Source organism: Simochromis diagramma, unplaced genomic scaffold, assembly GCF_900408965.1.
Source record: "Simochromis diagramma unplaced genomic scaffold, fSimDia1.1 OVJJ01000511.1, whole genome shotgun sequence".
Classification (NCBI taxonomy): Eukaryota; Metazoa; Chordata; class Actinopteri; order Cichliformes; family Cichlidae; genus Simochromis; species Simochromis diagramma.
Genome location: NW_024387327.1, coordinates 261,192 through 405,370, shown reverse-complemented (window position 1 = coordinate 405,370; position 144,179 = coordinate 261,192). Strand labels below are relative to the sequence as shown.

The 144,179-nt window shown below is 43.6% G+C and overlaps 3 protein-coding genes and 2 long non-coding RNA genes across 8 annotated transcripts in view; 3 read left to right on the top strand and 2 right to left on the bottom strand.

Annotated features, from left to right (window-relative positions):
• The window catches only part of LOC120717972, a 12,625-nt gene extending 8,262 nt beyond the window's left edge, over positions 1–4,363 (bottom strand). Inside the window, exons 1-2 of the long non-coding RNA XR_005692317.1 lie at positions 4,353–4,363; positions 446–449 (exon numbers count right to left, since the gene is read on the bottom strand). This is a non-coding gene — a long non-coding RNA (uncharacterized LOC120717972). The remainder of the gene's footprint in view (positions 1–445; positions 450–4,352) is intronic.
• Positions 3,330–3,798, top strand: LOC120717973. Its single transcript, XR_005692318.1, has 2 exons — positions 3,330–3,560; positions 3,649–3,798. It is a non-coding gene; the product is annotated as an uncharacterized LOC120717973 (long non-coding RNA).
• Positions 4,364–29,171: 24,808 nt separating the features above from the next.
• On the top strand, positions 29,172–38,074 carry LOC120717965 (acetylcholinesterase collagenic tail peptide-like). Its single transcript, XM_040006271.1, has 5 exons — positions 29,172–29,254; positions 37,305–37,417; positions 37,630–37,671; positions 37,767–37,793; positions 37,889–38,074. Exons 1-5 carry the CDS (start codon positions 29,179–29,181, stop codon positions 38,069–38,071), a joined length of 441 nt encoding a protein of 146 aa, XP_039862205.1. The 5' UTR covers positions 29,172–29,178; the 3' UTR covers positions 38,072–38,074.
• Positions 38,075–40,839: 2,765 nt separating this feature from the next.
• Positions 40,840–43,034, top strand: LOC120717979 (acetylcholinesterase collagenic tail peptide-like). The gene is made up of 3 exons (XM_040006282.1): positions 40,840–40,906; positions 42,002–42,111; positions 42,674–43,034. Exons 2-3 carry the CDS (start codon positions 42,019–42,021, stop codon positions 42,857–42,859), a joined length of 279 nt encoding a protein of 92 aa, XP_039862216.1. The 5' UTR covers positions 40,840–40,906; positions 42,002–42,018; the 3' UTR covers positions 42,860–43,034.
• Positions 43,035–50,117: 7,083 nt separating this feature from the next.
• raph1a (Ras association (RalGDS/AF-6) and pleckstrin homology domains 1a) lies at positions 50,118–126,457 on the bottom strand. Of its 4 annotated transcripts, XM_040006272.1 has the most exons (21): positions 126,445–126,457; positions 123,249–123,399; positions 90,783–90,843; positions 79,559–79,693; positions 79,360–79,468; positions 79,136–79,275; positions 78,805–79,047; positions 77,665–77,820; positions 76,651–76,821; positions 70,936–71,010; positions 64,890–64,967; positions 63,130–63,204; positions 62,953–63,037; positions 60,097–60,218; positions 59,513–59,578; positions 59,221–59,364; positions 59,034–59,144; positions 58,825–58,923; positions 58,046–58,166; positions 56,766–56,896; positions 50,118–53,895 (listed from the first exon to the last, which is right to left on the bottom strand). In XM_040006272.1, exons 4-21 carry the CDS (start codon positions 79,691–79,693, stop codon positions 51,529–51,531), a joined length of 4,428 nt encoding a protein of 1,475 aa, XP_039862206.1. In that variant the 5' UTR covers positions 90,783–90,843; positions 123,249–123,399; positions 126,445–126,457; the 3' UTR covers positions 50,118–51,528. The 4 variants fall into 4 exon arrangements, with proteins under 4 accessions (XP_039862206.1, XP_039862209.1, XP_039862208.1 ...); XM_040006275.1 differs by lacking the exons at positions 70,936–71,010; positions 126,445–126,457 and having other exon boundaries at positions 123,249–123,459; XM_040006274.1 differs by lacking the exons at positions 90,783–90,843; positions 126,445–126,457 and having other exon boundaries at positions 123,249–123,459.
• Positions 126,458–144,179: the final 17,722 nt, after the last annotated feature.

Sequence of the window (144,179 nt, the reverse complement as noted above, 5' to 3'; positions counted from 1 at the left end):
ACCCCACCCCAGTGATATCGAGTCATCTTGTGCCACAAACAACATTCCTGTCACAAGGTAGAAGCTGCAATCACTTTTTGGCAGTGATTTTTACTTCTTATTCATTCAATTGACATTAAAATTACTTTTTTAAAGAGTAATCTGGCCAAGAGGACAGCAGAAATTACAATAAATATAATAATAGTTTTCTAAACATATTTTAAGTGTCCCAAAAGGACTGGGTTTGTTTTCATATAGTTACAATAACACAGAGTTATAAATATACTTGGAAACAATGGGTCGTTATTAAATTTGATATATAGCCTTTTGTAAACACCCCGAGGCTGCTTTTATTGTTGCTGGCGACTTCAACCACACCAACTTAAAGACAGTCCTTCCCAGATTCCACCAACATGTCTCCTGCCACACCAGAGGAGACAAGACTGTAGACCATGTGTATTCCAACCTGGCTGGAGCCTACAAAGCCACACCCCTCCCCCACATTGGACAATCGGACCATCTCTCCCTGTTCCTCACACCTCGGTATTCACCACTCATCCAACGTGTGAAACCTGCTGTGAGGACAATTAAAGTGTGGCCAGAGGGGACAGACGCAGTGCTCCAGGACAGATTTAAAAACACAGACTGGAATATGTTCACCCACACAGACCTGGACCAGTACGCCTCATCTGTACTGGATTACATCTCCAAAACCACAGACAGTGTCACCACCCAGAAACGGATCACCATGTACCCCAACCAGAAGCCTTGGATGAACCGGGATGTTCGTCTCCTCCTGAAGGCCCGCAACACCGCCTTTAGGTCAGGAGATGCACACGCCTACAGTACAGCCAGGGCTAATCTAAAGAAGGGCATCAAAAAAGCCAAACACCATTACAAAAAGAAGGTAGAAGAACACTTCTCCAACTCCAACCCCCGACGCATGTGGCAAGGACTCCAGACCATTACAGACTACAGGACCACCAAACCCTCCCCCGCATCCTCTGATGTCTCCTTCCTCAACGAGCTCAACAACTTTTATGCTCGTTTTGAGCGAGGGAACCCCACAACCACAACCAAAGCAGACATGACGCCAGACCACCAACCTCTGACTCTCTCCCCCACCGATGTAGGAGCGGTGCTGAGCAGGATCAATGTCCACAAGGCTGCAGGCCCTGATGGCATCCCCGGGCGTGTTCTCAGAGCGTGTTCTGGGGAGCTTGCAGGAGTGCTCACAGACATATTCAATCTGTCCTTGGCCCACGCTGTGGTACCGGCCTGCTTCAAATCCACCTCCATCGTCCCGATACCCAAAAACTCCAACCCATCTTGCCTCAATGATTACCGCCCAGTAGCACTCACCCCCATCATCACTAAGTGCTTAGAGCGACTGGTCCTAGCACACTTCAAATCCTGTCTCCCCCCCACCCCGGACCCCCACCAATTCGCATACCGCCAGAACAGGAGCACAGAGGATGCAGTCTCCATCGCAATGCACTCTGTCCTCTCACACCTGGACAACAACAACACCTACGCCAGAATGCTGTTTATAGACTTCAGTTCAGCATTCAATACAATCCACCCCTCACAACTCATCAGGAAACTGACAGACCTGGGCATCAGTTCCCTCATCTGCAAATGGTTACTGGACTTCCTGACCAACCGCCCCCAACATGTCCGGCTGGATAACCACTGTTCATCTACAATCACAATGAACACCGGTGTACCACAAGGCTGTGTGATGAGCCCTTTCCTCTACTCCCTCTTCACCCATGACTGCAGACCTGCTGATGGTTCCAACACCATCATTAAGTTTGCAGATGACACCACGGTGATTGGCCTCATCAGTGACAACGATGAGGCCGCCTACAGGGAGGAGGTGGATCGTCTGGCTGAGTGGTGCGACACAAACAACCTGCTGCTTAACACCGAGAAGACCAAGGAGCTCATCGTGGACTACAGGAGGAATGCTGACCCACATCCACCCATCCACATTAAGGGGACGGCTGTGGAGCGTGTGAGCAGCTTCAAGTTCCTGGGAGTCCACATCTCCGAGGATCTCACCTGGACGACCAACTGCTCCAAGCTGGTCAAGAAGGCTCACCAGTGCCTCTTCTTCTTGAGGACTCTGAGGAAGAACCACCTGTCCTCAGACATCCTGGTGAACTTCTATCGCTGCACCATCGGGGGCATCCTGACCAACTGTATAACAGTCTGGTACGGGAACTGCTCTGCCTCGGACCGGAAGGCGTTGCAGAGGGTCGTGAAAACTGCCCAGCGCATCGCCGGAGCACCACTTCCTGCCATAAAAGACATCTACAGGAAGCGGTGTCTGAAAAGGGCTGGGAAAATCATCAAAGACCCCAGTCACCCATCACATGGACTCTTCACCCTCCTGCCCTCTGGGAGGCGCCACAGGAGCCTCCGGACTAAGACCACCAGGTACCGGAACAGCTTCTTCCCCACAGCTGTCAGACTCCTGAACTCTGCCTCCTGACATCTGACCCACGTTAAACTCATGGACTGAACATACACACACCCACAATGGACAACTGTACCCTCAAACACACAATAATAACATGGACTGAACCACCACTCACAACCACTAGCACTTTATATAGCCTCTGTAGAAACTATCTACACCCTCACTTATCTTAACTGCACTACTGTATAGCTCTGTGTAAATAATCATTCTGTACATTCAATAATCTTTAATCCTACAACTGTTTACAACTTGCATAGTTCCCATTTCTGTATAGCTGTATATCTCAGATTCTGTAAAGTTATTTATTTCATATTCTGTAGTTTTTCATATTTATATCCTGTTCATAGCCTGTACATAGCTTGTACTCACTACAGCCTGTACATACTTATAGTTATAGAATATTCACAACATACTTCATACCGTGTACATTATAACATTCCATAATAGACCCATTTCTGTATTATACTCACATATCTATATTATTGCTAATATATATTGTAATATATCTATATCACTAAAGCACTTCTGGATGGATGCAAACTGCATTTCGTTGCCCTGTACCTGTGCATGTGCAATGACAATAAAGTTGAATTCTATTCTATTCTATTCTATTTACCAATATAAGTAAAGACATTGGAAATCAGTTTTTGTCAGACGATCAGTTTTTGACACAACACCGGAGGTAAAACAGGTATGTGTTAGGAGGTGGTGGGTAGGTGTATTGTTGTTGTTTGGTTTTTGTTTTCCTTTTTCGCATAGGTAGGCGAGGCGGGGCTTGATGGCATTCCGGTACACCTGCGGCGCATCGGACGTCATCAGTGAGCGCTTTTATGGAGCTGAGTCACGGACGTCTGGTGTGGCAGTATTGTCGCTGTCACAAGTGGTAACGTGTTAGTGCAAGCTGAATCTGCTGATTCCACGCTATTGAGCTGCATGTTTTTAGGATCCATCTTCTGCCTGCTTCTCCTTTGTTTTAGCCTGTTCCGCTGCCTGCTCGCCTGCCTAGTTTCTTTGTGTTGGCTACTGTGGATCCCTGACGGAGAGCTACGTCACACCAGTCTGTGATCACTGCTACAGCTGTAGTTTTGTGTTTCAAGTAAGCTCTCCAACTCTCCCCATCCACTTTAGTTTAACTCTCGGCTGTCGACGTTACCCCGTAAACTCTGTTTGTCCCTCATTTTCAGGTAGCTCCGGTGCGTCATCTGCCCACCCACATACCTCGGCTTCGTCTCATCTCTTCGGCTTTGCTCTCCTTGCACATTTTTACCTGTCACTGTATATAGCCCCCTCCCTTGTAAATATTCCCCATCATTGTATATAAACTTGCATCACAACTATCTTGTGCCCGTGTGTGTTTCTGCCACTAAATCCATCCGTGTAGTTTTCCTAACAGTATGATCCTTCATATCTGGAGTGGGAAGGTGCAGACATAAATTCAGACATCTCTGGATGTTTAAGAGTTTAGAATTTCTCTGGTTCATTGGCTTTAGTCAGATAATTCAGTAATCACTCAAGATTAGTTCCCTGGTACTCCTGAATTCGAAGAAATATTCAGGGGATTCGGTGCTGTGCTTTCCCACAGGTGAACTCAGGTGACATGAAAGAAGTAATGGATGTCCTCCTCCTCTGGCACAATGGTAACTCAGAAAAGCTCCTTCGAGTAAGGAGATCAGGCTCAGAAGTGGTTCTTTCTAAGAAAGTATATCTGTATTTATAAATGACATACTAAGGATGAGTAATGCTTAAAGAATGAGGAAAGTAAGCAGTGACCAATGACACGTTTAACAATCTGTCATTGTTATCCACTATTCTATGTTTGTTTATGAGTACAAGATGCTTTTTTCTATCAGGTAACCTAAAAAATGACTGACTGCACCTTTAAAAATACTAACTTAAATAAACCAAGATAACCCAGCAGTCCATAGGAAATAATTTATTTTAACTGCAAATGTAAAAGTAAACATAAATGAACCACAGAGGAAGTGACATGACTTTGAGGACAGATGTGATCAGGTGGAAAGTGCAGAAAGCTGACTGATGTCCATCTGTGGCTGCATTCAATGTTGGCCTGTCCTGTATCAGGTATTCAGGATTTTCTTTGATGGCCATTTAGCTCTTATGGCATGAACTTGCTCAGTGCATTATTATTGGCTTTTCTACAGTCTGATATTTGTTTAATAATTGATCGATACAATGTATTAAATAAGTTGATAAATAAGATGTTAAAAACGTCATCATCATATCAAACATGATCTATTTGGAGCGAGTTTGTTTGGCACATGCTGACTGCATTCTAATTATAACCAGAAGAGGAGGCGAGAGCAGAGAACAAGAGTGCAGCAGTTTGGTGAAAGGAACAGGAAAGGTGAAGAAGAGGTGAGCATCCAAAAGACGAGCAAGAGGACAGTTTTAAAGGAGACATCACGGCACAATAAAAGCTGTAAGAGCAGAGATTCATTCATATCTTTACTATTTTTTCTTTAGCTTTTACTCCCGCTGCTTACAGTAAATCAAATATAAAGTACAAACAAGAAAAACTCAAATTGCATTGTTGTTCAGTATAATTCTGTGACTTCAACCTTTAGCTAACGTATGATGTTTGACATTTTATATAAATGTGACTATAACATATAGTCAATAATATTAAAAAGGTGCTGTTACTGAGTGAAACAAAGATTTCAGGTCTGGATTTAGCCCCAGTGTTTTAAGATCCCAGCAGCCTCGTATTTATGGCCACATTTTTCAAAGAGACGAGCTTTCTGGGTGCTGACTCAGAGGGACCACTTTAGTTCATTGAAGCTTTAATGCCAGTTTAGTTTAAGACATTAAACTGGACACGTTTCGAATCAAATTGATAATAACAGAGCGATGCTGGACATAAGCAGCTGTGTTAGTGTGACGCCCTGCATATTTAAAGGATTAGGATAAACTTCCGTTCTTACTGAATCTGTAACATTGCCTTGATCTGCCTACATCATTTTTTAAATAGTTTGCGTTGTTAAATGAGTTTTGTGTCACTGTGCACCAGTGTTGGTCAAGTTACTTGAAAAAAGTAATCAGTAACTAATTACTGATTACTTCCCCAAAAAAGTAATCCAGTCACTTTACTGATTACTTATTTTTAAAAGTAATTAATTACTTAGTTACTTAGTTACTTTTTAAAAACACGATTTACAACCTGAATAGGTGATAAAGCGATAGATCTTTCAGCCCAATTCTACTTTTTCTGCATAATCCATCATACAAAATGTAATCAAATGGAAAAGTATCTTTTCAAAACTTGTTTTATTAGTTTTAATCTTTTAACTTTATGCATCAAGCAAAAATTTAATTATATGCAACATTCTCTGACTGGAAGAAATTTGTTTAATATTTAAACCTATTGTCTGCACATTTCAGCACATAAAATATTTTTTTTTTGTGTGTTTACACTCACTCTTTCAAATAGATGCAAGTAAAACACAGCAGAAAATAAATAAAATCAAAGACTCAGCGGTCCTGTTGCTCTATTTTCACCTGTAAAGCAGGAGTGAGGCAGGTGGAGGTTTACCCTGGTGCAGGTGTGCCTCAGCGGTCAGTGGAAGAATCCGCGAGTTTCTCTGTGAGTTTCCCATTACGTCGTAGCCCACTCGGTGCTTGTTCGGAAGTTTAGGGGTTTTTTCGCTGTAAAAAGAAGTTTTCTTCCCACGCACAACGGACACTAATGTTTTTGTCACTTTTTATGGAATCAAACTCAAAGTAAGGTCAGTACTTCCACGATTTAAACGCTGCACACTCATACTCTCCCGCACTCGATATATGATCCACTGTTGATCTGCACACAGCTGTTGTCACGAACGGCGCACTCGCTTACGTCACTGTCATGAGACATTCTCGCAAAAAAAAATCACAGTTTTAGTAACGCAGTAACGCAGCATTCCTACGGGAAAGTAATGGTAATCTAATTACCATTTTTGCAATAGTAATTCCTTACTTTACTTGTTACTTGAAAAAAGTAATCAGATTACAGTAACTCGTTACAAGTAACGCGTTACTGCCCATCTCTGCTGTGCACAGAGAAAAACTCACCTGATGTAGTGGTGAGGCCATGTTCACCACTAGATGGTGACAACCTGGCACAGGTATTTTCTATACACACTAAATTTCACACTGAAAAGCCTTGGTGGGAATTTTTGTTTGCATAGAAAGTAAAGGAAAAATGTCTTTGAGGTCTTTCCAGTGTTTTCGAAATTGTGTTTTTCAGATACACATCAAAACTTCACACAGAGAAACACACACACAAAACAACAAAATAAGTCAAATTACACATCTCATTCATTTTTTTGAGAATCTCCCCACTTTTAGTTTTCATGGAAACAAACTTGTGTAATTGATGACATCATTTAAAATAACTTTGTCAGGTCAGTAAATAGCTGCCACATAAGTATAAATCTAAATCATACATGTGGGTAGGGGTGCATAGTCAGTAAAAGTCACCAAGGCTCTGCAGAGCTCCAAACCTGCTCTGCCACAAACAGAAGCATCAAAAATGTGCGCTGGGAGCTTCATTGCATGGATTTCTACAGCCAAGAAAATCTATATGTATGTGGCCAAGAACCTTAATCCATGTAGGGCATCTTAGCACAGTTTACTTGTGTCAGCTAGTGGGAGGGCAGAGAAGGCACCCTCTTCATTGTTTTATTGTAGAGGGACAGGAACTGCCTATGAGCTTCTAATCAGGCAGAAGTGTTGACAGAAAATCTATCAAAGGAAATACATTGATGAAAATCAAAGAAGAGAAATATTTATGTGATGTTCCATTTTCCTGAGAGCTGATTGGCTGTGATGACTCCTTCAAGTACCACATGCTACTTTGTCCTGCTAGTTAAGCCTGCTGTCTGTTCTCAGGCCTCCTCCTGTTTCACTGCCATATATCCATCACCAGAGGGCTCCACTGACCTGCCTGCTGACATCAGAGCAAACCCTGCGTCATGTGACCTGGCAAAGCTGGACTCAGACCTGGCCCAGGCAAGTTCAAAGGCAGCTGTGGTAGAGAGAGCAGGGAGTATAGGCTGCATCCCAATTCAGGGTCTGCAGCCTTAAAGTATGCAGCCTTAACGGTCCACAAGGGCCGCGTACTCAAAGACCGCTAAGGCCGGAAGTGCGAGGCTTCTGAAATGGGACGGTCTAGCCTCCGTCGCGCTGCCCAGGTTGCCTAGCAACCATGATACTAACAGCTGGAAACGTTTCATACAGCTTTGTTTGACAGAAATGAAGGAGAAAATCTTTTGTTCATTTGTTTGTTTGTTTCTACATGAGCTTTGATTAGTTGAGTATCTGAGGCTGAGACCACAGGACTGTGAAATCATGATTATTGGGCGTCATTTCTGTACTGAACAGTCATTTAAGATTAGCTAGTAAATAACAATTAGCTCATGTTGCTCATGAGACTAAAGTCATCTTACTTTGGTAATGTAAATACAATATGGCCAATATAAAAAGTTATCATTTCAGTCATTATTAGTTATTACAGCAGTGAATGACTCTGTTTCAAATACTGACTGCAGTAAAGATTCAAGCTGCATTTATTTACATTTCCTGTCACCTTAAATCTTCTCTGTGTATATAAATGGAAAATGGTCTGTATTTGTAAAGCGCTTTACTTGGTCCTAAGGACCCCAAAGCGCTTTACACTATACACAATCATCCACACATTCACACACTGGTGATGGCAGCTACAGTGTAGCCACAGCCATATAACTGTGTTATATATAAGACACAAATATTGTTCTTTTAATATGTTTGCATTACTAAATTTGTCTCAGTGCTTACTTTAAAAATAAAATCATCACATTCTCTGTAAGATTAAGCTCAGCTATTGAACGGTGTATATTTTAAAGTAAAGGCTTTAAAACCAAGTTAGTACAAACATCACTAATGTCACATAACTTTGCCGACATGTGGCCAACAGGAATGTTTTCATGTTCTTCGTTATTAAACATTTGCACATAAATAAGTGACATAATATTCAGTACTTACTTAAAGTTTACTCTTCGGGCGTCCCTCTTCCGCCGTTTTTTGTGCTATGCATTCTGGGCTGTGTTGGGCCATGAAGTCTACACTGCCACATCGATAAAATTCAGGGAAATGAAGGACGCATTTTAGGGCCGCATTTCGAGCAGCCTTGGAAACAGGAAGTGTGTAGATTCAGTGGACTTGGCATCCTCCATCTGCCTCCATGCTCTCTTTACTGGCCTTCTAAAACTTCTCCTGTAGCAGCTTTTGTTTAGATGTTTAGGATTCAACTTTACTGTCATTACCAGTGTTGGGCAAGTTACTTTGAAAAAGTAATTAATTATAGTTACTAGTTACTTCTTCAAAAAAGTAACTGAGTTAGTAACTGAGTTACAATATTCTAAAAGTAATTAATTACTTGAAAAGTAACTATTGCATTACTTTTAAAAAAACATTTAACCCTCTGGGGTCCAGGGTATAATTGTCCATTTTAACTACTTTTGATCTTCCCTCCACATTTTACCTTTAAAAACTATTTACTTTGTTTGGTCTCATCCTTTTCAGCACAACCTCACGTGTCTGAATTTACAGTCATGTTTTCATTTTGACAAACTGTATTAACACAATTGATCTACAATCAGACAAAAAACATAAAACCAGAGTAGAAAAAGTGATATTTTTACTGTAACAACCACAAGCATGTTTAATGAATCATATTTCATAACTTTAAATGCAAATATATATTATATAAATTGTCAAAGTTATTTGCATTCATTTACCTTCTACCTTGATTTTTCGATAACCATTTCAAACTATTTACAGAACAATCAGCTGTTCTTCAATAAAATGCCACAAATTATTTGTGCCACTGTGAGAACATCACAGCCTGACACCTGCAGGTCTGACAGCAGCAGGTGCATCACTCCTGTTTTACCTGGAGACAGCAGTCGCCTCATTGTTCTGACACACAACACAAAACTACACACTTACTACACAAGACAACACATTAACTACACACTCCAAACACGCTAAACGTCACAAATCTCACATCTCAAAACTCTCTCTCTCTCTCTCTCTCTCTCTCTCTCTCTGTCTCGCCATTACTCCTAAAACTTCCCTTGGTTTTTTTTTGTTTTGTTTTTTTTCCTCATAAGCAGAGAGTGCTCGCTGCGCTGTCCTTAGACAGTAAACGTGACGAAACTATTGAGGAAAAAACGCCGCATATATATATAGTTTATCATGACTCTGGTTTTACGTGGCCTATCAACACAGTTTATAAACTGGTATATGTCACCTTGTTGCTTTGTCTTTAAGTGGTCATGTGATTGGCTTACCACGACTACTTTATTCTTCCTCAGTCAAACAGCAGCACTCATGCAATTGTTTTGCCCCCTTAGCTCCAGGTGTTGTGCTAGACAGAGATCGTGATTACCGTCCGCGGGAGCGCAGCTGCTTAAAGCTGTAGCGTCCAGATTACTTACAGCTGCTTCCTGCAGCTGATATAAGCTGCGGTAAACTGAACACAGCTTCAACCGTCTGTTTGTTGAAAAAGTAACAGACCGCATTTTCTTGTTAGTAACTGTAATGGCGTTGTAACGATGGGAATAGTAATTAGTTAGATTACTCGTTACTGAAAAAAGTAACGCCATTTGTAACGCCTTTACAGGGAGTGCAGAATTATTAGGCAAGTTGTATTTTTGAGGAATAATTTTATTATTGAACAACAACCATGTTCTCAATGAACCCAAAAAACTCATTAATATCAAAGCTGAATGTTTTTGGAAGTAGTTTTTAGTTTGTTTTTAGTTTTAGCTATTTTAGGGGGGTATCTGTGTGTGCAGGTGACTATTACTCAATTCAATTCAATTCAATTCAATTTTATTTATATAGCGCCAAATCACAACAAAAGTCGCCTCAAGGCGCTTCATAGATACAGAGAAAAACCCAACAATCATATGACCCCCTATGAGCAAGCACTTTGGCGACAGTGGGAAGGAAAAACTCCCTTTTAACAGGAAGAAACCTCCGGCAGAACCAGGCTCAGGGAGGGGCGGCCATCTGCTGCGACCGGTTGGGGTGAGAGAAGGAAGACAGGATAAAGACATGCTGTGGAAGAGAGACAGAGGTTAATAACAGATATGATTCAATGCAGAGAGGTCTATTAATACATAGTGAGTGAGAAAGGTGACTGGAAAGGAAAAACTCAATGCATCATGGGAATCCCCCAGCAGCCTACGTCTATTGCAGCATAACTAAGGGAGGATTCAGGGTCACCTGGTCCAGCCCTAACTATATGCTTTAGCAAAAAGGAAAGTTTGAAGCCTAATCTTAAAAGTAGAGATAGTGTCTGTCTCCCGAATCCAAACTGGAAGCTGGTTCCACAGAAGAGGGGCCTGAAAACTGAAGGCTCTCCCTCCCATTCTACTTTTAAATACTCTAGGAACAACAAGTAGGCCTGCAGAGCGAGAGCGAAGCGCTCTAATAGGGTGATATGGTACTACAAGGTCATTAAGATAAGATGGGGCCTGATTATTTAAGACCTTGTATGTGAGGAGCAGGATTTTGAATTCAATTCTGGATTTAACAGGAAGCCAATGAAGGGAAGCCAAAACAGGAGAAATATGCTCTCTCTTTCTAGTCCCTGTCAGGACTCTTGCTGCAGCATTTTGGATTAGTTGAAGGCTTTTCAGCGAGTTTTTTGGACATCCTGATAATAATGAATTACAGTAGTCCAGCCTGGAAGTAATAAATGCATGAACTAGTTTTTCAGCGTCACTCTGAGACAGGATATTTCTAATTTTAGAGATGTTGCGCAAATGGAAGAAAGCAGTCTTACATATTTGTTTAATATGTGCGTTGAAGGACATGTCCTGGTCAAAAATGACTCCAAGGTTCCTCACCGCGTTACTGGAGGCCAAGGTAATGCCATCCAGAGTAAGAATCTGGTTAGATACCATAATTCTAAGATTTTCAGGGCCGAGTACAATAACCTCAGTTTTATCTGAATTAAGAAGCAGAAAGTTAGCGGCCATCCAGGTCTTTATGTCTTTAAGACATTCCTGCAGTTTAACTAATTGGTGTGTGTCATCTGGCTTCATGGACAGATAGAGCTGGGTGTCATCTGCATAGCAGTGAAAATGTATGCTATGTCTTCTAATGATACTGCCTAAGGGAAGCATGTATAATGTAAACAGAATTGGTCCTAGCACTGAACCCTGTGGAACTCCATAATTAACCTCAGTGTGTGAAGAGGACTCTCCATTTACATGCACAAACTGGAGTCTATTAGATAGATATGATACAAACCACTGCAGTGCAGTACCTGTAATACCTACAGCATGTTCTAATCGCTCTAATAGGATATTATGGTCAACAGTATCGCACTGAGGTCTAGCAGGACAAGCACAGAGATGAGTCCACTGTCAGAGGCCATAAGAAGATCATTTGTAACCTTCACTAAAGCTGTTTCTGTGCTGTGCTGAGCTCTGAAACCTGACTGAAACTCTTCAAATAAACCATTCCTCTGCAGATGATCTGTTAGCTGTTTGACAACTACTCTTTCAAGGATGTTTGATATGAAAAGAAGGTTGGAGATTGGCCTATAATTAGCTAAGACTGCTGGGTCTAGAGATGGCTTTTTGAGTAAAGGTTTAACTACAGCCAGCTTGAAGGCCTGTGGTACATAGCCGATCATTAGAGATAGGTTGATCATATTTAAGATCGAAGAATTAATTAATGGCAGGACTTCTTTGAGCAGTTTTGTAGGAATGGGGTCTAAAAGACAGGTTGATGGTTTGGAGGAAGTAATTATTGAAGTTAACTCAGAAAGATCAATTGGAGAAAAAGAGTCTAACTTAACATCAATAGTACTAAGAGTAGCATAGCATTACTGTGCATAATTATTAGGCAACTTAACAAAAAACAAATATATACCCATTTCAATTATTTATTTTTACCAGTGAAACCAATATAACATTTCCACATTCACAAATATACATTTCTGACATTCAAAAACAAAACAAAAACAAATCAGCGACCAATATAGCCACCTTTCTTTGCAAGGACACTCAAAAGCCTGCCATCCATGGATTCTGTCAGTGTTTTGATCTGTTCACCATCAACATTGCGTGCAGCAGCAACCACAGCCTCCCAGACACTGTTCAGAGAGGTGTACTGTTTTCCCTCCTTGTAAATCTCACATTTGATGATGGACCACAGGTTCTCAATGGGGTTCAGATCGATCAGGTGAACAAGGTGGCCATGTCATTAGTTTTTCTTCTTTTATACCCTTTCTTGCCAGCCATGCTGTGGAGTACTTGGACGCGTGTGATGGAGCATTGTCCTGCATGAAAATCATGTTTTTCTTGAAGGATGCAGACTTCTTCCTGTACCACTGCTTGAAGAAGGTGTCTTCCAGAAACTGGCAGTAGGACTGGGAGTTGAGCTTGACTCCATCCTCAACCCGAAAAGGCCCCACAAGCTCATCTTTGATGATACCAGCCCAAACCAGTACTCCACCTCCACCTTGCTGGCGTCTGAGTCAGACTGGAGCTCTCTGCCCTTTACCAATCCAGCCACGGGCCCATCCATCTGGCCCATCAAGACTCACTCTCATTTCATCAGTCCATAAAACCTTAGAAATATCAGTCTTGAGATATTTCTTGGCCCAGTCTTGACGTTTCAGCTTGTGTGTCTTGTTCAGTGGTGGTCGTCTTTCAGCCTTTCTTACCTTGGCCATGTCTCTGAGTATTGCACACCTTGTGCTTTTGGGCACTGCAGTGATGTTGCAGCTCTGAAATATGGCCAAACTGGTGGCAAGTGGCATCTTGGCAGCTGCACGCTTGACTTTTCTCAGTTCATGGGCAGTTATTTTGCGCCTTGGTTTTTCCACACGCTTCTTGCGACTCTGTTGACTATTTTGAATGAAACGCTTGATTGTTCGATGATCACGCTTCAGCAGCTTTGATATTTTGAGACTGCTGCATCCCTCTGCAAGATATCTCACTATTTTTGACTTTTCTGAGCCTGTCAAGTCCTTCTTTTGACCCATTTTGCCAAAGGAAAGGACGTTGCCTAATAATTATGCACACCTGATATAGGGTGTTGATGTCATTAGACCACACCCCTTCTCATCACAGAGATGCACATCACCTAATATGCTTAATTGGTAGTAGGCTTTCGAGCCTATACAGCTTGGAGTAAGACTTGGAGTAAGACAACATGCATGAAGAGGATGATGTGGACAAAATACTAATTTGCCTAATAATTCTGCACTCCCTGTACTTGTAACGCCGTTACTTGTAACACCGTTATTCCCATCACTGGTCATTACACATGTCTACATACAGGGTAACAAAATACAGTTTGCATCTAATCAGTAAGTGCAATAAAAGCAGATGATATAAAAGGAAGTTCAGTAGAGAGCAAATATACAGATGTACTGATATATACAGACAAGGGTAGTATAAATGGTGAAATAGTTATGAACAGAGATCAAACATACAGCTGAACTACAGACAAATGTATAGCATACAGATGTTCTATATTGCTGTACAGACGGGCAGATATACAGGTGTACTATGGACAAATATACAGATTTGCTACATATATACAGATGTAGCAGTGTGAGATAAACAGATCTACAGAGTGCTATGAATGTATCTACAGCAGTGGAAGTGTAGCTCTCTGAACAGACTATAATAGTGAACAGTGTAGGCACTATAACAGAGACTCTGTCAGTGTCCTAAAACTATAGCAGTAACCCATGTGAACATATGGTGAATGTTGAGAAAGAAATGATCATGGTCACTGGGAGGAGGAGTGTAGAAGGGATCAGTGAGTGTGGATGGAAAGTTTCAGCGGGGACTGAGTTCAGTAGGGTGACAGCTGTGGGGAAGAAGCTCTTCCTAAACCTGCTGGTTTTAGTCTGAAGGCTCCTGTAGCGCCTTCTGGAGGGGAGGAGCTGGAGGCAGGATGAGAGGAGTCCCTGAGAATGATGCATGCTCGGCTAACCCTAACCCTCTTGTGGACATCCTCAGTGACAGCAAGTGGAGTCCCTGTGATGCGTTGGTTTTCACCACCAGCTACAGTGCCTTGCGCTCAGCAACAGAGCAGTTTGCATACCAGACTGTGACACAGTTGGTCATGATGCTCTCTATCACACAGCGGTAGAAGTTAACCAGTATATGAGTAGACAGGTGGTTCTTCTTCAGTGTCCCCAAGAACTTGAAGCTGGAGCATTAGAAGGAAAAGCATGTCTTTGTGCCCCCCTCTCCCTGTTAATGCCCTACGTGGCCCCCTGGCAACACTTTGCTAGACCCGCCCCTGCACAGTTACCAGCTGTCAGCTACTTAGAAAAGGATCCTGGTGTTATTTGTCTCTCAGAAACAGTTCATAACTTCCCTTCAACTCATTCATGTCACCTAAAAGGTAAACCTGTTTCTCCATCACCTGTTCATCTCTGATGGTTCAGTAAGGACATCTCCTGGTTTCATCTTCATGTTTCCCTCTCACCACATATCCAAACTGATATCATGACCAGCAGCTTTACAGCTGTGGCTCCAGCAAACATCAGCTGATACTTGAAATTAATATTAAATAAATTCTAACAACAGCTGATCAAGCTTAAACGTGCTGCTGTTGTTTAGCCTGACATCCGCTGGTTTCCTCTTTCTGGCGCAAAGTGGGCGATAAACAAACAAGAGAGACGTGACTTGCATGTCTTGTGTCTTTTTCCATTCTAGCTGTAGTCTGGGACAAACTGTGTTCCTTTTCAGCTCAATACGAAACGCGTAATATTTTCTCTGAATGCGGGACGATTCAGTTTTTTACGGGATGGTTGGAAACTCTAATAACTAACCTTTTGAATAAAGTTCAATATCAGGAACATCATAGCACCCACCCAACTGTATAGAAACTCGGTCATGCTAGCTAGTACGCAGTACGAGTTATTGTAACTGACTGTAAAAAGTCAGCACAACGAAACAGTTTGTGTGTTTGCTGATGTTTGTTGAGCTGATAGAAACGTTGCATTTGAAATTACCTGCCACAACATGTTACTCCCTTTACGTTTGATCGTCTTCTGTAGGGCTCGTTAGATGCTGGAGTATAGCAACCGCAACTTACGGACAGCTGCAGTTGTTGCAGAGCTGTGCCAAAAAAACAAAACCACACAGTGGCCCACTTGGACCTGTTACTATGGCACATGTCATCTCTTTGTATGTGACGTCCCCTGGTGATTATTTTAAAGAGGACTGAAGGCTCAGAGTGACAAAAACAATAAGTCCCTGTAAATTTGTTAAAGCAAAAGTAACGAGAAAATGTAAGGAGTCCAAAGTACAGATATTTGTTTAAAATGTATTGAGGAAAAGTAAAAAGTATTCCAGTAAAGTACAGGTACCTTAAAGTTCTACTTTAGTATAGTGGAGTACAAAGTATTTGTACTTTGTTGCTTCCCCCTTGTGATGAACTGAGGCGAGTGAGCTGTGTAGCTCTTTGGATGTTCTGGGCTGTTTGGTGACCTCTTGAATTAGTCGTGGCTGGACGGCCACTCCTGGAAGGTTCACCGCTGTTCCGGTTTGGTGGAGTGCCATAGCTTTAGACATGGCGTTATAACCCACACTGACAGATCTCAATTCATTTGTTTCTGATTTCTTAGGATGCTGGCATGATGTCTGGCTTTTGACCAGTGAAACTTCCCTTTCTGTCAGTGTAAAGAAGTGACATGTTTAACTGTTTTTCTACTTGATAAAGAAAAAGCTGCTGTGACAAAGACAGAAATCTGTTGGCACGGCTTTTTGTACTTAAATCGTAAGAAATAAATGTGTAAAATCACAGAAAAAAGCCCTGACAGCTCATTGCCCACACTGCAGTTTTTTCCTTTTGTTTGGAAAAAAGAAAAGTCTATAACTACTGTGTTACTAAGCCTCATGTCTGCTGCATTTCCGCTCGTCAGACTCACCTAATGAGATGGCTGGAACTGTTTCTGTTTTTGCAGCCCAATTATTTCCATTGGAAGGTGTCTGGCACATCAGATGGTTGTACATTAAATGGCGTAGCAAACATGTCCACTTCCTTTTGGATATTCTTCACATCTTGAAACCTCTCCTGCCTGAATGAGTTTTGCACACTCACTGGCATATTCAGTTGTAACGTCAGGCTTTTGCTCTTGCAGGGTGGGAAAGTGTACAGTGTTTCCCTTTTCCAGTTGTCCTTGCCACAGCCTTAACTTCACTTCAAATGATTCCACATTTGAAAGCAGAGAGTTGATGAGCTGGTTGGGACCTTGCAGCTTGATGTTTAATTCAATTTCAATTCAATTTTATTTATATAGCGCCAAATCACAACAAAAGTCGCCTCAAGGCACTTCATAAAGCTCTGACACACACACACACACACACGTAGGAAAATATTTAGTATACACATCCAGAAATGCATACACTATTATATATTGTACATATATTTATTAGTTTCAGGTCGGCCATTCTTGTATTTTGGTCGTTTGTGTTGTTGTGTTTGCACATCTCTGTTGCTTGTGGGGCTCGCACACAAGAATTTCACTCGCATGTGCTGTGCCAGTGTGCCTGCACATGTGATGTGACAATAAAAGTGATTTGATTTGATTTGATTTGATTTGACATGTGCTTGGTGATGTTCACCATGAAGCCAGGTCACTGAGGAAATTGCCATCACTGAGCTCAATGACAGGTTTCCCCTTTATCTCCATGAAGCGTCTGACTTCTTCCCACAGTGTATAAAATCGTGCAAGCATATTAGCACAACTCAGCCATCGCACTTCACAGTGATAAACCAGATGGCTGTACTCTGACTCAAGCTTGCTGAGTAGCTCCTTGAACTGACGGTTGTTCAACCCTCTGCTTTTGTTTGTGGTGGACACGACGGTTTCATCACAGCGTTAAGCTTCAGGGAATGTGCACACAGACTCTTTGATGTGTGACGCAGTGGCATACAGTGTCAGCTGTTCCCTTAAAGTTATCTCTTTCTTGTCTTAGTGGCGCTGTCACTTAGTGTTTGCTCTCTCTGCAGTAGAGGATCACTTCCTGTGCCTGTTCCAGCACACAGTGGTGTTTTTGTGTAGCTCATCTGCATAGCAATTTAATTAAAATTTTTTAGATAACTTCTTATGTCATAGTTTAATCTTCACGTGCTTCATCTGAAGCACACTCTCTGTGTTCTCACTCCCTAATTTGTAGCCAAAGTATTCACTCACTGTGTATTTACAGTTTCGCTATCTTAGCTTAGCTCGTAGCCAACTTGCTAGCAGCATTCCCTCTTTAAACTTAAAACTGCTGGCTAAGGGTAAATATAAATCCAGTAAAATCCTAATTCACGTCACCAGTAATGACACCCGGTTACGTCAGCTGGAGCTAGGGCTGGGCGATATGGCCCAAAATTCATATCTTGATATTCTTTAGCTGGATGGCAATATACGATATACATCTCGATATTTTTTTTAAAGCCATAAAGTAAGAACAAAAAGAGAGTTCTTAGTCAAACCTGTGTCCCAGCTCGCACACAGGCACTTTTATTAACGTACAGCGCAGATATACATGAACAAAATTACTCAAAAATAAATTATCAGTATGTATTAAATAATAATGCTCCATAAATAAAATAAAACAATGTTGTTTTTGTGCATAACAAAACGCTCACAATTGTGCAGTCAAAATGTAAACTAACAGACGCTGAGCATAATAACAAAGACAGGCAGACTTCACAGCTGCTCTGTTCCCAACTTCTACTGCGTGACTGACAGCCTGGAGTTTGAAATCCGCTTTGTAACCGTGTCTCTGAACAGGAGCCATCTGTGGTCTTTATACACACACACAATACGGTAATATTACATTGAAGCACAGTACACATCACTCCGCGAGGCTCCTGACTACGCTAGCCATAATGCTCCGATAATCCATCAAGCAGTGCGGCTCTGTAGCTTACCAAAGTCGTACTTAAACATTTTTTGACAGATTGCTGAGCGCCAGGTACCACATAAAATCGGTTCACGGTCAGTAAGCACAACCAGAATTCATACATAAGGCGCTCTGTTGATTTTTTAAAAATGAAATGATTTTAGTGTAAGCTAACAGTACGAAAAATACGGTATATAAGTTTTGTAAGTCGGTTTGTTTCAGGGCAAGAGGCTGGGAGACTTCGCGGTCTGGGATACAGCACAAAGTTTCACACACTCTTCATTTTGCACTTTATGGCGCTGTTGTAAATACTGAAAAATACTAGTAGTGCTCCAACCTTTAGTCGGGATGCTTTCCCGGCATTCTCTACACAATACATTATTCTGCTGCTCATCTGACACTCAAAATAATAGTAATAATATTTAGTGCTATCAACGCTAATCTTGTTAAAATGATGTTAATGCCATAACTGCATTAACGTGGCAAAGCTCCGTTAACAGGTTAGCGCGGATCACCCTGTGTGTGGGGCTGCGCTGCGTCAACGCGTTAGCATGGTTAGCTCATTAAAGCATTGATGCCATCCAGCTGTCCACCAAAACTGCTCAAAGAAATCCTGCCATTAATTAATGCTCCAATCTTAAATGTGATCAACCTATCTCTAATAATCAGCTATGTACCACAGGCCTTCAAGCTGGCTGTAGTTACACCTTTACTCACTGAGGAGATGATGGAGCGGGTCAATGCTGGGCTCAGATCTACCCCCCGGCCCAATCCCTTTTTGTCCCCCATAAACCCCCCACCAGAGCGGCCAAAGGTTCGCCATCGAACCCCACCCTCAACAGAGCAATTGAAGTCACACTGCCCAACCTCACCCCCTTAGTTCCTCCTTACCACCTTCATGCCCTGTCTCCGCAGTCTGATGTGTGATGTGTGAAGGGTCCGGGCTGCAAGGATTATGGCAGTGGTGACTTTTCCTAGGAGAAGCTGGGACCCTGTTTACTAGAAGGTTTTAAAATTTCTGTACTTTCAGGTGACAGAAGGAGACATGTGGCCTGGTCAAAACACAGAGAGCTGCACTCTAAAAGATCTTTAAATATAGTAAACATACCTTGTGTGCCACAGACTGCTCCCAAACATGAGGGGGCAAGTAATACCTCTAAAACACTTAAGTTGGCTTTATTAAACGTTAGATCTTTAGCTGGGAAAACATTTTTAATTAATGATTTAATCACTGAGCACAGCCTTGATTTTATGTTTTTAACTGAAACTTGGTTGGACCAAAGTAACAGTGGAGCTGTTCTCATCGAGATGACCCCTCCTAACTACAGTTTTATCAGTGAGGCCAGGGTGAGCAGGAGAGGAGGAGGGGTTGCTGTCTTATTTAATGAATCATTTCAATGTAAGCCGCTATCTCCTGGAAGTTTTCAGGCTTTTGAATATGTGGCTTTACAGCCGAAGGCCCCATCCAAAGTTGTGTTTCTTAATGTTTACAGGCCTCCCAAATACTGCACAGACTTTTTTTTAATGACCTCAGTGAACTGCTGTCTGTGATCTGTGTTGATTTCGACTGTGTAATTATTGTTGGGGATTTTAACATCCATGTGGACAACCCTCAGGACAAAGGGACTAAAGACCTGAGTAACACTCTGGGCAACTTTGGGCTGACTCAGCATGTAACAGAGGCCACACATAATAGAGGACACACTCTTGACCTACTGATCTCCAAGGGCCTGAGCATTTCAAACATTACTGTGTCTGATGTGGGCCTGTCTGATCATTACTGTGTTTTCTTTGAAAGTAAAATCTCAGCCCACACAAATATATCAACAGCAGTGATCACAAAACGGTGTATAACCGAACACAGTAGTGCAATTTTTAACCAGGTCTTCCCATTAACACCTGATCTGTCCAGAGGTTCAGTCAATGAGCTCGTCAATAGCTTCGATGCAAAAATGTTAAATGTAATGGATACAATTGCTCCCATTAAGGTGAAGGTTATCTCTGGAAGGAAAAAGTCTCCATGGAGAAACTCCACACTAGTGAAAAATGAAAAAAGAGAGTGTAGGAAAGCTGAGCGCAGATGGAGAAAAACAAACCTCCAGGTTCATTATGACATCTATAAAGAGAAACTTCACAATTATAATTTACAACTGAGGAGTGCAAGAAGGTCCTACTTCTCCGACATCATCACTAAAAACAGCCATAATGCTCCGGTCTTATTTTCTACAGTTGACAGGCTAACAAACCCTCCTGTGTCAGTGGCAGCTGAACTTCGACCATGGCCTGCAATGACTTCGCCAAATTCTTCACAGACAAAATCCAAAAGATTAGACAAGCAATTGGTACTTCAACAGCAGATCCAGGATATGTACTGTGTCCACCGAAAAAATGTTTAAACACCATGAAACAGTTAGACCTTATTAACAGCAAAGACCTGGAGGACATCTTAGGTCAACTGAACTCCTCCTCCTGCTGTTTAGATGTCCTGCCAACAAGTTTTTTCAAAAAGGTCTCAAAGACTTTAGAGTCAGACCTGTTACAGATCGTCAACTTTTCTTTAATGTCAGGTGTGTTTCCAGAATCATTAAAAACTGCTGTAATAAAACCTATACTGAAAAAGGACAATCTTGACAAGACACAAATGAACAACTACAGGCCGATCTCAAATCTTCCATTTTTAAGTACGATCATTGAAAAAGCAGTTTCTCAACAGCTCAATTATTTCTTAAAACAGAATAACTGCTATGATGCCTTCCAGTCAGGTTTTAGACAGAACCACAGCACTGAAACCGCTCTGACCAAAGTGTTTAATGACATATGTCTGAACACAGACAGTGGAAAAATGTCAGTCTTTGTTTTACTGGATCCCAGTGCAGCATTTTATACAGTTGACCACAATATATTACTCAAACGACTGGAGAACTGGGCAGGTCTCTCAGGAACTGTACTAAACTGGTTCAAAACATACTTAGAAAACAGGAATTACTTTGTAATACTACTGTAACAGCATCTTTACAGGTCTACCTAAAAAATCAGTCAGACCACTACAGCTCATTCAGAACTCTGCTGCTCGAGTCCTCACTAAGACCAAAAAAGTGGACCACATCAGTCCAGCTCTGAGGTCTTTACACTGGCTGCCTGTCCGTCAGAGGATAGACTTTAAAGTTCTGATGCTGGTCTATAAAGCTCTGAATGGTTTAGGACCAAAATACATCAGTGACCTCCTGACCCAGTATGAACCTTCCAGATCCCTCAGGTCATCTGGATCCGGTCTTTTATCAGTTCCCAGAGTCAGAACCAGACACAGAGAAGCTGCATTCAGCTTTTATGCTCCATATATCTGGAACAAACTCCCAGAAAGCCTCAGATCAGCTGAAACACTCAGTTTATTTAAATCCAGGTTGAAGACTCACCTGTTCTCAGCTGCATTTGAATAAAGCACCAAATCCACACTTTTAAGCTTAAATTTCAAAACTTACATTTAACTACTGATTTTATCTACTGTTCTGATTTTATCTGTTTTGATTTTATATACTGTTTTGTGTGTTTGTTTGTTAATTAATTAGTTTGTTTGTTTGCTTGTTTTAATCAATTTTAAATCGTGCTTTTTATTTGTTTTTGTTTCTAATGTCTCTGTAAAGCACTTTGAATCACCTTGTTGTTGAATTGTGCTATACAAATAAACTTGCCTTGCCTTACTCAAAAAGCATCTCTAGACCCAGCAGTCTTAGCTAATTATAGGCCAATCTCCAACCTTCCTTTCATATCAAACATCCTTGAAAGAGTAGTTGTCAAACAGCTAACAGATCGTCTGCAGAGGAATGGTTTATTTGAAGAGTTTCAGTCAGGTTTCAGAGCTCATCACAGCACAGAAACAGCTTTAGTGAAGGTTACAAATGATCTTCTTATTGCCTCTGACAGTGGACTCATCTCTGTGCTTGTCCTGCTAGACCTCAGTGCAGCGTTCGATACTGTCGACCATAATATCCTATTAGAGCGATTAGAACATGCTGTAGGTATTACAGGTACTGCACTGCAGTGGTTTGTATCATATCTATCTAATAGACTCCAGTTTGTACATGTAAATGGAGAGTCCTCTTCACACACTGAGGTTAATTATGGAGTTCCACAGGGTTCAGTGCTAGGACCAATTCTGTTTACATTATACATGCTTCCCTTAGGCAGTATCATTAGAAGACATAGCATACATTTACACTGCTATGCAGATGACACCCAGTTCTATCTGTCCATGAAGCCAGATAACACACACCAATGAGTTAAACTGCAGGAATGTCTTAAAGACATAAAGACCTGGATGCCTGGAAGGCCCCATCTTAACTTAATGACCTTGTAGTACCATATCACCCCATTAGAGCACTTTGCTCTCGCACTGCAGGCTTACTTGTTGTTCCTTCATTTTATGTTGTTTTTTTTTTTTATTTCTCCAGGCTAAATGATGATCCTCTAAATTTGTGACACGCCATTTCCTCTCCAGCTTACGAGTCATCTGCTTTATTCTACGTGTTTGAGAATTATACCACAGAGTCAGGTACTTCTGATTAGAGACCTTAGTTTTCACAGGAGCTACAGTATCCAGAGTCGTACGTAGTGAGGAGGTAAAATTATTAACAAGATGATCGACCTCTGTTGGGGTAGCGTTCAGATAGCTGCTCTGCTCTATGTTGGTACAGGGCATTGAAGATGATAACAGTGGGTCGATTATATTCTTAAACTTAGTTACAGCACTTTCAGAAAGACATATACTGTGATAAAGTCTACTCTCCACTGCTGTGTAATCAATTATTGTAAATGTAAATGTTATCAGGAAATGATCAGACAGGAGAGGGTTTTCAGGAAACACTGTTAAATGTTCAGTTTCTATGCCATATGTTAACACAAGATCTAGAGTGTGATTAAAGTGGTGGGTGGGTTCTTTTACATTTTGACAGAAGCCAGTTGAGTCTAGTAACAGATTAAATGCCATGTTCAGGCTGTCATTTTTAGCATCTACATGGATGTTAAAATCACCCACAATAATTATTTTATCTGAGCTGAGAACTAAATCAGATAAAAAGTCTGAGAAATCAGACAGAAACTCTGTGTAAGGCCCAGGTGGACGATAGATGATAACAAGTAAGACTGGTTTCTGAGTTTTACAGCTGGGGTGGACGAGGCTAAGCATCAGGCTTTCAAATGAATTAAAAGTCTGTCTGGGTCTTTGGTTGATTAATAGGCTGGTGTGAAAAATTGCTGCCACACCGCCCCCTCGGCCTGTGCTTCGAGGTTTCTGGTAGTTAGAATGACTCGGGGGTGTTGATTCATTTAAACTAACATAATCATCCTGCTGCAACCAGGTTTCTGTAAGGCAGAGTAAATCAATTTGTTGATCAATTATTAAGTCATGTACTAACAGAGACTTGGAGGAGAGAGACCTAATATTTAAATGGACTGGTTCTTATATAGCGCTTATCTACTCTAGCTGAGCACTCAAAGCGCTTTATACAACTAATTCATTCACCCAATCACACCCATTCACACAAGCACGTTTTCTAAGTTGTTAAGTGCTTACTATCTGTCATTCATTCACATTCATACTCAGATGGATGCATCGGAAAGCAACATGGGGTTAGTATCTTTTTGGCATGCAGACTAGAGGAGCCTGGGATCGAACCTCGAACCTTCCAGTAACTGACCTGCTCTACCACCTGAGCTACAGCCACCCCAGAATTTTAATAATTTCACTGTTTTACTCTTTGGTTCAGATGTGGATACTGTATTGTTCTTTCTTTGTGATTGTTTATGTTTAAGTTGTTTGTTGCTGGTTTTTAGTTTGTTTTTTGTCTGTTTGGGAGCTGACACAGTCTCTATTGAGATGGGTTTTTGGGGGGGTAGCAGGAGGAGAGAAGCTGCAGAGAGGCGTGTAAGACTGCAACTCTGCTTCCTGGTCCCAACTCTGGATAGTCATATTTTGGGGGGTTTAATAAATTTGTCCATATTTCTAGAAATGAGAGCTGCTCCATCCAAAGTGGGATGGATGCCGTCTCTCCTAACAAGACTAGTGATGGTAAATTTGATTCTTTTTACTGAATCGAGTTTTAATGAGTCACTCACCAAAGTGAATCAGGTTTTTTGAGTCATTTGATTCACTGAGTCAGTTGACCAGAGAGTGCAAAAAAATTACATTTTCACTCAAACTTAATTTGTTTCTCTTTTCATGTAAATCCCACTGCTAAGATGAATGATTCTAAAAATATATATATATATTTTATGGAGCATAAAAGAGCAAAAACATTTCTAAAATTAAGCAGTTTCCTATCAAAATTGCTTAATAAACATTTATTTTGTTTATTTTTATTTTATTAGTATTTTCCTTAAATGTGTTAAATATATATTTTCTCATCTAAATGTCCACTGAGCTGTGAGCCAGGGGGCGGTAATGTGCCTTAACATTGGTTGCCAACCAAGAAGAAGAAGAAGCTGTGAGCCAGGAGGGAGGGGTGAGTGAGTGAGTGATTCGTTCGCTCGCTCTATGATTCAGCACAGGAGGGAGGGGGTTAGTGAGTCCTGAGTGATTCGCTTAAGCTTATGATTCAGCACAGGAGGGAGGGGGTTAGTGAGTCCTGAGTGATTCGTTTGCTCTATGATTCAGCACAGGAGGGAGGGGGTTAGTGAGTCCTGAGTGATTCGTTCGTTCTATGATTCAGCACAGGAGGGAGGGGGTTAGTGAGTCCTGAGTGATTCGTTTGCTCTATGATTCAGCACAGGAGGGAGGGGGTTAGTGAGTCCTGAGTGATTCGCTTAAGCTTATGATTCAGCACAGGAGGGAGGGGGTTAGTGAGTCCTGAGTGATTCGTTTGCTCTATGATTCAGCACAGGAGGGAGGGGGTTAGTGAGTCCTGAGTGATTCGTTCGCTCTATGATTCAGCACAGGAGGGAGGGGGTTGGTGAGTCCTGAGTGATTCGCTTACGCTTACGATTCAGCACAGGAGGGAGGGGGTTAGTGAGTGAGGGAGTGAGTGAGTGAGTGAGTGATTCGTTCGCTCTATGATTCAGCACAGGAGGGAGGGGGTGAGCGAGTCCTGAGTGATTTGCTTACGCTTACGATTCAACACAGGAAGGGAGGGGGTGAGTAGCTCAAATGTGTTGTTAGCATGTTAGCAGAGCGATGCTACTGTGAACCGAGGAGCTATTTTCTTGATGTGAGCTTCTACTCAGGGTTTTTTCTTCCAGTTCAGAGCAGAAATGCTTTTGTTAAGAAACTGGCTGTTGTTTTTTCCCCCCGCAATTTTAATTATAAGCTAGATATATTTCTACTAAGCGAATTCGTTTGCTAACAGAAACAGGGATGAGTCAGTGAGTCAGTTGAGCTTGTGAATCATGATTCACGAGTCAGTAAAGTGATTCTCGAGTATTGAACGATTCGTTCACGAATCGAACATCACTAAACAAGACCAGGTTTCCAATGTCGCCTGCTCTGGCCCCTGGAAGACAATTGACTATGGTTGCCGGTGTCTCTAGCTTCACATGTCTGAGAACAGAATCACCAATTACCAGAGTTTGACCCCCGGCGGGTGTGTCGCCGAGTGGGGAAAACGGTTAGACACATGAACAGGTTGGTGTTGTACCTGGGGCTTCTGTTTAAGACTATGCTTCCTCCTCACCGTCACCCAGCCGCCCTCTTTCCCCAGCTGCTTGGGGTCTGCCGGGGAACAGGGAGCGAGGCCTACGCTATCTTGGCTGCACCGCTACAGGGGCCTGGCTAGCTACGGGTGAATGAAGGGTGCGAAGCCGAGTCTCCAATTCAGTAATTCCTCCAGAGCTGCAAATATGCTACATTTGTTACAGATATCATTACTGCTAAAGGAGGCCGAGGAGTAACTAAACATCTGACACAATGAGCAAGAAACTGCAGGACGGACAGTTGAAGAGGCCATGGTGCTAGTGAGTCGGCTATGAGTTAAGCTAAGCTAGCGAAACAGTAAAGACTCAGTGAGTGAATACTTTGGCTATAAATTAGGGAGTGAGTACACAGAAAGTGTGCTTCGGATGAAGCACGTGAAGATTATACTATGGAAAAAATGTATCTTACGGTTTTTAATTAAATTGCCAAGCAGATAAGCTACTCAGAAACACCACTGTGTTTGAGCAGGAACAGGAAGTGGTACTCTACCGCAGAGCGAGTTAACACCAAGTGACAGTGCCACCCAAAGGAGCCAAGCAAGCCACCCTGTCCCTCTACTCACTTTTGAATACAGTGATTAATAATCACACCATAGTCACACCAATAACTGCGGATTAAATACCAAAGCCCAATATTTATGTACTGAAACCAACTACTCCCACTTGGCAGCGTAAGTAAACATGTGTGTTTAATTTTTCCACTGATTAATTTTTTAGTACTGACTGTGGTTTTTTTTGTTGTTTTTTTTACTGAGTTTGTTGCAGATATTCATCTTAAAAACACTGTCTGAATAATTGTTAATGAGGTATGTTCACAAAGAAACAGCTCATATATCAGCAGAACTGTAGAACTGAAAAATGTAAAAGTAGAACTTCAGATCCCGAGTGTGTGAGGACAGAGATGGATCAGCTTTATTTCAGATGCCTTGATGCATGCTCAATCATCCAGGAAAGTAAATCTCCAAAAGTTGATTCTGTTCATCTGGATGCAGCGTTTTCAACGGGAGAAACGTTTTGTCACTCGTCCAAGTGACGTCTTCAGTCTCAGCTGACTACAGGTTTCCCCAAACTTATAAACAGTACATTTGCACAATGACTGAAACCAGCCCACTGAATGAACAATGGGCTGGGAGGTCAGTTTCTTCATCATAATTATTCAAATTCTCATGACCATTGATCAACAACCACTGATCAACGGCCATGAGTACCCATTGTTCCCTCAGTGGTGCTACCACTGAGGGAACAATCAGCCCACTCCCGCACCCGGAAATGTACGAAGGTCTAAATATTTATCCAAAGGGCTCACTGAAGATCAGCTGATTTCTACGGGGCAAAAAGTACTTAAACTATTTCAGTTACCCACTATGACCATTGCTGCAGTGCAGGATGAACAGCACTGATGGGGCTCTGATATATTCATGTAATATATTATGACAGAAAGTGCTACAGACTGCTTTCAAAGTTTCATCCTCCACAGCATGTGTCCTGATCAGCAGGCTCCTCTTTGGCTCAGTGTTAAAGTAATTATCTGATTATTCCTGTGAAGCAGTGCCAGAAGCTGCATTGCATTTCCACAGTTGATTGAGATTAAGCCAGACTGAACGTGCAAGCATAGCAGATTGGGCTGCAGTTCTGCTGGACCATGACCAGGAAGAGATGCAGCTCCAGCAGACATCTCCAGTACAGGACTAGAGCTTTCCCAGGCACTGAGCAGGAAACAGCACTGAGGTAAGACATGCTACACTGACTATAATGCATGAACATACCTGAACTCTTATACTTAATTACATATTAGGGGAAAAGTTCTTCTCCATTATTTAATGGGTTTTATGAACAGGACAAGAACATTAATAAATTCCATTTATTAAATTAGAGTTTACAGTGGAGGGACTACGGTCCTGCATTGGAGGTCTTTCAGATTATTTAACTTCAAGTTTGTAATCTGTGTTTGGCATTGCAGCCGAGTCCAGGCTAAGAAAACTTAAGTTCCACTGTGAGCTGGAAGAGTCACAACTGCGAAGGGTGAATTATTTTAAGCGTGACGCGAACAAGTTCTAAATCTGCCTCTCGTGCACACTGTTAAATCTCCCAATTCTTTTGATCGTTGGGCTGAAGGAAGGACAATACTCGGTGTATAAATGCTCAATCAACAATCTTTTATTCCATACAATTCAACACTTTTGAGCATAAACCATCCGGATGGGAGATGAGCGCGGGAGGGTGTCCGCCTGATCTCGAAGCGTCTGAGTGTTCCTCACATTCTTATAGCTTCAGCCCCTCCTCCACCTAGTCACAAAGCCTAAACATCCACATTCTTTCTCTCTCAGTGAGCCCAAGTTATGACCTCGGCTTCCTGTGCAGTATGTTCTGTTCTTTTCTAGTCAGACAAATAAGGTGATGACTCTCTGAAAACAGTATTTCTTATAACTCAGCAGTATAATGCATCATAAACAATATCATTCATTCACAATAAATCAGCAGTCTAATGTAATGCAAATCAGTTTAATAAGTGTAATAGTTTCACCTTCTTCTAAGTCAGGAGAATAATGCAAACTAAAACTACATAATGATTTCACAATCTTTAATTAGGGGTCTAACGTGGCATAAGATAATATAATAATCTCACAACACATACACATGCACACACATGCAGACCACACACATGTGCACCTGTCTAAAGACAGATCTGACTTAAACTACAGTCATTTGATTAAATGTTTTGATCTGAAGTATAATAAATGAGGCCTCTGCTCTTTAAACTGTTGTCTCATATTAGCTCAACTTAAACAAATTATATTCATGCTATCTGTCCTAAAATATCTGATCTCAGGGCCCACACACATCCGTTGCCTGACGTTGGTGTGGATCTCCAAGCAGCTTTGCAACCCATTGAAACCAGTCTTGCTGTGTCTGAATTATTAATTACATATCTGTCATCACTGATGGTTTCATGGATCTTTCTGCTAGTCTCCTCATCAGATTTTCCACCTGATAGAAAAAGATGGTGGGTGTTGGTTCGGAAGGAGAGACATGAAGCCATATTTAAATGACCACAGAGGGAAACAGTACTTTCCTTAGTGGTCATGATTTGTGGTTGCAGGAAGTGTTGAGATGCTGACTCAGCTGATCCTAGGATGGACTGCGTTGCTAAGCAGCCTCCCGTCAGCTGCTTCCTCTATTACAACAAGTGAGTCAAACACTGGATAACAGTTAAGTCCATAAACACTAACACTTTCTTGCCTCCTAAGGTAAAGCACCCACCTCAGTGAGTTTCAGATTAAACCATTAAGATGTGATTGATACTTCAAATGGCAAGGGCCCTTCGTGGTCACACGACAAGTAGCGGATATTGGCTATTAGGTGGTGTGGTCGAACAAGGGAGGGGCCACACAGATATGACCAAGGAGGTCAACGTGATATATCTGTGCATGGAGAGAGGCTGAAAACACTTCTGTATTGAGCCTGGTGAAGGAGAGAGCTGAGTTGGGGCCGGAGAAATTAATCAAAAATATTGAAGTAACTGTCTGTTAATGAGCATTTCCCCTACCTGGCAGCTCCATCTTGAACGTCCTTTATTGAATATATCCCCTGTGAAACTTTGTACATGTCCAAACCATCTCAGCCTTGCCCCTTTGTTTCCAAACTGCTCAGGCAGAACTGTTGTGATGAACTCATTGTGGTGTGAATAAGGCATGGCGGGACCACAAATTGTAATTTTGAGCCATTTATTTACACCGGCTGCAGCACCCAAGCTGCCAGCCGCACATCGCACCACAAGACCACTCATAACCCTGCTTTTCCGTGATTTAATGCTGCGGCCGTGACCTGCAGATGCCATGCAGGTGCGTCCGCACGGCACCGCAGACCACGCCCCGCCACACTCATATTTAACCCTGTCCATCCTGCTCACTCTGAAAATCCTAACATCTTATGCTCTGCCTTCTGTACCATCTCCAAACGATACATCATAGCAGGTCTCACTAACATCTTGGACACCTCCCCTTTCACTCTTGCTGCTATTGTTCTGTCACAAATCGCCCTGACACTCATCTCCACCCACTCCACCCTACCTGCTCTCTCTTCTTGACCACTCTTGTGCACTATTGCCTTAGATGGCTGACTTCAGGTATGTAAACTCATCTATCCTTATTACCTCTCTTCCTTCCATGTTCACCTTTCCACCTGTCTCCCTCTCGTTCACACTAGAGATGGCACGATACCGCTTTTTTATGTCCGATACCGATATCATAAATTTAGATATCTGCCGATACCAATATGAAGCCGATATAGTGTGTTTTTTAATTGTTTATCCGCTGGTTTCCTCTTTCTGGTGTAAAGTGAGCCAAAAACAAACAAGAGAGACGGAGTCGCGACAGAAGAGCCGATCAGATGATCATTGATCAGTTTTATGAATGAAGTAGCAGCAGGAGAGGGAGAGAGGGAGAGAGAGAGGCAGTCGCTCCATATATCGGTTGTTAAGCTTAACGCTGGAATGCTTTACAAACATTCAGAGATGAACTTACACACTTGCTTTACTTCTCTCTGGGATCACTTTCTCCGAGATGAAATGCAGGCTCCAAATGCTCAACCCGACCGCCGACAGGTCTCGCACGCCACAGCCGCTCTATCACGTGATGCATACTGCTCAGATGTGGGTTACGCCATGTGGCAAGTTTTGTGAGGTGCTTTCGTGATATTTAATGGATCGGATTACATTTTTTATTTCTCTCTGATATCCAATCCAGTAATTTAGGTCAGTATCGGACTGATACGGAATACCGGATCGGTCCATCCCTAATTCACACATATGTATTCTGCCTCGCTTCTACTGACTTTCATTCCTCTCCACTGCATACCTCCACATCTCCAGGGTCTCTTCCACCTTCTGCCAACTCTCACTACAGATCACAATCAGAATCAGAATCAGAATACTTTATTGATCCCTGGGGGAAATTATTTTTTGTTACAGTGCTCCATTATAAACCAACATTAAGACAAGACAGACAATACGCTAACTAAGAATAGTACAATATATAGATATATATACATACATACATAAGTCACTCATAAATAAATAGCTGGAAAAGAAACATGTGTAGTTGTAGCAGTAACCAGTGTGTTAAGTGGATGCGTTGTACTGGGAGATGGCCACAGGCAGGAAAGATTTCCTGTGTCGTTCAGTGGTGCTTTTCGGTAATCTCAGTCTCTCACTGAACGAGCTCCTGTGACTGACCAGCATGTCATGGAGTGGGTGGGAGGTGTTATCCAACATTGTCTTTATCTTGGACAGCATCCGCCTCTCCGACACCACCTTGAGGGAGTCCAGCTCCATCCCCACAACATTGCTGGCCTTACGGATTAGTTTATTGAGTCTGTTGGCATCTGCGACCCTCAGCCTGCTCCCCCAGCATGCAACAGCATAGAGGATCGCACTGGCCACAACAGACTCATAGAAAATCCTCAGCATTTTCTGGCAGATGTTGAAGGACCTCAGTCGCCTCAAAAAATAGAGACGGCTCTGGCCCTTCCTGTAAAGTGCTGTGGTGTTTTTAGCCCAGTCCAGTTTATTGTCAATGTGTACTCCAAGGTATTTATAGTCCTCCACAATGTCAACACTGACCCCCTGGATTGAAACAGGGGTCAAGTGTTTCCTGGTCTTCCTGAAGTCTACGATCAGTTCCTTGGTCTTTGCCACGTTGAGCTGCAGATGATTCTGCTCACACCACGTGACAAAGGAGTCGACCACAGCCTGCCTCATCATCCCTGCTGATGCATCCAACCACCGCAGAGTCATCAGAAAATTTCTGAAGATGGCAGGTCTCTGTGCAGTGGCTGAAGTCTGTGGTGTAGAGGGTGAAGAGGAGGGGGGAGAGGACGGTCCCCTGTGGTGCCCCTGTGTTGCTGATCACCTTATCAGACACACACTGTGGGAGACGTACAGTGGGGCAAAAAAAGTATTTAGTCAGCCACCGATTGTGCAAGTCCCCCCACTTAAAATGATGACAGAGGTCAGTAATTTGCACCACAGGTACACTTCAACTGTGAGAGACAGAATGTGAAAAAAAAATCCATGAATCCACATGGTAGGATTTGTAAAGAATTTATTCGTAAATTAGGGTAGAAAATAAGTATTTGGTCACCTCAAACAAGGAAAATCTCTGGCTCTCACAGACCTGTAACGTCTTCTGTAAGAAGCTTTTCTGTCCCCCACTCGTTACCTGTATGAATGGCACCTGTTTGAACTCATCACCTGTATAAAAGACACCTGTCCACAGCCTCAAACAGTCAGACTCCAAACTCCGCCATAGCCAAGACCAAAGAGCTTTCGAAGGACACCAGGAAAAGTATTTTAGACCTGCACCAGACTGGGAAGAGTGAATCTACAATAGGCAAGCAGCTTGGTGTGAAAAAATCAACTGTGGGAGCAATCATCAGAAAATGGAAGACATACAAGACCACTGATAATCTCCCTCGATCTGGGGCTCCACGCAAGATCTCATCCCGTGGGGTCAAAATGATCATGAGAACGGTGAGCAAAGATCCCAGAACCACACGGGGGGACCTGGTGAATGACCTGCAGAGAGCTGGGACCAAAGTAACAAAGGTCACCATCAGTAACACACTACAACGGCAGGGAATCAAATCCCGCAGTGCCAGACGTGTTCCGCTGCTGAAGCCAGTGCATGTCCAGGCCCGTCTGAAGTTTGCCAGAGAGCACATGGATGATACAGCAGAGGATTGGGAGAATGTCATGTGGTCAGATGAAACCAAAGTAGAACTTTTTGGTATAAACTCAACTCGTCGTGTTTGGAGGAAGAAGAATACTGAGTTGCATCCCAAGAACACCATACCTACTGTGAAGCATGGGGGTGGAAACATCATGCTATGGGGCTGTTTTTCTGCCAAGGGGACAGGACGACTGATCCGTGTTAAGGACAGAATGAATGGGGCCATGTATCGTGAGATTTTGAGCCAAAACCTCCTTCCATCAGTGAGAACTTTGAAGATGAAACGAGGCTGGGTCTTCCAACATGACAATGATCCAAAACACACCGCCCGGGCAACAAAGGAGTGGCTCCGTAAGAAGCATTTGAAAGTCCTGGAGTGGCCTAGCCAGTCTCCAGACCTCAACCCCATAGAAAATCTGTGGCGGGAGTTGAAAGTCCGTGTTGCTCGGCGACAGCCCCAAAACATCACTGCTCTCGAGAAGATCTGCATGGAGGAATGGGCCAAAATACCAGCTACTGTGTGTGCAAACCTGGTAAAGACCTATAGTAAACGTTTGACCTCTGTTATTGCCAACAAAGGTTATGTTACAAAGTATTGAGTTGTATTTTTGTTATTGACCAAATACTTATTTTCCACCCTAATTTACGAATAAATTCTTTACAAATCCTACCATGTGAATTCATGGATTTTTTTTTCACATTCTGTCTCTCACAGTTGAAGTGTACCTCTGGTGCAAATTACTGACCTCTGTCATCATTTTAGGTGGGGGAACTTGCACAATCGGTGGCTGACTAAATACTTTTTTGCCCCACTGTACATATTATGGTCTTCCTGTCAGGTAATCAACAATCCAGGACACCAGAGAAGCATCCACCTGCATCGCTGCTAACTTATCACCCATGATGGTCGGCCTGATGGTGTTGAAAGCACTAGAAAAGTCAAAAAACATGACCCTCACAGCGCTCGCCGGCTGGTCCAGATGGGTGTAGACACGATTGAGCAGGTAGATGATGGCGTCCTCAGTTCCGAGACGAGGCTGATAAGCGAACTGAAGGGGATCCAGATGTGGTCTTACTATGGGTCGCAGCTGGTCCAGGATGAGCCTTTCCAGGGTCTTCATGATGTGGGAGGTCAGTGCCATGGGCCTGTAATCCTGGGGGCCACTGGGACGTGGCGTCTTTGGTACAGGGACGAGGCATGATGTCTTCCACATCACTGGGACCCTCTGCAGACTCAGACTCAGCATAAACAGTTTATGAAAGACTCCACACAGCTGGGGGGCACAGGTCTTGAGGACGAGGGGACTCACTCCGTCTGGTCCAGCAGACTTGCCTGAGTGAAGTCTCCTCATTTGCATCTCAACTGATTCAATTGAGTGAAGGTGCTGGGTGGGGGTGGGGGGGGGGGGGGTGTCAGGACTCTCCCAGGAGGTAACAGCGCCATGTGAAGAGAGAGGCTGGTACAGTGGTGTGGCTCTGGATTTCAGGCTGACTACAGGTGAGGTTGTGGGGGTGTGAGCAGACACTGTGGTGTCGAATCTATTGAAAAACAGATTCAACTTGTTAGCTCTATTCTCACCTCCCTCAGCTCCCCTACTGTTGGTTGGCCTGAATCCAGTGATGGTCTTCATGCCCCTCCACACCTCTTTCATGCTGTTCTGCTGGAGTTTCCACTCCAGCTTCCTCCTGTACTTGTCCTTAGCCTCTCTGATCTTGTCCTTTAGTAACACCTGGACCTTCCTCACCTCCTCTTTATTGCCCCCTCTGAAAGCCCTCTTCTTGTTGTTGAGGAGGGCTTTGATGTCCTTAGTCACCCACGGCTTGTTATTTGGGTAACAATGAACAGTCTGAGCTGGAACAATGGAGTCGGTGCAGAAAGTTATGTAGTCTGTGATACACTCAGTAAGCCCATTGATGTCCTCGGCGTGAGGCTCACAGAGTGTCTCCCAGTTGGTCACCTCAAAACAGCCCTGTAGTTCCGCTATTGCCTCCTCTGACCACCTCCTAACAGTCCTGGTGGTCACAGGTTCCCTCCTCACAATTGGCACATAGCGCGGGGGTGAGGTGAATCAGGTTATGATCTGACCTACCAAGTGGGGGGAGGGAGGAGGAGCTGTATGCATCCTTGACGTTAGCATACAGTAAGTCTAAAATTTTCTCTCCCCTGGTCGGACAGTCCACATATTGTTTGAATGTTGTTAGTGTATTGTCCAGTGATACATGGTTGAAGTCACCCGAGATCACAATAAAGGCACTCGGGTGCTGAGTCTGTAACCGAGCTATGGCAGAGTGGAAAGTGTCACATGCAGCTGTGGGGTTAGCAGAGGGAGGAACATAAACAGCCACCAAGATGATGTGAGAGAATTCCCTGGGTAAATAATACGGCCCGAGTCCAACAGCACACAGTTCAATGTCCGGGCAACAAATCTTTTCTTTGATTGTTATGTTGGCAGGGTTACATCACTGGTTGTTAACTAAAACAGCAAGCCCACCTCCTTTCTGCTTACCGCTAGCGATGCTGTCCCTGTCCGCCCGAACAGTGTGGAAGCCTTCCACGGAAGCATTCTCATCGGGAATGTCCTGGTGCATCCATGATTCGGTGAAACACATCAGGCTACACTCTTGGTATTCCCTCTGACTCCGTACCAGTGCTGAGAGCTCGTCGATTTTATTTGCCAACGATCGCACATTTCCCATCACGATAGACGGCAGACACGGTTTATAGCTCCTCCTCGCTTCGAGCCTCCGCTGTCTCACCGTCTCCTTCTTTCTTCTCTTCTGTCCTTGACCTCTGCATCCCCGATGTGTTTTCCTCCAAATATCAGCTGGTACTTCTGCGGGCCTGGCCAGCGAGCCGGCCGGCATCAGGGCGATCAGCTGATCTCTGGAGTAAACAGTCTGTGCGTGTAGGAGATGTGCCGCGGTCCCGTTCCTTGATAAAAGTAACAGTTCCACGGCCACCAGAAGAACAAAAACTCTCTCAATCCACATGATTGAGTAAGAGATAATAAACGGATGAAAATACAAGTCAAAAAAAAAAAGAATACGTAAGAAAAAAGAGCTAAACTAAGAGAAAAGCAGGAGCGACTGTAACAGGCTGTACGCTATTGGCGCATGCGCACTATAACAATGTCATCACATCCACAGAGACTCCTGCATGACCTCATCTGTCAACCTGTCCCCAAACAAGAAGGGGCTAAGAGCTGATCCCTGATATAATCCCACCCCTACCATGAATTTATCTGTAACTCCTACCGTATACCTCACCACTATCTCGCTGTCCTTGTACATGTCCTGTCCTGTGTCCTGTGTGTGTCTCACATACTCTGAGTTCCTCATGCAGCACCTCAGTTCCTCTCTTGGCTCTTGGCTCTCTCTCTCTATTATCTGTGTTCTTGAGAGCCACAAAGAGTCAGTGAGACTCTTTCTGACCTTCTCCATTCTTCTCCATCAACACTCTCAAAGCAAACATCACATAGAGCTCTTTGTTGATAGGGAGCCACACTGCTGCTCACTGATTGTCACCTCTCTTCTCAGCCTAGCTTCCACAACACTTTACTTTATCTTCATAGTATGGGTCATTAACTTTATCCCTGTGTAGTTACTAGAGCTCTGCATATCACCCTTGCTCTTGAACATCAGTTCCAGTGCCTTGATGCATGCTCAGTCATCCAGGTAAGTAAACCCCAAAAGTTGATTGTGTTCATCTGGATGCAGCGTTTCCAGTGGGACAAATGTTTCGTCACTCATCCAAGTGACTCCTTCAGTCTCAGCTGACTGACATTACATTTTAATAATCAACGAATTGGCCTCCCAGCCCATTGTTCATTCAGTACTGCTGGTTTCAGTCATTATGCAAATGTACTGTTTATAAGATTGGGGAAACCTGCAGTCAGCTGAGACTGAAGACGTCTCTTGGATGAGTGCCGTGTTTCTCTCACTGAAAACGTCCAGATGAAAAGAATCAACGTTTTGGGATCAGTACCAGTACATTTCTTTTCCATTCCTCGGGCATGACGACTGTGGTGAACAGTCTGGTTAAACAGCCTAAAAGGTCTGCTGCCCTCTCTCCTAGAAATCTGCCAGCCACCTTTCCACTCTTCATTCTCTTCACAGCGGCTCACACTTGTGCAGAGGAAGTGTGGGCCGCTATGAAGAGAATAAAGAGTGGAAAGGTGGTTGGTGACTGCACATGCAGCAGCATGACTGCTGTGCAGACAAGTCAGACAGTGAAATATACAAATCAAGAATCAATGCCCCTCAATATTTAATGTCTGAGCCACAGAGCCTTGATCATAGGATCACTCTGGATAACATGATGTCATGGATGGTACGTAAAATCAAAACACAAGATGTGATTTGTTTTAGAAAGTGTTTTTCACTTCACATACTGCCTAAAACCGTCACTATGTCATGATTATAGATCTGATTGATCTCAGTGCCCTCCTTTCCCAGAATGCACAGGGAACACAGTAATTAACATGATTTTTGTACTCTCTGCCTGTGCAGGATTCCCATCCAGCAGAGGCAGCAGGTGGTCAGTTTCAAAATGTGAAGTCTTCATCACTCCTCCTCTTCCACCACCTATGTTTCCTCCAATCAAATGGAAAGCAGAGCTAATGGTGATGATCTCCCTCCTCTCTGTTACCCACAAATTAGCTTTGTTTTAAAATTATTCCTTCAAGACTTTTTTCAGGAATAAATGTTTCAAACCCTTTAGCCTTTAGCCCAACCTGTAGCACCCACATTGATTCATTCAAAGAAAGAAAAGGTGTGAGAATTGAAGCATGATATAAAACAACTAATTTTTTGTAATTTCTCTGTAACTCTCCAGGTTGACATAACAGAACACATCACAGGACCTAAAGGAGAAAAAGTATGCAGGGACCATCTTTTTACATATTTAATTCCCCCCCCCCCCCCCCCCCCCCCGTATGTACTGTTACGGTAATGGTACTGTTACTGTTGCAGGGCTGTAGGGGAGCCAGAGGATCGAAGGTACAGTGTAAGACAGTTATCCCATTTTTTCAGGCTCATAAATACTGCATGTAAGAAGTCATGAAAGCAAAAGCTAACTGGTGAGTGTATTTCAGGGTCAGCTTGGTGTGTTAGGTCCAGAGGGAGAAGGTGGAATGCAAGGAGCCATGGGACAGCCAGGTCAAAAGGTTATACAAAGTCCATCCATACAGACATACACCACAACACTGACTGCATGGTCACTACATGGTCAAGGAAAGACTTGCTCTGATCAAATAAAAACAGAAATTACTATTTAATTTAAGAGCTAAAAAGAACTAAAATGAAGAGAAAAGAAGAATTTCTGGTTTCTTCCTGTTAAAAGGGAGTTTTTCCTTCCCACTGTTGCCAAAGCGCTTGCTCACAGGGGGTCATATGATTGTCGGGTTTTCTCTGTATGTATTATTGTAGGGTCAATATAAAACGTCTTGAGGTAACTGTAGTTGTGATTTGGCGCTGTAACGAAAACTGAACTAAAATGTCAGGAGTGTAAAAGTAATGGATAAAGAGACCTAACATGTAAAATAGAGAATTGCAGAGAATTGAAACAGTGGTGAAAAAATGAAAAAGAAACTCTTTGTGTAACACAAAGTTCATGTTTTCAGTAATGCGACTGTGTGACTAAGAACTCTGAGGTGTGCATTTATGCAATAATAAAGTCATATCCTGTATTTGTAAAGCTATGACTAATAAACGGGTAAACAGCCTGTATTTGTATAGTGCTTTACTAGTCCCTAAGGACCCCAAAGCGCTTTACACATCCAGTCATCCACCCATTCACACACACATTCACACACTGGTGATGGCAAGCTACATTGTAGCCACAGCCACCCTGGGGCGCACTGATAGAGGCGAGGCTGCTACTTACATATTTACATAAAGGACAATGGTTACTATAAACAGAGTGCTGTACAGTTATTAAATTAAATAAAAATAACTACAGATAAGAGGCAAACCAGGTTGTAGTGTGAATCGGTTGATTAAATTATTGCAGTTACAGCGCAGATGGACTGACAATGACAATTGCCCCAATACAATTCCCACTGCACCCTGCACGTGACACTGAGGCACTTCAGGGATTTTTTCTTTGGCCCAAGGTCCCTGATGAAAATAAAAAGCTTCATTTACAGACATACAGGGTGGGTGCATTTGTTCTTGGTTTGCTGTTGGCTGCCAGGGTTGATTTTGTTATTAATCATGGTTGTAATGCTTGTGCTACCTGTTATTTCTTGTGCACACCAAGGTCTTTCAATAAGTATAAAAGACTCATCTTATACAGTTTAGGTCATTGTGACACAAGACCCACACACACACGGGTTATGCTTAGTGTCTTTTTATTTTGGAAATAATCTGCGGTTTTTGGCACCCACCTTGGACGCAGCCACTCCGTCTCTCTGCCAGCATCATCTGCTCCATCTCACTGTGGGCACACAAAAAGACATCTCCCTCATTAACACTGTCCCGTACACCTGTTGCCTCTCCTCCTCCGTGCCGCCCAGAGTTCACTGTGTCACCCCTTCTCTGCAGCAGGCCAGCAAACCACGCCCCCGCCACAGTCATCCTTTAAAAAAGGGCAAAGTTTCATGTTTTTACAGGAAACACCGAGCATAGAAAACATATCACTAACTAGATTTCTCAGGTGTATCAGTCGCCTTTCCATCCAAAGCCAGATAGGTTTTAAGAATATTAGATGTGATAGACATCATCAATGTTTCATTTATTAAAACAATGTATAACTCTAAATGTTTACACTGAAAATATGAGCTGATATGAGTCAATGTTTCCACAGGGAGAGAAGGGAGACAGAGGCTGGAGGGGCCTGTATGGAGATATAGGAACTCCTGGGATGATGAAGGTACATTAAAGGCCAGTAGCCATAGTATATACTACCTGATTTAGGACACATCCCATAAACTACATTAAAGACTGTGCTGAATAGATGAGTTCGTCCTGCCCACATGCAGACATATATGTTATTCACACTCATCCCGACTCCTGTCTGGAAACCAAACAGCAGTTTCCCATTTGTATTTTGTTTTAATACTACTGATACTAAGCTCCTTTGTGTGTTTATGTAGGGCAATAAGGGGCAAAGCGGATTCAGTGTAAGTGTTTTTTCTTTTTTTACTGTTATACATTTATACATATGTTCCGATGACACTTGCTATTTTTATTGTTCAGGGTGATAAAGGTGTCAAAGGAAAAACAGGCCTGGAGGGAGTGAAGGTGAAGAAATCAAAAGAAGAAAAAACATTGCTCCTGTTAGACATTATGTGACTGCGTTGGCTGATGAATCTGTGCGTCTCTGCAGGGGGAGCGTGGCATCCCTGGAAACCCAGGACAGAAGGTGAAGAACTGGCTGAGACACATTCAGTGAACATCTCTGGCTGTGCAGTATGTTAAGGCCATTCTGTTGTGCTGGTGCAGGGAGACCCAGGCCAATGGGGCGCTGCAGGGAAAAGGGGGCAGGAGGGATCCAGAGGAAAGCCTGGGGACAGGGGGAGCACGGTAGGCACGAAGAATGAAACACAGAGTGTGTGCATGGTGGGAAACCCTGCAAGGGGTTGGCAGTGCTAGAGTCGGAAGTATGACACACAAGTGTATGTGTGCGCGCGTGTGTGTGCGTGTGATATTGTTCCCATTGCATTCATGCCTTTTTGTTTAAAGAGCTGCCTGTTGAAACAAAAGCTAGCTGTGAGGTAGGCGTCTACTAAACGTCTACTAACCGTGAAGTTTTGTACCGACTTCAGCCTTTGACACACACACCTACTGTTTATATGAATTCTAGATCTGAAAAACTGCTTAGTAGATTCATATATTTAAAAAGGCACCTATTTTCTAAATATCATTTTGTTGATGTGGAACTTCTTACCTCACACTGTCCACAGACATTTGCTGCTTGGTTACCTTTAATAGGATATAGCTGAATGTAAGAAGTTTGTACCTCAGTTTGTCTGCTGCATGCAAACCAAATGAATGGAGTGATCACTGTGTGCAGGGGCCGAAGGGATCTCGTGGGCCCAAAGGGTTTCAAGGTCATCTTGGTCATGCAGGGCGTCATGGTCAGACTGGAGAACCTGGACTTCCTGGACAAGGTTTGTGACAACATGTGTATCAGTTTTGATCTACTTTATAGTGCATGTAAATATATAGTCATGATATTGGTACAGAAGATGAAGATTTATAAAGTTGTATTTAAATTTCATTTCACCAGAGAAGTCTGATTGAGGTTAGGAACTTCTTTTTAGACAGTGACAGCATCAGGGAGGCATGAAACTGCTAAAGAAACTATGTTCTGTAATGTAATTATTTATATTACAGAGAATACTCCCATCTACATCTCTACACGGTATAAAAATGTATATAATTACTTTTTGTTTCTTTGATCACGCCTTATTGTGTGACATTGTTTTTTCCAGATGTTTGCACAACCACTAAAGCCACAAGAACCATTTAATGCTGCAGGTTTATATAACCTGTAATAATCCTTTCATGCAGCGTAATAATCGGTATAAAACCACACTTTAGTTCACACTTCATTTCATCACTGTTTACATGTTTAAACAAAAACTTCCTGGAGCGTCTGCAGTTTATCCAAAACACTGCAGCAAGGCGAACCATCGAAGTATTCACACACGTGACACCGCTGCTGATACAGCTGCACTGGCTCCCCATAGAGTCCATTTCAAGATTCTGGTTCTGACCTTTAGAGCTCTTCATGGACAAGCACCAGCTTACATCATTAAACATCTGCAGCCCTGTGTCCCCAGCAGCTCCCTGAGGTCATGTGATCAGGGCCTACTTGTTATTCAGCGTACAAGGCTGAGAACTGAGGGAGACAGAGCTTTGGCCCCTGTGGCTCCCAGACTGTGGAACTCTCTCCCACTGAGCGTAAGATGTGTGGACTTGGTAGTTTCTTTTTAGAACTGCATTTTGTCTGTTTCTGTTTTATACTTTGTCATCCTTGTGTCAAGCACTTTTTGATCTTTTATCTAGAAAGGTGCTATATAAATAAAGTTTTACTTACTTACACATTATGTAATAGGGCAATGTCGTTCAGGCCAACGACGCAAGCATGGAGCAGTCATAAATACCCAGAAAGGATAAAGCTGTGACCTGATGGCCTTGTTGAAACAACTTAAAATATAAACTTGTTGGCAGAAAGCTGATTATGCCTTGTGTTTTCCTAGTGTATATCCTACCAGGCATGGAGGGAGAAACAGGAAACCCAGGTCCTCCAGCCACATGCAACTGTTCACAGGTTCAGAGCCCACAACGATTGGTGGACAGCGTGCACACGGTCAGTGTCACACTCTGGTTAAACTGTTTACTCTGCTGGGGAGTAATCTTTACGCCATCTCACTCCAGTGCATTTTTTAAAGCAAGAATTTTGTTTTATTGGATCTGAAAGAGTGTGGAGCAGCACACCCACAGTAACACAGACAAATGGACCAGAATTCACACATGCTAGCTTACCATGGACCTTCTATAAAATGTGATTCTAGCTATGATGACCCAGCAGCTCTGGATTCCTCATTTTGAAACCACTGCCACCAGTAAGCTTTAAACAAGTCACAGAATAGTTCTGCATGCCATGAGGTTCATGTGCTTGTTCAGTTACATGTTCAGTTAGGCTGTAATCGAATTTCTAATTTGTAAACAAAGCAATTCTTGCATGACTGCTCGTGTTGTGACAGCTGTCAATCAAAGCGGCAGTAATCCTTGGTCCAAACACAGGAGGTATAAATGTTTTCACCCCACGTGCAGTTGTCATGACGAGGAAAACAGCTGGAGACCTGGACTTTGTACCGTTGTGGAAACAAATCCTTTTGACCTCAGCAGGCTCATGTGTCACTCTGCAGGTGTTTGTTGCGGATGGAGAGAAAGCGATGAGAAGGCTGCGCGTGGAGAATGTGATGGTGCTTCGCACGGACAAAAAGGCTCTGTACATCTACACTGAGTCTCAGTGGATCAACGTATTGGTAACACACAGCAACAATCGAATGGAAACACAAGATCCAACACACAATACACTGTCTGATGTTTAATGAAGAGTCTCTGTGTTGCTCTCTGTCCACACAAACACACGATTTGAGTGTTTCTTCTTCCACATACTGAAGCTTTAAATTATTATTGGTTATGATAATGATTATTCTTTTTTTTTTTATTTTGGCAACAAGCACAAATCGGTGTAGCCCATATATCAACAGCTACGCAGCTCGAAGTGGGGGGCAGGCTTTATTAACAGTCACAGTGTCTTCTTTTCTGTGTGTTTTCATCTTTGCATGGAGCAGCAGGATCCCTGACACTGACGGCATACTGAAGCTGAACCAGACCTCCAACCTCAGCTGTCCATTAGCAGCGTCTGACCAGCTCCTCTAACATTTACAAGCATTCCCTTGGATTTGTGTGACCACTCTAATATGACCTATAAATATCCTTTTGTGAAAACTCGAGCTGAAAGGTTTTTTCCACCAAGTTGGTGTTGTGGCCTGATGAGTGAGGGAAGGATCATCAGCGTTGTCTAATTGTCCATCACAGACTGTTGGTCACTGAACATCCTCGGGATCACCCCTGCAGCAGTTCTAACTTTAGTAATCACCATCATTTACAAAGTTTACATGTTATATTTGATAAGATCCGACAACTGAAAGCATAACGTCATCAGGACTGTACTGTGTGACTCTCCTGAGGTCACAGAGTAAGGAGGCTCATTTCCTCACAGACACAAACAGAAGTCACTTAAAATAATGTTCCTGTATCATTTACCTTTCCAGACCTGGAAGCTATGCCTGTCTTTTGTCTCAACTGATGATTTATGCATGCATCATTAAAAAGCACTTAAACAAGTCTTCATCATAACACACCAAAAGGAAAGTGTTTCTTTCTTGTGATGCTGCAGTGATCCACCTCCTACAAAGAGGTCAATAAAAACAAATACTTTGTCTTACCTTGTTGTGAACATGCTTGTTTGTTTGCTGCGATTAACAACCTGCTCTGCCACCTGAGCTGCAGCCACACCTACATACATAGCCTTCCAATTTTCAAAACAGTTGTCAAACTTATGATTGTCATATTGAGGTGAGATTTGTAAAACTAACCTGGTTACACTCTCTTAACAAGGAAATGTCCATATAACTGCAAAACATGGAAATAGTTTCTTTTGCTTGCCTGTCTTCAGCTCTCTTTGCTGGCTTCTAATGGACCACATCCCCACAGTGTTTCTGTCAGTAACATGACTGAGCATACACAGTTTCTCAGAGAGAAAGATTGGCAGAGGTTCACCAAGCTGCAAAAAACTGTCTACATCATCAAACACCAGGCGACGGCTGTTCTCAGATGTTAAAGACGGGTGGGTCCTACACTATGCTGAACACGGCTCTCCTCAATGTTTTGTGTTGGTGCCATCAAATTCAAAAGGAACTTATGGGCTCAAATTGTGGTCATAAATATTTTGTACTTGTAAATCAGTTTTGTATGTGTAAAAAGATTTGTGTGTGGACTTAGCCAAAAAATATGTGTGAAACTGCACTCTAGTTTCAAGTTACAAGTATGAATTTTGACCCTATTTTTCTTCCTTTCAGCTGATTGGTCAATGTCATGTCAATCACAAATTTAACAATCCAATCAGAGAACAGATGGGTTTTCTGTCAGAGGGGTGCTATTTTGAACTGCAGGTCTTATGGGCGATTGTGGCCCAAGAGTTGGGAGTTCGCCTTGTAATTGGAAGGTTGCCGGTTCGAGCCCCGGCTTGGACAGTCTCGGTCGTTGTGTCCTTGGGCAAGACACTTCACCCGTTGCCTACTGGTGGTGGTCAGAGGGCCCGGTGGCGACAGTGTCCGGCAGCCTCGCCTCTGTCAGTGCGCCCCAGGGTGGCTGTGGCTACAATGTAGCTGCCATCACCAATGTGTGTGTGAATGGGTGGATGACTGGATATGTAAAGCGCTTTGGGGTCCTTAGGGACTAGTAAAGCGCTATATAAATACAGGCCATTTATCATGTCTGACAGAGGAAAACTCTACAGAACTAAACCAGATGTAGTACAGATGAACTTTATATAGACAAAGCAAAATGTGCCTTCATTAGTTCAAGGGCTAAGTGGATTGTGTCGTTGTTGTTGTTGGACCAACAGACTATCAAAAACTATATTAATAAACAATTATATTAATATTTCTATTCAGCCCTCTACACTACAAATTATTCCAGTTCAGAAACCAATTCTTTTTTTAGTTCTATCCGGGGAAAAATCCTCAAATTGATACGTACTTTAAAATTCTCAATGAGTCTGAAATCACTTTAGCTGAATTGGATACTGCTGTTTCCCAAATGGCGAGTGGTAAATCACCAGGTCCCGACAGAATCACAATTGAATTTTACAGACATTGTGACATTAAAGATTTATTACTAGAGGTATTTAATGAATGTATAAATGATCAGATGCTTTCTCCAACTATGAAACGAGGAATAATTTCTTTACTTCCTAAACCAAACAAAGACTAGCTTATGCTAGTTAGCCCATGTTTATGCCAACAGATTAAAAACAGGAATAACTCAAATAATAGACGAGACACAGTCAGCCTTTATAAAAGGACGTCATATCCATCATCATACCCGTTTAGTATTAGATATGTTGGATTACAATTATTTAATTCCTCATGATAGCCTTATTTCCTGATTTCTTTAAAGCTTTTGATTCTTTGGAGCATAATTTTTTGTTTAAAGCTCTGGAGTCTGTGGGTTTTGGTCCCAGATTTGTTAGTGTAGTGAAAATGTTGTGCAAAGATATAACAAGTAGTATTGCACTCGATCAAGGGTTTTCTAATAGTTTTAAAATTAATCGTGGCTAATAGTAATGCCCTATTAGCCCGTTATTGTTTATTGTTGCAGCCGAAATGCCATTTATATCAAACTCTCTTCAGATCTGGAAGGAATAAACATTCTTGATAAAGAATTTAAAATTTGCTGATGACACTGCCTTATTTCTAAAGAATGTAAATATGGTCTCTATTGCAATTAATAAAATCCTTTCATTCTCAAAGCATCCGGCTTAACACTAAACCTTAGAAAATGTGAGATCTTAGCTGTACACAGCTGTAATCAAAATACTATTAACAATATTCCAGTAAAAGAGGAGGTAAAATACCTTGGTTTAATAATCAGTAAAAATATTAAGGATGGAGAGAATAATAACATAACTCCTAGATTAAATGTAGTTAACAAATATTTAATCATTGGCTAACATTTGATTTATCCATATTAGGTTGTATCTTACTGTCTATAGCAGAAGGACTCTCAAGACTCACATACCCCTGTTATTCAATTTTTACATCTGCAAAAATGATTAAACTGTCCGATTCCATTATATTCAGCTTTATCTGGAAAAATAAAACACATTATATACGCAAATCACAATTAGTTAAAGACTATGAAAACAGGGGCTTGAAAGCTTTAGACTTTGAATCCATTATTGCTGAGTTCAGGCTCAGATGGATGAACGACTGCATTTCCCTCAATCTATGTGGTGCTATAATCCAAACAAACTCTTTAATAAGCTCGGGGTATTTTATGCTCAGATGTGATTTTGAAATATCTGAGATTCCTCTTAAGTTGTCTAGTTTCTATAAGCAAGCTCTGGATTTTGGGAAACTAATTTTCACCCACAATTCTGTGTTGTGGAATAACAGGGTCATAGTCATCAATAAGAGTCCTTATTTAAATCAGACTGGTATGATAGCGGTGTGTGTTTTGTTGTTGATCTGCTTGATAAAAACGGAAACTTGCTATCTTATGAAGAATTTATTGATAAATATAAAATAGACGTTTAATTTAATAATTATAATTATGTTTGTAAAGCGATACCCACACCGCTGTTAAATCTTATCGTGAATACTTGAAAGATTTCACTAATAAGAACATGCTCACCTTCACTGACGATAGGTAATACCTCAATAAAGGACAAACAATTTAATAATAACTTAATCTCTAATACCTGTAAGCAAACAGTATTCTGTAACTATAATGTCAATGTCAGACATGACCTCGATAACACGTTGAAAGAAAAGTCATTTTCTTTTTACCTAAAATAGCCACCTGTGCCTAAAATGAAAGAAACACTTCTTATCTGACATTTATCCAGTTGGAGAAATTCTGTATAAAAGGTTTAAGTTTGAGTCCAACTCTTTTCTGTTCTTCCGATCCAGAAACATTAGAGCATCTATTTTTCACTTGTCAGTATGTTGATGCTTTTTGGTTTGAAATACACTGTTGGGTTTCACTCAGATTTTCCAATACACCTTCCTTCACATCTAAGGATGTTCTTTACTTTATGGACAACCTGGATTCTGAAATCTCAGATGTTGTCAGTTTTGTAATAGTGCTGTGTATTTTATTCATTCATGTAAGTGGAAGATGCCTCTCCTCTGTTTACCATCTTCTTGAATTACTTTTGTCAATATTTTAAGTCACTTAAGCTTATTTCAAATATGAATAAAAAGACTGCTGTACTATGCTGTAAAATCACAAAGTACTTGCTATTCTAATGTTCCTGCTTGTGTCAAAAGGTCCATGTTCCTTATTATTTTACCGTAGAAACTTTTATTTTCTCCCAGTAAAGTTATGACTTGCTTCACCATCTTTATAATGTAAATTGTTACAATTCTGGTCTGTTTCCTTGACTTGTTTTGTATATGAGAATTTCTTTCAATAAAGGTTTAAAAACAAAAAAAACCCTGCAGGACACCAGCACTCGAGGCCTGGAGTTGCCCACCCCTGCTATAGACAAACTACACTTTTTGCTGATCAACTTGATCAACTCATTTTGTGGATGTTTTATAAACAAAGACTGCAGCATAAATGTAATATCACACACTTTAAGCATACATCACTGTGTGCATTTTGTTGCATCAGTTTACCCTCTAACAGGCATGCTCATGATGGAGTTCTGCTAGCTTGCCAGAAACATGACCCTAGGATCCACACACTAACACGGCTTACAGACCTGTATACAAACGTTCAGATGTGCACACGTTTGAATCATTTCTCCTTTATTTTAAATGCAACAGCAGTCGTGACACCAAACAGCCATGTGCTCTGCTGGGTGTCCTTGAGCAAGACATTTTCAAGACATCAATCAGCGTCAAACTGTATCTCGAGTGTCGCTGAAACACACCGAGTGAGTACTTTCCTGCAGGGCAGTGGGTTATAGAAGTATTTCTCTCAGGTGAATCCCTCCAACCTCCCCAACAATATCACAAAACAGGTGGTTGAAATGTTAAAACAAACTTAAACCATTTTCTCACCATAATTACAAACCGGAGGGGGAAAACAATTGAAAGCTGAGATGATTGCCAAACTGGGGCAGGAATATCATATTTTTGGCATCTGTGCTGGTGCAGTGGTGGTGACATGTCATGCAGAGGATTTTCATCATTTCATTCAAGATTAAAAACTGGAAGGTAGAGACAGAGTGAGGTTAAGCGGCACATAAAATAAAAAAGAAAGATCAGAAAATGGATTTAAAAACTTTATCAAAAATGACAGAGCAAGTTTCAGTAACTATAAGAGTGGAAGGATGAGACGAACGACTCGACTGACCTGAAACGTCCTGCTGCTACTCTAACCACATGTACCCTCTGACTACTATCAGAAGACATGTTGCTAAAAACAGAGTCATTCATGTGTGACTTTATCTACTGACTTACAAAGACTAACTGCGATAGCTGACTAGTGTCATGGGTTGTATCCACACTCTTAGCACCAGAGAAGTGAATTTTTTTAACAGGGTGCTCTTTCCTCGTGTCAGGCAGTGCTGAAAAATATCCGCAATCATTTCCCACAGCCCCCAAAATATTATTTTAACCAAACGTTAACCCCAAATGTTTGTACATGTGGGTGGGATCCTGCAACCAGTGAATCTTGTAGGTGAACAGTTCACAGAGCTGTCACCTTAATCTGACAGATATTTCAACTCCAAAGGTTAACATCAGGGTAAGATGGATGTTTCAGAGCTCAGTGTGAACAGTGTTACGGTTTAAACAGGGCTCAAAAGACTTGCAGTTGACTGAAGCCCCATCTACTCTTTAAAAAAAACACCACCAGGGGGCACAAAAGTAAATAGAAAAGTGAAATTGTGCATTTCATGGTTCTATGAGTTAATTGCACCTGAACCTGTCCTAATAGAAGCTGTTGTTATTTTCAAAAGCACGTTCCAGCAATGGGACATTAAGGCCAACAGAGAGCTGTGCTACTCTCGGTCATCCTATCAGGTTGTTGCCCCATAAAAGCTCGAGATTAGTGTTTTTTGGCTACATCGTCACACAAAGATGCTAGTGAGTATGTCACAGATCATACGAGTCCAGGCTTTAGGGTGGTCAGGGCGTGATGTAAACACAATGCTTTTAACAGTTTGAGCATGTTGCTTTTCAGGCACTTGTTCCCAGCATATCCTTTAGTGTTTGATTACTTTAGTGGTCGCACACTTTCGCTAACTAACAAAGTGACTGAATAGTTAAAACAACACACACTCGTACAGTCTTCTTTCATTGGTGGACTGTTAGGCTTGGGCAGCATCTTTGTCATATTTTACCAGGTTATTTCATGTTTGGATTTTTTCTATGTACTTTGTCTGCATCTCGCCCCCACCCTGACCCCAGCTTGCACAGTGGGAAAGTATCATGTAAATTTCACTCAGCCATGACCCAGAAAAAACTAATTACTGACACTGACACAGCTTACACATGGAAGGCTAGCATCAGCTGGTGCTAGGACTTCAAACATTAGTCACACGCGGGGTGGTTTTCTTACTTTGAGATTGCTGCATCAGTCTACATCAGCGGTCCCCAACCCCCGGGCCTCGGACCGGTACCGGTCTGTGAGTCGTTTGGTACCGGGCCGCGAGAGTCGAGGCTCAGGGGTGAAATGTATAGTTTTCAGGGTTTTTATCGGTTTTCAGCGTTATTTTGTTATTGTTTTTATCGTTAAATTGGTTTTCCTGGGTCTTTTCACGTGTGTTATGAATAAATCTTTTTTCGGTACCGGTACTAGTTTTATTTTGTTGTATTTATCCGCGACACCTTAAAGGCCGGTCCACGAAAATATTGTCGGGCATAAACCGGTCCGTGCCGCAAAAAAGGTTGGGGACCTCTGGTCTACATTATAATTTCCATTTAACCCATTTCCATTGAAGCTGGCTGCATATTAGCACATTTGATGAAAGAGAGGCAGGTCTGACTGTGAAACGCTCTTCGGCTAATGACTTGTCAGTTACAAGTATACCTGATCAGCACAGCATGACAAGGACTTACATAATGAACTTAATGAATGAACTTTTTATTCAATAGGACCAAAACGAGTGGCTGAGTGCCTTGTACTAGTGCGGGCAAAGACGTTACAGTGTGACGATATTCTGTGAGGACAGTGGTGACAGCAGGGGGGGGGGACCTTCCTTTTAACAGGAAGACCTCTACAACATTGAGGGAGGCCCACCAACAACAATGTGGTGATTATGTCTGTCATTAAAAGGACGTCTTTGATATTGGAGCACTAAAGCTGAGCTCAGAGAACCTGACTCATCATAACACTTAAATACAGACAGCTGAGAGAAAAGAAGTCCAGGTCTATCCTGATGGCCTCTACAGAGGGAAGACGAGAAAACAACTGGCGCAAATATACTCGCGTGATGTAATTTCAGTCCTAATTTGTTTATAATCTGTGCCCAGCATCCCTGGTTGAATGTCTACCTGACATACAACATGTTTTCAATCAGCAGATATTCAACCGATTGGTTTTACGCCCTGGGAGTCAGCACTGGTGAACTGGTGAACCTGCGTAACATGAACCTCACATCTGCTCCTTTCTATGGAGGGACTTGATTTCAAAAGTAGCATCTTCTCGTTTCTCAAACTCGGCTTGTTTAACATGTGGCTAAAATGCAACCTAACCCTAAACAGTTTGCTAGTTACTTGGCGGTTTGTTAAGAGTGGAACAAAAGAGACTTATTTAGAAATGACCCAAATATAAACCCAGAGGAACTGGCTGTATAATAGTTTTGGCAGCCCAGATCTTTAGAAGAAGGCAGACCCATCCCCAGTCAAACTCATTCACTCCGGACACGTCTTAAAATCTTAAAATAACTATAACAACAATATCTTTCCAGTATTAAATAATCTTATATAAAAACACACAAAAACAGTTGGAAATAAATGGCAAACCTCCCTCTAAGGGCTCCCCGCCTGCCTCCCCCCTCAGTTCACAATACACATTTACACACTGTGCCGTCCTTCAATGATTCCCTCCTTCCCTTGATCAGTAACATCACTGCCACTGCTCCATGCAGTACCTGTTGTTTTGCAGCAAAAGGTCTCTGTTGCCGTTAAAGTCTTTGTCTCTTGTCGCGTTTCAATTAAGCTGCACAGACGTTGTGAAAAAAGCTCGATAGGTGACTTTTCTGCTTCGCTTGTATACAGATATATACATATTTCATACTTATTGGATTAAACATGTATTGTTAATGATAAGAGTAATGAGGTTAATATTAACAATCGGGGTCTGAGATTAAGAGTAGGACACTTGCTACTTCCTCAGAGTCCGAGGGTGGATGGTTTAGGATGGAGCGAGACGGATAAGGAGAGAGAGACATTAATTATTTTCTCTTCAGGAACAATTACACCAAATTGTTGAGTTCAGTTCTTTAAGCTCCACCCACAGCGTCCTCCTTCCCCTACCACTCACTGGTCAGTTTGGTGCTTTGGTCCCGTTTCGGCGGAGCAGGAGGCGGGCCTCGCCGCAGCGTTGCATAGCCTGAGATGTTGGCGTGTTTGGCGGAGTGGGAGTGTGCGTGGTGGCGAGATAAAGTCTGAGAGTGTCCTCGGACTCCCTGCTGCTGCTGTTGCTGCAGGAGCTCAGGTGGAGGAGGGGGGAGGAGTGCCATGTCGTCCATGGTGCCCACAAGCTCCATCTTGGAGGAGGATATGAGGTGGGAGGAGGTAAGCGAGCCGTGGCGAGACACAGACTTCCTCTTAAGGGTTCGGTTTAGGTCTTCCAGGAAGTGAGACTTTAGTGCCAGGGAGCCTGGAGCAACTGATTTGGGGGAGGTGGGGGGAACAGGTGAGGAGGAATAAGAAGACAGTGATGGGGGTGGGGTCTGAGATAGAGGTGGTGGTGAGAGGGGCATTGAAGTTGTATTATCGTACTGGGCCGTGTTGCTCATTCGCCGGTTCAGTGTTGGAGGAAGGACCGCCCCCTTTTTCAGTGACCCTTGTTTCCATGATGACGAGGATAAGGAGGAGGTTGCCGGATGTTGGTGTGACTGCATCTGGGGCTGGGGGTTTACCACTGCCACTTTTGGGGGTTGGTGAAAATCTGATGGGTGGGGAGGAGGAGGAGGAGGAAAGAGCTCAGAGTCACTGGGGGGAGGTGGGAAGTAGTCTGGGGATGAATCGAGGTGAGGAGGCTGGGAAGGAGGTGGTGGGGGCAGAGGACAATGAAAGTCAGCCGGCTGGTGATGCTGCCCGGTCTGCAGTCCCTGGAGCGCCAGCGGCAGGTTCGCCAGATTCAGTTTCCCTGGTTTGGGTAGCGGAGCAGGAAGTGAGGAAGAGTCTTTAGAAGGTGACCCTGTCGCTGACGAGGAGCTCGACGAGGTGCCCATTTGAGGAGCTTGGCCAAATTTGCTAACCAGGCTCTCAACCGTCTTGGGCCTCTCCTCCTGGGTCTCTCCTGATGAACTGGAGCGGATAGAGGAGGCTCTCTGAGGTGTAGGTGGAGGGCCCCGTTTGGAGGATCCTGTGGACGAGGAGGAAGGCGACCTCTTTATGGGCGAACTTGTCTTGGAGGACGAAGAAGAAGAGGGAGGAGGAGGGAACTCTCCCAGGGAGCTGTCGGTAGGAGGTGGCGGGAACTCTGGGGATTGTGGAGCCACGACACTGCCAGGTTGCCACTTTGGTTTGGCCTTAACTGCTGGAGGAGACAGAGGGGCAGCGATCTTGGATCCCTCCATGTTGGAGTTAGGGGCAGGGTTTCCTGGGAACTGATTGACAATTTGTTTGACCAAAGAGGAGGTAGCAGCTGCAATGGAGACAGCAGAGGAGGTGGAAGAGGGAGAGATGGCAAGATTTTTGGAGGAAAGGCTGTGCTGCTTTGGCAGAGTGGGAGGTGGCTGATTTGGGGAGTGTCCTGTGGAGAAACTCTGCTGCTTTTTAAATGATCCGTGTCCAACTTGTGGCTGTGTTGGAGACACAGGTGAGAGTGCGATGGGAAGGGAAGAGGGGCCTGAGGGTTTGGGAGCAGTGAGAGGGGGAAATCCTCCAGTGAAGGTTTTGGGAGGTGCAGGAGGTGGTGCGTTAGGTGACAGAGGTCGGAGACCTTGCAGGGAGGTTGGAGGAGACAGCTCAGTGGGAGGTGGAGGAGGAGGTGGGGGAGAGTTATCATCAGGCACTGCTGGGCTGAAGTCATACACCATGTTGGGAAACTTCTGTGCCAGGAACTGTTGGAGGCCCGTGTTGGAGAGTTGAGTGCATGAGCTAGGGATGGGCTCTGGAGGTGGTGGAGGTGGCAACCCATTGGCATCCGGGCTCTCGGGGGGAGGAGGAGGTGGGAGATAGGAGGGTTCCTGTGCCAGCTCCTCCTCCAGTGGGGGTGGTGGTGGAAGAGCGGATGGGCTTGGAGGGCCAAATTTCAATGCTGCCATGGCTGAGCCCGGCACTGGTGCCGTGGGTGGAGGAGGAGGGGGAGGAGATGGTGGTAGCTGAGGGGAGGTGCTGTAGGCAGCTGGAAGGGTGTTGTAGTTGGAAAGCGAGGGTGGGGGGGCACCCGCCTGCTGTGTTCTGGATTGGTTCTGGCTCTGCAGGCGAGCCAGCGTGCTGTACTTCACGTATGAGGCGGGAGGAGCCGGCTGATGGGCCACGTTCGCTACAGGGGGCAGTGCGGGAGGTGATGGCGGTGACGGGGAGGAATCCTCAGATGGGACGAGGCTGTCAGTGAAGCTGGTCCGGGATGGTGGAGTCTGAGGCTGAGAGAGAGGGAGCGGCTGGGGGGAGAGGCTGGGTATCTGCACAGGGATGGGTCTACTGATCGGGTCGATCTTCATCATCTGCAGAGACAGAGATCAGAGTGGGGAGTGGGATGCAGGATAAAGACGTGGTGAGAAAGGAGGGAATAAAGAAAAAATGACCACAAGCTAAAGACACCCGACTATAAAAATGAAAAAATCCACAAGAAGGCGAGACATCAAACGAGTGCAGAGAACACACAGAAACATTCACTGAAGAGTCATTACAATCCAATCGTGTGAGGTGCCTTACATACAAAAGTACTGAATGTGTTTGTTATTAAATCTGTGTTTGTACACCAGTTTGTATTTAATCATTATTTATCATTAACATCCTCCACAGTGCTCCGTTTCCTGTCTTCCTCCCTGCTAAAGGTTTCTTCCTTTAACCCTTTAAAGCCGGTCGGAGCGGACACGCTCCATTTTGCGTAACTATTTTAAAATCCAGGTAGCACTGCAACCACGTAAGCTAGCGCAATAATTTTTTTTGCATATGAAACCGGAGGATTTGTACTTACATCTTATGCCATCAGCTTGTCCTCGGTTCCACGTATAGCTTTGCAAAAACTGCATAAAAAGCACTTGCAGCAACAAAAACATAATATTCCAGAAACACGCTTTGCCGATCCGATCAGCTGTTTGTAACACTTCCTACGTCGATCAGCGTGAACTGTCGCATGTCCGCCATGTCCTGCCCGAAACCGGAAGTGACGTCATTTCGCGGAAATGTAGTTTTTTTACCATCAGGGCCTTATGAGCCTATACTGGTGTTTTTAAAAGTTATGTTTGACTTTATGACTTTCTGTGTCGTTTCTGGGATGCTGGGGACTCATATTGCACTGCTGGAAATAGTTTATTTTGATGCATATGCTGTTATTTTGCAAATTTGCATTATAATATTTATTTTCGTTTTTCCTGCAGTATATAAAAATTGGTGTATTTCAAAAACAAAACTATGAAGACACTCAAAATAAGATTCCTGTGATGGGAAACTATTTTGTGCAACTTTTTTGTATTTACAGTTTTGAGGGATAAGCCTCTTAAATTTCTCTAACTAGAAATATATGTTAAAAAAACAAAAACGATTTTCAATTTTTTTGTAGTTTATTGCACTTTTTTGCAATTTATGTAATTACTATGCACTTAATGCAGACATATTATTAAAATCTGGGCTATAATGGTTGTATTGATGTATATCAACTTGAAATGCTCCCAAAAATGGCTCCACAACATGTAAAAATATAATATAAGCTCTGGTGGACTTGGTTCTATGGTAGGTCTTAAAGGGTTAAAATGCTGGCTCACGGGGGGTTTGTCTGGTTGTTGGGATTGTCTCTGTATTATTGGAGCGTCTTATATATAAAGCACCTCGTTGTTGTGATTTGACGCTATATCAATAAAACTGAAAACATGCCCTGTTTGTTGCGTTTAAGTCAGTTTTTTGATTTGTTACAGTTGTATCAACATAGTTTATTGTTAAATCCCCCAAACTGATTTTATCTCGTATAAAATGTTACAAGTTGTCCTTTTATATTCATATGTATATTTATTCCTATATCTCTATATATTTATCTATTTATCTCAATATTTATCTATCGTAACTTTGTTCCTAAACTAATTTAATACGAGTTCTTGTTGTTTGTTGTATATTTGCTGCTCAATTTCCATCTGGGATTCATAAAGTTTCTCTGATTCTGAAGTTACTATAGTGTTAACGTTTTAGCGCAGAGGGGCACGTAAGGCCAGCAGCAGGCTGTCAGCATACTAGCAATGAACAGTGGAAACCTTCTCATTAAATCAATACACGGCTGAATCACTGCATGTCCAAGTCATAGTTAGGACTTGTTCATCAAAACAGAAAAACAATGCATATTTCAAAATTATTATTAGAGTTAGAGTTCAATGTTATTAACACGTTTTATATTCTGGACAGGTGTCAGGTTCCTCTGACACGCGCGTCTTAGGCAGTTTGTGGTTTAGCTGCTGTTCCACGTTAGTTCCAGCTTTCTTTACAAACTCTTTGTTTGGCCTCTGATCTGGCATCAAACTCAACGATGTTCACTGTGAGCCGGGCTCAAACATGTCTGGTTAGCTTTAGTTAAACAGTGTCATTTATTAAATGTTTGCAGGGGGCATTCACACCACGAGGTTAGGAAGAAAATCCAACAGGTCAGCTGCAGCCGTTTAAAACAGGTGAAAACCAACATATACATGTTGCCATAGAGACAAGCTGGCGGGATGGTCCTGACTCTAACCTCACTGGGGTCACTGTGCCCGTGAGCGTGACCACTCCACGTACAGTAATGGCAACAAGCCTGTGTTACATTACATGATATAATGACACTTGCAAACACTCTGAATGATTTAGCTTTGTGTTAGCAGCTACTTGCTTTCTGACGACCAACGAAAAGTCCTGAATCCTAACTACACATCTGCAATATCTACATTTGCTTGTTTTTACTGTAGGGCTTTTTAAAACTCGTACAGTTTGGGTTTTAATGAACGTATGATTTACCACAGACTGTGTGATTCACTAACAGCTTTTCAAGGCCTTCAAACGAAAGCACAGAAATGCTGGAGGAAGCACCGTAGGCCTAACGTCGAGGAAAACATCTGTCACATCTGTCACATCTACTCAACTGTTCAATGTCATGATTGTCCATTTTTATACAACTGCAGCTCAAGTGTCACTTCAAATAAAACCAGTGCTTTAAAGATTGCAGCCAAGCTGTTAACATGCCGGTTACATCACTTCCTGTCTAACCTCCACTCCCTCCTCCTCCTGCACAAAGTGGAACTGGCATACGTCCCTTCATCTTTGATCGCTGGTAGGAAAGCAGAGGGGAAACATGGGCAAAGGCAGAACACAGGCAAACAGATGATGAAGGAACACACTGTGAGCATGACCGCACCTCTCCTTGCGTTCCTCTCCTCCAAGCATCAGAGAAAATGGAGCTGACGACACTCTGGGAGCGGGTGTGGCCCGATGATGTCATCTCTGATACACCACTGTCTGACTGGCTCGAGTGGTTGGACTGGGATTCTGGAGGGTTAACAAAACATTGAAAAACTGATGACAGTGCTTTTAGTGTGTCTTTTAGCTCATGTTTGAAAGAATCCAGCTGCAGGGATCTTTCCACAGCAAGGTTTATCAGGTCTGAGTGCTCCTTCAGCCCTAATGTGTTTATCTGTAGGTGAGATATACATTCACATGTAATACATAACAACACACTGCTATGAACGAGCCAGTAGAGCAGGGCGATATGACCAAAAATATCTATCACGAAATACATTTGAAAATTTGCGATAACGATATAACTGATGATATAATTGACACGACAAAATACTTTACAGCTCCTCAACTTTATTAGTGCAAAAAAAAAAACAAACAAACATCAATGTATTTTCACTTAAACAAGCAGCTGTTTTTTAAGTGCATTAAAGTTATATAAAAATGTAACAGTGCAAATTCCTCGCTGACAGTTTAACCAAAAGGCATTTCCAGTTTTAACTGGCCGACACATCCTCAGCATAACCATGTATAACATCCACAAAACTTAAAAAGAGGTTATACACACACAATACGGTAACATTATGTTGAAGCACAGTACGTATCACTCCGCGAGGCTCCGCCTACGATAGCCGTAATGCTCTGACAATCCATCAAGCGGTGCGGCTTCGTAGCTTAGCAAAGTCATACTGAAACCTTTGACAGATTTTCGAGCGCCGTGCACATAAAATCGTTTTGAGGTCAGTAAACACAACCAGAGTTCATACATAAGGCACACGGGATTATAAGGGGCTCTGTCGACTTTCAGAAAAATCAAAGGATTGATTTTAAGTGTGTCGTATTTTCCAAACAACACGGTAATAACGACGGCCCGCTAGCATGCTTTACCAAAAATAGTGCTTTGTTGTGTATCTGACAGACGAAAGCTAAACCAGTTCCACACCAGTGAAGCTGCAGCATTTTTACAAACCAGTTCTGGTTCATCCGTTTCATTCAACGATCCGCTTTCTCCGCCATGTGCGTATGTAAACAAAGGCACTGTGCATGTGCGTTTTACCCATATTCTATCACGATATTTCATTTTCTTATCGTTTCCCAACATTACACCAGTATTACCATGAACGGTTATGATATAGCCCAGCCCTACCAGCCAGTGATCTCAACCAAAGGAGGCACACGGACCTGGAAGGCTGGAGGAGCTGGATCCAGACTTGATGGAAGACGAAGACAGGGAGGACCAATCATAGGCTGCCTCCGACCTCCTCATTGCCTCCTGGAAGTTGATGTACAGCTGCTTCCCGTACTGATGGACACATACACAGGTGACACTTTACACAAGAAAGGCAGCTTCAGCAAGTACACAGCGTCCCCACAGTGCTCCCCCCATGTGCATCAGGCTGTGGGCAGGAATAAACACTTGGGGGGGAGGTGTCAGTAACAGCACGCCGATCATAAATCAGTGGTGAATAAGTGAAAATGACAAAGTAATAGCAGGCAGTATAAGGCATGCTTATTAGATCCCATCTGCGGGCTGTCACACACACAGTCACAGCTCTGTGCACTGTGTACTTTAGTCTCAGGTTACACACTCTTATAAACAGCTAGGCTGAGAAAAGGAGCACACAGGCAATCACAGCGCTTAAAGTTTGGCAAAGTTAGCTGGCACAGGGTGTTAGACCATGGAAAAGAATTAGAGCTAAAACACATCATTTAACAATAAAAACAGGAGTTGTTGTTGTTTGTTTTTAAATAAACAACAGCATCCTAAACACGGGCAAACTCTTCAATTTATACTCGTTTTCATATATCATATCCAGAATAGTTTCCCATTTTTCATGGTGCACCAGCATGGTCCTGTGTCCCACAGCCTGTGAGCCGCACCAACATCATACACTACGAGTGAATCATCTCTGATTAGAGCCGTCGTGTGATATGACAGGGAGACTGTGTGAAACGTTTACCTTAGCGATGCGGATGCTGTTGATCCACTGCTGCAGCGTTCTGACATCGTCACAGCAGAGATATTTGATGTACTGTGACTTCTTCTGGATCTGAGGGTGCTACAAAAACACGCTGCATTAACTCACTGGATACTATTAGTTTTAGACCCATCCAAGCGTCACTACAGTTTTTCACCACTAGATGGCAGTGGAGGCTTATGTCCACCTACCTTCAGCACCATGCAGTAGTCTGTGGGAGCCTTGTACTTGCTCTTGTAGTCCTGACCAAGGTAGACATTAACATGATCCAGCTGGAGGAAACACGCCAGGTCTCTGGATGCCTGCACAAATACACGTATCTCACAACTTTGCACCCAAACACTGACTGTATGACAAAGTGCTGCCTCCATTACACACCTTGGCCTTGCCCTTGGGAACGTAGTAGATGCCCGAAGCCCTCAGCAGAAAGTAGCGCTTCTTCCAGGACTTTTTGCCATCCTCCTTCAGCCATAAGACACCCTCCATCTCAGGGACGGACACTGAGCTGCCCCCGAAACACTCCTGATATACAAAAACACCATTTTTATTTTCGCCTGAAATTAAAACCATCACGTGTAGCACTCATTCTACATGTTTAGCCAGCATTTCATGTAAGGACCCAACAGAAGGGAATCTGATGAGGAAAAAAAGAATAAAAATAGAGACCGACCTCTAACAGAGCCTCCTTGTTCCTCTCGGCCATCTCGCATGTCTCCTTCCTCCCCAACAAGTAGTTCTGCAGTAGACAGTGAGCATGAGAAAGAAGGGGTAGGTGAGGAGCTGGAAGTCCAAGAGAAGGTTCAGTCGAGAAGTCGCAGCAATCGGCTTCTGGTTTAAGGTCAACCCTAATGTTCAGGAAAAAGTCCCGCTGTGACCTGCACTATGCTGCATGTGGAGGAGATCTGAGGCTCCACTGGGAACCCGGCACTCCGAGCTGGTGCAACATGCCAGAATCCGTCCCATGAATGAGAGCGGTGTCCTGCGGCGCTGTGAGGGACAACATGCCACTCCTCCACCTTGCTCATCACCTGTTACCTTTTACAAGATTTGCCTGGAAGCTTCTGCACCTCCTCTGACAGAAAACTTCAGTTCTGACAAACTGGAGGACACCCAGCTGGCAAAGAAGAGACACGCGTGACAAGGCGGCTTGTCGCGCGTGTCTCTGCGACGGCGTTTGATTCTTATCAGCCGATTCCTGAACTTTTGAACATTGGGGCATAATTGCAGGGTGCTTTACATGTGCATGTGTCTCACCTGGGGGTTTTTGAACAGAGCATACTTCTCTATGCGCTCAGTGAACATCAGGCGGTTCTGGCTGTCTCTGGTCCAGTTCAGCAGGTTCTCCACGAGGTTCTCGTGATCCTCAAAGATCCGCTCTGCATACAGTCAAAGTCCAGACCGCAGCATTAAAATCACTGCTAGTCCACCACTAACACTTTCAAAGATTTTGTCATGAAGCAAACGATAAGCACAAAGTGTTTCACACGAGCTAAAGATCTGGAAATGTCCCCGCCGCCCTGACACGTTTCAGCTTTCCGTACGTCCACGTTTAAAATCTCAAAACAGGAGACTTTAATTTTCCTACAATAACAACCCAAAAATGTTTTGATGTGAGTTTTTTGACCAGTTTATGAATACTAACATGTGATTAAAGAGGCGTGTTTGTTGATACACGTCAGCTTTCCTTCAATCAGCAGAAGAATCCTCATTAGATCATTCCTGCTGTGCAGTGACATCAGCTTCAGGTCTGAAACAGGAAGTCAATTTATTGCTAAAGGGTGCCCAGCAGGGTGCTGGTGGCGGTGTGGGAATGTGAGGGGGGTGGTGGGTGGAAATAGATGTGGAAAGCATCACTTGATTAATTAGTACAGCTCGATTTAAATCTAACCCAGATTGTGGTTGTAAGCAGAGCTTTGAGAGACGTGTGGATTTGTGTAAACGAGGAAGCTTTAGATTCAGCTGGATGTCATCAAACACACTTTGACGTCCCGCTCTCTTTCATAACACTGCTGACCGCAATTCAGCAGAAGCCCTGAAGATGTAGGTTAGATCACACGCATCACTGCACTGGACCTACAAACAGACTGTGTGTGTGTGTGTGTGTGTGTGTGTGTGTGTGTGTGTGTGTGTGTGTGTGTGTGTGTGTCTCAAAGTCTGTTAAACTGAGTGGAAGCTTGTAGTACAGTGTGTGCTACATACATGCAGTTCAACCCCCAAAGGAAGTGTGTGTGTTTGCAGCTGAATATCTGTGCTGTCACTGATGGCGAAACATCACTAAACACAATTACAAATCTAAGCTAAACAGCAGAACTGAGCTTCACTCGTTTGGTTAAACTCACCAAATAAGTCTGGTAGCACCAGATCACAAATCCCAGTCTGCTTCACACGGTGAACACGAACACGTTACACTCATCTAACAACAGGTAAGAGCATTTTAAAAAGAATCCTCTTGTTGATTGATGACCCATAAAACCAGGTTCAGTTTCTAAGAGCTCACATTGAACACGGAGCTACAGTGATGCAAAACCAGATGTGACAGTGACGGGGGACCGAACCGTAATATCTGTCAACCACTGCTCATCAGCCATATCTGATCAAAACACGGATTTAATGCTCCATATTTTTGTCCCAAAATAAGTGCCTGAGCCTAGAATTTCACCTGCAACATGTTTTCCCAAAGACGGTATGATTGCAGCCATTCCCCAACTCTCTGTGAATGGGACTCATGGCCATTGATCAATGGTCTTTGATCAGCGGGTTTTGATCAATGGTCATGAGAATTTGCATAATTATGAATAAGGAACTGACCTCCCAGCCCATTGTTCCTTCAGTGGGCTGGTTTCAGTCATTATGCAAATGTCCTGTTTATAAGATTGAAACCTGCAGTCAGCTGAGACTGAAGACGTCACCTGATGATGACGAAACGTTTCTCCCACAAAACGCTACGTCCAGATGAACAGAATCAACGTTTGGAGACAAAGACTGTATGACTGGAAGTAGGTGCAGCAGCGTGGGACGTCAAAAAGAAGGCACGTCACGTAGTGTCCATGTGTAAATATGGGAACAGTTTAGAAAAGTATGACTCAGGCTCTGATTGTGGATCACAACAGCTGGTGTTTAGGGATGAGGTCATCTAAGCGTCCACTGCAGCCACCAGCTGTACTTTCATACTGCATTTTCCATCTGTGAGATATATAGATATATATGTATATATATATATTAGGGGTGCAACGATACTCGTATGGATATTGAACCGTTCGATACAGTGCTTTGGGTTCGGTACGCATATGTATCGAACAATACAAAATTTTTAATTTATTTTATCAACTTTCCTTCTGACGATGCTGTCTGTGTTGAGAGCTCAGTGGATCTGCGCTCGACAGTGCAGCCTAGGCGGAGTAGTCGAACGCAGATTCACTGAGCGCAGGGCAAGCTAGCGAGACAGAAGTTAAGCTCTCCTTGCAACATGGCAAATTGAACCTCCCCCACCTTGATTCAGATCTAACGTGTTGACGCCGTCCAGCCCCACGCACGGGGCGATCCACGGTAGCTCGTTAACGGAGATTTGCTGTGTTGTGGCGTTAACGTCATTTCAGATTAACGCTGACAGCACTAGTGGGAACACAACGAATATGACTGCACATTTACGCCGACATCATCCTAGTGCAAAGACAAGTGGAAGCAGACAAAAACAACAAGCACGCATGCTACAAACTTTACCCGAGTCATTTAGACAGCCGTTAGCACATGATTCTCCTTATGGGGACCTGATATGTTTAATATGCTGCTGAGTGTGTGTTTATTTTTATGCTCCTCTTTCCCTTCCCATTTCTGGCCCACTTGTCAGACGGACGTGTATTTGGGATTTTGGAGGACTGAACTGGAACGCGTTTGTGGTGGAAACCTCTCTGTGTGCTGTGTGAAGGGTTTGCATTAGTCTGTACACATCAGGGACCCTCAACACGAACTTTTAGCAGAGCTGCACATTAAAAAACCCAACATATTATATAATTTTTTAGTAACTTCTCTCCCTGTGTTTGCTTTCAGGAAACAGGAGTACACATGACGTCATGAGCAGACAGAAGAGCCTCTGTGTGCACGTGCACTCACCCATCTGCAACTCGCTGATGGTTTCCACCAGTGACCAGTCCGCACTGTAGCCACAGTGAGATTTCTCCAGCAAACTGTCCAGAACCTAAAGACAGGGACCAACTGTGAGATTAGCGCTGTGCTCATACTCTACTGCTTTTTAAACTAACTGCATGACTACACCAGCAGGAGCCGTACCTGTCTGACCGTTTGCCGTTCATCCACCATCATGGTCTTTGAGCTCTCGTCTGACAGATGAACACGAATCACCAGCTGTGAGCAGGACCAGGAGGAGAGAGCAGAGTATGTAACACGGCTAAATGTGAGCTGCTAACATCTCGTAAGCTAACCTTAGTCAGGCTAATGTTGCTAGCAACTAACGTTTTCTTTTTAGGCTAGCACACTGGCTAATGTTAGCTTTTTATGGGTTGAGGAATGGCTAACACAAGGTTTTATATAAGCTAATTGTATCGTTGTTTTCAGCTTCTTGTTTTCACAATTTGTTTGTTTTTAATTAAATCTCAGACACTGAAACCAGCGCTGAGCTACACTCATTTTATTGAAGCCTTTCTTGAAAAAACTCCAGAAAGTTACAAATGTGACTGATTACTTTATATTTACAGTACTCGTTCATTTATTGGTTAGCATAGTATAGGCTTGTTCCTTTTTTTGAAAATGATAAAATGTTGCTATATGAATATTTCTCCCATCTCCTAGCACGGTGTATGTCATTCTGTATGCTGGGAAACAGTGCAAACTTTCTGGACTCTTCAGGTTTACCATCATCTATGCCAGGGGTGGGCAACTCCAGGCCTCGAGGGCCGGTGTCCTGCAGGTTTTAGATCTCACCTTGGGTCAACACACCTGAATCACATGATTAGTTCGTTACCAGGCCTCTGGAGAACTTCAGGACATGTCGAGGAGCTAATTTAGCCATTTAAATCAGCTGTGTTGGTTCAAGGACACGTCTAAAACCTGCAGGGGTGGGCAACTCCAGGCCCTCGAGGCCTGGAGTTGCCCACCCCTGATCTACGCAGTGATGTCAGGGAACCGAAATCAGTGCATCATGAACTGAATTCAGATGTTAGAAAACATCTGAATACACTGTTTTCAGTAAGAAAGCTTGCACGTAGAATCTGACACTCATATTGGCAGAAGCTGGGGTGAGCACAGCTCCTGCAGGCTTTGGTAAAGTCCAGACAGGCTGCTGTCAGGTTGAATTACGGCCTGTTGTGATTGGTTCTCTTTGTCAGTCCTTTGTGTTAATCACCACCAATCAAGTGTTTGAGTCAAAGTAAAGATTTCAAAGCAGAAACGTGAGCTGGTCTCTGTGGTGGGGCAGCGCTGCCACATACATGATTACATTTTTAACAGCCTCATCTCAAGTCACCTTATATCACACTTTTCTATAGAGCCAGTTCTATGCAGCCAGTAAGTGTTAATTCTTGTATTATTAAAAAACGTGAGCGATGGGTTGAGTGTGATTTTATGGGCTTTGTGCACACAGCTGTTCATACATCTGCCTCTTTCTCTAATGGGGGCTTTTGCAGACATGGTGCCGAAAGATCACTTTTCTGGAGCTTTGTGCAGGATCAACATACAGATGATTCAACAGACACACACACAGACAGACACACACACACACACACACACACACCCCCAGCTACCTGGGTGTGTGTGTGTGTGTGTGTGTGTGTGTGTGTCTGTGTGTGTGTGTGTGTGGTAAATCCAGGTTGGTAATCCCTCCTCTCTCTCTCTGGGATTGGAACTTAACTTGCAGCGGTCATTATGTAGAGTGCTCAGTGTGTGTCTGCGCGTGTGTGTTTGATGTGCATGTTGACCCCAGCTGTTACTGACCAGAGCTTTCAATGTGGAGTAACACTGACTTGACCCAGAAAATAAAGTGCGGCGAGCACGTGCCGCAGACGCAGCTACCAGACAACAAATGCGTGGCTCACCTTCTTCACCTGGGCCTCCTTGATCTTCTCGAGGGCCAGTCGGATGTTCTCTGCCTTCAGTTTGGCAGCCTGCTCCTCCTACAGACACACACACACCGGTCAGTCAATGCAAACGCCAGCAGTCACTCAGCATCAAGCCCGTCACCTACCCGATTCCTCCAACATGAGTTCATCATTTGTTTCCCTCAAACAGCCAACACTTCTGTGTCTGCTTGATGTCAAATAATATTTGCAAGGTTTAATTAAAGAAAAGTCCAACTCCAGAAAATGCCGGCGTTTAATGTTTGGGTAGGATCGATGCATTCCCAGCTGGCTGTGTGCCAGCTTCCCGTCTCACCAGGCTTCGGATGCGCTGATGTAGAAAGAGCCGAACAGGTTAGCGCCACCGCAGAGAGCCGCTGTTCAGGAGCCCAAACTACAAGGAACCACGGGAAGAGTTTGGCTGGCAGCCGTGCCTCTCCTCCTGCGTCTCTTCATTTTAATCATCGTCATCAGCGCGTTATTGGACAGCACAGGAAAATGAGACTGGATTAATGCACGGCTGTTGGATTATCCAAACTGAGCGCACACCGCTACTTCAGCCTGGACAGACGCCGCTTCATCACGTCAAAACAAGGAAGAGGAAGGAGCGGAGGAGGAAGACGGTGGATCGGAGCAGCTTCAGGCACAAGACCTGGAATCAAACAGACTGACCACTTATGCTCATGCTGACTAATGTAACCACCAGCTGATCTGCAGACTAACAGCCTCGTGTATCAACGAGCTATCAGACTTACTGAGTCAATCCCAGAGTGAAAGATGCTACCCTGTCCTGTCACATCCTCCCCGGCCAAGTGAGACAGAGGGAATGAGAGGAGGAGACAGAGGGAGAGATGCACCCAGCTGGGGGGAGGGGCATTGCTGCTGTGCAAGCTTACATGGAAGAGCACTGATCTCTTTATCTCAGGCTCTCATGCTCCTCCTCACAGACTCACACTCCTGCTGTGCTCTGCCCAACACAGTCATCTCCTCTTTCACTTTTCTCCTGCTGTTGTCCTCACCTCACCTCTCTACCGCTCACATTCTCTTTGAGTTGGATCCAGTTTTAAGGGGTCTGAGTATGGAGGCGCTCTGCTGTCAGTCAGGCTGCATGAAAACAGGAGCCATGTGGTGAGGAGGAGGAGATTAGCAGCCACTTTCCCTCATTCCCCTCCCCCAAGGATGTACACACACATGTGCGCGCACGCACAATTCTCCAAGCAGCACTGAAGCGAACAGCCTAAGCTCATAAATAGCTTCATAATCCAGTGCCCAAACTTGACTGACCTTAATTATTCCACTTGGTTCCACAGTTAACTGTCGTGAAAAACATATATGGAAGCAGACAATCATTCAGAGGTACAGCACTGTGCAAAAGTTTTGAGCCACCCCTCATTTCTTTATATTTTGCCAAGAAACAAATGAAACCAAATGTGCACAGATTGAACTGATACGGCCTGACAGCCACCGTTCCACTGAGACCATGTCTTCACTGCTGGTGGATCAGTTTTAGGGCTCCTGTCAAACCTTTGGCAGGACGTGACTAAAGCCAGTGAAACAAATGGTGGGTTTTTGTGATGGGCTGTTAGTAACAAAGTGTCTCTAGACATATTTAAAACTGGTTCTTTCATCCTTTCAGTTGGGGCCGTTTTGATGCTTGATTAACTCAGAGAGGGTCAAGTGGCTCTAACGGCCTGATGCATGGCTTGACTGAAAGTCAGATAAACCACAGCTAATGCCCAAAGAAAGCCCAGACAGCTAAAAAAGCTTTATTTTTGAATACTTGAACACGCCGACCTCTGACATCACTGCGTTTTCCATCTTGCAGCATAATCATCGTCTCTCCGTCTCACACATATTCAGCTGGCCTACATTATGAAGCAGCTAAAATGAGCTTGTGCTCAGGGAGAGATCTTCTGCCTTTGAAGTTTTCTAGGATGAGTCCCCTCAGTGCTGCAGCTCAAAACAGCGCAGAGATGAACTGCACAACTGGGCCAGCAGTGTGTGAACAAGAGTGTGGGTGGACTTATTGCTGAGGCAGTGTAACACTGACACAAAAACAGACACACACACACACACACACACACACACACAGTCTAATGACTGCAGATAATTACGCCCGCAGTGCAATCACTGCTGCAGGAATTAGACTGGCCCAGAAGCTCATAATCTGCCTGGATGGTCGGGGCCGTTATACGTCCTCTAATCTGGGACACAAATGAAAAGAAAACACGGACTGTTTCCATTTTCCCAGAGACAGCTCGAGCATGTTGTGTGAATCAGAGTCAGGAATAGTGCAGCGAGGCAGCAGCGAGACAGTCTGACCCACAGCGGTGTGAGAACACTGGTAAAACATTTGTTCCAGTATATTCACTGAATTCTTAGACACAAGAGCCAGGAACAGTACAAATACTATGCAATGAAATACTGCATCATTAGAAAGTTCTTCAAGTATAATTTGATCATTCAGCACTATGTAAAAGTCCAGCTTTAAGCGCTGTTTGATGCAGTCGATTTCTAGGATGATATTCCTTTTTCCTCAAATTGGAGTTTTTGAGCTGCTATTACAAAGACGGCTGATGCCGAGATCTCCCAACGAGAGCTCACGGGCAGCTGGCTGCGTTGTGTGCACGTGTCTATGTTTGATGCTCCTAGGAAGGGAATCACCCCTCTGTCCTCCAAAGGAGATTACCCCTGCAAATTTGGCACGTTCCTGTAACATCCAATCAAAGTGCCACAGTTGCTTTTTCTTCCAATGAAATCATGTCATTGCCGATCCAATCAGGATAAAGCCTTCTTACTTGCTTGCTATTTAAGCTGGCCTTCCTAATACACACAAATACAACCTGCAGCTTAAGAACCACAGATTCTCCGACAGCTACGATTGCCACGCTCCCATCCACGGACGTCCGCGTTCAGTGTTAATACAACTCCCACTGCAGTTAGTGCAAGTTCAAAATAAGCAGTAAAACACATAAGACATGAAAATGTTGGGAAAAAATAACATAAGAAAAAAAACGAGTTTAAAAAAGAATAAAAAATTATTGAAAATAAACCGGGAACGCCTGATCTCCACCAGCAGCCGGGATGCTGATCCCAGTAACTATTCTTTAATATAGCGGGTAGCTGGTCCCATTATCAATACCAGTCTCTGTTACTGCTGCTGGCTCCAAGCGCTCGTTAGCACAGAGAACAGCCTGGCCTACTGACAGCCTGTGGACCGTGGTTTCTGCTAACAGCAGCTAATGCTGGGCAGACACTGTGCGATTTTTGGCCCATTTTGAGCCGATTTTTGAGTCGTGCGACCGTTTTGGTGATCGGCCCGATTTTAGCCTTCATCGTGCGTCGTGCATCGTGTAGTATACGTGGGTTAACGAGACGCGATTATATGACCTCATGACCAGCCCCCGATCATCAATCGCTTGGTCGTGAGGATTTCAAACCTGTTTGAAATAGTGATGGGTCGGTCGCGAACGAAATGGCTCTTAGAGCCGGTTCTTTGACGTGAACGACGAGAGCCGGCTCCTTATCGCGAGCCATGGGTTTGTTTTTTTTCTTTCTCTCACCCTCTCTCTCTCTCTGGCACTTTTTTTCCGCTTCACTCCGCATGCGAGCCTTGTGCTTTACGCTGGGCAGAGGGGGGAGGGGCGGTAGTTACATTCAGTAGCACAGGAACAGAGCGGGAGGGAGAGACAGAGAGAGAGCCAGGGACAACAACCTCACATTAGAAAGGTATAGTAATCATCCACAGCTATTTTCAGTTGCAGATGATAAAGGATTCAGAAAGTTAGTCATGCGGGCCCATATGACAGAGAATATGCATGTTCTTTTTGTTTTCATATTATAATTTATATTTCATTGTGTTGTGGTTTGCAGTGTTTTGTGTTGTTTCACTTTAAATTTGTAAAAGGAAAAAGCTAAAAATTTAAATAGTTAAAAGTTGAAATGTGAATAGTTGATTTTTGTATTATATGATTTATTTATTACATTTTATGTGGAGTGAATAAATAAAAGTATATTTACGGTGGCCCCTAGAGACAAAACACGTACAAACTTCAAATCATGTACAAACTCCAAAACACGTAAAAACACGTAAAAACTCCAAAACACGTACAAACTCCAAGACACGTATAAAAGACAACAGAAGTGCTCCAGGATGCTAGGGGCAGTGTTGAGCTTTTGTTACCTAGTGGCTACACAAGCCAGTAAGTACCAACGACCGGAATTGGTGTGTGGTAGTAACAGGTAAATGAACATTTTTTAAAAAAAAATTATTTGACTATATATGAATGCTTGTGTATAAATACACAAACAATACACATATGCTTTCAATTGTGTAATTTAAGTGATCTGGGTATCTCTGTTTTGGAAGTTCAGTTCATGCTAGAAATGTGTTTTGGAGTTTGTACGTGTTTTGTCTCTAGGGGCCACCGCATATATTTCTATATAAACATATATAAATAAAACCACTTTTTTTTTTACATTAGTAATTCCTTTTGTGCATAATTTTATATTATTGTTAATAATAAATTAATTGAAGCAACAAAACAACCTGAAGAGCCGGTTCGGAGCCGAAAGAGCCGGCTCTTTTTAGTGAGCCGAACCGAAAGAGCCGGTTCTCTAAAAAGACCTGGAAATCCCATCACTAGTTTGAAATCCTCGCGACCGTCGTGAGGGTGTCACCGCAGTTTGTCACACTGCGCATGCGCAAACACAAATGTCAGTGAAAAAGATGGCGCAGCACGGCAGTGCAGCGTGTGATCTGGACACAGGCGACGGAGGCACAACTTGTAGAACTTTGGAAAGCTCATCCAAGCCTTTTCGATGTGGCCTCACAAAATTATCACGACCACAACAACCGTGAAAATAGTTGGATCTACATGCTGCTCAATCACAGCTGCCTGATCAATGTTTTTCATTAGCAATTTAGCAAAGTTGATGGTGGTGTGCGTGTCTGTGTGAGTGAAAGACAGAGAGAGAGAGCGAGCGACAGAATTTCTGCTATAACCTTCATTTTTATGGACGCACAGTGTGAGCACTCAGGTCGCATCAGAGCATCGGGCCGTATAGTGTGAGACCTGCATCGTGACCTATGAACTTCTAACCTCTGCGAGTCAATCGTGCAGTTTGAGCAGGAGCTGAATCGCGCAACTGAAAAAAATCGCACAGTGTCTGCCCAGCATAACCTAAACTGTCCAGGAGAGCGCTCACACATTCAGCCCGAGCTATGCCACAAGATGAAATATTATTACACACATTTTGTCTTTTTTACTGGAATCCAGCGTCCAACTGCGCTGGTTGGAGCTTGTAAAAGCAGACACAGAAGAGTTGGCTGTCACACCTGCTTACCTGCGCTTGGTCTCGTTATCAGAAGTAATCCTACATCCTCACAATCCCCAAGATTTTACAGTTACAGGCAAACAGGGCAAAAGAAAAGCACACAGGTGGGTGTGCTCCAGTGACACGCTCACTGGTTTTTAGTGGATGTTTCACATCAGGCGAGGTTTCATAACTCAACATGCACACAGAAATAATGACATATTAGCAGGTACACACTGAGTTTATGACAACTTTGTCCTGTGTGGTCTTCACCTTCAAAGACTTGGCACACCAGTAAAAATATGTCACACGTAGCACACGTCCAGTGAAGCAGCATTTGCCTTCACTCATACATGAAGCAAACCTTAATTCAAAAGTGTCTCTGCTCTTGGCTGCAGGTACGACTGAAGGCAAACCAGCTTTTGCATCACTGTGACAAACACAAACCGAGCAGGTGCTGAGTGAGCACAGCAACATCAGAACAGCAACGGGCAGCATCCACAAAGCTGTGCAAAACAAGGCTCAAGCACAGAGTTAGAAAAGGAAGGCAAAGAGCGAGGTGAACAGAGTTAACAAGCACATCGCCAAAACTCTTGTTTTATCGTGCACATGCATGTTAATTTGACTTATGTAGAAGAAGGTGGAGGAGAGGTTGGATGCTGACGTATGAGGGCAGAGGGGCAGTGTGCAGAAGTATGTGGGGTGTCACCTTGGTCAGTAGGTGAGACGGTTTTCCCGCTATGTTTCTCAAAATCAGCGAGGTTTCCCTGTCCAAATACGAGTGCTTGAAAAAGAAAGAGAGAGTGCCGGTGAATCGATCTGCTGCTGATTGGTTGAACGTGGTAGTTTAGCAGAAAGCTCAATGGTCAGGCAGAGATCAGAGAGGGAAACCTGTGAAGGAGAACTGCACACACAGCAAACACATTAAAGCACTGATCAGCTCTTAATGGAAGGATATTACATCCCAGTGACCCATGTGAGGTTAGCCCTGACTACAACCTGTTTATATGCAGTTTTCCCCGATTCGCCTATAAGTTCAAAAAGCAGCTGACTTCAAAGGTTACGCCTTTAACTTTCTTCATCTTAAAGTGTTTTTGTGGCATGTAGCACAAATACAAGGTTACTGCAGATGTCAAGAGATTAAGACACATATCATTTGACAGTCATATGCAAAAACTTGTTTTCATAAAAACAACCCACACTGCCCACGGACACCTGCGCTCACAAGTTCAGTTCAGTTTACTTCTACAGGGAGTGCAGAATTATTAGGCAAATGAGTATTTTGTCCACATCATCCTCTTCATGCATGTTGTCTTACTCCAAGCTGTATAGGCTCGAAAGCCTACTACCAATTAAGCATATTAGGTGATGTGCAACTCTGTAATGAGAAGGGGTGTGGTCTAATGACATCAACACCCTATATCAGGTGTGCATAATTATTAGGCAACGTCCTTTCCTTTGGCAAAATGGGTCAAAAGAAGGACTTGACAGGCTCAGAAAAGTCAAAAATAGTGAGATATCTTGCAGAGGGATGCAGCAGTCTCAAAATTGCAAAGCTTCTGAAGCGTGATCATCGAACAATCAAGCGTTTCATTCAAAATAGTGTGGAAAAACCAAGGCGCAAAATAACTGCCCATGAACTGAGAAAAGTCAAGCGTGCAGCTGCCAAGATGCCACTTGCCACCAGTTTGGCCATATTTCAGAGCTGCAACATCACTGGAGTGCCCAAAAGCACAAGGTGTGCAATACTCAGAGACATGGCCAAGGTAAGAAAGGCTGAAAGACGACCACCACTGAACAAGACACACAAGCTGAAACGTCAAGACTGGGCCAAGAAATATCTCAAGACTGGTTTTTCTAAGGTTTTATGGACTGATGAAATGAGAGTGAGTCTTGATGGGCCAGATGGATGGGCCCGTGGCTGGATTGGTAAAGGGCAGAGAGCTCCAGTCCCACTCAGACGCCAGCAAGGTGGAGGTGGAGTACTGGTTTGGGCTGGTATCATCAAAGATGAGCTTGTGGGGCCTTTTCGGGTTGAGGATGGAGTCAAGCTCAACTCCCAGTCCTACTGCCAGTTTCTGGAAGACACCTTCTTCAAGCAGTGGTACAGGAAGAAGTCTGCATCCTTCAAGAAAAACATGATTTTCATGCAGGACAATGCTCCATCACACGCGTCCAAGTACTCCACAGCGTGGCTGGCAAGAAAGGGTATAAAAGAAGAAAAACTAATGACATGGCCACCTTGTTCACCTGATCTGAACCCCATTGAGAACCTGTGGTCCATCATCAAATGTGAGATTTACAAGGAGGGAAAACAGTACACCTCTCTGAACAGTGTCTGGGAGGCTGTGGTTGCTGCTGCACGCAATGTTGATGGTGAACAGATCAAAACACTGACAGAATCCATGGATGGCAGGCTTTTGAGTGTCCTTGCAAAGAAAGGTGGCTATATTGGTCGCTGATTTGTTTTTGTTTTGTTTTTGAATGTCAGAAATGTATATTTGTGAATGTGGAAATGTTATATTGGTTTCACTGGTAAAAATAAATAATTGAAATGGGTATATATTTGTTTTTTGTTAAGTTGCCTAATAATTATGCACAGTAATAGTCACCTGCACACACAGATATCCCCCTAAAATAGCTAAAACTAAAAACAAACTAAAAACTACTTCCAAAAACATTCAGCTTTGATATTAATGAGTTTTTTGGGTTCATTGAGAACATGGTTGTTGTTCAATAATAAAATTACTCCTCAAAAATACAACTTGCCTAATAATTCTGCACTCCCTGTACAGCTCAGCAGCAGCAGTATGTAAAAACTGTCTGCAGAGACCAGACTGAGCCGACTATACTGACAAAATCATGTCATCATGTGGGACGGAACCTGGGTGAAGTTTAAGGGCTTTTAAAATAAACTACAAAACAGTCACATGACCACAAAGCTCAGGAAACTACAAGTGCAAAGACACCAGTTAATTCAGGACTTTGGGCTGATTTTTGTGGCTCTCTGTAAAAGATCTGTGTCGTCATTTCTGGATTTGAAAGCATGACATCAAACCTGCATTCTCTCAGAGTCAGCAGGAGGCAACACAAGCAGCAGTCGCACAGACGTCCAGTAATGGGTTCCAACACTAGCTAATACAAACCAGTGTGTCTCTTATTGAACATGGAGCATGTAGCAGGGTATTCTTGCATGGACACGCTGTGGTTTCACAGCACCACGACGGTGATGGCAAAGAGCACTTAGTGTCAGGCAATCGGTGTCACAGTGGAGACTTTCAGGTTTTATGTGTCTCTGCAAATGTCAGCACATATTCTGTAGAAACCACAATAAAGACAGGAGCACAATGAGACTGTTCCTTTGGTTGCAGTTTTCCATCAAGGAGAGGAAAATGGTGCCAAACATGCTGAATGGATTCAAGGACAAACTGTTTAGTTTGCAGTTTGGGTAATAATGTGGGAAACATGACATCAAGGCTAAATCATGTAAACAGAAACGAGTACAGTGAGTCGCAGCAGCTGTGCAGTAAAACAGTGTTTACGACTGAGTCACTAAATGTACAGTTTTACTCGAATTTAAAGGCAAAGCTAAGAAAGAAACTGCAGACACGTCTGTGGCATGGTGAGACTTCCTGTCCATGATCAGAGCCACTGCACCGAGTGTGGCTCTACAGTGAACTCTTTGACCAAACACACACCATGAGGCACTTTCAACAATTACACAGGTTCTTTCATCTGCTATTTTGGGGTAATGTTAAAATGATGCCGAACCCATCCTCTCTCTTCTCATCTTTATAATCTGATCACAGCACATTTGCTTCAATCTCTAGAAACTATTTTATAGAAAGCATTAGGTCTGTCGTGACAGCCGCAGATTAAAAATAATATTTAGGTCAGACACACATAACTGACCCGTCCACAGTGTGTGTGACAAAAAGAGCTGCTACCAAGAAACAACCAGATGAGGCGTGTCCTGCCACATGTAGGAAGGCGAGGCTGGAAACATGACTGGGATATTAAATATTCTGAATGGACAGCTCTCAGGAATTATGACACTGTTGGTGCCCGTTAGAGCAGCTCAGTGTGTTTACAAGACGATAACAGACTCAATTTTCTAATAATAATAATCACAACTACTAACTCAGCATAATCTAACCAGAGTGCGTGGTGAACCCAAAGGTGTCTGATTGTGTAGTCATACACACCAGTTACAACACTGTTAGCGAGACGCTAACAGTGTTGTAACTGGTGTGTATGACTACACAATCATGGAGTTGTACTGAGACAGTACAACTCCATGCGTTACAATATAGACTTGCTAGCATGTAAATGCTGACAGTTGATTGTTTTATCTAAAGTAACGTGACGTCATGCACTTAGTTAAAATGATGCTTTTAATTTCACCACATATAAATCTTCTGCACTAAAACACGTTAGCATTTAAAGCTGCATCACTGCCTCAGGAGCTGCTGCTGTTAGCATGATGAAACACAACGTGACTGTTTTCATGAGTTCCAGGCAAAGACTGAAGGATTTCATCCAAGTATTGAAACATTCCTTATATTCATGCTTAAGTTCGATTCCTGCAGCTCGTGTGCTTCAATCACAGGGTCACTGTTTTCTATCAAAGCTGATGATGTGTCACTGCCCAGATACTGACTTAACTGTGTTTCTAAGATCGGACTTTCAAACATTCAACATCAATATATTTCTACTGTGTGGTGAAAGAAAACAGGCAGGCGTGTCCTGAACTGAACCACAATCAGGCTCCCACTAACTCAGAGCTCATGTCTGACTAACCTTTGTGTGTCCACGCGAGAGCAGCCATCACTAGAAAGTTCAATTTACTGAGTCCAGCGACGGGGTTATTTCTGCTGCCCACGGTCAGAGTGAGAGCCTCAGGGATTCAGACTGCACGAGTCCAACTTTCTAATGAGCTTGTGGGAGAAATGCTCCAGCAAACACAGTACAGCACTTCTCCTCTTCCTCCTCTGTGTGTCTTTCTTCCTCAGCCCTCTCAGTATTTGGATGTTTTGTGTTGCTAACATGTCTTACTCTCACATGCTGACGCACTCTTGCTTCTTCCATTATTCTAATATTCTTTCTTCTCTGCTCTCTCAGACAAACTGGAGCAGTAACCCTGTTTCCTCACAGTAACAGGGTTTATTTGGTTTTTGTTAAACAAGGTGACAGCACTAACAAGGTTTGAGGTTCAACTTCCTCAGCAAGGAAGAAGAAGAAGCTGTTATTTGTGGTGGCATGTGCGCGTCACTGAAGCTTTTCTGTTGGAGCAGCGTGGATTATAAAAGAGGCGAGGACGAAGCCTGAAGCAGCACAAAGTATAACCCGACACACACCAGTAACAAACAGCCGGCAAGGCTGTGTTGTTGGAGAGGAAACAGTGTGACATTGCATCGTTGGTCCCAAACACTTTGAGTCTCATGGAAAAAGACGGCTGGTTGGTCGTTGGGGGTTAAAGGCTCCTTTTCACTGAGAGCACCATCTCTGTCACCAAACTTTGGCAGGCAGCATGAACCACAGCCTCCTGTCCTATCTGAACCACCAGCAGCTGCCAATGATCATTTTGAACTTGAACTTGATTATTCACTTGTATATGTGTATGTTGGGATTGGGCCGGTTGTTAGTATTGGTGGGGGTTCACCCACACTGCCGTATAGTGTACACTTCCACACTGTGTGGCTGTCAGGGCTTCAGCTTTCTTTGTCTTTAAGGAGAACATGAATCAGACTGACAGCTACACAACAGCCACTGATCCATTTATCGTCAGTTTGAGTTTACTGAACAGACACGAGGCTGCAGTAATAATAAGGAGGCCTTAAACTAGTAACCTCACCTGGAACTGTTGACCCAAGTCACACATGAAGTAAGGACAACTGCATTTATGCTGCCTCCTGCTGGGCTGCAAGAATCCATGTTTAAGGCTATTGATGTTATTGTCATAATGTCCATCTTTTACATACAGTCTGTGGAAACTTCCATGCTGTTGGAAAGTCTTCTGAAACTGCAGTGTATACGTTTTACACTCATCTCCAGCTGCAACACTAGAGTGATGTATGCATCCATTAATAATATCATGCATATGATTCTTTATGAGCGTATTTTCACCCTCAAGCCACTAAAACTGCAGGAGAAAACTAAATGAACAGAACTTAGCTGTGTGCATTTCTGATGTTTGGATTTCCTGAGCGCTCCACATGTTCTTTAATTGTGTGTGTGTGTGTCGTGTAAATGCAGTCACTGTGTGATGTGCAGGTGTAAAGCCAGGCAGTGAATATCTGTACTTTTAACCTCTAACCAACCAAATGACCTCCTTGTTTGTGAGTTTACTGGTCATCACATTATCATTAGGTATCTTATGTTCAGCTACAGCAGCACAGGACAGTACAAACAGAGAGCCGTGTACCTCTGTGTTGGGATGACCTCGACCGGCTCCTTCTGCTGGGGGCGTCACTTGCTGGCCGTCTGAGTCAGCGCACAGAACGCTGTCCAGCGAGTCCATGGAAGAAGCCGAGTTAACGGAAACTCCGGATGCTGAGGTGACGGAGGAGCGTGACGAGTGGACAATCGAACGTGCCTAAAGTGGCAAACCAGAAGAAATAAGAAGGAGCAGAGAGGCCCTGTCATCTTCAGACCAGCTGGACACAAACGCTGGACAAGCCAGTAGAGATAATACGCTAATGAGCTTAAAACGCTGAGATGATGTGCTCAGACAGCAGTTTGCTGTTTAACTACTAACAAGCTGCTAGCTGCTCGTCTCAGAGTGTCTTTAAACACTAACCCTGAGCACAAGTCAGCACTTATGTTTACTTATGCTTTGCAGTGGGAGGTAGACCCAGTCCAGCCTGGAAGTAACCACGGCGAGCATTTCAAACAGACTGTGGTCACTGCAAACGAATCAACGTCTCTAAAGATCAGTCTACAAGTAAATGACTTGATGGGCTATTTAAATACTGAGAGTCACAGTGGTTTCTAATTCAAAACATTGAAAAGAAGAATGAAGGCAAGCCCGGGAATGTGTCTGCTATAAAAAAGGTTCACATTTGGTAAAGTTTAGGTACCCATGAAACGTCCGTTCATCAAACTACAGTCTCTGTGTAACAGAACTCTTGATAACAGACACTGTAAGCAGCACCGCTGTGTAACTGTTGCTTTGCTTTCATTAAACATACAAATATCTTTTATTTTATATGACATGGCTCCACGTGATCACAGCCAGGACACAGAAACCGAGTAGACGGGACTCGAGTTCCTCCTATAAAGACTGCAGAACAGTGCAGAGCCATCGCTCTCACATCTGAGACCGATGACCAGTTCACTGAGCTGACTCCATCCTCCTGCTGCCGCTTTACTTCTTTCTCTTTTCTTTTGTTGCCTTTGTAACGCTGATGTTGTGATGAAGCACAAGCTCTGCTCTTACCTCGTGTTCGCTGACCGTGCCGACTGATCCCGTGCGTCGATGCTGCCTCTGAGAGGATCCGGGCCTTCGCATCGTGGCTGAGGATGCGAAGGAGGAGGCTGAGCTAAGAGAGTGGGAGGAGGTCTGACGAGCAGCTTCGTCCATACTGAGCGAAGCCTGAAGGAGACACAAACAGAAGAAATGAGAGGACAGACCGAGTACGTCTGCAGGAAGGGAGCGCTTTGGTGGTGCTGTGGATGTGTCATCACTGACAGGTGATGCAGGTGGTGCTTGATGAATCCGCCCTTAAAGTTTTACCCACTAATATCAGGGCTGTGTCACATCTTATTGTTAGAAAACCAGAGAAATATTCAGATCTTACCTCAGGGTATCCAGGTGTGTATCCAGGACTGTCTTATGTTCAGGCCTAACATCTGCACATGCAAAAAACTAACTAGGAAGCATTTGGAGACTGACCCCCCCCCCCTCGCCGATGCTTAGATACAGAAAAGCAGGAAAGGCCTTTATTTGCTGGTCAGTCACACGTCTGGCTTATCACGCTAAAGAGGAAACAGCGCTAACATCCTTAACTGGTCCAAGTGCTGGTTGCAACCTGAACCCTGAGCTGTGTTAAAGGCCACCGGAATGAAGGGAGTGGCAAAGAAGACATTCATGGCAGCACAGCGAACATGAAAGATGGATGTGGTCACTGTGACGCCACCTGTGGGTTCTGAAGCATCAACATGTCCACAGCCATGTTATTTTTTTGGAGCTCGAGGTGACCGAGGTGATAGTGGAGACAACCAAGCTGGCAGCTCGGGTACAAGCTGCATCAGCCTGCAGCTACAGCTGTCCCTCACATCAGCCACGAGCATCCAAATGTTGTTAGGAAGCTGCAACAGTCCACAGAGACCAGCCTTACATCTGTCGCAGGCTGCACACGTCTTTATCTGTGCTGTGACGTTTGTGTGTGAAACTGTTGCACTGTGATGTCTGTGATACGACTATGACAGGAACAAACAGAAGAACGTGACCACAGCTCAGAGAAACAGGGCTCAGCCTGCAGCTGTCCTCCCCTCACTCTCTCTGCATCAAGTTAGGGTTGAGTTGAGTCCCAACATTTCTTTCTAATAAAATCAAATGTGTACTTTTTACTGTTACCTTCTCCAGCTGGGCTGTGATGTCATCCAGACTGAAGTTAGAAGCCAGGGCTGGTCTCCCCTGCTGCCCAGTGGGAGCTCTGATGGTGCCGGCCGGTGACGCCCTGGTGCTGCTACTGCTACTGCTCGCCCCGCTGCTGCCACCCCCACCGCTAACGCTGTTACTGCCACTGCCGGCAGCGCTGCTGCTGCCCCCTGCTGGCTGCTGCCTGCTGCTGCGCCCAGCTGGGGGCTTCTGGCGAACCTGGAGAAACGAGAAAAAAGAAACCGTTAGCGTAAGAGGCGCAGTCGGTAAACGTACAGCCAGCGACAAGAGGGACGATTGTGCGTACCTTGGTATCGGTTATGCCCAGACGGGCCATGCTACCAGAGCTGTTTGGTTTGGCGTTGACGGTGCTGAGTTCCTGTTCGATGGAGCAGAGGTCGGCCATGAGAGCATCAAGATCCACATTCTCCCTCTGATTCAAGGCCTCTGCAGAGACAGAAGGATGTGAGGCAGGAACAAAGAGGAGCAATCCGAGAAGAAAACAGGGAGAATAAAAATAAAATGTCTGACCGTTGATGTTATACATGGAGAATCTGTAGGAGAAGTTGGCTATGTTGGTCTCCTGTCTGAGCGGAGGCTTCTCCTGAGGTGGCCGTTCTGAGCGACCGTCATCCAGGCTCTGGATTGGCAGGCGAAGCAGAAAGGAGAGTGTTTACATGCAGCTGCATTTCTAACACAGATAAGCACGGACTGTTCATGCTCTGTGTACCTGTGTCAGCTTGTCCAGCTCTCCCAGCCAGGCACCAAACATCTTATCCAGGTCCTGGTCCTCCTTGTCACTGTCCTCCTCTTCCTCCTCCTCCTCCTCTCTGACCTCCACCTCCTCATCTGACAACTGATCCATCTGAGGATAAGAAGAGTCATGCTCATTAATGCTGCACCTGTGATCTCTGTGCTCCATCTGGTGGTCAATAGTGTGTACTACACCCTTCTTAAACCCTGTCTGAAGCTTGCTGTGTGAAAGCTGCAAATTGAGTGCAAGTGGTTAACGTGTAATAAATCGACGGGCAGCAGGAATCCGGCTTCAAAGAGTCCAGCTGGATTCAGTAGACAGGATGGACTCTGACGTCCCTGAGACGCTCATCGTTTCCTTTGGGATTTTCCAACAATTCAAATGCACATTAGAAGCTGCTCAGAATATATTTGTAGTCTGATAATCTCTCAGATTGGAATTATTAAGATGTCTCAGGAAATAGTCCCTGCCCCAGCACACCTTTAATAAGCCCAAATGATGGTTAGTGACCCTCTTACAGATAAGCAGTAAATGGACTAAAGTTTAAATGATGAGGCTATAAGACGAGTGTGAGCCAGTAAGAACTGCAGTCAGCTGTTACACTGTTTGGTCCGTTGACCTTCAGTCTCTGTTGTGCCCATCTTGATATTTTTGACATTGTGGTCAAAAACAACATTTTCTATAAATTACTTAAAGAGAACTGTTTAATTTCTCGACCCCTTTGAGTCTTATTCACAGGAAGAGTTGGAGCGGTTTGTTTCCACAGAACTAAAGAGTCCGAAGCCAGAAATGAAAATACCGGGGAAAGGTTAAGAGACATTAACTGTCTGTGTACCCAGACAGAGAGCGAGGGAGCGTTGCTTTGATTAACGTCTCTCAGAGTTATTTAAATATACTGAGAAACAGATCAGAGACACAGACACGCAGCAGCTGTTAAATACTTTGCTGACAACCAGCAGCAAACACATCTTATTGTAATGAAACCAATGCTCCAACGGTTTATCAAAGTAAAACCATGACCTGCAACCAAACATCGCTTTAGTCAACAGGCTAATTCCAACTACAAGCTCATTTCTTTGGTAAATAAAAATACTGCTGACAACAGTTTAGCTGAATGAATCGCTTAACTTTGAAGAGTATTCTAAGAAATAATTGCTTTTATTCGCCAGAGTTACACAAGTATCACATGAGCATTTATGTCAGAAGCTAAGCCATAGTCAGAAGATAGCTAGCATAAAAACACAGTACCAATATTAGAAAGGTATCATGACACATTAAAATAGTCATAGCTTGTTTTATTTGCACTGACACTCACGACCACCCATATTAACACAGCATATACAGAATATGGGAAAGCCCTCAGACCATGAATACAACTAACCTAGCATCTCATGGTGGACCCGCTAACGTCAAAGACTGTCTGGCTACATGATGTGATATCAACCCAATGCAGGAAAAACTGGAAAGTTGTGTAAAATGAAAAGAGACATAGAAAGAAATGATTTGCAGCTCTCAAAAACCCACATTTATTTCATAAAACAACAGAGGAAATGTTCAAACTGACATGTTTTATTATTTCATTGAAAATATGATGATTTTGAAGTTGGCTCAAAAAACGTTTGGAATGAAGCATAAGGACGGAAAGTAAGTGGTGCTGAAATCAGCTGGAGGAACATTTGTCTCGATCGTGGCTCAAGAGTTGGCAGTTTGTCTTGTAATCGGAAGGTTGCCGGTTCGAGCCCCGGCTCCGACAGTCTCGGTTGTTGTGTCCTTGGGCAAGACACTTCACCCGTTGCCTACTGGTGGTGGTCAGAGGGCCTGGTGGCGCCAGTGTCCGGCAGCCTCGCCTCTGTCAGTGCGCCCCAGGGTGGCTGTGGCTACACTGTAGCTGCCATCACCAGTGTGTGGATGGGTGGATGACTGAGTGTGTAAAGCGCTTTGGGGTCCTTAGGGACTAGTAAGACGCTATACAGGCCATTTACCATTTTGTATGTAACTGGTCACACGTCAGCAGCACGACTGGGTTTCATCGACTACATAATGTGCAGCATCAGTGCCTATGGAGTTGGCAGCTGGTGCATCTGCAAAGGCGCCATCAGTAGATTTTAGAGCAACACATGCTCAGACAACATTTTATTCAGGGAAGCTCATGAATATTTCTGCAAGAGAAACTTCAAACTGCATCTACAAGCTGCTTTGCAACCCACTGCCAGCCTAACTGCTTTGCAGCTGTTCTCCCCACCTCTGGCTATGTATGCATGCAGAAGAAGTCACTCTCTCCCTACATCACACTTCTAAGACCAGCTCATAGCAGGACAGAAGGCCACAGAGAAGATCACCACACGCAAACATAAAGCGCCTTAAGACGACTGTTGTAAATTGAACATCAATGCGAAGGAAAACAGTCTTATTTTGACTGTAGGGATCTCGACTCTGCCGTTTCTAACGTCACACTGAAGGTAAATGAAATCATCACAGTTGATATTACACACTATTCTTTTCTTTTCCAGTACATGTGAAAAAACTGTCTTTTGGTAAAGATTAGCTGTGAAGTGAAGCTGCACATACAGCTCATCGAGTTGTACTCAACAGTGACAGTGTTGCCTCCTATAAGCAGCTCCTCCACTCTGTCACCTCGCCCTGGCTCCTCCAGCTCTCCACCCAGACAACCCCACAGTGCTGCCCAGGGCACAGTATGCTATTCCTGGAGCGCTGCTTACTCGTCACCACTCTGCCCCCTTTATGGAGATATATAGCCAACCAACACACACACACACACACACACACACACACACACACACACACACACACACACACACACTTGTCTAAATGACAGACCTTGCTAACCACAGGGATCTAATTGTAGCAGCGCTCCTCATACCCGTGTGTGTGTGTGTGTGGTTTGGGGCTGCTGAGGGACCAGAGGAGCGCTGTGAAAGCTCTCACAGCTGCACTCTTCTGCAACAATCTGCTGTTTCCATGCAGCCAAAGGTTGGACAGTCTCCTCAGCTCTGACTCAGCTTGGGTTCAGCTTATCTGATGCTCTGACATCTGGTCACTGCACCACATATTTTAAATGGAGGAAGAAGACATAAGACCACACTGTCACACAACGCTGTTGCCGTATATTGAAACTGCGTCAGGATAGTTTTAAGGATGAATCATCAGGTATTTCTGCACAAAGAGTTCATTCGTCTAAAAATCAGCCTGGAATCATTATCAAAAGTCTTAAATGTGCTGTTACAATTATTTTTCTCTGACACTCAAAAACTGAAGATGTGGTGACCAGGTTGCTAAGGGCAGACACAGTCTGCTACACATGAAATGTGCAAGTCTGATAAAAACGGCAGCTCAGCCAAAGTGCAGCCGGTGCTTTGTCTGTAACCCTGATGTAACTTGATGGCATCAGTGGATCCACGTTCCAGCTCCAGCAGCAGGTCGGATTCACACCCATTAGAATATTAGTCACAAAGATACCAGGCAGACTGTCAGCGTGTTCCATGTTCATCTTTACAGTGCTAGTAGAGAAAAGTTGCATGTACAAAGCACTTATTTGACCACCATGTGTGTCGGCCTCTTTCCTGAGAGTCTCCAAACTCATTCTGGGATCAGCGGACACGAGCACGTCCCTGCTGGATGTTAGCTTAGCTTCAAACCAGGAGCAGCAGGCTGAGGAGCTGGGTCAGGCTACTGGTCGCCCACTATGGCTCATTCTGGCAGTACCGTTTGTGAAAAGCAAAAGGAAACCACTGAGTAAATACATATATGAGTAAAGATAATAATAAAGAAATGGTGACCAGAGAGTCCGTGTGAAGCCTGATTCAGAGTCCACTGGTGAATCTGTGTCACCCACACAGGCCAACGGCGTCGCTGCCATTCCTGCTCATGCTGGTGCTTTTGCCTTCATTACTCTTTTCCTGTGTCGGCTGATAGAAACAATAAAAACCTGATATTTTCCCCTCCAGTATTTCGGTGGCAAATATATTTGTCCCTCAAGTTTCTCACTCCAGAAATGTGCTGACATTTCTCGATCCTATGACTCTTTATCCTGAGACACTGATCATTATTCTCTCACAGATCAGTCTGAACTGAGATGGAAACACCTGACGTGTGACATGATGTCAGGTGAGGCCGTGGGGTCTCAGAGGGGCTTGCAGGCGTAGCCTGGCTTTATCTCACTTGTTTTCAGTTCGTTTTGTACATTTTAGTCATCGTTGCTTCGGTTCTTGCTTCTGACCAGTTGTTAGCCAGTGAGTCAGCAGATTCACAGTGACATCACAAAATCTGGCTTTAAAAACGCCAAAATCAAAACACCAGTGTCTTGCTGTGCACCAGTACAGCAGGACACTGGGACTGATTTAAAACAGCAAACAGCTGGTGCCTTTACTTTTTAAATATCTGTCATCACATCATGAAGGAGGTATGCCTGCACTGCACGGCTACATGTAAGTGTCATGTAAAAAGATGAGAGAGCGCGATGTCACCGTCCAGCTCAGCTGTCCTCTCTCCACCCTCCAGCATCGGCATGCTGTCAAGTGCACCTTCAGGTGGAGCCTTAAAAACAGCTCTGAGTCAAACAGCTGAGACGGCAACTCATTGTGATGGGCTGTAAGTGTGCGTGTGTGTGTGTGTCTGTGTGTGTGTGCGCGTGTGTCTGTGTGCGTGTCTGTGCGTGTGTCTGTGTGCGTGTCTGTGCGTGCGTGCGTGTGTGTCTGTGCGTGTGTCTGTGCGTGTGTGTGTCTGTGCGTGTGTGTCTGTGTGCGTCTGTGTGTGTGTGTGTGTGTCTGTGTGCGTGTCTGTGCGTGTGTGTGTGAGTGTGTGCGTGTGTGTCTGTGTGCGTGTGTGTCTGTGTGCGTGTGTGTGTGTGTGTCTGTGTGTGAGAGTGTGTGTGTGTCCAAAGTAAACAGTAATTACTCTGCTGCTGTAGCCACACTCCTCCTGTGTGTCACAATGAAACCATGCAATCATCCCCCATCCTCCCTTCTTCATGTCTCTCCCTCGTTTATTGTCCCCCTCCTCCCTCGCTCCCCCATCCTCTCCCACTTGTCTGTTACAGTTTACTCAGAGGGAGTGAGACAGTGTTTCTCGATATCCTGTAGAGACGACAGCGCCCTCACATGAGCAGGACGTCGCTACAGTGTGAACGTTGCGCTGTTGCACGATGCATGCACAGCTCAGCATGTAGGCAGGTGTCTAAGCACACTGGTGCTGAGAACGCTGCTCACCCTGAGTTGTCTCTAACGAGGAACTGTGCCCGTTCTTATTATAATTGTACTTACTCACAGAGAGTTGCTATTTCAAAGCTAATGCTAGCTAGAGTCCACTAGTCTGTATCAACCTTCTGGCTCTCAGCACAACGCAGACCAACAAAGTGTCTTCATGAAGACAGAAAGCAGAAAGCTGCATTGGATCATTCAGCATATTAGCGAGCTGAGGTCAGTGTTGGCTTTGCGTTGAGCGCTGAATTCTACTGCACGTCTTTGGCCACAATAAAACTGACATTTTTTAATTTTTTGGACATTTAGACAAAAGATGCTGTGAGATGATGCAGACAGCACAACGACCTCTGAGAGCTTTTATCTTGTTTCCAGCAAACTCCAACGACGCCACGCCCTGTAACCAGTTGGCAAACACTACAAATCATTACAGACGGGAGGGGCCTAAACCTCTCGCCCACAGCGTTAAATAACAGACGAGAGCAGAAAGATGACTTCCTAACGCTAACATAGACAGCCCCTCCCAGACCTGAAACTGCAGAGCCAGTGTTCAGGCTTGTATGTCTGAGGATACAAAGGCCCATCTCCCTCTAGGACGCAGCAGGGTGGCCTCAGACAGCAAACGTCAGGCTCCTTCTGGACGTCTGCTTGCCCTCCAGTTTTCTGTGATTGAATTACACTATGCAGCAACAATGCAGAATCTGAGTGCTCTTAACAAACTCATAAGCACACTAGGACTAAAGAGAGGAAAGGAAAGGAGAAGGAGGGAAAAAGGTGAGGACACCAGAAGGATAGAGGAGAGGCAGAGAGAAAGGGAACAAGTGGAGAACGACACAAAGTGAGAAGAGATAAGTGGAAATGAGGCAAGGAGGAAGGAGACAAGGAAATGAGTGAAGAGGAGGTGAGTAAACAGGGGAATGACAAAAGGAAACTGAAAGTGATAAAAGGAGAAAAAGAAATGAAATGAAGAGAGCGACGAGAGGAGACGAGTTCAAAAGGAGGGAAGAGGAGACAGAGGGTTCCAGTCCTTCATGACTTCACCAACAGCTGCTGTCTTAGTGCCCTTGAGCAAAATGCTGCATCTGTACTGGCCAGTTCCAACTGTGGCAGCGCAACAACTGGTCTGCTGCCATAACAGAGCAACAACAGAAAAGCCTTTACAGACCCCTCCAGCTCCAGTGCATTCAATGTGGCTGGTTCCCACGGCTCTATATCAGGACATCAAACACACACACACACACACGCACACACTCACATGGTATTTTTAGGCCTGCTTGTTGGGTTTGTTGGGTTTCTGTGAAGCGAAGCTATAAATCAGGTCCAGAGAAAAGCAGCAGTGAGTAAATCCGGGTGGGACTCGTTCCTCTGTGGTGCTTGCTGATGGTGCACTCACACTAAAAGGCTCCCTCAACAGCTTCAAACGCACAGCGCTGTCTAATTACCACACTTACAAGCACAGTTCACTTTTTCTTGAGATATTTCAGTCAGGGCCGGGTCGGTCAAGAGAAAATGCACATCTGAAACTGCGGTCCCCGGACCTCCAGCGGTCCGCGAGTCATAGCTTGTGCATCATCCAGGGTTGAGCCAATTAGGACACTGGACAAATATTTTAATCAAGCAATGCAAAAACCAAACCAGCTAAAATTAGAAACAGTTACCTCGAGTTTGGCTTCCATCAGAACGATGATTGAAGAGTTTTATCAGCGGGGCGGGTGGTCCTGGGAAAGTCTTTATCCCCAGTAAGGGGTCCCTGGCCCCTAACCGTTTGAGAGCCCCTGGGCTAGGGTAGCTTAAATAGTTCACCCTATACAAGAGCTTCCAGTTTGATGGGTTTGATCATGGACAAATACAAATGGTATTACTAAAGTCTAGAGTCAAAGCTGATTCAAAGCAAACAGAGGTGATGCTTCCGTCTCTGCTATCGTGGAATTCAAATCCAGGATCTTTGAGCAGATTTGTTCGAGTCATGTCTTCCTCACTTCCTCTCTTAACTTTGCCTCTAACATTTCTGCCAAAGAGGATCGTGCTGACGATGAGATCAGTGTGAATGATTTTACACTGTGTGTGTGTGTGTGTGTGTGTGTGTGTCAGAGTCTAACGCTGATTCTGTAGTGAGGCTCTCCCACAATGCTGGCTTCATATGACAGACGTGTATACTGGGAGTCTCCCAGTTTGTCTAACATGGAAACCAGCCATGCTTCAGCTGTGAGTTAGCATCATTTACTACAGTGAAGGTTAAATACGAGGCATCGGGCACAGCTGTGAGTCAGACTGATGCGAGCCAGGCTTCCTGTGATCCACACACGTTTACCCCAGAGTGTGGGGAAGGATGCTTTCTGTTTACTCTGGTTCTATGTGCATCGTTGTGATGGTGCCAGAGTCGTCTGCAGCTCTGCTAACAGCACAGGAAGCACACTCAGAGTCATTAGTTCACTCAGCAGTGCGGTGAGGCGACATGATGATTATTAGCCTCGCTCTCCTTTCAAAAACTCCCTCACAGCTCGGAGGTCATTTTAAAACTCTCTACCATGACAACATGTAAACAAATATCTAATCAACAAACGGCAGCAGCTCAGGCATCGTTGTTGGTGTCAGATGGTCTGAGATTTCCCCACTCAAGCACCTGTGGGGTTTACAGTGAACAGCAGGTCCCTCGTTAGCACCACAGGGCAGAGGAGACTTGGTAGACAGGTCTGAGCTAAAAGGAAGTAACTTTAACACTCAGTACGACCACAGTATGAAGAAGAGCCTCTCTGAATGCGCAGACGTCCACACCACACTCACAGCTAAAAATTCACAGACTCACCAAAACTGGACAACAGAAGATTGAAAATGTTTCCTGGTGTGATGCGTCTGAATTTCTGCTGTGACATTTGTCCAGTAAGACCAGCATGGACTCATCCCGTCCATGCTGCTGGTGTGGGGATGTCGTCGATGGCCACGTCCACCCACAGACACAGACGTCGTTTTTCCATCGATCCAGCTAATATTATTAGATAAGACGTTTTCGTTGCTATTCAGACGACACCAGCTGCTATCTGGATGAGGCTGAGGGGTTTCTGACACAACCCCAGAAGAGAATCTGTGTCTCCAGCTGCAATCGAACAAGCGAATACGTTCACCTCTACACCAGTGGCTCCCCAGTTTCCTACTTTAACCTCTGCTCGCCTCTTGGACAGTCTCTCATCTCAACCGGACTATGACCTGAATAAATACAAACTGAGTTACAAATGTTAGAAACAATAAAACAGCTGGTGTGAGCAGCTTTGATCAGGGTGTATTTGTAGGTTAAACCAAATGACTAGTATGTAGGGTTTTTTTAAACAATGAAATTACTTTTTTATTTCAGTTTCAGCAGGAAAGGCCAACCGTCCATCAGGGGGATGGTCCGTCACCGATGTCATTCGCCTCATTCAGCCATCTTTAACTTTGTTACATCATCACCAGCTCAAACAGGATGCAGGAAATTACCCCGAAAGACCAAAAAGGCCATCCTGTACTTCCTGTGCTTTGTAAAAAGGTCACTAATAATATAACACACATTGTTTGATTCTCTTAGCAACGTACAAAAGCAACAGCAGATTACATCAGCAGATTTCACGTAAATACAGTTTCCAGAGTGTAATTTCTGCACAGCACAGGTTTAGCTCATATCACACAGGAAGAAGGATGGTGGGAGGCAGAGGAAGCAGAGGACGAGCGGGGGGGGGGCGCCTGCTGATCCAGCACAATGATATCACTTCCCCTGAGACCCACAGCAGGCATTACATCATTTCCTTTCTGTTTCCCTGCTTCGTATCGACACCTGCTTCTGTTTCTCAAGGAAGGGAGATGAGATGAATCCGGAGAAAGAGTGGGAGGTGGAGAGAGCGAGTGCTGTGCTGCTGCAGCCTTTCTGCTGGCTTACACTGCGTATCACAGCCAGAGACTCTACCACATGTTACACAGTGGCCACTGTGTCTGCAGGTGTCGCGCTGGAGGACAAACCCTGTGTCACAGAAACAGAGACAGGCAAACGGACACGTGTGCGCATGTATGTGGTGGAAATGATGGTGAGTGTCCGAACCTCAAGACCCAGCAAAAGGGCTCAGCTGCAGCCATGTAACATGATACTGCACACACACACACACACACACGCACGTGCACGCACACAAAGAACAAATGAGATCTATTTTTGCTCCCATAGAAACAAACAGGAGGCAGCAGGAAGTTGATTCTACTGTACGACTGAGTAAGTGGACACTCACTGCCCTGAGTAATAATAATAATAATGGATTGGATTTACAGTATATAGCGCTTTTCAAGGCACCCAAAGCGCTTTACAATGCCACTATTCATTCTCTCTCGCATTCACTCACTGGTGGAGGTAAGCTACGGTTGTAGCCACAGCTGCCCTGGGGCAGACTGACAGAAGCGAGGCTGCCATATCACGCCATCGGCGTATTTTGACACAAACCACTCCCTCACAACCACACACTGTGTGTGGGTCATACGACACTTTGATATGTCACCAGTGTGGTACACATGTGTGTGCAGCAGTGGGTTCATTTGGACTTGTGTGAAACTAAAGATATCAGAGCAGCAGCCTCATAATGAGCACGCTGTGTGATCTCAGGGCTCCTAAACCACACACACACACACACACACACACACACACACACACGTGGCTCATGCTCTAGGAGGAGTTCACAGATTTATACCACCAACTAGGGCTGTTCGATATAATGATATATATCGGATGACGATATAAAAACGTCTATCGTTTCATTTCACGCTATCGTTTGTTTCGTGGTGTCGCAAAATAAACTGTTTACAGCAATATTTTTTCATCGTTTTGATGGTCACTGTAGTTATTATTAAGTTCTTAAAGTTCTCTCTTTCTCTTATATTTTATATAACCACACTACGGACGGACAAGCGTTTGTTTTTATGCAACAATGACGGTAAAACCATCGCATGTCTGCTTTCAGAATAAAGCTCAAGATCCTGGTGAGACTTTTCAAAATAAACTGAATCACGTGAAAGATGCAGATTATTTACAGATGAGAAGTAAAAAAGAGCCGTCAGGTGCTAAAAAATAAAAATAAAGACTCCAACGTTAGAACAGGCTTTTCCCCGCAGCATGCCGTGTAATAAATACAAAGAAAACGGCGGCCGTTACAACTTATGTCTAAAAATGTATCGTTTCATGCATCGGTTAAAACACTCGACTCCAGCTACATGACGCGCAGCTGGAAACACTTCACGCAAGTCCAGCTGCCCGAGATTCACAGAATTTACAGAAAATGTTACATTTTTGTGATTTATATCGTTATCGGACGATAGATGTCTTATACCTTATATGAGATTTTGGTCATATCGCACAGCCCTACCACCAGCACTCAGAACTGGCTGTGGGTGAAGGCTGGAGCCACTCACTACAGAGCTGTTCAGTTGTCCACAGAGCTCACAGTGGAGTCTACTCTCCTGGAGTACTCAAAGCAGGTGTGGGACTGCTGTTCCCTTTTTTATTTTGGAAACCACGACAGAACTTTGCACCATCAGTTGGGCGCCACCCACTTACCCTTAACACAAATTTTAAGATCAACTATGAGACTGCAGTTCAAAGACTTTTGGACATGTGACAGAAACAGAGAGGACGACTTTGGCTGCTCCCTCACTCACGAGGGGCTGCACAGTTTTTTATCCTTCCTGATGAAACAGGATCTGAACTGGAGCTGGTGTAAATGTGTGGAGCAGCACTCTACAGAGGCAGCAGGCAGAGGGGAGTCTGTCTCTGCTGATGTGACGCTGATGGCTGCAGAGGACGGTTGGACCATGTGCCTGCAGCCTGTTACAGCAGCTCTTCTATTTGTTTTTATTTTTTCTAGAAATCATTTTCTAAATCACTTTTCTCAACAGCTGTGTGAAGTGAACCATTCAAACCAGTCAGCACATGCATGTGTCCGTGATTCAAAGGGCTCACGTGCTTTCAGGCCAGTTACCTTTGGTCTGCTAACAGCTCAGTCCAGCTGGAGCGCAGCACACAGTGATGATCCAATCAGCCTGCAGACACAGACAGAAAAGGCATCAAGTACAAGAGCAGACTTCCCTCAGATGGACAGAGACTCACATGTTGTTGAAAGCACGCTGGTCCTGTCACAGCTGGCTGTTGGTGTGTGGGACCTGCTTACAGCCTGAATGTGGTGCAGAGGAGAGCAGTGTCACTACAGAGAAGACCTTTGGCTTAGAGAGCCCGACCAGCTCCGCTACATGCGATAACACACACACACACAGTGGCTGTCTACACACCTGATATGTTGTCAGCAGGTGGCGCTAGTGTGTGCGTCTACCGTGCTGAGTGTAGCCTGTGTGTGACCTAAAAATAACTGACAGGCCCCAACATTTGAAGACCCTGCTGCAGGCTCCGTCCACGCGCTGGCCTCCATCTTCACCCTGTGAGCCTCTGTGTGTACCTGCTGAACCAGCCACAGCATCACTGCGGCTCCTCAGACCCAGTCATGCTGTGATCAGGCCTCACACACAAACACAACGTGTGAAACCACGTGTGTGTTCTCAGATTCACACTGCTCACCTGTCACATGGATGGATGTGTGTGTGTGTGTGTGTGTGTGTGTGTGTGTGTGTGTGTGTGTGTGTCTCCACAAACTGAGTGGACAAATGTATAAAAACGTCAACACTTCACCGAACAAACCAACGCTGCGATCGTACTTGTATAAGATCATTAGCAGCTCTCATGTGATCAGTAGCTGAAAGCTGAAGCAACAAGGAGGCTGTTGTTGGAGCGAACAAAGAGCAACACAGTGCTCACGGGCACATCAGCGGCATTCAACCCAGCAACTGTTCCCTGGGAAGCTTACATGTGGAGCGTGTCTTATTTTAGTGCTGTTGGCACAGTTACTAACAAAACAGCTCATAAACATGAATAAACAGGAAGTTTAAAATCAGCCGTCTATAGTTTAGTGTTTGTCACATGTGGAACGTTCCAGCTTGTTTATTAACCTCATTAATCTCAGGCTCATACAATCATGTCAGCTGTTACATTTGGTTATGCTGAGCTAAACCTGCTGCTCACCCCAGATGGGTTGCTGGTGACCAGGTAAATGTAAAGAGGTTAATCCCCTCCCACTGCCGTAGGGTAAGTTAACTCTGATGTCCACGTCCTCATCGATGATGACATGTAATGCTAACTGTACGCTATGAATGAGGAGGAGCCCTTTACTAACGCTCAACAATGTTTCCCCATCAGCAGTGTTACATGACTCCACCAGTCACATCGACCTAGAGACCAGTTAGCCAGCAAATAGTTACCACTGGTCACTAGTAAACATGTGTGTTGCCTAACCGGTTGTCAAGTATTGACTGTGGCAAGCTGCTCGCAGTTTCTAGGTGAAACTGACTGAAAAGAGGTCTGGTGGTGGCTGTAGCTCAGGTGGCAGAGCAGGTCAGCCACTAATCAGAAGGTCGGTGGTTCGATCCCAGGCTGCCTCCTGGCTGCATGCCAAATATCCTTGGGCAAGATACTAACCCCATGTTTGCCTACTGGCGGTGGTCAGAGGGCCCGGTGGCGCCAGTGTCCGGCAGCCTCGCCTCTGTCAGTGTGCCCCAGGGTGGCTACAACGTAGCTGCCATCACCAGTGTGTGGATGTGTGTGTGAATGGGTGGATGACTGGTTGTGTAAAGCGCTTTGGGGTCCTTAGGGACTAAGTAAAGCGCTATACAAATGCAGGCCATTTACCAAAGTACACCAAACACCTGCTCACAGCTGCTCCGGTCACCAGCAGATTCTGGTCGTCTACTTTACTTATCGAGCGCTCGCAGACGAGTCGGCAACTTCCATCTAATCTGCAGGTCAGTAACCTCCAAAGGAACGAAACAATCACAGGGTTGTTTTTGGAGCACAACAGTCACAGCGAGTCGCTCGGAAGTCGAGACAACTTTTATCCTAGATTTAAACACTTCTCTCCGGATGAGAAGGATGTTTTGATGAAAAGCATGTCTATAATATCCTACAGCAAGCACCGAGTGTTAAAACTTCAGCGTGTAGTCAAGCTGTTCTGAACACAAAGACACTTTAGTCTGTGTGCTGAGAAGAATGGGAGCATGTGAGAGACTGACAGAGGGGAGTAACTCGGTCAGTCTCACAACATGGGGATATAACAAAGGCTGAGGCCAAGTCATCCCCCTGTACTGTTACTCTGCCAGCATAAGAGTCACTCAACAGTGAGTGAACCAGCATTCAGTCATGCAGCGATCTAATGGGAAGTGTTACCCAGTTTTTTTTAAAGCTATATGACATTGTAGATAATCCATGGTGTAAACCCATGGGAGTGAGTACAGTACACTGGTGTGGGACTGTTTAAAGGGTTCAACAAATGAAACAGTTCAGTCTGGATGACCTTTGGCTTTCGTGTGCTCTTCCTTAAAGTGGTAACCTCAGCTGCACACCCATGTTTGTGCCGTATCACTTGGCATTCATATCTTTCAGGAATTAAAAACTGATGTGTCATTTAAAACAGTTCCCCATCCTGCTGTGTTGCAATTGGAAAGCATTAGAAAGCATTAGCCAATAACAGTGTTTCAAAACAGCTCGTGGTTGAACAAGTCTGGAACATGGACGTCTCTAAAGACTCCTTCTTTGTGATGCTCTGCCGTTGCTCCAGCTGACTTCAATAGTTTGTGGGTTTTTCCACTCATCATTCTGTTTACTCATTTATTTATTCTTTGGCTTGAATAGTTTTCATACATGTCACATTTCCATTGCATCGTCAAACACCAGTCCATTCCCACCAACATCGTCTCCACCATGTTTGGCAGATGAACAGATCCTGAGACCTTTTTTGGTGTTTTTCCAAATTCATCCACAGATTCTCTTCCACAGATGTAAAGTATATGTTGGCGTTCCTGCCCTCACTGTGATTCGTCTGTTACATCCCGTTTCTCATGACGACCTCCCTGACGTACGTGGACCTCACGCTGAGACTTCCCATAAAGACGTAACCACCTGAAAATCAGTCGTATAAATATCTTGTTCTACTCCCACCAGCACAAAGCAGAACATGTACCTGACAGTTTTCTGTTGGGGACTTCAAAACCCTGACAGGTGCAGAGGCAAAGGTTAAACAACACTGTGTTACCAACCGATGGCCGTGAAGGGATCGCTAATATGCTTGTAATATTAAAGCTCTGCCTCTCCTGATTGGTTATTCCCGGCTGCCAAACGGGCCCCATTAAAAAGTCTTATGAAACATGGGCAGAGGCTTTAGGCTCTCTGGAAACAATGGCGTTACTACTTCAGTCATAATAGGACTTTATTATAAACCTTATTACTTTAAGAGGACTTAATAGTTTGATGTTATGAAAACAGAGCAGAGAGGAACTGAAACACTCCTAATGCAGGACTTCTTCCTCCAGTCTTCCTCAAACATCCTCAGGACTGAGGCTCCGCCCACTGGATTCTGGTGATGCAGCATGTTTGTACGTGACCCATTAGTGAGTCACGTTCAAAACAACAACGCTGTTATTAGAGATGTGCTGCAGGTTCAGGAGTGTTGTGGTAGCTGGGGTGACCGTCTCATGGTTAGGATACATCAGTAAAGCTGATCGGACTTTGTTGAAGGATGTCAAACACACACTGAGCTACAAATACAAGCATAACACACAGAATCACAGCAGACAGATTTGAAATGCCAGAGGTCGGCTCAGACCCAGCAGCTGCCAGGCTGCTAATGCTCTCAGAGACTGTTTGAATACTAAACTGATTACATTAATCTTGGAGCGTACTTTGACACTGTGCTGAGTGTAGAAATCTCTCTGCTGTTCACGTTTAAATGTGTGTGAAGGAGGAAAAACGTTTAAAGTCATTTATAAGGAAAGCTGCCACTGTCAGGGCGACAGCCACTAGCTGAAGGATTTCTGTGTACATGTGTACAACATGTGTAAGCAGCTCGCTGATGTCCTGCGTCTGCCTCCTCCTCTCACTGTTACTGCTTTTTGATATTGATGTTTGACAATCACTTCATAATTCAAAAACATCATCAAGCCTCCTGTTCGTCCAAGCAGTCGGAGCAGTTCCGAGACATTGTGACAAAGGGACAGACGCACAACACAAAAATGTGAAACCAGAGGAAAAAGCGAGCTGGCTCTTCTAGCAGCTACACAAATGTTCCCTCCACATCTAATCATTTCATGCAGTGAAATGCATGACTTATAAATTCCTCACAAAAAGAACGGGATAAAAGTATTCCAAGAAAATAAGAGCAAAGCTAATAAACACATTGTGCAGGTCGACGGCTCATTTCCACAGACCTTCGTGTGCCGTTCCTCAGAAAGTCCCTGACACACAGACTCTAACGCTATTTTGGAAAGAGTGCAAGTTTGAACTAGTCCAGCTGTGGAGGTTAGACTTCATTAGGCTTAGGCCTTTATGAATCACAGGGACCTGCAAGGACCTAAGATGTGTCATTAGACAGTGGCTCCATGTCAATGCTGGCATGCCCTCCACAAAGACACCACACTACACACTTCAAAGAAGCCAAACACAATGACAGCTGACGTGTGGCGCGTGCAGCTGTTGGTGTCCAACCAAGAATAATCCCTGCTTTGGGTTTAGGGACTCGGGGGTGTCAGCGAGCATCCTCGTAGCTATAAAAACACCAGTGTGCGTGTGACGTGTTTGAAAGTGAGAAGCTGGGCTGGTAGAAACCCCCAACGCACGTATTTAGAGCAGCGCAGACGAGCGCACAGACGAGCACACACGCCCCAGGGTTAAATCGGCTGCGTGCCATTTTTTTCCTTAAATCGTTATTCAGATGGGTACGCGCTGCCAGAGGGCACATCCAATCAGACAGAAGGAAACTGGAAACATTCAAAGTTTTTTTTAAACATCACATAAACATGGATGAAAAATCATTTTGCCCCTGGATTAAAATGACACACATGGATTTACTTTCTGATTTTCTAACTGCTGTTGCAAAATATCAAGATTCCTGGAAGTAAGCCGACACCTGCACTGCAGGAAACCCTGTTCATGTGTCAGGGTATTATTTCCTCTACATCCAATATGGCTGCTGACACAGCAAACACAGTATTTCCTCAGTGCCACAGTGTCATTTCTCCACTGGTGACCATCGGCACAAGCGCAGCATCTGTTGCTGTTTTAGCTAGCTGTCATATCAAGTCTGAAATATTCCAGCAGGCCCTTTCTTAACTAGAATCTGTGTCGACACAGTTTGAATGAGGACAGAAAAGTTTGTCCCAAGTCACAGTTTTCACTCACGCATGCGGTAACCCCCCCTGCATGGAGGACAGAGCCACCTCAGTGTACATCCAGGCACTGCAATCTGAAGGCCGGCTGCTGACTGTGACAGCCTGCTGATGCAGAGCTGAACGGTTTTAGATTTACCAACATAGCACTGTTCAAAAACTCCTACAGTGATGCTGCAGGGGTCACACTGCAGAGCTGTCAGGGAGATTCACAGCACTCGCTATGCTGCAAACACAGAGCCAACACCTCAGGCACTTAATGCAACGTCACTGAGCTGCTGGGTTAAACTGCTGCTGGGAGGAAGAAGAGCAAAGAAGGAGGTCAGCAAACCTGCCTGGGCAGACTGCTCCACAACAGGAAGAAAGGATTTGGACTGCTCATGTTTGACCTTTGAAAATCAGAATTAGATTGATTTTATTTTTTTGCAGTCAGAGATCGACTGAAAGCAGCTGCAGCGACTAACTAGTTGCCAAGACACTGAGGCTACGTCCACACTAATGTGTTTTCGTTTGAAAACGCATTGTTTTCCCTCCGTTTTGGCCTCCCGTCCACACTGAGACGCCGTTTTCCTCAAGGAAAAACGCAGTGTTTTGAAAACGCTCTCGAAAATGCACACATTTCAGAACGGAGCTGCTGTCGCAGTGTGGAGACTCGAAAACGCAGACTTTCTAAAACGCAGACTTTCTAAAACGATGACGCATTTTAGTCATGTGATGCAGTCATGTGACCAATTAAACAAAGATAGTGGAGGGCATTATACAGCGGTTGTTTTGATTGCTCTCAATTTTGACCCTAAAAAGGATTAATATCACTTTGTAAATGACCAGATAGCTTTTCTTCAAATTCTTTAATTCTCACTCGCTTTTGCACAGGACTGGAACGTAAACGTTTCCGGCTGTTGCAATGTGGACACACAACTCTGTGAAAACGACTGAAAACGCTAGTGTGGACACGGAGCGTTCTCAGACAAAAACGCCGTTTTCAAATTTATCCGGGCCAGTGTGGACGTAGCTAGAGCAGGGCGATATGACCAAAAATATTTATCACGATATACGTTTGAAAATTTGCGATAACGATATAACTGATGATATAATTGACACGAGATAAAACACTTTACAACTCCACAACTTTATTAGTGAAATAAAAAAAACCATCAATGTATTTTCACTTAAACAAGCAGCTGTTTTTTATCTGCATTAAAGTTATATAAAAATGTAACAGTGCAAATTCCTCGCTGACAGTTTAACCAAAAGGCATTTCCAGTGGAAATTGGCCGACATATCCTCAGCATAACCATGTATAATATCCACAAATCTTAAACAGAGGTTAAACACACACAATACGGTAATATTATGTTGAAGCACAGTACGTATCACTCCGCGAGGCTCCGCCCACGATAGCCGTAATGCTCCGACAATCCATCAAGCGGTGCGGCTTCGTAGCTTAGCAAAGTCGTACTGAAACATCTGACAGATTTTCGAGTGTCGTGTACATAAAATTGTTTCGAGGTCAGTAAACACAACCAGAGTTCATACATAAGGCACACGGGATTATAAGTAGAGCTGGGCGATAGAACGATAACGATATGTATTGCGATATAACTTTTTCTCGATAGAAAAATTAAACTATTGCGATAGACCTCGCCGCTCTTGTCCTCTTTAAAAAAAAAAAAAAAAAGAACAGCCAATCCAAATTAAGTAGCGCAGAGCCGAACCAATCACAACCGCAGCGTCACGTCACGTGACTTGTTACGTACAGCACAAGTGCCAAGCCGCACATGTGTATTTGTTTGGGAAGCAGCCAGCCGCCGTGCTGCCCGGGTAATGGAGGAAATGAGTGTGCCGACTAGAAAAATCAACCGAGCGTGACCGAAGGTTACCGAAGAGAAAACAGATGATGATGGTTCCAATGCCGGAGAGATTGTCGAACGGAAGAGCCATAGAAGTTCCGTAGTGTGAAGGTATTTCGGCTATTTCAAGTCTGACAAAAAACAGAGTAGCGTTCACTGTAAATTGTGCCGAAAGCAAGTCTGGAAATACAATAAACTGGTGCATGCTCCGGCTACGTCCACACGTACCCGGGTATTTTTGAAAACGCAGATTTTTCTATGCGTTTGCACCTTTCGTCCACACGTAAACGGCGTTTTTGGTCACTGAAAACGAAGATTTTTAAAAACTCCGGCCAGGGTGGATATTTTTGAAAACTCAGTTTTTGCATTTACGTGTGGACGAGAAAAACTGAGAAAACGCAGCGTCAAAGGTGTGCGCATTTTTTGACGTCACACTGTGCGCCACGTTATTGTTTCGGTGAAATGAATTTCTACAATACTGTTACTGTTAATTGTACTCTCTGCAGTGTTTAAATGCTTACATATACACACAGTTACTGTCCCTCCACACATACGACTCGGTTCTGCTTCTATGCCCCAGCTTTGTTTACTTTTTCCCACCGAGGCTTCTAGACTTCTGATTGGCCAACATTTCTGCACGGTTAGGAATCTAGCGCCACCTGCTGCTTTGGCATGTTCATAGCAGCGTTTTCCTTCATTTCTGCCTTTATGTGTGGACGGGATTATTTTTTAAAACGAAAACGGAAAATCTCCGTTTTCAAAAATACCCGTGTACGTGTGGACGTAGCCTCAGTCTCTGACTGGAAGCGCTAATTTGTCATTCGGCTTTTGTCAGACTAAAGTAACTGTTAAAACGGTTTGAAAAGCTAAGCTATACAACAAGGAGAGATTGAGAATTTCCTTTTAGTTCTCAGTTTATTTGATATTGACAAAAGTTAGTCAGTTTTGTCTGTTCTTCTGTAAAACAAACTAAGATTTATTTTTAGAATTAATATTTTGTTTCTAAGTGGAATTGACAATTTAGTAGTCTGTTTCGTTTGTTCTATTTTGAAACTTAAACGCTTTAGCGGCTGCCTTTTGTGTAGTTTGCAATATTTGCCTTTATTTATCTTAAAAAGTCTCATGTTCCTTAAGTACATCTACCCTGTTGAACTTATTATGGGAAATAAATATTTAAATAAAAACAAGCTGCTGATTATTTCACATTTCACTTGTGAGCAACAGCACATTTAAATCTTACAAATATAGTTATTTGGCTTATATCGTGACATATATCATTATCGCCTGAAATGAAAAAAACATATCGTGATATGAAAAAATCTTATATCGCCCAGCTCTAATTATAAGGGGCTATGTCGACTTTCAGAAAAATCAAAGGATTGATTTTAAGTGTGCCATATTTTCCAAACAACAGGGTAATAACGACGGCCCGCTAGCATGCTCTACCAAAAAGAGTGCTTTGTTGTGTGTTTGAGGGACGAAAGCTAAACCAGTTCCACACCACTGAAGCTGCAGCAATTTTACAAACCAGTTCTGCTTCATCGTTTCATTCAACGATCCACTTTCGACCTTCTCGTTCTCTGTTGCCACCGTGCTTCTTCCACCATGTGTGTATGAAAACAAAGGCACTGCACATGCGCGTTTTACCCGTATTCTATCACGATATTTCATTTTCTTATCGTTGCCCAACATTATACCGGTATTACCATGAATGGTATGATATGGCCCAGCCCTAGATGTAGCCTGAGCAGGCGACACTCATAACCTCGGGGCGACAACTTTCAAACCCACGGCGACTGCCCAGTGGTGCCACCTGCCACATAATCTCAGACTAACTGCAATCACAGTAAGTTCACTGCACACGGTCCAACTGTTTGCTGCAGTTTGACTGTAGAAGTTATCAGCAGGTCCACTCACAGAAAGTGTCCAGAATTATTAAGAACAATGAAAAATACAAAGCTAATAATGTCAGTCAGCCAGGACAGCGGTCCCTCATTTATCGCTGGAGTTACCGTCTAAAAATAATCTGCGATAGATGAAATCCACATCTTTTTTCAATTATTATATAGATGTTTACAGGCTGTAAAACTCCTCACTACACACTTTATGCACTTTTCTCAGACAGGCATGAACATTTTCACACGTTTCTCTCTTGTTTAAACTCACAAAGGTCAAACCTTCGTAGAAAAATAAGCCCAGTGTTATAGAATGAAACCAAAGGCACCCGCAGGTGACGACGTTTGGTCGACATTGTTGTGTTTGTTGGGGAGAAAACTTCAGAGTCACGCTGCTGGTGATCAAAGATTGATGTAAATTTGACACGCTGAACAGATCCTGTACTGTACAGGAGACACAGCATGGAGGAGAGTGATTGACGAGGGTCTACAGCCAATCAGGACGCAAAACACAATGCACTGTTTAAAAAAGCAAAACTGCACACAAAACAATCCGAGAAACATCAAGGTGAAGGTGAAGCACCACTATACCTCACTGGTGCAACCCTCCACGACCTTTCTTATGCAGCTCCTTGAAAAAACATTATTTTTAGACTGAACAGGAAAACCACACAGAAGCTTGTGAAGTGACAGTGATGTGACACTGTGACAGTGTCAGTATTACACAACTGTGTGAAGGAAACAAACCTGAAGAAAGTAAAGAAAACAAAGGCCTGTCTGCTCCGGACGATCCACAGGGTTAGCTACCCCAGCCCGCTTAGAGACTTTCGGTTCTATGTGGTGTAGTTCTTGCATTCAAGGCGACATGAGGCTGTGTTCACTCTGCAGGTCTTAATGCTCAGTTCAGATTTTTTGATCAAATCCGTCTGCTTTTTTGTCTGCTCGTTCACACTACAAATAAAATGCGACAGCAAACACGCAAAAGAAGACGTCACACAACGCGCTCCGTTTAGACCCAGAGCAAACAGTATGTTTGACTGATGGCCTTAATGTAAAGACTTCGGACTTTACATTTCCCAATTTTGCTTTAAGTTATAAAGTTATTGTGTTATTTACATTTGGCCTAATAATGATGCTTATTGCTGTTTTAGAGGAGCGCTGCTTCTAGTTCTGTCAGAATCTGCAGATTATACAGAACAAATAAAATGTTCATGTTTCTCCAGCGTTGTCTTCCCAACAGTTTCACTGACATCTACACGGGATGGTTCGCGATGTCTTCTCAAACAGTAGTCGCTTTCTAAAACATCAGATATGTATCGGATTCAGCACCACATACAAAGGTTTAGTATTTCGGATTTGTGCCGTTCACACTGTCATACCATGATCGGATATGTTTCGCACAGGGTCAAAGAAGTTGGATTTGATGCGCTTTCGCCTGCAGTGTGAACGATATTTTCACACTAGAGCGCGTCTGCTGTCACATTTTATTTGTAGTGTGAACGAGCAGACAAAAAAAATTTGTCGGATTTGATCAAAAAGTTGGAATTGAGCATCAAGACCTGCAGAGTGACGTAGCCTAACATCCATCAGTTAAATAAACAGCGTCTGAACCGTGAATATGAAACTTTAACAAACAACGTGTCAGCTGCTTTTTTGGAAAACAGAAATGTTACTTCACAGAAGGAAGACGGCCATCACATCCACACACACACACAGACACACACACGCACACAGACACGCACACACCCACACGCATGGACACACACGCACACACACAAACACACAAACTCGTGTAAAACCTTCATGGCACGTACGGACGGCAAACCACAAACGGGACAGTACAAAATCGTGTACAACACCGTACGCAAAGCCTTGTCTGTAATGCTCTAGGTCGACCCGAGAAACTGATAAACGGTATTTTAGGGTACCAAAAATAGCCCAACGAAGAGGAGAAAAATGGAAAATTCTAACCGAAAAACATAGGAAAAAATGGATTTTAAATTTACGTTTACAGTCGGGAGGAGCAGAGTCTGCCAATGCCCGTGTCTGCAGCGACCACTTCGTCAGAGGTAATGTTATGTTTGCAAACGAACTTATTAGCATTATGTTGTCGTTAAATTCTCGTTTACTTAGTGCTTTTAAGTTAGTAGTCTAATATTGACTTGATTGGGACTATAGGCTGCCCAAGTGCTTTGGATGACGAAGAGTCGGAGGACTGGGCTCCGACGGTCAATCTCGGCTACGAACGAAAACCCAGATCGGAATCAGTTCTCAAACGAGATAAAAGAATGAAGCTTAATTAAGCTTGCAATTACCCAAGTCTTCAGAGGTGTCTCGTTAGACCTCTGAGAATGGTTTACCTTGAAACAAACAACTGTCACTCTAACGAAGTCCTAAGGATTTGGCATGTTTGTTGACGTTAAAGCCGCTAACGCTAACTGTTAGCGTGTTTAAGATAAAGCAATATAAGAACAAACACTCACCCTTGCAAACACCAAACTGTATCCATCACGGAGACGTTTTGTTCCAAGGTTGTGGACCCACCCGCTGACAAAAAAATTGTACGCCTCCAGACTCTTGAAAGCTTTCATTTGCTGCCTAGTGTAGTAAGAAGTCTGGAGGACCAAGTAGTTGGTGATATCCACAGCGTCGATAGTAGGCAAATCCTTTACTTCTGTGGTGTATTCGGACATTTTCAAAGAATACGGATCACGTCCGATATATTTTTTAACTATCTGTTTATATCTCTCCCGAGAAACGGGGTCTAAAGTTGCACAATAGCTGCTCTCCTGACTCTCCACAGTGTCCTCCATGTTTACTTCCGCCCTCCACTCAAAAATCGCGCTGCCTCCGCACGTCATCAGAACCACGTGACTGCAACCCAAGTATTAACAACATCACAGAATAATGCTGGACTAAAGCACAGTGTAAAGTATCACACGGTCAGAGTGACGGTTCCACAGGTGAGGCCACCCTGAGTGTCCACAGCTGTGCTGACAGCCAGGACTCCAAAAACAGATCATTTTAGCTCCTATTGCGTTACAGTGTTTAAAAACGTTGCTTCTACATGTACACTGTGACACCCAAGCTAAACGTACAATAAAACTTTCCACTTCGGTCCTCAGCTGAAATGATTCCAGCCAGAAACAACAACTAGGAACCAAGGACAACCTCCTCAACATGTGAGAAAAACAGGCAAAGGGTGAAGACGCCATGACCACAGCAGAGTGGGTTTTTCCCCCTGATTACTTTCTGTCTCTTTTTGAGACTGTACAAAGAACACACACACACACACACACACACGCACACACACACACACGCACACAAGTACAAGACGGGGAAAGGCAAGCAATACTGACCAAGTGAAAAACGTGCTCAGGCACATACAAACACAGAAATGAGGCTTCTACAGATTCCTGCAGCTAATCGTATAATTAACAAAGCAGACACCGAATCTGACTCAGCTGAATCTACCAGAGCGGGTCCAGTTCCAACAAGTTCACCGACAGGCCCCAGGCCCCGCTTCACCGCACTATCCCAGTGACCCAGGACCATGCAAAAGTCTTGAGCCCCCATTTCTTTCTGTTTTGTTAGGAAAATGTGAGACTCATTGAAATGTAGAAATGTGATATTATAGAAGATAATCGGGCAAACCCAGAGATCATGAACACTTAAAGTGCTTTAGTTTAAAGTATAGACTTTTCAGACATATTCATTAGAGGTGGGAATCACCATACATCCCACGATACGATATTATTGCAATTCTTTAAAATATTTTGCAATATTCAGATTCTGTACATAAAGGTAAACTTTATCAATATTCATTTTATCTAATATCAAAGTCTCGCACTCAGTCTTTCTCTCATTTCAGTTTTATTGTTGACAAACTGAACGGTTTGTATTACAGTCTAGTCCAACTTAACTGAATGCAACCATCTGGTACAATTATAGCTATTCTGAACTATGCAATATGAAAACTATGCAGCCCATTCAGCAACTGAAGAATTTGAAAGTAAATTAAAACAAAATATAATTTTACATTAAATAAAAAAGTTTTAAACTTCATTAAAATAAAACATGTCTTAAATTAAAATAAGTAAACTGTCATGTTTATTGCTGCCAAAAAAACAGTTAAACACATTTGGACAGTGAAGGAATGTCAGGATTCTTGCTCAGAAAAAGGATCAACGTGCTCTGAAGTCAGAGCACAAAAACTTTTTTTGTAACAAAATATCAATTTCTGCTGTCCCTGCATCGATACATTATTAGCAAACAAAATATCACGATACTACACAGTATCGATTTCTTCCCCCACCCCTAATATTCATACAGGATTAGGATGATCCTGCCCACTTCACCCACACCCACGGTAACCAGTCTAACCTGACTGATTTACAGATGTCTTTAAAGTACGGGAGGAAGCCAGAGCAGAGGTTTCCTTCATTTCTGCTTTTGTCTGTAAAAGAACTTGTAACAGCTCATCTGGACGCTTTAAACAGACCAGTGAGGGATAATAGCTGCACTGTCACTGGAGCATGATGACACCTAAAGAAATGCATTAGGCCAGATGGCGGTCTTGCCTGTTTCCTCCAAACTTGTTGTTCACTAAATATGTGATCCAAATAATATGAAAACATTGATAACTGAAATTATTTTTCCTATGACGCTTTTTTTCTTATTTTCACTGTAAAAGTCCCGACTTGCTTGCTGTTTAGTCCGACTCCAGCCGAGATGAGTAAAAGAGAGAAAGTTAATGCTCGCCTGCAGTTTGTCTCTGCATTGCTCGGGGTCACCTGGACCCCCACCGAGGGCTGTTGACTTCCCGTCGCTCGCCGTAAGCGATGAGCCCCACCCCTGTCTGCCAGCGCAGACCTGAGCTGAGAGCAATTATTAGAAATGACTATTAATAAGTGAACTGTTTTAAACCCTGTGAGGTGACGACCCTGACCCTGATGTTAATGCGACGATAGTAGAGCTCGAATCCCAGCCTGGTGGAGATCAGCTGATGGGTCTGATCCTGACTGCGGTCCTCGCCACAACAGCAACCCAAAGACCACACAGTCACCCCTGCTCCTGTTCCCCTTCTTCCTGCCCCTAAGCCCACAGTGGTAACCACCAACATACCCGAGTCTGTGTAGCATTATATTACACTGTATTATAAAAAGGGAATTAGAATACTGGTGATACTTTCCACCCAACCTCTTAACCTGGAATCCAGCCTACAGCCTGACACGCAGTGAAAACACGATCGCACAAACCGTAGTGCTGCTTCCAACATCAGCTTTAACCTAACCTGTTAACCCTGATCTACCAGAACCAAAGGCTTTTTGATACTGACCCAAGTACTTGTGATTATGGAGAAGACCAGCACGCACTGACTAAACCATCATAGAGACAAGCTCAATGTTACCACTGGAGCTGATGGAAATATCATGGCCCAGCACAGCACCAGTGCTCTATGCTGAGCCGCTCTGCATCAGAAGAATAAAGATGTGCTTAACAGCAAAAGAGTGCATGAAGCTGTTTTTAACATAGTGAAGAAGTTCCTGCCTGAAGACACCTACAGAGCAGCTGCTGGAGGAGGTGAACACACTCCTCTTTCATTCTTTCCATCCACACATTTTTTCAAACCAAGCGGAGGATTTGAGCTTCCAGCTCCACAGTGAAAAGGCCGCCAGACTTAACTCTTGGATTTAGTTTCTCAATATTCACTGCACAGAAAAAGTCCATAATTATCAAGTTGGCTAATGCCACGAGCAGCATAGGTCTGAGCGTCGCTCCACGTCCATCCAGACAGTGTTTGGATCCACACAGAGACAGGAGGATGGCTCACATACTTTCCATCTGTGGCGGAGAGCTGCTTGGATATAAAAAGGTAGCTGCGGTTTGGTTTGGACGTGGTGCACGTATGAGACTGTGTGTTTTCACATGTGATAGAGTGAGCACAGAAAAACAGTGGCTGTTCCAGGAGGACTGCGAGCCATAACACACAAAAGCTTCACTGCTTCCTGTACGGAAAACAGGCAGCATGGACACAGTCTTCAAACACACACAGCTCTGTCAGCATTTACATCAAGGCGACCAGCCAGCAAACCCCAAACACAAACCTATCTGTCCCTCTACACTCTGTGCGAGCAGCTAACACACACAATCAACACAAGCTCTTCGAGTCAGACACACAAACACACACACGTGCATCGCTGCCACACACGTGCTCTCCAACGTCTTCTGCTTCAGACATGAACGGCTACGGGACACAAACACACTACACCACTCGCTGCTGCAATGAAGAGCCTGTGAGGAGTTAACCTCAGTCTTTCTGCCTGTAATCACACCATCATCATACGTGTGTGTGTGTGTGTGTGTGTGTGTGTGTGTGTGTGTGTGTGTGTGTGTGTGTGTGTGTGTGTGTGCGAGAATGACAGGGAGGCTGGTGGAAGAGCGGTAGCGAGCTTAAACACCGCTGGTATCTAAAAGCATTGACCGCACACAAGACGAGGGCGGAGCCAGGGTGAAGTGGACGAAGACGGCTGTTAGAAAGAGTGAAAGGAAAGATTTACAAGATGGTAGTGAGACCAGCTATGATGTGTGGGAGGTCAAACCAAGACCCCTTTATGCAGCTGGATCCAGCAGGTGGTCCACTGGGTGTACTGGGGTATCCAGTGGGTCACGTAGCCCACTCCGCAGGACAGTTTGATGCGTTTCCCTCTGACAGCGGCTTCTGATCATTTTCAGTGAATAAGTGAAAACATGTTCACTGAGTTTCAAACTAAGAGCATCAGTGCTGCTCTCTCTTTGAGCCGAGCTCTAACTCTACAAACTATCTATGACGGCCCACAGCCCACTTTGTAAGTAAGTAAGTAAGTAAAATTTATTTATATAGCACATTTCACAGATAAAAATCACAAATCACTTTGATCTGGAATGGACCAGTGAAACCCTCCTTTGTTATATTTAACTGTTTGTCTACATGTTCAAAAAAACTGCTGTGACAAAGAAAGAAATCTGTCAGCTCGACTCTGGAAGAAATAAACGTATAAAGTTACAGAAGAACAGCGCCCACACTGCCCATGTTTGTGTTGTTCTTTGAACTGTAGTCATAAAAGCGTTTTTTCACAAAGGTACAGAGGTTTTATTAGAGACACAGCTCGGTGTTTTTGCCCTTCGGACATTTCTTTGGAAATGAGGCCTTCCTGTCAGAAAAGAAAGCAGCCTGGTGCGTAATAAGCAAGTGAAGAAGGCAGAAAACAGATTTTGGAAGCACACTGAGGGACAGAGCTGTGCAGGAAGTGCGATCGTGATGGAAGCAACAGCCGCACTGAGAGGGAATTCTGTTTTTCAAACATGAAGTTTTGCTCTCGTTTGCTTTTGGTTCAGCAAATTTCAGTTGGACAGTGACGAAATCTGGATTTTCAGAATCTGTGGGCTTTCCACACTCAGTGGGCACGTCCTGCACGTGGGAGCCGTGCTTGGCGTCTCCATTTTTCGGCGGAATCTATTTAGCTGCTCTTTAATCGTTTGGCGTTTTAGCTTTTTGGTGGTCGTTGAAATGGCTTCAGCGGAGATTCGGACGTTTCCATGGATACACGTCTGTATTTAAATAACAGATCCGGCGGTACATCGCGTCGAACTAGATGTTCTCCCTCTCACCCGCCGCACCGGGGGCAGTGGGGTTCACACAATCGAAATGCATCATGGTAGATGTAGTTCAGGGTCAACACTTTCAAGCAGCGCACAAGAAGCAGTGAACCTTTTCCAGTTTTCTCTGGAATCTTCTGTAATGGAATAGTCACTGTTTTGTAAATGCAACATTCTGTCCTGTTTGAACGTGAGCTTATTAAAACCTAAATTAGTGAACAAATCAGTTTAACATCCATGAAAACAGGATTTATTCAGTTTAAGTTAGAAGTTAGCAGGAAGTTAGCTCGCTAGATTCCACCTAAACATGATATAGCATGTTCTGACTGAGAGATTAAAACTGATAAACAAATGTTGGAATTTTATATATTTTATAAATACATTCAATTTAATTTTCAATTCAGTTTTATTTATTCAGCGCCAAATCACAACAACAGTCACCTCAAGGTGCTTTATATTGTAGAGTAGATACAGAGAAAAACCCAACAATCATATGACCCCCTATGAGCAAGGACTTTGGCGACAGTGGGAAGGAAAAACTCCCTTTTAACAGGAAGAAACCTCCGGCAGAACCAGGCTCAGGGAGGGGCGGGGCCATCTGCTGTGATTGGTTGGGGTGAGAGAAGGAAGACAGGATAAACACATGCTGTGGAAGAGAGACAGAGGTTAATAACAGATATGATTCAATGCAGAGAGGTGTAGAAACACCCAGTGCATCATGGGAATCCCCCAGCAGCCTACGTCTATTGCAGCATAACTAAGGGAGGATTGAGGGTCACCTGGTCCAGCCCTAACTATATGCTTTAGCAAAAAGGAAAGTTTGAAGCCTAATCTTAAAAGTAGAGATAGTGTCTGTCTCCTGAATCCAAACTGGAAGCTGGTTCCACAGAAGAGGGGCCTGAAAACTGAAGGCTCTGCCTCCCATTCTACTTTTAAATACTCTAGGAACAACAAGTAGGCCTGCAGAGCGAAGTGCTCTAATAGGGTGATATGGTACTACAAGGTCATTAAGATAAGATGGGGCCTGATTATTTAAGACCTTGTATGTGAGGAGCAGGATTTTGAATTCTGGATTTAACAGGAAGCCAAAACAGGAGAAATCTGCTCTCTCTTTCTAGTCCCTGTCAGGACTCTTGCTGCAGCATTTTGGATTAGCTGAAGGCTTTTCAGTGAGTTTTTTGGACATCCTGATAATAATGGATTACAGTCGTCCAGCCTGGAAGTAATAAATGCATGAACTCGTTTTTCAGCGTCACTCTGAGACAGGATATTTCTAACTTTAGAGATGTTGCGCATATGGAAGAAAGCAGTCTTACATATTTGTTTAATATGTGCGTTGAAGGACATGTCCTGGTCAAAAATGACTCCAAGGTTCCTCACAGTGTTACTGGAGGCCAAGGTAATGCCACCCAGAGTAAGAATCTGCTTAGATACCATAATTCTAAGATTTTCAGGGCCGAGTACAATAACCTCAGTTTGATCTGAATTAAGGAGCAGAAAGTTAGCGGCCATCCAGGTCTTTATGTCTTTAAGACATTCCTGCAGTTTAACTCATTGGTGTGTGTTATCTGGCTTGAGCCAAATTCCACTGAATTTGGAAATTTGTAAAAATAAAGCACGTACTGAGTCACTGCAGAGATTTCTGTGCTGGAAATGACTTTACAGGGAATTATTACGATGCAGGCACATGCACATGTTTACGTGCATTTAGTTAAAACTTGTTTTGTTTGCCTGCAGAAAGCACCGACTGGATTCTGAGTCCAGTCGTTTCTCAGGGTTTAACGCTGATCCTGTTTTTACTGCGTGTCGGACTCCGCCTCCTTGTGAGGGCCATGAGCATTTTCTTGAATTTGAATCTGACGTAAAGCATTTGAATGCTTCTTGCACTGTTCCCCAGGCGAGCCTTAAAAAGAAGGAAACAATGTCAGGCTCCATTCAACGCAATCAGAACGATAGTCCTGATCCCCAGCTGCACAGCCGGCCCCTGGATCTCCGCGAGGGTCGAGGGACATAGACGCACAAAGACGAGACGGAAACAGAAAGAGAGAGAGTGGCTTGGCAGAGTCGTGCAGCTCAGGGGATAAACATGGAAGGAAAAAAGAAAGAAGAAGAAATCACATTCAATTTTCCAAGAATGAGGGCTGTGCAGTAACACAGCAACAGCAGCCTGCATCTGTCTCCACATCTGTGTGGGATTAAAGAGACGCAGCGGTGCTGAACTTCAGCGTTTGCTGGAGATGACTACACACATCTGCAAACGTCACACACATCCATACCAACACTTCGTTGTCCACATGTCTCACATTATAGGACAGTACAGGACATGCTGCTGTGCTGCATTGCTGTGGGGCAACCATAGTTCAGGGGGTTGGGAAGCTCAACCAGAAGGTTGCCGGTTCGATCCCCCAGCTCTCTCTGTCCTGGTTGTTGTGTCCTTGGGCAAGACACTTTACCCTACAGCCTACTGGTGATGGTCAGAGGGGCTGATGGCGCGATATGGCAGCTTCTGTCAGTCTGCCCCAGGGCAGCTGTGGCTACACCTGCAGCTGCCTCCACCAGTGTGTGAATGTGAGAGTGAGTGAATAGTGGAACTGTAAAGCGCTTTGGGTGCCTAGAAAAGCGCTATATAAATGCAATCCAGTATTATTATTTAGAAGCCACAGCTTTATAATAAATAAGCACCGAGCTGTCAGATGCAGGGGTTGGAACCATTTAAACTCCAGTACATAAAAAAGAAAGCATTTTTGTTCTTGATGCTCGTGTTGGATTTGTTGACATCTGTGGCTGACGGCAGCAACACGGTGGATAAAGACCAGTGGAGACGGCTGTCGTTGTCACAGAAGTACTGAAACCTTTTGGAAACTCAGCTGCTGCAGCTTCACGTTCTTGCTAAGATACCTCAGACAGCTAACCATTGCTTTCCACAGCAACATGTCCTGAGCTTCCTGTGTCAGGTGTTTCATACCATTTTACTGCTCAGTTACATGTGGACATCTTTGGGTTTTACAAAAACACATTTCTAGTTGTCACATTAGAGATTGATGCAGTGTTTGAACCTTATTTGTCTTAGTTCTACTTTGATTTGTGTGAGTCTGTTTCTTCTTCAGGAGTCGGTGTTGTTCAGCCACTGAAACTATGACAGGAATGTGTCTCAGACCAACAGCAGCCTTCTCTACGGCATCCCTGACCTCTGAACCTTGAGTGGCGTGTACGTGTTTCCCTTACGCACAATCCAATAAAAACCACTGAGATTTGCTAACAAGTACAGGAAGGATCCTTGTACCAGTCTCTGATTTACCCACTGGGTGTTTTCTTTACAAAGATGTCCACTAAGGGGAGACACTGGAGACCAGAGTACTGCTACTCATCTGGATACTCCATTAATACTGTGTGTGTCTATGTGGGAGGCAGAGAAACACACACAAACAGACACACACACAGGCTGAGTCATTGCATTCAGCTGCCAGCTGCCTGTTTCAACAACACACAGTAAAAACCATTTACTTCTACCAGTGTGCGCGCACACACACACACACACACACGTGCAGCTTCATCACTGCCTTCATAAATTCATATGTTCAGTGCTTAAACACTTCATGCATAACTCGGTCGTCCAACCCTCGTCTTAAACCAGCCTCAAAGTTAACGAGCAGGAAAAACCCAGCTCTTATCAGGGGTTAACGTGGAAACCCCGTGTGTGGGTTTGAAACAATATCAACCAACATCAACAACACGCACAATCACCAGTCGGTGTGGGCGTAACATTGGGGCAGATACCATCAGTGGACTGATGTCTACTTTTAGACTTGCTGTTGACAACCAGTGGAAAACAAATAGCTGAGGAGGAAGCTGCTTCTACCAAGCTGTGACCAAGCAGACAGCATGTAGCCTCTCCGGGTGCTGACCATAATCCCGCTGTGTGCTAATGTGTGGCTGCAGGCTTCACGCTGACACAGCACCACGCACAGGTGGTGTGTAACAATACCCTGCAGCTCACTCTTTGGCCATTTATGACACGGTGTGTGCACACAAGGACATTTCCAATCAGACTTCAAACAGCTGAAATATGTGGGAAAGACGATGTCAGAGGTGCTTTAGCATGAAATCATGTCTTTGTTAAAGGTGAAACATCTGCATGTGCACCGCGACGTCTGAGGGGTGGTGTTAATGTCCACTTTAGTCCCGCTCTGAGGTTTCTAACTATGTGACCTTTGTTTTATGAACAATATCTTGGGAGTTTGGGCGACATTTTTTCCTTTTGTTACTGTCGTCAGAGCTCCGGTTGGGTTGATGACGGCCTCAGGAGTGACCCGCTGTAGTCTGGTGACAGCTTTAAGGTTAAAGAACTATTGAGCTGCTTAGGACTGCAGGTCCTAGAGCCTTCCTCGGCTGTCATAGTGGCACATCAAAGGGCTAACATCATACATAATCATATTTGCTTTTTGTTATTTCTCCTCTTTAAAGCAAAGAACTTCATGGCTGAGATCCACATAGTGCTGGGCGATATGGAAAAAATATTTATCACGATATGAATTATTTTATATCACGATAACGATATATATCACGATACACCACCTGACCTGTGGTCATCTGGAAAGTACGCAGTCCGTAAACAGCAGAAGAGGGTGCAGTCTTTGTTAATGAAACGGATGGTTATGCTCATGTAGGGCTGCGTATCTCTGCTCGTCCACAGGTCAGCAGCCAAGGCTTAATGCACGACACTGCAAACATCCTGCTCTACTTTGGCCCGGCATGCGTCATATAAGCGAGGCAACTCGACTTTACCAACTGACCGGGCATAACATACCTCGGATCAAGGACTTTGACGAGGTCACGAAAGCAGTCCTTCTCAACTACATAAACAGGGCCATGGCTTTACAAATGTAATGCGAGACGGCTCCTGTCATTTGTTTATGGCGCTGGGACGTTTTCTCATACGGCGTGCCTCGTGTGAAAGGCTGCTGTATCTTCAGCTGGTATAGTTTTTCTTTTCCCAACTTGCTCCTGTCGTTCCACAGCTTGGTTTAGCTCGGATTTTCTAGATTCTTGAGTATTCTTTTTCGTGGACCTTCTGTAGGTGATAGAAGAGATTTGTTGTGTTGCCATCGGGTGCTGGAATAGTTTTATAGCATAGCTTGCAAATGGGCGTCTTCTGCTCCGTGTTGGTGCTGTTGAACCCAAAATGTTACCAAACCGCAGACGTACCCCCTCTTTTCGGTAAAAGTGCTTCTTCTTCTTGGGCTGCCTGTGTAGCTGTCTCTGCCTGTTGCATGTCCGGGCATGAAACTGCAACCTGTCACACGCCCATCGTTTTGAGTTACCGTAAAGCATGTCGCAAATCCAGGTGCACATAAAGCAGCACCATGTCGCAAAACCACGAGATGGAGTTTCTTTGCGAAAAATATCATTTTTTTATACTTTATTTTCTCTTGCATAAAGTTAAGAGTATTTATAGTGAGAAGACAACACTAATATATTTGCCACAGGCTATTTAACCCTTTAAGACCTACCACAGAACCAAGTCCACCAGAGCTTATCTTTATATTTTTACATGCTGTGGAGCCATTTTTGGGAGCATTTCAAGTTGCTATACATCAATACAACCATTACAGCCAAAATTTTAATAATATGTATGCATTAGTCATAGTAACTACATAAATTGCAAAAAAAAAGTGCAATAAACTACAGAATAATTGAAAATCTTTTTTTTTTTTTTTTACATATATTTCTAGTTAGAGAAATTTAAAAGGCTTATCCCGCAAAACTGTAAATACAAAAAAGTTGCACAAAATAGTTTCCCACCACAGGAAATTTATTTTGAGTGTCTTCATAGTTTTGTTTTTGAGATAAGCTAATATTTATATACTGCAGGAAAAGTGAAAATAAATATTACAATGCAAATTTGCAAAAAAAACCCAAAAAAACTGCATTTGCATCAAAATAAACTATTTCCAGCAGTGCAGTTTGAGTTCTAAGCATTCCAGAAACTATACAGAAAAGCATAAAGTCAAACATAACTTTTAAAAACACCAGTATAGGCTCATAAGGCCCTGAATATTGGAATCTATATCTGGAATATTATGTTTTTGTTGCTGCAAGTGGTTTTTATGCAGTTTTTGCAAAGCTATATGTGGAAGGAAACCGTGACCGAGGACAAGCTGATGGCATAAGATGTAAGTACAACTCCTCCGGTTTCATATGCAAAAACAATTATTGTGCTAGCTTACGCGGTTCCAGTTCTACAGGGATTTAAAAATAGTTACCCAAAACGGAGTGTGCCTGCTCCGACCGGTTTTAAAGGGTTAATGGTATATTTTATTTAATAATTTATAAAATTATGTTAGAAATGATAGAAGACAAATGTCCACACGATATATATCGTCATATCGCCCAGCACTAATCCCACGTTTCCAAACGGTTCAACTTCACCACTTACAGCTGACTGCGGGATATCTCGATACATTCACAGCAGCTCGTGAAGGCAGACAGCGTGGCTGGCTGTTTGATTTTCTACACCAGTGGCAGTGGGACTGAAAACAGCTGAATTCAAAGATTCAGAGGTTTGGTCCAGTGCTTTTTGTCCCTGCAGTGTGTGAATCAAACTTATTACTCCCTTAGTCCAAGGTAAACTGTCTAAACACAAACAGTTCAATGTGCTGGAAAAGTGTCCCTGCTGATGTGCTGTGCTGCTCCGTCACACCCTCTGTCTGTCTCACCCCTGGGATGAGATGGAATTTCCTGAGAGAAGGAGGGATGACTTTTCCATACACTTCGCTAGAGAAGGACAGACATGCAAAAGAAAAACCCCAAAAACATCAGATGGTGACCTAGTTTGACCTCTCTTAGCCTCCAGTGGCAATATACTGACAAACTGCAGTAGAGCAGCTGATACAGATGCCAGAGGAAGCACACGAGGCCAAACGTCGACTCTGTGCTCGTAGGCCTCTGCGCTGCTCGGAAACGCAGATGGGCTAATTCCCATAACAGAGGTCTAAGTGCTGCTGAGCAACTAAGCAGAGCCTCGCACAGTCACTGAAAGCTCTCATCAAAATAATGATTCCAATCAAATGCACGTCCAACTGGATCAAAATGAGAACGCACAGTGGAAGCAGCAACAGATGACCGGAGAGAGCTAAAAGAAACAAACTCGTCGTCTGCGTTATTAATCGAACAGCAACCTGCTCCTTCCATTGTGTCAATACATTAGAGCAGATCCTTCTTTTATTTTGAAGGTGCGAGGGCAAAGGCCTCAAGGCAGCAGAAATAACAGGTTAACTCGATGTGTCCTCGCTTCATGCTGCAAACTTCTATTCATGGTGGAAATTTAATTTCCTCAGAACTGTCAGCGTGCGTCTAATGATGTGGCCGTGTGTTTGGAAAGCCTCGTGAATGAACTAAACTAACGTCATCTTTGTACAAACATGTTTGTTTGTAATGTGTAATTGTCCATGACATCCCAAAGCCATGCTTTGATTGACTTAAGTCTAGTGCCATTTCCTGTTTGTGCTAACGGTGCACAGCCCATCATGCTGTAAATGCATGTTACACAGTGGATACAAGTGTGGAATGGGAACAGCCAATCAAAACATAACTGTTTAGATCAGCTTTGACATCATTCGTCATCAAAACGCATACATTTATCCTCATTACATGTTAAATTATAATCTATGTACCACATCATTTTACAGTTATTATGTGTATTATAGTTTACTGTTGGGCAATTGGTGAAGATGTAAAGCAGGTACGGTGCTGTGCAAAAGTCTTCCCACATTTCTTTCGATTTTTTAGGAAAATGGGAAAAAGGTGCAGTTACTGAAACATGTGCAGACATCCATGGAAATATCAAGTATGAAACAGTTGAGCTTGACAGTCAGTATTTGGTATGACCGCCTTCATTCGTCCATACAGCCTGAACTCTAAGGCAAGCTTTCCAGTTATTGCTTAAATAGTCTTGAGAAATATTTCTCTAAGCTTTTTGAAGGGCGCTCCAACGCTCTTCTTTGGATGTCAGCTGCTTTTTGTTCTGTTAGATTGCAGAGGAGGCCAGGCCATGAATGACACAGCTGCACTTTGGTTTTTCAACCAGGGATGCCACAAACGACTATTTTGATAGTCGACTAATCAGATCATGTAAAACGTACGGCTTATTGCACCAGCAGCATCTGCTCTTATACAACTATCAGCAGAGATGGGCAGTAACGCGTTAATCCGATTACTTTTTTCAGGCAGGGTGACAGAACAATAGTAGCAAGAGTGAAAGGGGAGGTTTATCATCATTTTAAGTGGGGGAACTTGCACAATCGGTGGCTGACTAAATACTTTTTTGCCCCACTGTATATATATATATATACTTAATGCATACTGCAGTAATTATTGATTACTCTTTCCTCTTGTATTTTCTCTAATATTTTGGAAAAAGCCTGTATAAAGCCGGATAAATGAGACATGTGTAATAGATGAGTTTACTGAAGTCAGCCATCCAAGGCAACGGACAGAGCACAAGAGTGGTGAAGAGGAGAGAGCAGGCAGGGTGACAGAACAATAGTAGCAAGAGTGAAAGGGGAGGTTTACCAGATGTTAGTGAGAGCTTTGATGTATGGTTTGGAGATGGGGCATTGACAAAAGAGACAGGATACTGGACTGGAAGTGGCAGAGTTTTCAAGATTTTCACTGGGAGAGTCCAGAATGACAGGATTAGAAATGAGAACATCACAGGTTCAGGTTGAGCAGTTTGGAGAGGCGAGGCTGAGATGGTTTGGACATGTGCAGTTTGAGCACATGACAACCATCTATGTTTAATCCATGTGTGAACCTTAATGAGCTCTGCTTCTTTCAAACTTGCTCCTTTGAATTAAACACATATAAAAAAGCTCTATAACTCAAAAATATTTGCTGTTTCTGTGACTCCGTCTTTCTCTGAGTTGATGATTTATTTGAACTATTGTTCAGATTAACTGAAAATCTCATTTCTATTAAAAATGCTTTTATCATTTTAATATGGCTCATAACATTAAGTACGTAGATAAGAAAAGTAAATATTTTATTTTTAGTTAATAAAGTACGTACTCTATTTCAATCAATGTGAACATTCAGAGGCATCCATGCATGAGCTGATTGTGTGCTGCTTACTGGGTCTGTGGGGCAACAGTCTAAACATGGCTGACGAGGCTCCCGCTCTATGGCCACCTCGTCTGGTGGATTACAGTAACGCCTTACAAGTAACGCGTTACTGTAATCCAATTACTTTTTTCAAGTAACGAGTAAAGTAAGGGATTACTATTGCAAAAACGGTAATTAGATTACCGTGACTTTCCCGTAGGAACGCTGCGTTACTGCGTTACTAAAACCGTTTTTTTTGCAAGAATGTCTCATGACAGTGACGTAAGCGAGTGCGACGTTCGTGACAACAGCTGTGTGCAGATCAACAATGGATCATATATCGAGTGCAGAGAGAGTATGAGCGTGCAGCATTTAAAGCGTGGAAGTACTGACCTTACTTTGAGTTTGATTCCATAAAAAGTGACAAAAACATTAGTGTCCGTTGTGCGTGGGAAGAAAACTTCTTTTTACAGCGAAAAAACCCCTAAACTTCCAAGCAAGCACCGAGTGCGCTACGCCGTAATGGGAAACTCAGAGAAACTTGCGGATTCTTCCACTGACCGCGGCACACCTGCACCAGGGTAAACCTCCGCCTACCCCACTCCTGCTTTACAGGTGAAAATAGAGCAACAGGACCGCTGAGTCTTTGACTTTATTTATTTTCTGCTGTGTTTTACTTGCATCTATTTGAAAGAGTGAGTGTAAACACAAAAAATATTTTATTTTATGTGCTGGAATGTGCAGAAAATAGGTTTAAATGTTAAACTAATTTCTTCCAGTCACAGAATGTTGCAGATAATTAAATGTTTGCTTGATGCTTAAAGTTAAAAGATTAAAACTAATAAAACAAGTTTTAAAAAGAGACCTTTCCATTTGATTACATTTTGTATGATGGATTATGCAGAAAAAGTAGAATTGGGCTGAAAGATCTATCGCTTTATCACCTCTTCAGGTTGTAAATCGTGTTTTTAAAAAGTAACTAAGTAACTAAGTAATTAATTACTTTTGAAAATAAGTAATCAGTAAAGTAACGGGATTACGTTTTTGATGAAGTAATCAGTAATTAGTTACTGATTACTTTTTTCAAGAAACTTGACCAACACTGACTATCATTAGCTTACAGCTTGAAGTGTTTCAGGTCTGTGCTAACTAAAAATAATGAAGATGATAGTTTGCAGATTTGCAGATTGTTTCGGTGGAGTTTAATAAACTCCTTGCTATCTAAAATATAACAGGACACCGGAGTATTTTCTCCACCGTCTCACACTTCTGATAATCAGTTCTCTGCTTGACGTTTATTCAGCTGTGTAAAAACTATAACTTTAATCTCAGCCAAACCGATTTACTCAGGAACAAATAAAATACTGAAAAAAGCCAAACAACAACATTTTTAAGTTATCTAACTGACTTATGTATCATGTTTAACCTGAGTAGCCAAAGGCCGCGGGGGGTTGAAAATGATGTGCGGGGAGTCCGCTGTTCTCGCTGTGCTCTAGTGAGCCTTGAACCCCACTATCGAGCTGGTCGGTAACAGACGTCTCCGAAAACGTCGGAGCGCTCTTGCAAATATGTGATGTCTTGATAAACCGAACAGATATTTGAAGTTTACACGGCTAAGGCCACATTTGGAGGAGTCTTCGAATTTGGACAGTCTTTGTCGTGTCGCTGTAACGTAATCGGCCTACAAATGCGGGCTCAGGAGGATGCGGTTCCTGAATTTGGACACAGCTACGATACCGGACACAGCTTCTTCTTCTTCGGGGTTTGACGGCAGCTGTCATCCTTGTACATGCAGTGCTGCCATCTTCTGTTTCAGTCCATTATTACACTCTTAAATCCTACTACTTATTCCTGTATCTTTCGGGATCTCACAAAGCTTCAAACGACACATCGACTATTAAGTTAGTTGTCGACGATTTTGATAGTAATCATGGCAGCCCTATTTTCAACCCATGTATGTTTTACTGCATTGGCAGCATGTTTGAGATCGTTGGACCTCATTTACTAACATCTGTTGCAGTTTGTACCGGACTGTTTTGTTCTGACCACCATGCGTATTTATTAGTCAATCTGATTCATTCGAACCGACAGTCTAACAGGATCTCCATACAGTTTACATACCATCTGCATTCTGCCCCACACCCATTACTGTAGTGACGCTGGTGTAAAAGAGAGGCCAGCACCTCTAAACCGAACAGTAGAAATAAGTGTCTGAGGTTGTGGTCGTAAATTTTGAAGCCATCCTGATAACCTTCTCCCACCAAGGATGTGGAGATCCAACCTCTTTAGATCCAATTAAAATCAAGACACTTAAAAAGATGCTCTGGAACAGAGTTTAATACACTGAATCATATGAACAGCAGGAAAAATACATACAGACATTTAGCAAGAGAATTACATAGCAGAAAGCAAGCAAAGCCAAACCCCGGGGTGTACAGCCTTAAGCACAGACAGCAGAACAACACAGAGACGGACAGAGAGCATCAGCAGAGGGGAAACGAGTGCTGGGGGTGTCCTCTGGTCCCCTGATATATAGGGATCAGTATCCCCGCCCCCTGCTGCTGAGTAACTTTCCCACCCGTCCAAACACAGCTGCAGGGGTCAGGTACAGGTCAGGGTACGGGCAGCTCTGGCTGAGGGCCCAGCCCAAAGGGACACCCTCAGGTTAACCCTTTGCTTTGCCTTCTGACAATAGGTCACAGCATGGTCAAAGGTCACACATTAATCCTAATTACTAATATATAATCTTATAACTACATAGGTTCTTAAAACACTTCAGTGTAGTTCAAAGTGTGTGTGTGTGTGTGTGTGCGTGCGTGCGTGATTATATCGTTGTATGATATTTTATCGTGATGTGTTCAGGATCTCTGTTACAATGTTACTGTTTTGGTAACATTGTAACACTCAAAGACGTTGAGTGTGTATTGGGGAAGGTTAGTTACCGGAGAACTCTCCCCTTACATTACCTGCCCTGTTACTGTAAAACCTTAATAAACCTCGGTGAAGCAAAATGTCTTGTGCTTAAGACTCTACATGAAAGTTAAAATATATCTGTTCAGTGCACATAGATATATAGTGTATATAGTTACAGGAGGAAGAGGTGGAGTTTTCCAAAGTGTCTCCATTGGAGCATTTTTCATGGATTCAACCACAGAAATGGGAACAAAATCAAGCTAATGACACAACTGCCAAGTCTGGTACATGTAAACACAACACTAACTCATCTCTCTCTAGTTAGGTGTTTTATGCTTGGATGATACATGGGTACAAGGACTGGATTAAAAGGCAGTGCCTGTACTGCCTTGGTGAGCTGAGGTGGGTAAGGCAGCCAATGTCCCAAGAAGCCTGGCAGCTCAACACTGCTTTAAAAGACTACAGGAAATTCTGACTGGTTGGGAGCAAAATATTGAAGAGTGCCTCAACACTTTTGTGCAATGCAATACAATTATCAGTAATATTTGATCAAAATATCTGGGAAATAAAGAACATCACCTTTTCTCCCCCCAGGCTGTACTTGTACCACACATGCGCAGGTTTTCACAGCTGCTTCATTAAGCTGGGCAGACACTGTGCGATTTTTTCACCGACATGCGGTGACACCTTCACGACGGTCGTGAGGATTTCAAACAAGTTTGAAATCCTCCCGACCAAGCGATTGATGATCGGGAGCTGGTCGTGAGGTGTTAATCGCTTGTCGTTGCCCCACGTATACTACACGATGCACGACGCACGATGAAGGGCAAACTCGGGCCGATCACCAAAACGGTCGCACGACTCAAAAATCAGCTCAAAATGGGCCAAAAATCGCAGAGTGTGAGCCCAGCATTAAGTGCTTTATGCAACATGCTCCTTGCACCAAATCAGCGAAGCCTGTTCATGTTCTGGTTTGCCAAGAAAAGCAACCAGTATACTTATTAGCAGTGATGATTACTCAACAATATATTATTGTTTATAATGTTTATGCGCTTGGTAATTAGGTGAGTTTAACTGCAATGGTTAGCCAAATGATGTTCACGATATTTAAACAATTTAAACATGTAATCCACACCTTGCCAGCAATAAGCAGCAACTGGTACTGCATCAATGCTAAAACCATCAAAAATGGTGTCACGCTGTTTAAAAAGGCGCCAGGCGACTAAATCAGCATGTTAGTGAGGGCACAGTGGACAGTGTAGTCCAGGGGCTGGTCACACATAGCTGGGGAAGCCTTGAGTGGAATTAGGGCATCTGAGATTTTTATACTCCAGTTCACTCTCAGCACCACCCGGAGACACGGGATCCTGCCCCACTTTGCCGCACGCGAGCGCGTTATCGAGGCGGGACTTCTCAAAAGTGCCAGAACAATTAGACTGGAGCTCTGACGAGCCCAGTTACAGACGTTTACGCCTTTACGAGTGGTTTTAAGAACATTTGGTTGAAATGAGGCATCACACATTTGAATGAGAAACGTTTAAAGCTGTTAGTGTGGCGAAATCATTCTGAATACTTTATATATCATCACCAGTGGACGCGATTAACTCCTCAGTTAAAGAAGAGTTTGTGATCACAGTCTCATTCCCACAAAATCAGTTGTAAGTACAACTTCATGTTGCACTACATCAGTACACTTACATCAGGCTTCTGTGACTGAACACACTACACTGCTCCTGCATCTTCAGTCACACATTGGTACAAAGTGTGTGCCACAGCCCTTCCTTTTACTACAATGGTGAGTGAATGAAGCTTAGATCTTGTAGCTGTGGAGAGACTTGATGATAAAAACGTGTGCAGCTGTAGCAACAGGTCCACGGAGACACGAGCAGGAAAAACAACATGAGTCTTGTATGGAGATGCTGGAGCATCTGACCAGCAAAAACCAACATGCTTCGACACGGACCCTCTGAAACGCAAGGAGGAAGCCTGTCGAAGAACCTCAGAGACGAGCACGGCAAGTGAACGCGTCAGGATGTTCATACCTGAAATCTTCCCAGCAAAGCTCCTGGAACTATTTCCCATGTGGAGCTGCAGGTTTGCCCTTCTAGCTGTTTGCCTGTTCGGTCTGGTTTGCACTCAGGAGTTTAAGATTAACTATAACCACGTTAATCAGAGAAACTGCTCCATATTCTGCTCTCTCTCATAGACTGTATATAAAAGACAGACATGAGTAACCATTGGATACTTCAAAAGGAAGATCTTTCGTCATTGCCATCTCACTACTTTTTGAAGTGGTCATGATAAACAGACTGGTTCTTATACAGCGCTTTCTACTCTACCTGAGCACTCAGAGCACTTCATACAACACGCATTCAGCCATGCACACCAGCATGGAACATACAATTCAAATAGTAATACCAGCATGTGATAAAAAGTACTGATGATATTCTTCTTGGTTATAAAAAGAACAATGAACTAATCACAATAACTGTGGTTTGGCAGAAATATTGTGTAAGTGCCTGCATATTATATTAAAAAATAAGATAATTTTGTGTAATTTTAGCGTTATTATTAACATGGCCTGTTGGGAGCTGTATCAAATCAGCGCCTGCTAAGCCACACCTCTAATGGCTGTAACACAACTAAACCACGCCCCCATATTTAGTGTTAATAATATGGCTGGCTGTGTAGGAAAGGCTTCCAAAAGGTCGGTTGTTGACATGTGAATCTGTGTGTTGTACAGTCGTGGGTTCAGCTAACCGCCCTGCTAGCATTTCCTAATACCACTGCACATCTCTATGGACTCAAAAACAAACAACACTGCACACACCGTAACCACCAACACTGAGGCATCCAAAACCAATGGATGACATCAAAGAAATATAATGCTTATAAATATATTGTATATATATACAGTGGAATCACGTCATTTAAACACCTGACAGCTTACAGCAACACACATAAAAAATGGCTGACCACCACTTCTAACCCTGCTGGGTCCGTCAGTGTAGACGGACAGGAGTGTGAGCAGGAGGACAGACAGAGAGGAAGTTAGACCCTGACGGTGCACGGGAGGAGGACAGACAGACAGATGGCAGGCCTGCATGTCTAATGATGCTGCATTTGGAAGGACTTTTAAAGAAGCCTCGGGGCGAGCCTTCGTCAGTCTGCTTATTACACAAAACATCACGAAAATGGAAACTGATGCTCAAATCACATCAATGCGCGTAATATGTGGATGCGATTTAACCGGACAGCAGTGAGTTGTGAGGCAGCTGCGGGGGACACGCCCATATCTGTGTAACGCTATATGAAGGCCACGCCTAGCTCGCGTCAGCCCGGCATGCCTGGCCTCGGAGCTACGCCGATATTCCGCCTGGAAAGGCGATGCAAGCCGGCTGCTGTTCCCTGGCGACCCTGCGCTTACAGGCCGGGAGTGTGTGCGCAGCAGGCCCCGGCGCAGTGTGACACTACGAGCAGCGAGCCCGTGTGTGCACATGCAGACACCCCAGTGCCTTTTTTCTGTCACCCCCCCCCCCCCCCCCCCCTCACATCCTTCTCCTTTCTTTGCACACATGCAGCTTCTAACGGAATTAATTAGCTCCTATTGCAGCGGATGTTAACGAATGGAAATCGTGATGCATTTGTCACAAAACGAAAAAGCTCCGGTGTTTCAGCAGCCAGGAGAAGCCGCTTTAGTGCTTGATCCACAAAGGTTACCGAGAGAGAAAAAGGGTGAATGCGGTGTGATAAAGATGCGTTTAGGTGAGCGAGGAATCGGGCTACTTACTGTGCGGATCCAGGGAGGAAAAACCGCAGGCAGCAGCGGGAGACGGGACCGAGGAGTCCGCCGGGAGCTTCTGCGGTGTCACGGTGGACACTTCGCCGGGATTCTTGCCGGTTTTCACCGACTGCCCTTTTCCCAGATAGCCCAGATTCCACTGATTTCCCTTGCTGCCACACTGAATCCCAACACCGCTGCTGATACTGGAGGCTGGCACTCGGAGCACTTCCGGCGTGACTTTCACAATAAAACTAGAAAGATGAGCCCTTTTTATTATTATTATTATTATTATTATTATTATTATTTAATAACTGACAATAAATAATGATAACATATTTATGTCCTGTTTACATTATAATGATAACTTTGTGGTAGCGGGCTACTCTCTTGTATTTTAATTGTAGCTCATTTGCCTTAGGAAAAAAAAGCATTATTATTAGTACTGACATTTGAGAATGCCACTTCTCATGTTTATTTGGCTAGGCTACACAATATTAAACACTTTTAGGTTCTATTTTTTATTTATCTCAATTTAGATTGGATTTTTTTTTTTTTTTTTTGTCATTGTACAAGTTAAACTGAGGGAAATAATCCAGTTCCAGACTCCACACAGACCAGTGTATATTACATAAAAAAATGAAGTTTTTGTTTTTTCTCTGTATATCAAATTTTAGATTTAAGGATTGAGAATAAAGTGCATATAAGAACCATACAAATAGGAATTAAGCTTTTACTGTGAAGCCGAAAACGCCTCACTTCCGGTATTCTGCAGTTTGACTTGACGCTACACCGGATCCCAAAAAAACTTGTGGGAGCGCGTATCCTCACCCTGCGCGTTCCCGGTGGCTCATTTCCTGTCCTGCCCAACCCTTAAATCAGCCTTAACCAATCGGTGCTGATGAGTTCATTCTATTCTATTCTATTCTCATGTCATCTGTTTGAAAAGTTTATAATATAATATAATATAATATAATATAATATAATATAATGGGCCAATATGTACCACACACACACAAAATAGGCACCTGGTCCGATTTAAGAAGCTTTTTACATCCAAGTGTGACCACGTGGTCAGACTTGGATACATCACTGTGTGCATGTGTGCACGCAGTGATGTATGCACATCCACACAAGCTTCATATTTTAATTTACTAAAAGGAGACCCCGACAGGATCAAATAATAATAATATGTTATTTTCTGGTATGTCTGGTAGCTCATATTAACACAACCCAACAATTATTATTATTATTATTATTTTAAAGGGTCTAACACCTAGCACACTTTTAAAATCAATCATTATATGTACAAAAGAAAAAATATTATGCTTTCTTCAAAGCACGGTCTGCAGGAGGTACGTCAGTTAGCGGAAAACAATCATGGCTCTCTCCATAGGACAAATATGTAGAACTGAAATGAGTTTCCAGAGAGCTCCCTCTAGTGTCAGACTGTCAGACTGCGCTGACTCGTCATTCTGCGCAGCAAAATTCAAAGATCTGTGTGAAAGCAAAGAAAGGCCAGGAGTGCAGAGGGTGCTGTAACACCTGTATCACAGTGTTCAAACACACTCTACTCTTCCTTTTGACATTTCTCTGTCAATGTGTGACAGAAAGTTATTAGTTACTGTTTTTTCTGTTTGTACTGCCAAGCATCATCATCATAGTCAAACATGGTGCATTTTTCACAATGGACTATCAGCTAAGTCCCATCAGGAGCCAATATGAAAATATTACTAGTATTATTATTATTTTCTAGCTACCAGCTTGCTACAAAGAGCACAACATTCTCCATGTGTCAAATCATAGTTATGGTCCACGAGACAATGGGAGAGACTCGCACACCTGTCCCTTATGAACGCCCTCACACATGACTTGAACGTTAAATGGGCTGATTGCTTTTCTTTTCTCCCCGAGCGCACAGAGCACTTTATACAACAGGCCGCATGTTTTCCTGTGCTTAAGAGGATTCTTGCCCATTGATATTTGCATATTTGGCATGCAAACTGGAGCAGCCAGGGATCAACCCACCAGTCTTCCAGTCAGTGGATGACCCACTCTACCTCCTGAGCTTCAGCCAGGTCCAACCAGTGGACAGTGAAAATGTCCTCATTGCGCCTCACGAAGAAACCTGTGAACACAAAGTCACATCTGACTATTATCATCACTGCACCCAGATAAAGGTGCTGCCCAGCTGGTGAACATTAGAACTGGTTGGACACGACTATGCTGTGATTTCGAGCTGGGTAAAAGATGCTAAATTAGCTTCTCTCTCTCTCTCTCTCTCTCACACACACACACACACACACACACACACACACACACACACACACACACACACACACACACACACACACACAACCGAGTTTAACAATGTAGCAGCTGTATTTCATTTTCTTTGCACTCACAGAAAAAAACTTTGTCTAATCCCAAGAATCCACCTGTCAGTGTTACAATAATGGAATTAAACCATTTTAAATGGGAGAGCTGATGGCTTCAATAAGACAGTTGATTTTTTTTTTTTTTTTTTACAGCAGAACACTTGGGCCTGCTGCAGAGAGGAAGGAAGAGGAGGAGGTACAAGCTGCAGCTCTAAGCCACAGACTTGCATGCTGTGTTTGGCACTAACTAGTTGAAGAGAGCCATTGCTATAAATCTCTGATGGGGTTAACTTTTTTATTGTTGCTCAAACTTTAGAGCTCAACCCTGCACTTGTGGGGTGCAAAGAGACTGCATGCCAAATAAGAACACCAATTTTCCAAAGCCAACAAAGAGCCGCAGATTAGACAAACAGAGACAAGCAGGCAGTGGAACTTTAACCTGGTGGTGCGCTGAGCGGGAGCGGGACGTCCCCTGCTGGCTTCCTCTGTTGACTTATAATAGAAAGACAATGGAAAAAGCAATCAAAGATTTCCACCCACTTATTACATATATGTATATTTTTTAAATGTGCATTACGTATCTCAGTACTTTGACGAGCTTTCCAACTCACAGCCCACGCTGCTAATTTGAAATGTCGGGACATTTTATTTTCATCCCCTTGCACAAAGCTGTGAGCTCGTCATTGGAGGAACAAGGGAAGGTTAATGGCTGCACATGTACACACAGTGTGTGTGTGTGTGTGTTCAACCCGTCTATGAAGATGCATATTTTAAATATCAACTCAACACATGAGATGGAAGCATAACCACATTATTAACCTTTCCACAGAGCAGACGTCTTCCTCCCCACACCTGCGGGTAGTGCTTGCTCATAGGGATCAACAACAAAGCATGTTGAAGTGACTCTTGCTGTAAACTGGCACAGTGTGAATTTATGTGGCTGAACTGAATCCACATTACTTAAACATTTATGTAAATTCTGAAAAACTGAATGTTTTAACATTGCGTGTTAATTCTTCACGAGGCAACTTTGTTACACTCTTACAGACATGCCCTGTATGTTAGTACATGTACTAACATACAGGGCAACTACTCACCAAATGGATTTCACTGTTGTGGATATAACGTCTTAACTGGTTCATTGTTAATTATAAACGGACTTATCCTTTACTTGTATTTATTAGAAATATTACAGGGAGTGCAGAATTATTAGGCAAGTTGTATTTTTGAGGAATAATTTTATTATTGAACAACAACCATGTTTTCAATGAACCCAAAAAACTAATTAACATCAAAGCTGAATGTTTTTGGAAGTAGTTTTTAGTTTGTTTTTAGTTTTAGCTATTTTAGGGGGATATCTGTGTGTGCAGGTGACTATTACTGTGCATAATTATTAGGCAACTTAACAAAAAACAAATATATACCCATTTCAATTATTTATTTTTACCAGTGAAACCAATATAACATCTCCACATTCACAAATATACATTTCTGACATTCAAAAACAAAACAAAAACAAATCAGTGACCAATATAGCCACCTTTCTTTGCAAGGACACTCAAAAGCCTGCCATCCATGGATTCTGTCAGTGTTTTGATCTGTTCACCATCAACATTGCGTGCAGCAGCAACCACAGCCTCCCAGACACTGTTCAGAGAGGTGTACTGTTTTCCCTCCTTGTAAATCTCACATTTGATGATGGACCACAGGTTCTCAATGGGGTTCAGATCAGGTGAACAAGGAGGCCATGTCATTAGTTTTTCTTCTTTTATACCCTTTCTTGCCAGCCACGCTGTGGAGTACTTGGACGCGTGTGATGGAGCATTGTCCTGCATGAAAATCATGTTTTTCTTGAAGGATGCAGACTTCTTCCTGTACCACTGCTTGAAGAAGGTGTCTTCCAGAAACTGGCAGTAGGACTGGGAGTTGAGCTTGACTCCATCCTCAACCCGAAAAGGCCCCACAAGCTCATCTTTGATGATACCAGCCCAAACCAGTACTCCACCTCCACCTTGCTGGCGTCTGAGTGGGACTGGAGCTCTCTGCCCTTTACCAATCCAGCCACGGGCCCATCCATCTGGCCCATCAAGACTCACTCTCATTTCATCAGTCCATAAAACCTTAGAAAAACCAGTCTTGAGATATTTCTTGGCCCAGTCTTGACGTTTCAGCTTGTGTGTCTTGTTCAGTGGTGGTCGTCTTTCAGCCTTTCTTACCTTGGCCATGTCTCTGAGTATTGCACACCTTGTGCTTTTGGGCACTGCAGTGATGTTGCAGCTCTGAAATATGGCCAAACTGGTGGCAAGTGGCATCTTGGCAGCTGCACGCTTGACTTTTCTCAGTTCATGGGCAGTTATTTTGCGCCTTGGTTTTTCCACACACTTCTTGCGACCCTGTTGACTATTTTGAATGAAACGCTTGATTGTTCGATGATCACGCTTCAGAAGCTTTGCAATTTTGAGACTGCTGCATCCCTCTGCAAGATATCTCACTATTTTTGACTTTTCTGAGCCTGTCAAGTCCTTCTTTTGACCCATTTTGCCAAAGGAAAGGACGTTGCCTAATAATTATGCACACCTGATATAGGGTGTTGATGTCATTAGACCACACCCCTTCTCATTACAGAGATGCACATCACCTAATATGCTTAATTGGTAGTAGGCTTTCGAGCCTATACAGCTTGGAGTAAGACAACATGCATGAAGAGGATGATGTGGACAAAATACTCATTTGCCTAATAATTCTGCACTCCCTGTATTGTCACAGAGACACCAATCGCGTTGCATAAGAAATTGTTTTTCAGTGTGTATAGACATGAAAATTAGAGCAAGAACAGTTCAATCAAAAGCACAGTTGTGTACAGGACTGTGGAAGAAAGGACTTCGTTACATGAATTTAAAACATTATATATGTGCAAATTTTATATTATCAGTGTTTCCCCTGATTTGTGTTTTATGGAGCACTTGTGTGTTTTTATAGTGTGTATGTTTGTCTAGTCAGAATGTTACATTGTATATGTGTCTGTCTTATAACACATTGTTAAAATGTAATGATTTGTGAGCGCAGGAAGAACGGGGATCTTAAAAAACACAAACTGCATCTCTGGGGGAACTCACCGTGTCACACTGGCAGTATTAAGGACATCTTACAGCCACTGTGGCCAGTACACACTGCTCACACAAATGCAGACCAAAGGAAAAACTGGGAAATGTTTAGAGGGGAGTTTGTGGGTCTGTCATAGTAAGAGATGCTTCTGTTTTGTTATAAATATACCAATATCTCCTGTGCCATGAAACCTGTTAATAGCTTACTGTTTCTATAAGGATGTGTCACTGAAAGTGTGTGTGTGTGTTTGTGAGAGAGAGCACAGGGGAGATTATGCTGTGTGCAGCTGCTCAGAACTGTGGCAGATGTGGGTTGAAGCTTTCCTGAGAACTGCTCGTCCAAACAACGTGGCATGAGAAAGAACTCGTCTTTCACATGAAAACTAACGAAGAAATAAAGTCTGTAGTTATAGCAGCACAAAAGCAGAAGCACATTCTTCCAGGATAAAGTATGTGTCATTGCTGGACCAAACTTTAGCTTTTAGAGGTGTTGATTTTAGCAGTTTTAAAGATAATCAGCATATTTTTAAATGCATTGATCCATCCATATCTATCCAGAGCTAAGCTGCTGTGGCAGCAGGCTACATGGGCTATTCCAGATGCTGTGTTTTCCAGTTCCTCATAAAGGATCATGAGGGCTTCCGTGTCCAGATGAGCTACAAAATCTATTCACCAAGGTCTGGGTCAGGACTGGAACCCCTGAGCAGGGCGTGCATACCCAGTAATGGCGCCCAGACTTATGCTTCACGTGAGAGGCTGGCAGGTTGTTGATACTACTACGAGAGTAATCCCAGTGGACATAAAAAGGATGTAAGACCTATGGAGGTTTTGATACCCTGCATCTAAACCAACAGCAAAACAACTATTAATTCAGTGTCATAGGAATGTCAATGGGACTGGAGAGCTGGATGGCAACAAAGAGACAAAGATAGTCAGAACTGAGACTACCAGAAGCCAGCATTGCAGACACTGAGGGCAGCTACAAGTACCTGGGCGACCATGAAGAGTCCACAAGCAAAGCTGCAACCTCCAAATATCTGCACAGAGTAAGGAAAGTCCTGAGGAGTCAGCTGAATGGGATCTATCTATCTATCTATCTATCTATCTATCTATCTATCTATCTATCTATCTATCTATCTATCTATCTATCTATTAGGGGTGCAACGATATTCATATCGATATTGAACCATTCGATACAGTGCTTTCGGTTCGGTACGCATATGTATCGAACAATACAACATTTGTAATTTATTTTATCAACTTTCCTTCTGACGATGCTGTCTGTGTTGAGCGCTCAGTGAATCTGCGTTCGACTACTCCGCCTAGGCTGCACTGTCGAGCGCAGATCCACTGAGCGCTCAACACAGACAGCATAGTCAGAAGGAAGAGCGCAGGGCAAGCTAGCAAGACAGAAGTTAAGCTCTCCTTGCAACATGGACCTCCCCCACTCTCATTCAGATCTGGCGTTTGGAATTATTTTGGTTTTCATGTGACGTATGACCCTGAAGGTAAGCGAGTCATGGACTAAAGTAAAACAGTATGTTGGATGTGCCATGCAATGCTCAATTACATGGGTGGGAACTAGTGTGTTAGCGCAGTTAGCTCGTTAACGTGTTGGCCGTCTAGCCCCATGCACGGGGTGATCAGGGGTAGCTCGTTAACGGAGATTTGCCGTGTTGTGGCGTTAAGGTCATTTCAACGAGATTAACCTGAAAGCACTAGTGGGAACACAACGAATATGACTGCACATTTACGCCGACATCATCCTAGTGCAAAGACAAAAACAACAAGCATGCTACTAACTTTAGCCGAGTCATTTAGACAGCTGTTAGCACATGATTCTCCTTATGCTGCTGAGAATATAGCCCAGAAGAAGCGGATAGTATAGCTTTTATTTTGGAAAGAGACATTTCTCTGTAATAAACTCTCTTTTCCAAAGATGAGTGATTCCTCAATCAGATACAGGGCTCGCAATATCGCTAGCCCGACGTCCTGGGGCTAGCGATTTTTTTCAGTCGGGCTACCAAAATCTATCTCTTCCCTGCCCGTCGGGCTATTGTAGGAAGGAAAAATATATGTCAATGCTTTTGCATTCTTTCAGAAATGTATCTGGGTAATTATGTCATTGGCATCGGTGAGCCACTGTCAATATGTGACATATTGAAATCGCGTTTGAATTTGCGCTTGTTTTTTTGCTTTCACTTTGCAATCGTGCGAACTGTGTATAGAGAGCGACAGCACTGATCTGTGAGTGATGATAATTTGTGCACCAATTCCTCTGACATCGTCTTATTAATCGTTAGCTTACTATGCAAACATGACAAGTGAAATCTCCCGCAGCAAGCTTAAACATGTGAGAGGTTGATCACGCAGAGGATCGCTGAACATTATGTGAGTGCGTGTGTAAAAGCAGCAGGATATATATTTTAGTTCTGCTGAGCCAAATAAGACAGGTCAGGGTGAAGAAGTGACAGCCAAAGAAAAGCTTACCACAAAACGGAGAAGTTATGACAAATCAGACTATAAGGCAAAAAGAAAGTGCAGCTTTATGGTTTCATGGACAAAAGAATTTCTGTGGCTGCAATATGACGAGCTAAATAACCAGGGCTGCACATAAGTGGTCTGCAGGTGCGCATTCGCTGTCAAAATAAAAAACACGCACAAGGGTTAGGGTTAAATTTAAAAACTGTACCTTTGAGTTAAAATATATATTTATAATTTTAATAAATGACAAATTAAAAAGGCATGAACATTTTTTTTGTATCGAAAAAATATCGAACCGTGACACCAAAGTATCGAACCGAACCGAACCGTGAATTTGGTGTATCGTTGCACCCCTACTATCTATCTGTCTATCTATCTATCTATCTATCTTTTTAATTAATTAATTAATTAATACAGGGAGCGAGAGAGAGATAGGTTCATATGGGCCACCCTTTTCATTTGTGTCAGTTTCTTTCATTGAAGCTGGTTTTCAAAACCCACAGATTTGGTCTTTTTTCCATTTTATTTTAATTTCTTCTTTGGAAAGAATAAAAAAAATGTGTGAAAGTGAAACATGTGGACACCCTCAAAACTCTTCTTTACACACACACACACACACACACACACACACACACACACACACACACACACACACACACCCATATAAACACACCCAACAAACATATCCAGTCTGAAAGTGTACATTTGCACATACAATGGATTTTTCACACGTACACGGACACACGCGTGTGAGACAAACAAAACACACATGCAGTTAGTGGGTGAGGGAGAACTACAGACCACAGCAAGTCACACAGATGGGTGAAAGTGGATCATATCAAAAGTCTCTGTTTTGTGTTCTTTTTTGTTACTCTGCGAATAAAAGCTGACTGACGGCCAGTATCAGCTACAACAACAAAGTGCAGGTTTAGTTTCAGTGCCCACTGCTTCAAAAACAAAACAAACAAACAAAAGCAACTGTAACTGTGCATGTGTGTGTGTGTGTGTGTGGGGACACGTGGGTATTCGTTTTCTATGGTTTCATAGCTTCACACAGGAAATGTTCCTACCTGACAGTCACTCACTTCTCTTTACTGAACATGGTGTTTGTTAGCACGTGGCAAATAGCTTTCACGTAGTGAGGACTGTGATAACCCCCCTCACACCTTACAGGAAACAAAATCTGTCCTCGTCACAGACCAGCATCAAACACGGGCAGCTTAGCTTCAGAGGAGAGCAAGATGAGGCTGAGGGCTCTGTGGATGGTGGTGATGGTGTGCTTCAGTGATGGAGAAGGCACAGAATGCTTAGGTAAGACCAGTGAATTTGTGAAATAACTTCAGTTATTTGTATAAGTGAGTGTATTAATCAATGTGACGACTTTCAGAATGACAGAGCTGTCGCGTGTTGGATTCTTGTGCTTTTACTGACTTTGCAGTGGTTATAAAGCGAGTTTGTTATGGACACAAAATGTTCTTTCTTGTGTTCTGTTAGTCTGCAGTTGCGTGGTACTGCATACTGTGGGACAACAAATTAAATACTAATACATGGCTCACAAATAACTTTTAGTACACAACATGTACACTCTGAGAAACAGTAGAAAGTCAAATCTACACTGACATAAACCCTCACACGGGAAAGTTTGATAAGCTGGCTTGACTCAGAAAACTATGCAAACTGACGGGCTCAAAAAATGAGAAAAACTAAAGAGTGAGTTATTCTTTAGTGCAGCTCTTTGACTGGATACTAAATGAATCAGATGTGAGGTATATAACCTCAGAATGAATGACCTAGATGTCATATTCTGCCACACACACAATCACAGGAACGCTGGTTTTTATAGCAGTAAAACTGTGAATAACTACACTTTTACACTGTGCTGCACCACAGAAAGAACAGCCCTGAAAATGAGACAATATCTCTGGGCGGCATTGCCTTTTTAATTTGAGAGTTCAGAGGAGAATGGCCAGACATGTTCGAGCTATTTAAAGCAGAAACCTGACTGAGAAGACGAAACCATCCACAGAGCAGACATGGAGACAAAAGGTAACTAAGAAAACTACAATCAGCACAGCAGGGCGAGGGACTAAAGCACAAACAGATAAACATATGAACACAAATCCTTTCTTAAAACAAAGACAGTCCAGAATACAAAACTAGAGATACTAGCAATAAAGAAGAGTAAACCAAGAACACCATGACTGTGAATGATCCAACATTTACTTTATTGTTTCATACAGCACAAAGAAAAACTGTTGCAAAGCTCTTAGTAATAAACAGAAGATTCTTCTTTTATGGTCACAAAAGTGTGACAAATCATAAACACTTAAAAAATAATAATAACAATGATAATAGTAGTAGTAATTTAAAAGACTGTGAGTTAAAATTTCCTGAGACAGTGTTTGTTCATACACAGTGTCAGCAGCACTTAAAGAAAGAACAAATTCAGATTTGAAAACATGGATAAATCAGTGATTCTTGCACAGTTTATGCACTGATATGTATGTACACTGTAAAAATGACTCAAATGGCCTTCACAGTCACCAGGTGTCAGCCTAGTAGAGAACCTTTGCTGAAATGGGAGCTTTGTATGATAGATGCACAGCTGATAAACCTGTAGCTGCAACTGCACGATGTGATCATGGGAATATGGACCAAAATCTCCAAGGACTGTTTCCAGCAGCTTGTTGAATCAAGTCAAAAGGGTCCAACCAGTGCTAATGAAGCGTCCCTAAGAAACTGGCTGCTGAGTGATCCCAGTACAAGATTTTAAGGAGACAATCTGTGTGTGGACAAATAAAGAAAACAAACTTGGTAACAACAGGATTATACTCGTAGGTTTCAGTCAAAGAGCCTTTTCACACATTCTGACACATTTCATTCAGTGTGTTGTGTCAGTGGTGCTTCAATTTTCTGGTTTCTTACCTTCCTGGTTTTGATTGCCCTTTCCATGCTGGGCTGTCTGGTTTCTTCCAACAGTATAAAGACACTGAGGTTAACACCGTGGATAGAAGCTCCATGTGCCATCATATTTAGGTTAAAAACAGTCATGAGAGGATCAAGTCTGATGTCCAGGAACACTCACAGTTTAAAATAAAATACAGCGGTGTGAAAAAGTGTGTCAGGGGTACAGCAGCACGACCCTCTCTAGTTAACCCTGATTTTCCTAAAACGTAACCTGGATCATATTTTACTTGTTGACTGAAAAATTGTAAACTGGGGAATTCCAGGTAAGAAGCTGAAAATGTTTTGGTTCATGTTTCAGTTCTTGTTTGACAACAACTGACAGAAATCCCAGTTCGACCACAGATCAGAGCGTGCCTGCAGGGATGGGATTTGAGCCTGGAGTGGCAAACCTGAGCTGGACATCAGAGTTGTGTCAGAGCAGCATGTTCCAGCAAGTTTGCAGAACCAGTGATAATACTACAGGTTGTTTCAATAACATCAAAGAAGGGCAGGCTGAATGCTCTGTTTTGTTCATTTTCATTCTAGGAGTTTTATTTCTCCACCAGTAGGGAACAAAAACACTCCTTTAAATCTGTGAAGTGACCACTGATCTGTTACTAGTGTCAAAGTTGGGAGATAAAGCAGCCCTGACCAGGCTGCACCTTTTGGTGGATTGAAGCACTGTTGTGGCTCATCTTGAACACTGGGGTGTCTTTAAGGACACTGATGCAGCCTTATCTTTAGGCTAGGACCTCCCCTGTGTGTGTTACTATAATTCACTATACCTACATTAGTAACCTGCTGTTCTCTGGTTGTTGTTGCCAGTATACAGCTGTTTACTGGTGAATATTGAAGTAGTGGGGTGTGTACATCTGCACACAGTAGAGCTGTGTCAGTCAGAGCTGTGCCTAAAAGTGCTTCATAAATATTTTGACTGACTTACTATTTGTTTTGTGTTCATACTAACTTTGAGCAGAACATTTCATAAAAGCAGAGAAAAGTGCAACAGTTCACGTTGGCATGGGTTACAACATTGTCGGGGTTTGGTGAGAAAAATGTACTGCTTACATGTATTCAGGTTTCACAGTCTTCCAGGTCCTGGGAGCACGCACATCATGCTTGTACATTACAACGCTGAGCATTGCTGTTTGTCGATTATGACAGGTAGCCTCTGCACAACCTCATCCTTTGTTGCTTGGACTCTGTTTTTGTCCATCAGGTGGACCTGTCATCTCAGTGACCGAATCCAGTAAAGTGATGTTTCCATGTCCACATATCCAAGCCTCAGAGATGAAATATCAGCTAATCTTCAATGAGAAACCCATCAGTAAAGTCAGCCTGGATAAGGTCAGTGTGTGAGCTTGTAGCTTTCTTTAGCTGTTTCCTTACTAAGGACATTCATTAAAAAACCTTTCAGTATAGATTTTTGTATCATTCAAATATGTTGAATTTCTGTGTCATAGGCGCTGGAGTACAGTGCAGCACACCTAGCCAGTATGCACCACAGTAATGTAAACAGTTTATGTTGAAGTCATAGTATTCATTTATGTCTCAGAGAAAACTTTGATGAAATGATAGTCAGATTGCAAGAACTGCTGATCTCTGCCACACGGGAAAACCACAGTGTCTCCTCTGCACTGCACTGAGATCCCATGCAAGTTGGGGTTTCTATTTGTTCACAGTGTGCAGTATCACAATGCAGATGCACTGAATTTTGAAAGCTGTGAGCAATCAAGGCCGTGACATCGACATGTGATGGCAAGCTGACAATTAAAATTGCTGCATGGACCTCTATATCTATTTTTGTGAGGTATTACGCATCTTTGTGCAGAACATCTTTGGTCCCCGTCGTTCTTCAAAAAGACACTTTGTCATTTGGAGCTTTGATGACAGAAATCGAGAGCTCTGTCTAAGACTTCAAAATGTCCCATAGGTGTATGAGCGGGGCTGAGATCTGGGGACTGTGATGGCCTTAGCATAGGAACATCATCACAATCTTTATTGTCATTGTGTTTTAAGAACAATGACAACTGTATGCAAACCGTTCAGTGCAAGTGAAAAGAATCAAAATCAGAAATACTTTATTAATCCCGAAAGAAATGATGGAAAATGACAAACTGAGGAGGGAGAAGCTGTACCTGTGTTTGGTTACTGTTTCATGTTGAGAGTCAAAGGCTCTTGGTGACATCATATGTCAGCATATGGATGAAACAGTAATCAGTGGCTGTTGGTATAATATTCCTTTAACTAAATGTCAGGCTGACTTCTTTAGAAAGCTGTATTACAGTTTCACTGACTGTTAAACCAATTTATGTGGTTGCTTCAGATCATACCTCCCCCACAGACCCCCAAAACCACATATGAACTTCAAATTCAACTGAATGATGTAAAAATTCATGCAAAAGATCCACAACAGTATGTGCAGAAATACATTTAAGTAATGTTTTACATTAAATTAAATTTTATTTCATTAATGTAGTGTCACAATACTATATATATATATATATATAAAAAAAAAAATATATATATATATATATATATATGTATATATGTTTCATCCATATGCTCCAAGCAGCTGGATAGCGTAGTGGTTAGACTACACGCCTTTGGAGCAGAGGATCGCAAGTTCGATTCCTGCCTGGGGCGTCTGTATCCAGTAAGGGTCCTAAGGCTAGACCCCCTATGCTAAGCAAGCCTACCGCAGACATGAGCGAGACAGATAAATATGAAGGCATGCCAGCTCGGACGTCGCCCGGATCAACAAGGTCCGCGTCAGGTGTTGAGGAACCAGGGCACCCTGACGAAAAGTGGGCTACTGGAACAAGAAGGCATCGGTGGGCAAGAGACGAAAACAGGGCGTTGTTGGAATGCTACTACGCAAGTAACCCCAGCGGAAGGGGCTACATAAATAGGATGATGGACCTATGGATTCTCCGATACCCAACATCCACAATGACGGCGAAACAACTAGTAGCTCAGTGTTCCAACATTCGAAAGAAGGGACTGCTCTCACAGCTAGAGATTGACGAGGTACAACACAAATGCTACGGCAAGGAGGAGTCAAGCAAGGATATCTCCCCCCTGACGCCAGGTCAGGGGGGAGATATCATCACCCCCACCCGAGATTGGGTACATAGCCCCACGTGCGATAGGAGAAGGCTCGTTGAGTGCGAGAGGAACTGACCTGAAAAATAGGATCATGGCCAAGCTTGAAACCCGGATCCACCGTAGCCGGTTACCAAGATTACGTGAAGTACCCTCAGAAGGGCTGCTAGCTGATGTTAATGCAGCACTACGGACAATACCTACAACCACGATTACCGACACTAACAAGCTGATCTACAATACGGCAGCAGTGATCAGTGAGATGCTTGGCTACAAGTTGAACAGCCACAAGGGGCAGTACCCTCCATGGAGAAGGAGGCTAGAGGGCAAGATCAAAGTAGCACGGAGGGAGGTTAGCCAACTAACGGAGTTGCAGAAAGGTGCGACAAAGAAGGTGCATAAGAAATACAGCAAGCTATCCATACCTGAGGCCTTGGAAACTGCCAAGCAAAGACTCACAGCCTTGGCCAGCCGCTTGAGGAGGTACACCAGAGAGATCGAAGGCAGGAGAATAAACCAGCTGTTCTCCACAGAACCAGCAAAGGTGTACTCTCAGTGGCAAGGGAACAATAATAAGAGAACAGCACCACCAAGGCTGGAGACGGAGCATATGGGAGAAGGACGCAACCCATAACGGCAATGCTCAGTGGCTAGTGGATCTGAGGGCAGACCACAGCGACCTCCCTGAACAGGGTCCAGTAACCATCACAGTGGCAGATATCCAAGAAAGGGTCTCCAGTATGAAGAGTTGGACAGCACCAGGGCCCGACATGGTTCACGCCTACTGACTGCTACTACTACTACTGAAGCTGACTGCACTCCACGAGCGTCTGGCAGCACAAATGAACCAGCTGCTAGTTAACGAGAGACACCCGGAATGGCTAACCGAAGGTCGGACAGTCCTGATCCCCAAGGACCCCAAGAAGGGACCGGTCCCCTCCAACTACCGACCAATAACCTGCCTCAGTACTACATGGAAGCTCCTGTCAGGCATCATATCGGCTAAGATGAACAGGCACATGGGTCAATACATGAGTGGGACACAGAAAGGAATTGGCAAGAATACCAGAGGCGCAAAACACCAGCTACTGGTAGACAGAACAGTCAGCCGAGACTGCAAGACCAGACTGACCAACCTGTGCACTGCCTGGATTGATTACAAGAAGGCCTATGACTCAATGCCCCACAGCTGGATACTGGAATGCCTAGAATTGTACAAGATCAATGGGACCCTAAGAGCCTTCATCAGGAACTCAATGGGGATGTGGCGTACAACACTAGAGGCCAACTCCAAGCCCATAGCACAAGTCACCATCAAGTGCGGGATCTACCAAGGAGATGCTCTGTCCCCACTGCTGTTCTGCATAGGCCTGAACCCCCTCAGTGAGATCATTAACAAGACTGGCTACGGATACCGACTACGGAACGGAGCAGTTGTCAGCCACCTCCTGTACATGGATGACATCAAGCTGTATGCCAAGAGTGAACGAGACATCGATTCACTGATCCACACTACCAGGCTATACAGCAATGACATTGGAATGTCGTTCGGACTGGAGAAGTGTAGTCGGATGGTAACAAAGAGAGGGAAGGTAGTCAGAACTGAGGGGATTGAACTACCAGAAGGCAACATTGCAGACATAGAGGACAGTTACAAGTACCTGGGGATCCCGCAGGCAAATGGGAACCATGAAGAGGCCGCTAGAAAGGCTGCAACCACCAAGTACCTGCTGGGGTAATAGGCTGGCCAAAGGAGGAGATAGAAGCCACTGACATAAAGACAAGAAAGCTCCTTACCATGCATGGAGGGTTTCACCCCAAGTCCAGCACCCTGAGGCTGTACGCTAAGCGGAAGGAAGGGGGCCGGGGACTGGTGAGTGTCAGCACCACAGTCCAGGATGAGACAACGAACATCCAAGAATACATTGGGAAGATGGCCCCAACTGACCGAGTGCTCAGTGAATACCTCAGGCAGCAGAAACCCAAGAAAAAGGAGGGAGACGAGGAACCATCATGGAAGGACAGGCCCCTGCACGGTATGTACCACCAGCAGATAGAGGAGGTGGCTGATATCCAGAAATCCTACCAGTGGCTGGACAAAGCTGGACTGAAAGACAGCACAGAGGCACTAATCATGGCAGCACAAGAACAAGCTCTGAGTACAAGATCCATAGAGGCTGGGGTCTATCACACCAGGCAAGACCCCAGGTGCAGGCTGTGTAAAGATGCCCCAGAGACAATCCAGCACATAACAGCAGGATGCAAGATGCTAGCAGGCAAGGCATACATGGAACGCCATAACCAAGTGGCCGGCATAGTGTACAGGAACATCTGTGCCGAGTATAACCTGGAAGTCCCGAGGTCAAAATGGGAGATGCCCCCAAGGGTGGTGGAGAATGACCGAGCTAAGATCCTGTGGGACTTCCAGATACAGACGGACAAAATGGTGGTGGCTAACCAACCGGACATAGTGGTGGTAGACAAACAGAAGAAGACGGCCGTAGTGATCGATGTAGCGGTTCCGAATGACAGCAATATCAGGAAGAAGGAACACGAGAAGCTGGAGAAATACCAAGGGCTCAGAGAAGAGCTCGAGAGGATGTGGAGGGTGAAGGTAACGGTGGTCCCCGTGGTAATCGGAGCACTAGGTGCGGTGACTCCCAAGCTAGGCGAGTGGCTCCAGCAGATCCCGGGAATAACATCGGAGATCTCTGTCCAGGAGAGCGCAGTCCTGGGAACAGCTAAGATACTGCGCAGGACCCTCAAGCTCCCAGGCCTCTGGTAGAGGACCCGAGCTTGAAGGATAAACCGCCCGCAGGGGCGTGCTGGGTGTTTATATATATATATATATATATATATATATATTAGGGGTGCAACGATACACAAAATTCACGGTTCGGTTCGGTTCGATACTTTGGTGTCACGGTTCGATATTTTTTCGATACAAAAAATTTTTTCATGCCTTTTTAATTTGTCATTTATTAAAATTATAAATATATATTTTAACTCAAAAGTACAGTTTTTAAATTTAACCCTAACCCTTGTACGTGTTTTTTATTTTGACAGCGAATGCGCACCTGCGGACCACTTATGTGCAGCCCTGGTTATTTAGCTCGTCATATTGCAGCCACAGAAATTCTTTTGTCCATGAAACCATAAAGCTGCACTTTCTTTTTGCCTTATAGTCTGATTTGTCATAACTTCTCCGTTTTGTGGTAAGCTTTTCTTTGGCTGTCACTTCTTCACCCTGACCTGTCTTATTTGGCTCAGCAGAACTAAATATATATCCTGCTGCTTTTACACACGCACTCACATAAGCTCAGCGATTCTCTGCGTGATCAACCTCTCACATGTTTAAGCTTGCTGCGGGAGATTTCACTTGTCATGTTTGCATAGTAAGCTAACAATTAATAAGACGATGTCAGAGGAATTGGTGCACAAATTATCATCACTCACAGATCAGTGCTGTCGCTCTCTATACACAGTTCGCACGATTGCAAAGTGAAAGCAAAAAACAAGCGCAAATTCAAACGCGATTTCAATATGTCACATATTGACAGTGGCTCACCGATGCCAATGACATAATTACCCAGATACATTTCTGAAAGAATGCAAAAGCATTGACATATATTTTTCCTTCCTACAATAGCCCGACGGGCAGGGCAGAGATAGATTTTGGTAGCCCGACTGAAAAAATCGCTAGCCCCAGGACGTCGGGCTAGCGATATTGCGAGCCCTGTATCTGATTGAGGAATCGCTCATCTTTGGAAAAGAGAGTTTATTACAGAGAAATGTCTCTTTCCAAAATAAAAGCTATACTATCCGCTTCTTCTGGGCTATATTCTAGGCAGCATAAGGAGAATCATGTGCTAACAGCTGTCTAAATGACTCGGCTAAAGTTAGTAGCATGCTTGCTTGTTTTTTTTCCTGCTTCCACTTGTCTTTGCACTAGGATGATGTCGGCGTAAATGTGCAGTCATATTCGTTGTGTTCCCACTAGTGCTTTCAGGTTAATCTCGTTGAAATGACCTTAACGCCACAACACGGCAAATCTCCGTTAACGAGCTACCCCTGATCACCCCGTGCATGGGGCTAGACGGCCAACACGTTAACGAGCTAACTGCGCTAATACACTAGTTCCCACCCATGTAATTGAGCATTGCATGGCACATCCAACATACTGTTTTACTTTAGTCCATGACTCGCTTACCTTCAGGGTCATACGTCACATGAAAACCAAAATAATTCCAAACGCCAGATCTGAATGAGGGTGGGGGAGGTCCATGTTGCAAGGAGAGCTTAACTTCTGTCTCGCTAGCTTGCCCTGCGCTCTTCCTTCTGACGATGCTGTCTGTGTTGAGCGCTCAGTGAATCTGCGTTCGACAGTGCAGCCTAGGCGGAGTAGTCGAACGCAGATTCACTGAGCGCTCAACACAGACAGCATCGTCAGAAGGAAAGTTGATAAAATAAATTACAAATTTTGTATTGTTCGATACATATGCGTACCGAACCGAAAGCACTGTATCGAACGGTTCAATATCGATACGAATATCGTTGCACCCCTAATATATATATATATATATATATATATATATATATATATATATATATATATATGTATATATATACACGTGTGTCTGTGTGTGTGTGTGTGTGTGTTGTGCATAGTATTATATACATATTGTGAATACACAATGTCTTTTCAGTGTTTTCCTTTTTTTCTGAAGTATAGTTTTTATTTTTTCAGGTAACTAACATTTTAGTTTGAGTTATTTTTCTTTAGTTTTGCTGAACCATATCACCTTTCTTCTTCTGTAAGCATTATAAAGGTCAAGTATAGAAACTGCCACCCGTGATCAACAGTAAAATCCCTGTAAATAGCACTTTAAGCAACATTACTATACTTGTTGCAGTCAGTTGGTCAGTATTCATAAATCAGTGTTATGTATATTTTTAAGACATACAAATAAACACATGTAACTTATTTTTAATTTCTAAATGTAACGTCTCTCCTATAATCAGGATGTGCATGACTGGCAGCATGATTGTATCATTTCACCACACACAAAAAGATAATACTGACGTCACTGAGCTCTGTGTCACACACTTTCAGACTATATATACAGTGCGGCAAAAAAGTATTTAGTCAGCCACCGATTGTGCAAGTTCCCCCACTTAAAATGACGACAGAGGTCAGTAATTTGCACCAGAGGTACACTTCAACTGTGAGAGACAGAATGTGAAAAAAAAATCCATGAATCCACATGGTAGGATTTGTAAAGAATTTATTCGTAAATCAGGGTGGAAAATAAGTATTTGGTCAATAACAAAAATACAACTCAATACTTTGTAACATAACCTTTGTTGGCAATAACGGAGGTCAAACGTTTACTATAGGTCTTTACCAGGTTTGCACACACAGTAGCTGGTATTTTGGCCCATTCCTCCATGCAGATCTTCTCGAGAGCAGTGATGTTTTGGGGCTGTCGCCGAGCAACACGGACTTTCAACTCCCGCCACAGATTTCCTATGGGGTTGAGGTCTGGAGACTGGCTAGGCCACTCCAGGACTTTCAAATGCTTCTTACGGAGCCACTCCTTTGTTGCCCGGGCGGTGTGTTTTGGATCATTGTCATGTTGGAAGACCCAGCCTCGTTTCATCTTCAAAGTTCTCACTGATGGAAGGAGGTTTTGGCTCAAAATCTCACGATACATGGCCCCATTCATTCTGTCCTTAACACGGATCAGTCGTCCTGTCCCCTTGGCAGAAAAACAGCCCCATAGCATGATGTTTCCACCCCCATGCTTCACAGTAGGTATGGTGTTCTTGGGATGCAACTCAGTATTCTTCTTCCTCCAAACACGACGAGTTGAGTTTATACCAAAAAGTTCTACTTTGGTTTCATCTGACCACATGACATTCTCCCAATCCTCTGCTGTATCATCCATGTGCTCTCTGGCAAACTTCAGACGGGCCTGGACATGCACTGGCTTCAGCAGCGGAACACGTCTGTCACTGCGGGATTTGATTCCCTGCCGTTGTAGTGTGTTACTGATGGTGACCTTTGTTACTTTGGTCCCAGCTCTCTGCAGGTCATTCACCAGGTCCCCCCGTGTGGTTCTGGGCTCTTTGCTCACCGTTCTCATGATCATTTTGACCCCACGGGATGAGATCTTGCGTGGAGCCCCAGATCGAGGGAGATTATCAGTGGTCTTGTATGTCTTCCATTTTCTGATGATTGCTCCCACAGTTGATTTTTTCACACCAAGCTGCTTGCCTATTGTAGATTCACTCTTCCCAGTCTGGTGCAGGTCTACAATACTTTTCCTGGTGTCCTTCGAAAGCTCTTTGGTCTTGGCCATGGTGGAGTTTGGAGTCTGACTGTTTGAGGCTGTGGACAGGTGTCTTTTATACAGATGATGAGTTCAAACAGGTGCCATTCATACAGGTAACGAGTGGGGGACAGAAAAGCTTCTTACAGAAGACGTTACAGGTCTGTGAGAGCCAGAGATTTTCCTTGTTTGAGGTGACCAAATACTTATTTTCCACCCTGATTTACGAATAAATTCTTTACAAATCCTACCATGTGGATTCATGGATTTTTTTTTTTCACATTCTGTCTCTCACAGTTGAAGTGTACCTGTGGTGCAAATTACTGACCTCTGTCATCATTTTAGGTGGGGGAACTTGCACAATCGGTGGCTGACTAAATACTTTTTTGCCCCACTGTATATATATATATACTTAATGCATACTGCAGTAATTATTGATTACTCTTTCCTCTTGTATTTTCTCTAATATTTTGGAAATAGCCTGTATAAAGCCGGATAAATGAGACATGTGTAGTAGATGAGTTTACTGAAGTCAGCCATCCAAGGCAACGGACAGAGCACAAGAGTGGTGAAGAGGAGAGAGCAGGCAGG

Excerpts from the sequence above, each read along its gene's own strand:
- LOC120717965 (XM_040006271.1), top strand. The coding sequence starts at position 29,179 with ATGCTGACTCAGCTGATCCTAGGATGGACTGCGTTGCTAAGCAGCCTC. Across the intron at positions 37,418-37,629 it reads AATGGAAAGCAGAGCTAATG|GTTGACATAACAGAACACAT; the intron begins GTGATGATCTCC and ends GTAACTCTCCAG. Across the intron at positions 37,672-37,766 it reads CAGGACCTAAAGGAGAAAAA|GGCTGTAGGGGAGCCAGAGG; the intron begins GTATGCAGGGAC and ends TTACTGTTGCAG.
- LOC120717979 (XM_040006282.1), top strand. The coding sequence starts at position 42,019 with ATGGAGGGAGAAACAGGAAACCCAGGTCCTCCAGCCACATGCAACTGT. Across the intron at positions 42,112-42,673 it reads TGGTGGACAGCGTGCACACG|GTGTTTGTTGCGGATGGAGA; the intron begins GTCAGTGTCACA and ends GTCACTCTGCAG.
- raph1a (XM_040006272.1), bottom strand. The coding sequence starts at position 79,693 with ATGGATCAGTTGTCAGATGAGGAGGTGGAGGTCAGAGAGGAGGAGGAG. Across the intron at positions 76,822-77,664 it reads GCACGGTCAGCGAACACGAG|GCACGTTCGATTGTCCACTC; the intron begins GTAAGAGCAGAG and ends TTGCCACTTTAG. Across the intron at positions 59,579-60,096 it reads CTCTGTTCAAAAACCCCCAG|AACTACTTGTTGGGGAGGAA; the intron begins GTGAGACACATG and ends TGTCTACTGCAG.